This window comes from Martes martes, assembly GCF_963455335.1.
Source record: "Martes martes genome assembly, chromosome: X".
Lineage (NCBI taxonomy): Eukaryota > Metazoa > Chordata > Mammalia > Carnivora > Mustelidae > Martes > Martes martes.
In genome coordinates this window covers 86,900,791-87,042,812 of record NC_137897.1, presented here as the reverse complement: position 1 = coordinate 87,042,812, position 142,022 = coordinate 86,900,791, and the positions used below count along the sequence as shown (strand labels likewise).

General features: G+C 42.7%; 1 protein-coding gene across 1 annotated transcript; it reads left to right on the top strand.

Annotated features, from left to right (window-relative positions):
- The first annotated feature begins 29,194 nt into the window (after positions 1-29,194).
- On the top strand, positions 29,195-91,716 carry AMOT (angiomotin). Its single transcript, XM_080794737.1, has 14 exons — positions 29,195-29,613; positions 37,299-37,376; positions 44,074-44,222; positions 46,205-47,138; positions 53,431-53,908; positions 58,177-58,321; positions 59,188-59,280; positions 61,755-61,900; positions 75,517-75,666; positions 76,629-76,819; positions 84,313-84,435; positions 85,629-85,861; positions 86,916-87,608; positions 87,951-91,716. The coding sequence occupies exons 4-14, from the start codon at positions 46,267-46,269 to the stop codon at positions 88,046-88,048; spliced, it is 3,222 nt and encodes a 1,073-aa protein (XP_080650863.1). The 5' UTR covers positions 29,195-29,613; positions 37,299-37,376; positions 44,074-44,222; positions 46,205-46,266; the 3' UTR covers positions 88,049-91,716.
- The last annotated feature ends 50,306 nt before the right edge of the window (positions 91,717-142,022 follow it).

Genomic DNA, 142,022 nt, shown 5'->3' with positions numbered 1-142,022 from the left:
AAGGTAATTACTGCTTTTATATGTTTCCATTGCCACTGCTCAATTCTCATTTTCATAGTTGAAAAAGAAAAACAGGTTTAAATAATGCAATGCTATTAGTGTACGAATATGGACTTAATTGTCCCTTTTTGACTCTCGGAAGTAATTGGCAGTGTCTTCTGTGTAAGTGGATTAAGAAATGTGCCATGGATGCAATTATAACTAAAAACTTTCATTTGGAAAATTGCAACCTTCTCTTCATTGTCTTTTAGTAGCAGCACAATAGCTCCCCATCACCCTGCACCTTCCTTAGAGGATCTGTTCTAAGGATATGTGTAGATAGTAAAAACAAGTACACCCAGTGCACTGAATTATATCAGAGTGCCCAGTAGCCCTCCGGAATACCACACATACTCAGGTTGCATTGAACAAAGCCAAAAGGAGAGTTGATAAATAAAAGCAAAATGGTGAATTGGCATGAAGTAGACCTTGAAATAACCCCCAATTTCGTTTCTTTGTTTGTTTGGTTGGTTGGTGGTTGTTTTTTTTTTTTATTGTTGTTGTTTTGGGTTTTTTGGGTTTTTTGTTTGTTTGTTTGTTTGTTTAATTGGATTCAGTTTCCTTTTCAACTGGACAAACTGATTCAGGAAGTAGCATGGCCTGACTGTTCTACAATTTTCTCAGAAATCTTTTCAGTGACTTTTTCTAAGACTTAAAAAATGTTTCCCCCAACACTGCAAGTTTCTTTTTCCTCCCAGCTTAGAAAATTCCTGTGGCATTTCAAAACATGTGCCAGAGATTGATGAGATTTTAGTTAAATTTGCTTGATGATTATAAACACTCACTTAAAAAAACACTAGGCTCATTTCTATATATGATTGCTCAACCTGGGAAAGTAAAAACTCAAAAAAACAGATTTCTTTTTCGTTGTGCATTGCCAAATACTAGTTTAGCTGATTGTGTTTGTTTGGTTGGATTTTTATCCAGAATGACTAATCAAATTGCCATTTCATAGACCCTCATATATATGAATTGCAAAATATCCTTGCTATGTATATTCCATGAAGCCAGTTTTCAGTACATTTCTTTTATGTTATACTGACATCTATGGACTCCATAAGAGAAATTCAGCCTTTTAGAAAAATTCTGTTGGCTGCTTTTATAAGCAACTTAAAATGTAACTCAATTGTGTAGACCAAGAATCTCTAAATCTACTGTGAGTAAGCCACTGACTTATCTTTCAACCTTTCAACACTTAGATCAAACTCATTACCTACCTTCAATGGAAACTTAAGGAACAGGCACTGGGTCTCCACTAGTAAAGCATTAGCATCTCCTCTTTAATGAAGAGCGGTCCTTATCAGTGAGACAATAAGGGGAATCTTGTCAGCACATACACATTTGTTTACTCTATTCTAAACAATAATATCCATTACTGTACTTACTGTGTGCTGAACACTGCACTACTAGGGATATAATGATGCATAAATAGACACTGGCCCTGCCCTTCAAGAACTCACAGTCTAATGGAGGAGATGGAGAAATAAGACAGGCAATTTACAATAGAGTATGATAACTACTACGATAGGATAGGATATATCCTATCCTACATGCTATAACAAATCTCAAGATATCAGTGGTTTTTGTTGTTGTTGTTGTTGTTGTTTTGTTTTGTTTTGTTTTTTTGTTTTGTTTTGTTTTGTTTTGCTCATGCAGTCAAATTCCAATGTGATCAGAAGGAGGTGGAGGGGCCTCTACTCGGGCCAGTCATTTAGGGACCTAGACTCCTTCAATCTTATAATTATACCACCACCTTCAACACATGGTTTCAGGATCATTATGGAGAGGAAAGAAAGAGTGCAGGAGAAAACACATCCACTCTTACCTGTCTCTGCCCAGAAGAGACACAACACTTCTGCTCACACTTCACAGGAGAGAACTAGATGGCCCCACTTAGACAAAGGAGAACTGGGAAAGGCAGTTCAGCTGTGTCCCTAAGAGAAGGAAACAGGCTTGGTAAACAATTATTGATAAGTAGATGAAACTAGTGGCAACTAGAGGAAGCCAAGAAAGTTAAAAAAAAATACTCTCAAATCTAAACTTGTATTTCTTTGAACTATAAAAAACAGGGAAAATGGTGGAGAAAGTTAACTAGTAACTAGCTAACTCAGAACTAGATAATGAATAACTTGAGTAAGCCAAGAGGCTTCGAATGATACTTACAACTCTAAATTCTCATTTCTTGCTTGAATAACTATTGATAAGTTGATGTAACTAGTGTTGACTACACAACCACTTAAGTGAAAATAACTAGAGTAAGCAGAGTAAACCAAGAAGCTAAAAAACTCATTCTTTCCAAAACTAACTTCTGATTTTTTGATAGAACAGTAAGATAGAACTACAGAAAACTAGAGAAAAAAGAAAAATTTTATAATTAGTTAACTAGTAACAAGATAACTAATAGCTACATACTACAGACAACTAGAATACCTGGAGTAAGCCAAGAGAATCAGAAACATACATTCTACTTAATACTAACGTCCCATTTCTTATTTGAGTAACAATGGATATTGCTGGCAGTGACTACGTAAATAGTTGATTAGACAGAATTACAGTAACTAGAGGACACCAAAAACCAAAAATCACATTCTTCTCGACTTTAACTTATTTCATGATTATGTCTGAGTATGTCTAGCTCTGGATTCCCACTTTATTGTAGTATGTTCCCGTTAAGGATGCCTCACTGTTTCATTGTAAACCCTATCTGCTCTTACTTCACACTACCCTGATGCTGAAGACCCAATTTCATGACTGGATGGCTACTTCCAAAATGTCAGTTCCATTACAAGTTAGAGTTCTAATACTGCTCGGTAGTGGGCCACAAAGAGCCAGGTATGGAGTGAGGTCCTCTTTACACAAAAGGAGAAGGAGTTTCTGGAACATGGAATATATCTGAAATACGGAGAGAGCCAGGCAACCAGATAGACAATAGCAGTTATGGCAAAGTACATTTGCAAATGACATAATCCCAAATTGAAGTCACTTGAAAAGAAAAGAAAAGAAAATTATTGGCTCCTATAACTGGGACATCTAAGGTACGTCTGAAACATCTGGACAAGACACTCAAGTGATACCATGAGGAATATCTCTGTCCATCTTTTGCCTTTGCTTTTCTTTGTCTGTTGGCCTTATTCTCTTCTAATATGTTAGGTTTTTCCTTATGGCAAAGATGATGACTCCTTCTCTAGCTCAAAATTGAAAACTTCAAGAAACAACTCAAATTGGCTAAGCTTGGTTACATGCTCAACACAGAACAATCAGTGTGGCTAGAGGAATGAAGTTTTATGTTTGGAGAGGCCTGGTTCAGAAACCCATCCCTATGACCAATGAGATAGGGCATTAGGATTAGCAGCTGCCTCACCAGATTGGACAGAAGGAGCATTTCCCCAAAGGAAGTGGGGATGCTGGACAGAAAAACCAAGATATAACCAGCATAGGGTCCCAGAACCTTTAATCTATTTTTCCAAGAGAAGTCCAGACTTGGACCTCTATTCAGATATTATCCAGCGGTTTGACACAGATTGGAACTAAATTTGTTCTAGGATATTGCTAGCTGAAGAATATTTGTGCTGTTGGGATCTTTATCAGGCAGTCATGTCTAATTAAGATAGCAGTGGGCCTGGCTGGAATTGAAAGATACAAAGGTGAAGCCACATTTGGTGTAGAATGGAGGATTCTTAATAGATATGTAATCTGTAAGATATGTAATCTTATAAGAGGTCCAGTGAGGGTTGGAAGGCAACCTGCATATTTTGCTCTAATAGGTATAAAAATGGAGTCATTACCCAAAGATCTGGAAATGATGTAAGAAGAGAAGTGTAATGTAATGAGTAAGGTGTCAAACATGAGCCCTACAGATCAGGAGATGAATCTGGGCCATAATTGGAGATATAATGTCAAAGAAAGATAGGGAGCAGGATGTTTGCCCAAAGATGCATGTATTTGTGCATATTTTTGAGAGAATCCAGTTTCAAAACAATGGATGGCATCATAACTCCAAAGTTGTGACACACCCATGATCAAATTAAGAAGGTTCATGCACAAAATAGTGTTAGATATACTAAATTATATAATGCATACAAAGTATATAGCACAATGAGCACATATTAGGTATTCAGTCCATGGTTCTATTATTACTATTACTACAGGCATGGCATTATGCCCATACAATATATACAATATGTGATGATAACCCTATTTAATAGGTATTGCCACTCTAATTTAAACAATTCGCAAAGATAACAGAAATGGTCATTTGCAGAGCTGGAATTTAAATCTAGCAGATCTGACTCCAAGGTGTGTGTTCTTACCATTATGCTACATTTCACAGAATGCCGGTGATACCCCGTGAAATCTAGAATGACGAGGTGATTTATGGTCTATTTTTGATGTTGAAAGCATGGTGTAGACTTTGGTAGTTAGCATCTTCATCGCTTATAGGATGAGAAATCTGATGTTTAGAAGGTTGGCTTGATGTTTCTGCAGGTTTTCATAGAATTAATGATGCCACTAGATCCCTACAGAAGGATGTGTTCTATTCACTCAAGCAAGGATATTAGAGTACATCATATTATTGCTGTACATTGCATTATTGCTAAAGCAGACTGAAATCCCACGCTGTTCGAGTGCGTAATGAAATATCATATTCATAAGTGTCTGGGAGACTTCGGGGTTGTTAGATAGAGGAGAGCGATCTGGCATTCACATTGTCTATATTCAGTTGGAAAATGGATTTCTCCTTCCTTCCAAATTCATATCAATTTGTATGTCTTCCAGAAACCTAGGCAAAAGAAAATGTAGCCTAAGAAGTCATGGATAAGAGGCTTCAGTCCTCAAACCTGGGCAGTGAAGGCACTGAAGCCTCAATAATAGTTATAAAACTGGAGGTGGGGGGTGGGGGATGGGATGTGGTTAGGCCTGCTCTTTGTAAGCAGTTTTAAAAACCTTTGAACTAATGGATTTATAACTTAAACCTCTTGGCAGAAATCATCACCACAGGCATTTTGGCGATAGTCTAATCACACTTGAAGTTAAAGATACTGCCTTGGCATCTCACTTATTAAGCCCAGTTCTGATTCGTACATATCTGGGATGCTTCCTCAGGGCCACCTTTGTCAATTCCTGGATGGTTGCTACCTACTCACTGTGCTTCTGGGCTCCATAGAACACTAGGGTCCTACCACGTATATATTGATGTCTCTAGGGAGAAAAGTAAAAATTAAGATACAATAAAAATAAAAATAAGGGGCGCCTGGGTGGCTCAGTGGGTTAAAGCCTCTGCCTTTGGCTCAGGTCATGATCCCAGGGTCCTGGGATCGAGGCCCGCATCGGGCTCTCTGCTCAGCGAGGAGCCTGCCACTGCCCCCTCTCTCTCTGCCTGCCTCTCTGCCTACTTGTGATCTCTGTCTATCAAATAAATAAAGTCTTTAAAAAAATAAAAATAAAATAAAATAAAATAAAATAAAATAAATGTATGGGGTCAAAATGAGAACTAGTGGTTAAATTTTCAACAGGTTTATCATTCATCATGGGACATCTTAGAGGCTTTAATAAGCTCATACACACTATGAATCTTTAGGAGAAGCATCTAGTATGAACAGTGTTCCAAATGTATTTGACCAGGGTTTTGCTTGTTTCTTTTTTGAGGACTACATACTACCATCTTATAGAAAACTAGTATGTTTCCATGAAATACAGTTTAAGAAATACTAGTCTAGACTAGGGTTGCAATAATATGTAAGACATACATCCACTGTATCTACACTAGAGTACCAAGGCTGTGTCAGAAGTTTCTGGCAGGGGCGCCTGTGTGGCTCAGTGAGTTAAAGCCTCTGCCTTTGGCTCAGGTCATGATCCCAGGGTCCTGGGATCGAGCCCCACATCGGGCTCTCTGCTCAGCAGGGAGCCTGCTTCCCCCTCTCTCTCTGCCTGCCTCTCTGCCTACTTGTGATCTCTCTGTCAAATAAATAAATAAAATCTTAAAAAAAAAAAAAGAAGTTTCTGGCAGCCTATCTGAAAGTTCTCAAGCCAACCCAGAGAAAGCTCAACAAGAAAGCCATCCCCACCAGGCAGTATGCCTGACAATCTTTCATACTCACAAGTCAGTGTGTCTGAGGAGGGTCCTATGAGCTCCAGGCCTACCTGGGCTATCCACCTTCCCCCTTGACTTGCTCTGCTCTGTTCAAGGTGTTGAAGGTTGGACTTTCTTGCTTCCTGGAGTATATTGCAGTTTTCTCATCAGCATGGAAGCTCTTTTCCACATCTCAGTCGTGGCATTAACCTTGACTGTTTTCCTAGTTCTTGTCATACCCTTCTCGCTGGCGACTACAGATGATTAAATGATTGACTACGATGAGTAAATAAAATCACATATGTCTTAAGAGCTAAAGTAAATTACATATGTAAAGCACTCAACAGTGTCATAGGGCATTTACTCAGCAAATGTCAGCTCCCAAATGGGCCTTAAAAAAATCTCTTTAACAAAATCTGTACCCTCCATTCAATGCTTTTATTTTTCACTTGTGCACATTTTGATATCATTTGGAATTTTTTTAAAGCACAAACACGAGTCGTTTTTATTTTAAAAATTAAAATAACTACATGCCTGGTTGGCTCAGTGGGTTAAGCCTCTGCCTTCTGCTCAGGCCATGATCTCAGGGTCCTGGGATCGAGCCCTGCATCGGGCTCTCTGCTCAGCGGGGAGCCTGCTTCCTCCTCTCTCTCTGCCTGCCTCTCTGCCTACTTGTGATCTCTCTCTCTCTATCAAATAAATAAATAAAATCTTTAAAAAAATAAAATAACTACAGAAGCTAGTCACCAAAAGACAAGTACTGTATGATTGCATTTATATGAGGTACCTAGAGTAGTCAGATTCATAGAGAAAGAAAGTAGAATGGTGGTGGCTAGGGGCTGTGGGGAGGGGAGAATGGGGAGTTACTAATGGTAGCGAGTCAGTTTGGGCAGATGAAAAATTTCTGGAGATGGATGGTGTTGACAATTGTATAACAATGTAAGTGTACTTAATGTCACTGCACTGTATACTTAAAAAATGTTTAAGATAGTAAATTGTGTATTAGGTGCATTTCACCACAATTTAATTATTTAATTTAAAATTAAAAATATAACTAAACAAAAATGTTTCTCCCTCTTCTTCTCCTCTTTCTTAAAAGGTCTCGGCCTCCCTTTAGTCTCCCATTCAACCAATTTTCCATACTGCCACTAGAACAGTCAGTCTAACAATCCTCCCTATTAACCACTATGAGAAAAAAATGCAGACTTCAGACTGACATGCAAAGCTCTTAGCCTAATGTGCCTACCTGCCCTCATCTCCTAACACTGCCCTATTTCATATCTCTGGTCAAACCATACCAAACTGCTTTTATTTTTCCAAATGTGGTATTTCATGACTTCTTGTCTTTGCCTAACATGTCTTTTCAGGGGCGCCTGGTGGCTCAGTCGGTTGAGCATTTGCCTTCGGCTCAGGTCCTGATCCCAGGGTCCTGGGATGGAGCCCTTCATCAGGCTCCTTGCTCAGTGGGGAGCCTGCTTCTCCCTCTCCTCGGCCCCCACTCATGCTGTCTCTCACTATCTCCCTCTCTCTCTCAAATAAATAAGTAAAATCTTTAAAATAAAATAAAATAAAATGCGTCTTCAGACTCCCTTATTTGCCTGAGGAACATCTCACCCTTAAAGGCAAGGTTTGGTGTGGGCTCCATGGCACCCCCACCCCCTCAGGGCAAGCAGAACACTACCTCTTTTGTGCCAGCACTCTACCTAATATGGCACTCTGTCACTGCAGTAGCAGGCTGCATTGCTATGGTTTGTTTATTTGTGCCTGTCACTAGATTGGGAGGACCTCAAGGGCTCATTCATGTTTGTATCCCTAGGGTTTAGGGCTCAGTGCTTGCTACATAAGAATTGATTAATGCATTGTTGAGTGAGTGAATAAATAGAAGTGGCAGCACAGATCTGCTCATTTCTGTCCTGGTTTCCAGCACTACTATCAGTAAAAATCCCAAAACATAGTCCTTAAAGAGACTCTGTGTCATCAGGGCAGCAGGTAGACCGATACCTGGTGATGGAAAAGAAAGAACTGCGCCAACCTCAAATGCCTAAAAGTTTCTGACTTCCTTCTTTTCTGCCTCTAAAGATACCACTCCAGGCTCGGAACCACTGTCTAATAAAGGATTCAGAGTTGCGGTAGGGAGCAGCACTGGAGGGCACTCCCTGAAGGAAAGGGAAATTTGTTCTGGGTTTTCCACGTTGGAACTGAACTCTGTGTTTCAGAGAAATGCTATTGTATATGATGTACATACTACTTTACTTCAAGCTTACGATGGGTTAAGTAGCCTTGGGTGAACTCATTTGGGAGTATGCCCATAATTTATAACATTGTTTATATGGGAAAATTGTTTCTGAGTTCAAAAAAACAGACCCTTGGAACTTAACTTGGCGACTTCCGGAATTCTTTTAGAAAGTACCGTGAGCGTATCAGTGGAAATCTAGAGATACATGAAAATGGAGGGCTTCAACTAAGAGAAAGCAATGATGGCTATATTTCACGGTCACATTACAGGTATTATGACTAGATTATATATCAGTTCTGTTCTGTAGTTCTTGAATTACACATTATTGCAACCAGTATCATATTCCGTAACAAGGTAATGGAAATAAAGTCGAAAAATGCAAGTTTCCATTTTAATCCCATCTTACAAAAGTCTACCATCCAATATATCTTGTATGACACTATGAGTATCATACAAGATGACTGCAATGTTGCTTCAGGACACCAGCGGCCTGCAAAAGTGACGCACTCTCTTTCAAGCACTTTGACAGCAAAATGTCAGGCCATGAAAATGACTCATTGACTTACAGATTGTCATCAGGGTAAAATATTCCCTGAAATAAAACAGTCTTCTGTAGGGACCCTCTGTGCGTAAACAGATGCATTTGCAAGCCCATATGACCTAAATGGTTATTTCTGGCCATTCTCCTTCCCACATCCAAATGTTTGTGATATATTACTATGCAGTTGAAGGCTGCAAGGCAATATGCATGATTTGAGAGGAAACAGTTCATTTACTGACACTACACAGAAAAGTTGAAGAAAGAGGCTTTCTTCTTAAAAAAAAAAATAGAAGCAGGGATCTAAAACTGCTTTTAAGAATCACCATTTTCCTGTTAGAAAAAACAATCATGGATATCTGTCAAATACTAATGACAGTCTGTCAATCACACCCCAACCCCACCCCTCCCTGTTTTCAAGAGCTTGTCTTCTTATTGTAAAACTAGCTTTTAACTATTTCCAAAGCAACAGAATTATATTGCTGCTATGTGTGACTGAAATGTGTGACAGGTTGTTTGGAATGCAATCCCAAGGCCCAGTTATGACCCTACCAGGGAACACACTCTCCTCATTCAATAGAGCCTGTGTCTACATAATGTCAAACAAATGGTAGGGCACTAAACAAATAATGAGCTGATTCAGTAACCTGTGGAGTGTCTCAGGTTGTGCCTACACCAGAGGTTGGCAACTTGAAATTCTTCTGAGAGGCACAGTCAAGCTTGTCCTGTGACGTTATGGAGTTGTCTGGGCCACCCTCCCACATCTCATCTTGATACAACGGTTTGGAACATGTAGAACACATTCACTCATTAAACACTTCAGTGAATGAACCCTGAGGAAAGACTCTCAGATCTTTCTGAGATGTACTAAAATCACCTGATTTTGTCCTATTTTAACCACCTGATTCATATTCACTTAAAGGAACCATCTACACAGACATGCAATATTTTTTAAAATGTTCCACCAGGGACACCTTAGGCTAAGGCAAATTAAGGGTACTGATCTGCTTGTCTGCTGACTTAGGGCAAGGCTGGGCTCAATAGAAGCCATATATTAAGGGTGGGTTCTATGGAGGAGAGGAGTAGGCATTGGGCGGAAGTATTCAGGGAAGGTGACAGAGAAGATAGGGGTCTGGGCCTTGCTTTTTCAGAGGTATAAACTTGTCCTCTCTACCTCTGCTTTTCTCTATCTCTGAATTCATCTTCTCATCCTTCCCTCTAGCTTCAACACAAGTCTTATACCCAATCATTGTCCAAACTCACCTTTCCTATGAACAATTTTAGTACCGAGTGTCACTTTTAGCATGAACAGCTCTACTGACTAGTACAGCCAGCACCACAACTTGTCTATATAACTGGATTATAATCTATCGAAAGAGAGGGACCTTGACTTCTACTTCTTAGGTTGTCTATGCAATGCTGGGCATCTCTTCTCTTCCTGCTTCTGGTGGATATTTTTTTTAAAGATTTTATTTATTTACTTGAGAGAGAAAGACAGAGCACGAGATGGAGGAGGGTTGGAGGGAGAAGTGGGCTGGATCCCAAGACTCCAGGGTCATGACCTGAGCTGAAGGCAGACGCTTAACAGACTGAGCCACCCAGGCACCCCTCCTGGTAGATATTTTACCTTGATCTTCTTTGCTAACCAACATGCACAGGACCTCCTGATTGGTAAAAACAACAAAAAACATAGTAAGTCGGCCTTCTCTTCAATCTTCTTCTCTTCTTATTATATTCTTTTCCCTAGATGATACCATGCAGTCTCAGGATTTCAACTATCAGCCATGAAGATGATTTCTACTGATGGTCTCCAGCTCTGATTTTGCCTCCGATTTCCAATGCTACCTCTCAAAAGAGACTGATGACCTGGATAACTCGCTGTCATCTCATAACTTGGCCCTGAGAACAGAATCCCCCTCTTCCTTGCAAACTGACTTTTCCTCCCTGACATACAGATTCCTGCTAATGGAGAATAAGCCTCCAATAAGTTCATTAAGTTCAACTTATTTCAACAAATATTAATTGGGTGCCTACCATGAATAAGACATTGAACCCTGAAATCATGCAGGCATCTATAAATCTTCCCTCTCATTCTCTGTCTTAAGCCTATCCGGAGGCTCAGTCAGTTCTTGTGAAATGTCAGCCATATCCAAACCTTCCTCTCTATTCCCTTTGCCACCCACTCCAGTAGTCCCAGGACTCATGGTTTAAAGCTCGCATTATAATTGCCTCCTCGGCATGCTAGGTATCTCTCACGCTAGGTATCTCATACTAGTATCTCTTCTTCCTCTATCGCAGAGGTTCCCCAAGCTTTTTTGCATATTAGTAATACTTGGGGATCTTTTTAAAATCCTGAGGCCCAGGCTACATCTCACACCATTAAGTCAGAATCTCTGGGTTAGGACCATGGTATCAGTATTTTTGTAAAGCCTCCAGTTGATTTTAATGTGCATCCAAGGTTGTGTATGAATCAATGTTTATTCCATTCCACTCACTACTGCCACGACTTCTACCAACACTGCTTTCATTATGTAATTTACTGGCTCAAAATCTTTAATCAGCCTCCACTGACCAACATCAAGGCTCCTCATAGCCTGACTCAATTCAATCTCATGAAACCTATGCCTTCCCACCTCCGTGACCTCTGCTGAACACCTCTTCTCCACCTATCCAAATCTCACTCATCATTCAAGGTCCAGTCCATCCAAGAAGGAGCTTTCCCTAAGGAATCCAGACCACAGTGATTATCTACCCCCTGGGCACCTCTACCACGTTTGGCCCCTATCTCCCTGTATTGGTTAAAATTCTCTGCTCTTATGTCTCATTTTCCTAATTAGTTTTTAGGACCTGGGGACATAATCTTCATCCACCTTACACCCTCCACTGTACTTAGCCCAATGCTATGTACATTATAGACATGCAATAAATAAGCTGGATGGTTTATGTCCAATCTATCATAAAAAATGTTTCAATCAACATGTAACTAAATTTATATGTTTGTGCCATGTTGTAATATTATAAAATTGAGCAGTATGCTTAATCTCTACTCTTGTCATTAGACAGACCGACAAAAAACAGGACAACATCACTTTCAGATGGGACTGCTTATCTTGAATACCTCCTGGGTATAGCTAAGGCATGTAGATATACTGTATATAATAAACCCAAGGGAGGCTATTAACAATTCAACATTTCCTGTTTGTGTGGGAATGCTAATTCCATTTATCAAACAAGGACAGAAACATTGTTTCTTTAGGCTGGTCCTCCCTTTTTGGCTCCTCAGGGTCCAAGGCTATAATCCCTATGGAGCCAGAGAAGTGAGAAAACCCTCCAACTGACCTCCTGACCACTGGATTAGAAAGTCAGGCTGAAAATAAAGATTTCTATGTTCAGAAAAGTTGAAATGGGCCATTTGTAGTTGGAGGTAGTTATGGTGTAGTGTAAAAAGCACTAGACCTGGGGCCAGAGGAGCTGAGTTCATATCCTAGCTCTGTTGCATAATTGTCCCGTGATTTTAAGTTAAACACTGCGCCTCTGTGGACCTTGGCTTCTTCATCCATGAAAGAGGATTAGTAATAAATAGCAAAGTGTTTGGGGAATTAAGAAATAAGAAAACATGTGTAACTATCCCTAGCACACAGTAGGCACTCAATAAATGTAAGCATATCTGAATAATAATGCTAAAATATGTTATTTGTTTATTTAGCATAAAATGCAAATATTTTAACAAAGGGAAGACATCCTGTTCCCCAATTAATGTTCCATACATTTTTAATTGCTTTTTATTTGGTAATAATTTCTAATTGGGGTGCCTGGGTGGCTCAGTCAGTAAAGCACCTGACTTTGGCTCAGGTCATGATCCTGGGGTCCTGGGATGTACCATGTTGTATGGTACAATCTGGGATTGTACCATGTTGTACCATGTTGGCTGGGATTAAGCCTCACCTCCCACTTTGGGTTCCCTGCTCAGCAGGGAGTCTGCTTCTCCCTCTCCCCCTGCCTCTCCCCCCTGCTCCTGTGCTCTCTCTCTCACATATACTCTCTCTCAAATAAATAAATAAAATCTTTTTTTTTAAAGATTTTATTTATTTACTTGACAAACAAAGATCACAAGTAGACAGAGAGGCAGGCAGAGAGAGAGGGGGAAGCAGGCTCCCTGCTGAGCAGAGAGCCCGATGCAGGGCTCGATCCCAGGACCCTGAGATCATGACCCGAGCCGAAGGCAGAGGCTTAACCCACTGAGCCACCCAGGCGCCCCAATAAATAAAATCTTCTTAAAAAATTTCTAACTTAGAAAAGTTGCAAGAATAAAAGAACATCTATATACCATTTACAAAGATTCACATATTATTAGCTTTTTACCCTATTTTCTTTTATCTATCTATCCACACTATATTCCTGAATCATTTGAAGGTAAGTTGCATGCATTATGACCTTTTGCCCCTAATGCTTTGGTGTACATTTCCCAGGTATAAGGGTATTGTCTGACATACCACAGTCCATTCAACAACAGTGATTTTTTTTTAAAGATTTTATTTATTTATTTGACAGACAGAGATCACAAGTAGGCAGAGAGGCAGAGGCAGGCAGAGAGAGGGGGAATCAGGCTCCCCGCTGGGCAGGGAGCCCCATGTGGGGCTCGATCCCAGGACCCTGGGATCATGACCTGAGCTGAAGGCAGAGGCTTTAACCCACTGAGCCACCCAGGCACCCCAACAGTGATATTTTTTATCCAAGCTTTTTCAGTTGGGCCAATGAAGTCCTCTACAGCGAAAGGTAGGACTGAAACATTTTCCATTTGCTTCATTAGTATCTCAGTCCTTCCTGCTTCCTCAAGAACCCTCCTTTCTCCATCTCCAATGTTTGCAAACTAAGAAAATAAACATATCGTAACACTGAAAGAATTGGAACAAAGAGCACTTTAAAAAAGAAAGTAAGCAAACCTAACACCATGGAGATGAGCATACCATTTCTCTAAGTAAATTAAGATATTAAAAGCATGGCCATTCAAAAAATATTATACATATCTTTCTCCCTGAAAAAGAATGTTTGGGAGAGAGAGTGAGAGCTTGACCATGATGGAGATCAAAACTAGATCTAGGTTTGGAGAAAGATTACGTTCTCCAAACTTAATAACCAGGAAATGCTATTAGGAACCTGGGCTCATTTGGGCCCTGTTGTGAGTTGAACCCTGACCCCAAAAAGACATGTTGAAATCCCAGCCTACAGTACTTGTGAATGTCACCATCAGAAATAGGGTCTTTGCAGGGATACCTGGCTGGCTCATATGTGACTCTTGATCTCGGGGCTGTGAGTTCCAGTTCCATACTGGGTGTAGAGATTACTTAAATAAATTTAAAATCTTTAAAAGAAAAACAAGAAAAGGAAAAAAGAAAGAAATAGGGTCTTTGCAGATGTAATCACATTAAGATAAGGTCATTAGGGTGTACCCTAATCCAATATGATCAATGTTCTTGAAGATTTTATTTTATTTATTTATTTGAGAGAAGGAGCCAGTGGGGGCAGGAGTAGGAGAGGGACAAGCAGACTCCATGCTGAGCTCAGAGCCCCACATGGGGCTCCATCTCACAACCCTGAGATCATGACCTCACCTGAAATCGAGTTGGACGTTTTACTGACTGAGCCACCCAGGTGCCCCAGAATGGTGTTATTATAAGAGGAAAAGGGACAGACACACAGAGAGGAAAGCACTATGTGGAGATATAGAGACACATGAAAGAAAGATGGTCATGAGAAGACGGAGGCAGAGATTGGAGTCATTATGCTGCCAGAAGTCAAGTGACGACTGGGGTTCCCCTCACACCTTCAGAGGGAGCAGGGCCCTGTCAACAACTTGATTTTGGACTTCTGGCCCCCAGAACTGTGAGAGAATAAATTTCTGTTCTTTTAAGCCATTCAGTTTGTGGCGCTTTGTTATGACAGCCCTAGGAAACTAATACATACTGTTATTTGGCCGTCAATGAGACATTTACTAAAGAAGAACCATGTGCCAGTCACTCCGCTAGGTGCCAGGGAAATACAAAAATAAGATGGGTTCTACTCTTTCTTTAAAAGCAGACTTCAGGGGCACCTGGGTGGCTCAGTGGGTTAAAGCCTCTGCCTTCGATTCAGGTCATGATCCCAAGGTCCTGGGATCGAGCCCCGCATCGGGCTCTCTGCTCAGCGGGGAGCCTGCTTCTCCCTCTCTCTCTGCCTGCCTCTCTGTCTACTTGTGATCTCTGCCTGTCAAATAAATAAATGAAAAATCTTTGAGAAAATAAATAAAAGAAGACTTCAGGTTTCTGTGATGGAATAGGCTATTTTCAGGGCCCCAAAGATGCCTCTCCCTAACCTGTAACCTGGCAAACATGTGTTTTTTGTCCTATTTGCTCATGTATGTGGAGTACTTATCTATTCCAAAGACCGGGTTTCTCCCAACATTTCAGAGTATTCCATTTATCAAGGGACACAGTTATTCACACAACTCCCTCTCCTTGGGGTGGCCATGAGAGAAAAGTAGGGAAGGTTCTAGGACACCTTTCATTTTGTTTCCTGCCCATATCTTTCCTGCTGTATCCATCTTCCCAATGACATTTCTCATGCTCTAAGATGAGGAGCTCTTCACACATTTTATGAAACACCATGCAGGGACCACAATGTGGCACTGTTTCATTCCTAAAATTTAATAAAATACACAGTTCATTTTATGTGACAATATGAGGACTTCACCTCAGAGTTTATGGTGTGGGGAGGGGAGAGTGCATATCTAAAGGCCAATTAAATGTCAACCTCAGTAACAGAGTCCAGGCCTCACCTCTTGAGCCCTGGTGCCCCCATGGTAAGCCCTTGGCAATTTGATGAAGTAGACAGTATTTGTCTTTATTTTATTCTGTTATTCATGCATAGAGATCCCATTTTCCGTAATGTTCCAGCTTCTCCCCCCTGCCTACTCCCAGTAAGATGCCCTGACTTGTGTCCTTGCCATCTTCTTGCTTTTGCTGTGGTAATTTTGCCTACTAAGGTAATAACTGATAGCAAGGGGTCAGCTTGAGGTGTGACCCCTTACAGAAGTATATTATTCTTAAAGGGGCCTACCTTACAGATCGAAAAGCTCTCAAAACCAAAAGAAATATAGCTCTAGTGATGGACTGGTATGCAGTGGATCAATCCTTTGGGACAGGAGTCCTGTACCCTTTCATATTTTTTTGAATTTTGTACATCTCCTATGATTCTGGCCTGGATAACTAGGCAATGAGGTAGATAGTGGTATCACTCATGGAGATGAGGGATATAGGAAGAGGCAGATAAAATGATGGGTAGAGATGGAGGCAGAAGATATGTTTGGTTTCATACATGTTCATTTTAAGATGCCTATGTAGCATTCAGGGGATTTCAGGAGGCAGTTTGATACATTGATCGTATAAGAGATGTGGCAGGTGGTATTGATTTTGAAGTCATCAGTCAACATGTTTCCTCATTGTTCTGTGAGGTCATAATAAGTCTTTGGTTTCTGAATCTTCAACAGCAGGTGCGTGAGACATTTTTAAAGGGGTAGAAACTTCCAGGTATCCTTGAAACACTTTCATGGTCTTGACCACAAGCTGGCCTTAGCTCTCCCAGCTATCTATCTATCTGCTCTTGACCTAGGATAGGTGTGTGGACTTTGATTGTGAAGTGTGACATATGCAGTGGTTAAGGTATTCTTTGGAGAGTGATAAGAGACCCTAGGAAGTCCAACGTGAGGCCTGTCAGTCTTGTTTCCCTCACTACATAGCATTTATGCATCAAGGAGAACTGGATAGCATGAATATGAGGTTGTACATTCTTGGCTTTCTTTGTTCTTAATGCTTTGTAAAGTCTTTCTGGACTCCAGTTGGTACACCCTCCAAACCATTCTGTACACCACAAGATTACTGTTCATAAAACACCACTTTTATCAGTCCCCCAAACCTCCAAAATAACAGTTTCCAATTGTTCTAGTTCGCATTCAAGTTCCTCAAAATTTTGGTCCTACCTCACATAGCTGAACTAAACCTTTTCTAGCCTCTACACAGACTGTTTACTCACTTGTACTGAAAACAAACCAGAGATTTTCAGATTGTAAACCCTTGCTAATGCTATTATTCCATGACCTTGGAATACCATCCACTAACTTCTCTACCTACATTGACTCTTCATTTAATACATAACTGTGTACCTACTTTGCCAATCAAAGTTCATTCTGCTCTCTCCTCTCTCTTCCCTATTACAATGAGCATGGTCACAGCAACCATATATTCAGAATCAAATGACAATTTGGCAAATACATGTGTGGTCTGGGACAATTAAGGAGAGGCCATTTAAAATTGAAGCTATTCACTTATCTGAATATCATGTCAGAGAAGCCCTCGCATTGTTATTTTAGTATTTTGTCTCTCCGGCTACACTGGAGGTTTTGGAGGCTGAATACCAAGTTTAGACTTCTTTGTACCCCACATGGCACCAGTCACATGGTAGGTATGTAATAGTTTTTCAGTAAGTATTTGTGTTAGGACTAGCTGCTGCTGTTCTTTGTTTGAGTTTGGCGACATTCTTTAGGTGTGGCCCACCCTCTAACTATGAAGGTAGTTCACAAGGAAAACCAATGAGTGTAGATTAAATTCAGCAGAAAATACATTTTAACAGAGGAGATTAGCCCTTCTGCTGAGTAAGCTGAGCCCTAGTAAACTGATCCTGCCTTCTTCCAAAGAGCTACGGAAATAAATCACCTTGTGGGTGAAACAGAGTTAGTCTTCATTTGCAGGGGTATTTTAAGTGTCTCCATGGTTTTAGGCCTCCAGAAAAATGTCCGCATATTTAACATCTGCTCCGTCTTCAAATTACCTCGGCATTTTTCTTAAGACCTTGTGAAAATGAGCAAGAAGCTCTCACCTTCCAAAGCGTCCACCAAAGCCAAAGGGACATTAAGGAGAGGCAGGAGGGGAGGGAGCAAGAAGCCAATCTCACTGAAGGAAGTTAGTTCATTCCTTGGGAAAGAAAAGAAATGTGAGTTCAGAAGGTAGAACAGAAACCCTTTAAACTCTTCATGGCTAGACTAGAAATTGAATGGAAGAGATAGATGAGATGATAAAATGGGGCAATAAATAAGTCAGAAATTTCCTGTAACCTTGGGAGAGAAGGTGATAGGGTCAAACTCCTCGGCATTGTTTTTGGATATCAAGAGAAACTCTGGGAGTCAGCAAACGTTTTCTATAAAGGGCCTGATTGTAAATGTTTTAGGCTTTACAAGCTGCAATCCCAGAGTCACTGTGGCACATTCTCCTTAGTTTATTTTAACGACACTTTAAGTATGTTTTTAAAAAAAAATTGTAGCAGCAGCTTGTGCACCTTTGCTCTAAAAGATGGCATACGTGTAGATTTCAATTAGATTTCAAATTGAAAAATTATTTTCTTATGGTAAGATTAACTGCAGAATCAGCAGTGGAAATAAGGGCAATGGAAACCCTCTCCAGTAAATGTGAAGAGGATTTTTGAATGACGGACAGATTAAAACCAAGACTATCTAATCAGGGATCCTTTGCCAGCAAATAGAGCAAGTACTCTGTGCACTGAGTGCTAGCTGGAGGAGGGGAGCAGATTTGGGTGAATCTAAGGGTCTGTGCAAAAGCTATTCAAAATGGAAAAAAAAAAACCTGGTGAGTGTGATTTGAGCAGGACACTGAGCATCTGGCCAAATTAAAGCTGGGGAACTCCCCCAGGAGCTTTCAGAACAGACCCAAAGGCAGTCTGGAAGCTGGGGTCAAGGAGAGGCAGATGCTGAGGCTGTTTTTTGACCACAAAGGCAGGGGGAAGTCCTGGGCTTTGTTAATTACCAAGCAGCTGAGATTGCACTTTGGGAATAAGTGAAATTTCTGCAAAATGTAACTTACCTGCCTGGGATCAGTCTAAAATACCTTACGGGGTACACCCTGATGGATGTAAAGAAATTACGCCTGAAAAATTGGAGTCTGGGGACACTGGGAGTTCTGGTGCAAGAGAGGAAGAGGTTAGAAATGTTCCCTTTCCCCATCCCCCACAGGAACCACTTTCCACTAGGGAGCACAAAGCAGGCCAGAAGGTAGAAACTTCGGAGTATCTAAAGCACACCTGACAAATACGCTTTTGAGAAACCAAGGGAGGGGCTCCCCCTCCCCAAATGCTGACTGAAAAGACCTGAGGGCAACAAGTCTTAAGCTGAGATCAACTTGTCAGGAAGATAGGAAGAACAATGCTGTCCCCCACCCAGCTATTGCCCCGGGCTAGAGTGTTCAAGACTGAATAAATGCTCAGTGCCTAATTGGGAGGAGGAAGGGTTAGTGTGGGTGGGAACAGTGCTTACCACAGGTGTCCTAAAAATAACCGTGTATTTCAGTTTCCAGGGTGTTTTCACAACCATTGTTTGATCTGAAGCTCACAGGCCAGTGTGAACCTAAAATGGGACAGAGATTATTTTCCCAAGTTTTACAGGGTAATGAAACAGAGGCTCAGAAAAGTTGAGCTCCTTGTCCAATTTCACACAGCTTTCAAGCAACAGCGCCACGCTCAAATCTCTCAAGATTCCAAATGCAATGCTCATGTTTACACAACTGCCTGTGTTCTTAGCGAGAAAACATCAAGGTGGGAAATGGCTGGCCAAGAAGTACATCCCTGGGAGAGGTGACCCACTTGGGAGCTAGAGCGGTTAGGACGGAAATGAACAATTAGAAGGTGAGGATGATATAGTTGTGAAGAAATGTAAGGCTTTCTGAAGGCTGGGAATTGAAAAGGCTCTTAGAGATTTATTTATTTATGTTAGGGAGAGAGTAAGAGAGCATGTGTATACACACATGCGCAAGAGCTTGGTGGGGGGAGGTTGGGGGAGAGGGAAAGAGAGAATCTCAAGTAGACTGTCCAGGAAGCATGGAGACTGATGTGGGTCTGGGTCTCAGGACCCTAAGATCATGACCGGACCTGAAACCAAGTCCGAGGCTCTACTCACTGAACCACCCAGGCGCCCCTTTAAAGGTTTTTAAATGGGAACAGTTCTGAAGCCAGAGTCTGCATTCCAAGGGAATGGGGAGATGAATTTTTAAAATGTCGAGGGTAACCTGGTAAAGCCACAGAGATTGGCTTTTCCAGGGTTTTCACCTGGCGCAGAGGGATACACTAGAGCAATGACTACCTGCTCGGCTGGTCACAGATACTGAGAAAAATAGCTTTGGTCTTGGATTTAAACACAAAGTAGGATGGGAGAATTGAAAAGGGTTATAAATGCTAGGTGTTGGGGATACAGCAGCGAATTAAGACACTGTCCGTGACCTCAAGGGAACTTAAAGTCTAGTTGAGAATACAGAGAATAAATAGCTACAAAACAATGTGGTAAGTAATCTGATAGAGAGAGGAACTAGGATCAGACCTGAAGCCCAGGGTAAGGAGGAGGAAGTCCATGGCGCACCATGCTTCCCTAACACCCTGACCCAATGCCTGTCCCACTCCAGCACAGGAGGGGAGCAGAAATGTGATAGTACACGAAACATGACACCTCCTGAAATGAACTACATAAACTGTGAAACGTAAGTCGTGGTTCTCTTGTTCTATAACAAGGTAAAAACTGCATTTTTTTTTTAAATCAAGCTAGGAACTATGAACCGTGAAAATCTATGAGCAGTATTCCCTTCTCTTCCCCCTTCTGACATTATGCTTCTAGAAAGGAGACTATGGGACTAGAAGGCTGGAACACCAAACTTTTTTGCTTGGTTAATGTCACCTGGGTAGGAGTATGACTGGAGAGCTCGTAGGATAATGTTATGATCCCAGATTTATGCTCTTTGATTGCCTGGAGGTAACAGAGGAAAGTTTATCCAAATGGAGGTTCAACCTACTGCTTAGGGCCACCCTGGGCTAAATTTTGCCACAAATGGAACTGCTGCTGAGGAAACCATAGTAGAAGAACATTACCACTTAGGACAGAAAAACTCACACAAGCCTCTTGCTATTATCATATTGCAAGAACCTCAAGTACTTTGTTCAAGCCATCTATTTTTTCTTAGATAGAAATTACTTGGCTTCACCTGAGTTTTTTCTTTGTTTCTTTTTGACAATCCTTTGTATAGCGATTTAAGCTTGTTTAGAAATTACCTGGTTTCACAGATGGTGACTGCTTTATTTAATAATAATAATAATAATAATAGCTACTATTTATTGAGTACTCACCATATTCCAGGACTGTGTAGACAACATTCTGAATCTTCACAGATTTAAAGGTCTACCCACCATTCCCACATTCCTGAAAAATGTAATCTTCGCAAGGGTAGGCATTTGCCTGTTTTGTTTTCCAATGCATCCCCAGTGCTTATTAGGATCCTAATACACAGCCAACAGATTATAAAATTGAGACTTCAGAGGTTAAGTCATTTATCTAAGGTCACACAAGCAACTGAATGTGGGGATCTTAACCCAGTTCTATACGAATGAAAATCTCTTTGTTTCTTCCACTGTACTAGGCTGCCTTTTGGTAAAATCTATTCCTGGTTTATGGTTGTGATGGGTATAGGAAGTCACACCATCCATAAAGTTATCTGGAACCATCTTCTTCCCATCAAAGGCACTGATGCTTTTTTAATTCAGCTACTCTCCAGCACTCATGCCATGCCTTTCTTCTGATCTTGAAGCATTCACTTGTTAGACACCAAATAAACATACCACCTTCTGCTGAAACTGTTCACATCCACATTTCCACAGCACTCTTCAAAACTCCCCATTACACACCTAGATCAAGGCACTGGGAGGAAAGAAGATGTGGACGGCACTTCTGATAAAGCTTCTCACTCCAGCATTCAGAAAACCTGTCAGCACTCTGACAACTGTCAGCAGGAGAGACTTGCAAGGAACCCCAAACATCATCTACTTCAATGTCCCCACCTAGAGCAGGAATAATTCTAAAAAACAACTAACTTGGGCCAGGCCATGACCATCACTAAAGGGGTAGGTCAGAGAGCACCAGGGTGCACACAAAACTACAGAATAAGCCTGAAGCTTCTTCCTGGACCAGTAATTTTCTAAATTGGAAGACAAAGTTAAAGAATTCACCGATTGAATAATTTAGGTTTTTTTTTTAATGTTTAAATCACTTCTGATATAGTTTATCACAGGGAATATCTAATTCACACTAATGTTTAAAGATAAACAGGAGGGGTGCCTGTGTGGCTCCATGGTTAACCGTCTGCCTTCAGCTCAGGTCATGACCCTAGGGTTCTGGGCTCGAGCCCCATGTCAGGCTCCCGGCTCGGGGGGGGGGAAGCCTGCTTCGCCCTTTCCCACTCCCCCCGCTTGTGTTCCCTCTCTCACTGTGTCTCTCTCTGTCAAAGAAATAAAAAAAAAAAATCTTAAAAAAAAATCTAAAGATAAATAGGAGACAGGGATAGGGTGACTGCTCAGGGAATATTTCCCTAAAGAAGTGATATTTGAGTTGAGGCCTGATGAGTAAGATTCAGTGAGCAAAGGGGAAGGATGGGAAGAAAGTAGAGTGGAGGGAGGTGTGTCTAGTGTCCTTGGCAGGAAGGATAACATGTACAAGAAGAGTTCTAGCACAGGGAAAAAATGCAGGATCTAAAGAGCTGGAGGCCTGAGGGTCCCAGGCCCACACTCCGCAGTGAGAATGTTCAATTATCCCTGGATCTCTTGCAGGCCTACCCAGGAGTTCCTTTTTGTTCACATCCTGCCCAAATGCTGATAATCTTGGGGGAGGAGGTCCAGCAGCCTGGAACTGAGATGTCCATAGCTGCTCCAGCATCACTCCCAAGTTCCTTAGCTGAGACCAGGAAGCCAGGAACACATAGCTGTCATTGTTTAAGGATTTTCAACACGCTTGCTAAAACCATCCACTGGTTTAGATTAGAAACTGCTTGGTATAAAAAGTAAACTAGTGAGCACATTGTATAAACCATTGCAATTAACAATATCAACTAATATTTATATATTTGATCTTCACCACCACCTTTTGACATAGGTGCTATTATTACTCTTACTTTACAAATGAGGAAACAGGCTCCAAATGTACCCAAAGTCACACAGCTAGTGAGCAACAGAACAAAGACTATGACACTGGGTCCCTTTGGTGTTACAGCCCGTATACTTAGTACCACACTGCACTTCTGAGCAGGGTTCCTAGGGAAGAGCGATTATGAGGGCCTTAAATCCTGCAGGCCACTAGGCAAACCTGTTGTCCTACCCCCTGGGATTCCCTAAAACTGAATGGAGGGGCATGAGGAAATAAACTGTGTTAACTAGCTACTAAATGCCAGGCATCATGATAGATAACCCTAAATGTGTTATTTCATTTAATTCTCACAGCAACTCCTCGTGGGGGAAGAATTATTATCCCCTATTTACCCATGAGGGAACCATGGCCCAGAGTGGTTAAGCTATTTACCTCATTGGTAAGCACCAGAGCTGTGACCGGAATCCAGGCTCTAGTGACTCCAAAAAGTCTATACCCTTTCCATCAGAGCACACCAAAGACGGCTTAATATTTAACCCTTCCCTGGTTACATATTTGCACTTTAACAAGGGTCTTTCCTGTGTGAATCTCACAGGACCATGGCAGACTGGGAAGGCAGGCTGATTGGGGAGGGCAGGGTGGGCCTGCCTTAAATCACTCCGGAATGGCGTTGACCTACCTTCTTCCTGTAGTTCCTGAAGTGGGGCAGTGTGCCAGGGAAGATAAATCTCCACTCCTGTTCCAGGCTTCTTCTCCTCCAAATGGGGTAACAGCTCTCAGACACTCTGGCAACTACAGAAACAGAGAGAGAGCCGAATCAATCAAGAGTTTATTTGCAAAGGGTAATGTCAAAGGACAGACTTCCTTTAAATCCTGCAAACTCTATACAGTTAAAGAGCTTACTGGCTCAGGAATTTGATTTCCCTCTGACTTGCTTTCACTGATTTGTTTTTTATCATTGAATAATCATATTTTTTCTCTCATCCCACCACCTACCTTTTGGAGTGCAGACTTCGATATGTGTTCCTAGGTCTTGCCACGTCCCTCTTGCTCCAGCTAACTTAGGGCTTTGCAAACAAACCCTACTGAGAAGTATGGACAGCCAGGGCCTTTCCAGAAACTCAAGCTGCTGAAGGAGATATGGTATTTAGTTAAGCTGAAGTGAAGCCCTGCATAAATCATAAAGAGGCGAACCCGGGTTACTCAAACAGGACCCTAGGAAGTGCTTGGGGAATAGCGTTGCAGGCAACTTTATTTTTCTACAGCAGATTTACTTCCAGAATGCTGGGGCCCACAAGTATCCCAGCAGCAACTTGGCTCCCAGATGCTGGAGCAGGTCTTGGCCTTGGAGCGCAGTCGTGGTGGTTGTTTCCTGAATTCCCACATTGCTGTTTTCCACACATGGATCAGGCTTCAAACTTCCTGTGTCTGGACCGTTTGTGTGCATGTGCACGCGTGCGCGCGTGTGCGTGTGTGTTTATATGCTTGCAAAGGGTGGAGAAGGGGGAGGAGGGATCCAAAAGGAAGAGTTTGTATTGCATATGTGTCCCTTTGTTCCTTTCCCATTCAGATAAAGCTGCTATATTCTGATCAGCTGGCTTCTGCATGTGCATAAATAGAAGTGAGTTTAGAAGATGTCCTCAAGAAGGCTACTTTTCATTGTTTGGCTGATGTATTTTGTAGGGTGCTTTTTTGGAGGGGGAGGGGAGAGTTATGCGGAGCCATAAATCCTTAGGATTTATTTTCCCTGGTGTACGTGCTTCCCTCTGCTTTTGTTTCTAGACGCATTTAAATGATTTAGTTGTTCACCAGGCAATTAGAGGAAGATGTGCTTGTTTCACACTCCCAGTTGACTTGGTGGGTGGAGGAGAATGCCACTCAATACAAAGCACTCTGGTTTTGTGGTCTTTTCCTCTAGAAGAACCTAGCCAGGGGTTGAGAAATAGATTACAAGCCACATTCTCCTTCCGACTTTTCTGATATGCTGGGCAAAATATTGCATGAAAGGGCAGATTTTTAAAAATTAGAACATCTCTTAATTGCCAAAATTAAAAACCAGGAAATTTTACATTAAAACATTTCACTTCTGGTTTCTCTTTCAGAAGTCCTGGACCCACTGGGCCTGCATTTCCCATGGTGTTAACCAAGCTGCCCCCTCTACATGCCCCCTTTGCTGCCAAGAAGAAGGTGGCCTCCATCATCAGTCTTGTCTCCTGACACCTAGCCTGAGGGTTGTTACCTTTAAAAAAACTTTTTATTGCAGTAAAATGTATGTAAAGTAAAATTTACAATTTTAACCATTTTTAAGCATACAATTCAACGGCATTAAATACATTCCAAATGTTGTTCAACGATCACCACAGTCTATTTCCAGAACTTTTTCATCATCCCAAACAGAAACTATGGTCATTAAACAGTAATTCCCCATTCCACTCTTCCCTCGGGCCCTGATCACCACTATGCTACTTTCTGTCTCCATGAATTTGCGTATTCTAGGTACCTCATATAAGTGGAATCACACATTTTGTCCCTTTGTGTCTGGCTTCTTTCACTTAGCATAATGTTTTTCTAAGGGAGAAACTGATTTTTTAAGATGCCTTTAAAAAAAAAAAAAGCACAGACACTGATTTTTATTGCATGTTAAAGGAGGAGTTGCATTTTATTAGAGAAAAAAAAGGCCAAACAGGACAGGTGGTTTGGTGTAGAGGCTCTTTACTTATAAGCTTTAAATGATCATTACATCCATTATTAATATACAGAGGGTCTTAATGTACTTAGGCAACCCAGTGTCTTTACACAGGTGTTTTACAGTTAGTGGTTAATTCTCCTGGTATCCCCCAGAGGCCTCTCCATATTTTATAGTCAGGCTATGAAGACACAGGGATGCTCTGGGGATTAGTTAAATGTGTGTGGCATCCTTTGCTGTATAAACTCACTCTCTGGAACTAGTTTTCGCTCCCTGCTCTCAACTTCCACAGCTTTTACTGTCAATCCCATTCATTTAGCACTTAGCATACGCTTGTTAGTTGTCTTTTTCTGTATATACCCTTGAAGGCAGGAGCCAAGTCTCATCCCTCTTTGTTTTTTCAGTCCTGTCCATAATAGCAGCTTGATCAATGTTTGTTGATGTTGGCCTCCCCCTCCCCCTTCCTTTTAAGTAGAGCTGGCAAAGCATAACTTTAAATTCAAGCCCAGTTTAAACAAACTCAAGGGTTTTCAGGGTAAAAACAAAAGGAAGTCTTGCGTGGCGGGAGAAAAGGAACACCTAAGATGCTTGAAGACCTGGGCCAAGCCCAGGTACCAAAAAACCTGTTGTTTGTTTGCCACAGGCCTAAGAAGTGACTCACGCACAGCCTGAATCCACCATTAAACTCAGAGCTCTTGCTCACTCTACTCCATCAAAATTCACATTTAGAGAAGAACAGCAATGCCCCAGGCAGGATCTGAGGAGAGGGTATTAAAGGATTTAAGTGTTTTAGGGGTTTCCATTGCATGAAGGGCCCCATAGCTGTAGGGAAGACAGGCTGGAAAAGTCTTTTGAGGGCAACTTCAAAGCTGGGGACAGACAGCCGACAAAGAGCCACCATGCCTTTGCTACTAGGATTTGCTTCCCAGCGTTTTCTGTAATGGCAAAAGATGGAAACTAGCCTCTGTGGCCTCTCAATAGGGGAATGCATAAAGGAATTTTGGCACATTTGTGCAATGGAACACTGAGCTATCACGAAAAAGAATGAAGTAAAGGAAGTTATCCTGAGACGGAAGAGTAGTAAGAGACCTTGCTGAGGAAAGAAATGCAAGGTGTGCTGTGATTGATGATCCCACTTAGAAGGGGCAAAAATGGAACATCTGTATGTAAATAGTATGTTTTGAAGATTGTACACAGGCAGAGAGAAAAGGGAAGAAAGGGACTGTGAGAACAGTGGCAGAGAGGAACTTTTTACTCCTTTCAGTACAGTTTTGATTTTACCATGTGCACGTTACTTTTTCCATTTGACCAGCATTGTTCATTTTAACAAGTATCCTGTTGCCATTGTGATCAGTAGTAGTCTGCAGCATATACCTATCCAGTCTAGCTCTGCTGTCCACCCCCCAAATAAGGCTGGAATAATCTTCCCTTGCCTCACAAGCCAGGTGCCCATGTTTTGAACACTCAAAATCTTACTTTCCCCATGAAAAATCACCCAAATACCTTCACCTCACCCATAACCTCAATCACACCAAGAATCTACTTTGCTTGTGTTCCTGCTTCTGAATCTTTGAGCAGCCCTAGCAGAGCACCCTGCATACCCAGGCTACCCTACAGCATGCCACCAGCCTATTACTCTTCCTGGACCCCGTTATATTCGGGGACCCCGTTCACAGTGAGATAGTGTTTCCTTTGAGCCTCTTTCCTCTTGCATGCCTTGACCCATGGCTCTCAGAAGGTTTCCTTTGGGGGGCTTGAAATGGATGTCACTTTTTTATTGGCATGAGTTCATCATAATAGCTCTGCATTGCCAAGACCTTTACAATTAAACTCATTTCCACCTTGCAACGTTTTCTAGGAAATATGGATCTGTGGAGAATGGTGATTTCCATGGTAAGTGTTCCCTCATGTTTGTTTTCTCAAGTTTGCTTTGGAGATACACAGCATGATTTCCTCTTTCAGTACCAACGCCACAATAGATGTAGGTTGTGGCGCCACTTCAGAACTGTTTAAAAGAGAAATCTTACCCACCCTGGTTAGAAAGGGAGTAATTTATTATTCTAACTGCAGGGATCTGACTTCATATCCAACCTCAAAACTGTAGAAAAAGAGTTGACTTTTAAAAATAAAGCCACAAAACCTACACACCTTGGATGTAGATGCTTAAAACAGAGGAGCAATATGTTTGGTCCCTGGACATGGGACATATGCAAGGAGAAAGACATACATGTGTGGAGTGCTCTGTGGTTTACAGAGTTTTCACACACAATTCATTTTATTTTCATATATCAGTGTCGTTAAGTTAATAGGGAATGTCTTACAGCCTTTACTTAAAGATAGAACAAGGCTCAGAGAAGTTAAGTGACTCAACAAAAGTCGCACAACTGAGTGGTTAAGTGCTATAGCACAAAATGAGTTCTTCCTTTAGTTCCAAATTCCATGTTATTTTGTTAACCTTACACGGTTTCTTTGTGCTTTTGTTTTCCAGATGTAAAATGGTAGATTTTCAGTGTCCCAGGATGCTGTTCTCAGCCCTGTGTTCTCAGGCAGTACCATTTTTTTTTTTTTTTTGGCAGCCGGGAAACGTGAACACCACATTGACACTTCACGTACTTTTTACCCCTCCTGGCCTAACGAATTAAGGGGGAAGAAAAGTTACCTATTCCCAGAGGGCCGGACAGTGCCACAAAGCTGTACGGGAGCCAGCCGACACACTTGTCGCACTCTCTCAGACTGAGAAACCAACCGTCTCTTCTTTCTCTTAGCAGTAGCTGGGGGAGAACGGAGAGCTAGACAATAGTCTCTTGTTCAGTTTTATTAATTTTGAGGGCGGGTGGGACAAAAAGATCGGATCGAAGATGCAAGTGACCAATCGCGAGCGAATCCTGAGCTGGGATTCGCCAATCGGTAGCAGCAAAAGACTGGTGGGTGGGATTACTCTTCGAGACCTGCTCCGTTCAGGTCTGCCCTCCCAAGAGGCGGAGACTCCGCGGAGCTCCGCCCAGGCCCCCTGTCCCCCGCGCGGCCCGCCAAAGGGAAGGGGGGCGGGGACGCGGGGGTGGGGTGGGAAGGGGGGAGGCTAGGGGGAACGGAGGAAGAAAGAAGGGTGTCGCGCAGAACTGAGACCTGGGTGGGGGCCTGCTGGCAATAGGAAGCAAGAGGGGAAGGAAGACGAAGGAGCGCTGCTCCTTCCTGCATTATTTTGAGCAGGCTCTGCGAGTAGCTGCTTTTCAGCATTTCTATTATTTGTGTTTCTTCCTCCCGCTGTGGGGCGGGGAGCTGCACGGGCTCTCCCACGCGCCTCCGCTTCGCTAGTGTCGTAGATTATTGTAGTCTTTGCAGAACCCTTTCCTTCCTCCCAGCCAGTGCTTGCGTAGCCTCTCAGGACTGCAGCGAGCGCGTTAAGCTACATTACTGGAAGGACAAGAGCTAGGAACCCCCCACTTTCGCCAGAGTGGCTGGACCCCGCCGTTCAATTGTTTGAAACTTCCCCGCCCTCTGGCCCCGCCTCTCTTCCGCCCCCCCACCCCCCCAGTCCCTGGGTCCAGGCCGGCTCCCTCCCTCCATTCCCCGCCCTCTACTCCGCCCCACTCTCTAGTCCACCCTCCCGCTCCGGGGCGGTCCTAGCCGCTCACCGCAAGAAGAAAAGCCACCCATTCGTCCCCCTCCCCTACCTCCCATCCTTTGCCCAGGAGCTGCCTTCATCGCAGTCACGCCCCTTCCTTCCGAGGAGCTTTCTGCCTGCCCAAGCTAGTAGACCCCCTGATTTATTCCTCCATCTCCGCTCTCTTTCGCCTCATCTTCTCTTAGTTCTCACCGCCCCCTCCACCCCCACCTCCAGCCTGTCTTGCCTCCGACCATCCGCTGCTCCACCCTCCGGCCCGGTATCCTGCCTGTCCACTGCCACCAAGGAGAGTCCGGACGGAGCGGCGAGGAGCGGAGCAGCCGGGAGTTGGGGCTTCCCCCTGCCCATCCCTGGCCTCCGGCCCGGGACTGAAGCCACTTGAGCGAGCAGAGAGTCGTCACCTGGTCTTCGGTGCCTTCAGGGGTAGGAGACGCATGGTTACTTTTCGCGGGGAACTGGGGCAGGAATCCATGGTGGCATGAACTTGATCGTGCCCTCGGCGTGAGTGAGTCGATCTAGATGGCGTGTGGGGATGCCCGTGTGTTCTACTTTCTTTGCAGCTGGCCGTGAGTTTTCCGGGATGAGCAGCAACTTAAATCGGTTAAAGAGTGTGCGCTCCTTTCTCGTCCTACAGAGATGCTAGTGGGTACCACTACTTCACGGTACTTTTACTTCCTTGCCTCCCGGGGTCCTTGTGGGTCTCTAGGTAATTAAGCACAAAAGGAATGAGGGAACTTCAGGTCTTCATTTACCTCAGAAGGAATGTCTGCGCTTATCTCAGATTCCTAGATGCGTTCCTCCAGAATGCTTAGAGTTGGGGTGGGGGCTCACACTGCCCTCCCCCGGGGGCTGTGAATTCTTGAAGTCTAAAAGTCTGGGAGTAATCTACAATTTTACACTCCTTACAGTTTTACACTCCTGTGTGTGTGTGTGTGTGTGTGTGTGTGTGTATGTAGTGGTGAGGACGGAATTGCCCAGTATCTGGTTTATAGATGTTAGTGACCAGTTTCTCAGGATCATGCAGGTGTCTTGAGGGTCCCAAGTCTGGGTCCCTGTACACTGGTGCTTCAACAGCAAGATGGATTTATTGATACATAAAAACAAAGAAAAGGAAAAGTGAGACGGAGAGTGACAGCCTTTGTAGCCTGATAAATTGCCAATAATAGTAGTATAATAATAATTTGCAGCAAGGGACTAGATACAATTAAATGAGAGAGGAAAGCGGACGTTTGTGAGAAACAGTATTTTCAGTCTCTAGCAAGTATTTTTGAAAGAATTGTGGAGTTGTGTTGGATTTAGTTCTCCTATCTCCTTCTGTTCCCCACCCCCACGTTAAGACTAGAAGTGGGGAGGCATTTAAAACTTTTAAAAATATGACTCTCTTTTATTCAGAGAGGAAGATAATTAGTCACCATAATCTTCAATAATGGAGGGCTAAGGTAATTTAAGTCTCCTTGAACTAGGTTTTGTGAAAAGCCCTATTTGCGGCCAGCCTTTGTGAAGCCTTCTTAGTTAGACCTTTCAGCACCCTTGTTTAGTAGCTAAGAATACTTCACAATACCATTTTGGATGCAGGATAAATTTTCTCCCATTTCCCACCTATCTCCAATTGGGCGAACATGGCCAAATGAGAAGGGTGGTGGTATTCAAAGACCTGTAACCAAATTGTCAGCAACCCATGGTTTATTTGGGAACAAATTATTTACTTATTTTTTTTTAAATAGTTGTGTTGGTTGATTTTAACGGGAAAGGAAAGCACGAAGGGAGAGAAGGAACGGCACAGGGCGACAATTTTAAAGGCTATCGTCTTTCAGATCAGCTGGGAGGGAAAAGTTGGCCTGACCAAACTACATTTTATAACTGGCCTGGGACATTTTAATAGCCAGGTGGTTGTAGAGTAGTTGCGTCTATTTACAGATGATAACTCAGGTTCCAGTTATTCTGTATTGGTTTATCCGGTGTCATTTACAGACACTTTCTGGCACTACATCATACTTCATTTTAAGATACTTCTTTCTTTGGAAAACTCTGTGGCTCTGTAAAATTGAAAGTGCTTTTTCTAACTTCATAGTCTACATATGCAGTAAACCTCTGACCAAGCTTGTATGCAGAGTAAGTTTTATGTGAAAGTTGTGGATCTGCTTACCTATTTAAAATATTTTAGAAGGAAATTTTAAATTCAGTATTATTTTGGATTTGGGTATTGAAAGCTTATTTCTGGTTTGTGAAGTAGGAATTATTAGACAGATGCATACCCAAGGCATTTTGTGGAGTTGCTTTTTCTAAAGTTTTGTAAAGAGCGAATGAGACTCTTTCTAGAATGCCCTTAAGAACAGTCTATTCAGAACACAGAGGGATGGATGCTATGACCTTGAGGTCCCATTGAGTGCCAGAATTCTAAGTGGGTACATCTGCTTCTGTGCCTCTCCTAAGAGCCCTCTCCCAGGGCCTGTGCCTTCTTTAAAAGGGTGTCTTTGTAATTAAGCAGCCTGTCTCCCCCATCCCCCTTTCTTCCTTTGATCCAGCTTTTTAAGGCCTTTTTTCCATTTGGAGACAAGAGGAGTTTCTCACACTCTCCTACTCCCCTCTTAAGGTTTCTTTTCCTTTCTCCCCAAAAAGTCCCCCTAAGTTCTCAGGATGGTTAGAAGTTGTTTTGTTTTGTTGGGGTGGAGGGGATGTTACCAGTGAGGAGAGGTAGGGGATATATTCCCTCTTGGGAAATGTTTGTGACCAGGTAGCCTCCTCCATGGAGAATGAGCATTTGGAACGCATGAGAACAGTCTATTCTTAGGGACTGTCTGGAAGAAACTGTCCTTTGCACCCATTAAGTGTGGCTAAAACCCACTGAAAGGGGTGGAGAGAGGTGTGTGTGGTCAGGCTGAGCCTTTTAGGATGGTAAATGGGTAAATGTTCCCCAATCTCCTATTACATCGCCTCTTTCCCCCATGGATTCAGTGGGTTTGGAGATCTGCGTGACAAGTTAATTAGCTTGGGACTAAACCAATTTGTTCAGAATTGTGCTCCATTGATTTCCTGTCCCCAGGAATTTTTGTTGGTGGTTTTCTATGATGTGTTGTCTTTAGTCTTGCTTATTTCTTCATTCCTTGCTGCCTTTTGTGGACTTTGGTCCAAAATCTAGGGTCCCACCCCCAAGTCAAAGGTTAGAATTTGGTCCCAGGAACTAAGGGGGCATTAAAACAGGCTGCGCATCCTGCACTGCTCTCCTCCACGGTGGGCTTCTGACCCCTTTTAACCCAGAGAAAGGAGGGAAGTTGCCCCTTCCACACACACCACAAAATCTGAACTTAAAAGAAAGGAAAAGGAAGAAAAATAAGAGGTCATTTGCTTTATAAAAGAATCCACTACATGTTTCTTTGAAAGAACTAGCTTTCCTAGTTTGTGCTTTTGAGCTATGACTTGATATATACAAATTTACTATAACTGGGACTTCTCAAAAACATATTTATTGCATAAAGGAAGACATTAGAATTTTGTTGTAATGACTATAGCTTGAATTAAGTGAGGCGATTATTTGGCCTTTGAAATCTTTTTGTTATATGGGGTGGAGTTAATTGTCTAAATCATTCTGGCTTGTAATAATGCTGGCCACGTTCAGCTCCAGCCTACAACCACTTGTAGACGGGAGCTAGTATGACTTTCTGGAAATAAATCAGACTTCGCAGATTTTGGTAAGTCTAAGGTTGGGACTGTCAACCCCACATAGGTCAAACAGTGTAATTCTAGTTATTGTATTTGAATAATCCCAAGATCCAGAAGATTGTTTCTGGCAAATAGCAGCAACTAATGCCATTTTTATTAGAAGAATCTACAATAAACTTTCCTAGTGAGCCTCTTGGTGATTGGGATGTGGGCTCTAGGCCCACCTCTAACTTAGTTTACCACCCTTGGCAGGTCCTTCTCTGTAAATTGTGAGAATTTGGACAGGGTGATTTTGAGAACCAGTTCTCAAAAGTTTATTTCCCTTCCTCCACCTCTGCTTGTGATGTCAATGTGAATGATTCCTACTAGAATGAGGTGCAACAATTGTTAGAAAATGCAATCATGTAATCATCTGGATGTTTAAAAAAATGTCTTAAGGGATATATCAATATAAATGCATTGTGCTTTGTGTTTTGACAACATATCAAATTAAAAATCTAGGATCCTGCCCAGAACTTCATCAAGAATCCCATCGACCTAACAGATCACCCGCTTTCATTTTTCCTAGTTCCTTTCAAGTCTTTGTTTCTGTACTTAACATGGATTTTACGTATTTGGGGTGGGGTCACAGAAATTTACAGTTTCTTTTAAATAAGTGCTCACCTAAGACTTAACTTTTTAAACCTGTGGGGAAAAATGAAGTGAGAATCATGTATGTCTGTTCCTCGAATGCCAAGAGAGACTAATATTTAATTAGTCTCTAGACTTAATAAGTAATCCCTCGCCCTTTCTGTGATTTAGAGGTGTTCATGTATCTAGCAAGGCTGTTCAGTCCACTCCCTTGACCTCCTGTTACCCCTCCCTCATTCTATTTAAGCAAAAAGAAAGCTAAGTTCCACTGTTTACTTTGTCTAAACCATTAGCAATGGATTCTTAAATCACTGTATCATGATATGCCATCAAGAGAGTACAAATTTGGGTGGACTATAAAATTTCCCCAATGAGAAAGGAAAAGCAGGAAGGCACAAATTTTTGTTACATGGCTTTGAAAATAATATGTTGAAATTAGACTAAAAAACAGTAAGGGAACTTATGATTTGAGACAAAGAGATGTAGGTGTGGCAGGATAAACCACACGTAAGGGGTTCTTCATTTGAGGCCTTCCCTGTACGGTGGAAGCTCAGTTACTGGTCCTTTAATTTTCCTTTGATAAAGGGAATGTATAATGCACATATGATCTCCATTTTGGAGAATTCATTCCTGGAAACCAGTGGCTCATCGTAAATTAGATTATATTTCTTTAACCAGAATAGGAAAGTGAAGTATGGGTTTTTAGTCCTTAGAAAGCCTCAAGTTAAGTACATTTTTTATGATATGTATTCATGGGAAAAATGCAGATGGATATATTTCCTAATACCTCCGAAGATAGTTTTTGAAAATCTAATTTTTTTTTAACTCTATAGGCTGTCCTTGACGTTTGTAAAGTCACTTTCATTATTGCCCCAACTGCATGAAATACCATTAGACTATGTGACTTGAAGCCAGGATCTATGCTTTCTGTGCCCAACCCTCTTTGACTTGCCATGTCACCAAGCGAAATGAATTAACTGCTCTGAGCTTCAGTTACCCTTCTGGGAAGCAGGGATATTAATACTTCACAGAGGTGTTTAGGCATGCTTCATATTGGACACATGCTTCGAGGTCATTGGATGAAAGGTGTTTGCATGATGGCAGAGCCCGTTTATTATAAGGTCCTGAGCAGGTGTTTGCTTTTAATGAGCTTTGCTCTCTTATAACCTGTCACACCCTTGGGTGCCCCCATTGCCTTACTGACTATAACTGATCATCCCAACATTTGTATTATTGACCCTCTTGGCTCTTAACAATTAAACATTTTCATTCTATGTGGTAAGCTGAAATTCCAGTAAGAGGACTCTGGCCTCTTTCAGGGTGATGAAAAATCGCTTCGAAAAGAGACATTAGTTGAAATGTGCCATAGAGATCAGTGAGTTCTTCAGAGCGCTTCCAAAAGATTAAAAAGAGTACAACAAATTTCTGCGTGTGTCTGTGTGTGAATGTGTGTGTGTTTTAAGGGAGAAAGTTTTGAGTAATATTTGCTTGTGGCACATACTGATGATAGCCAGTAACTGAAACCCAGCCATTGTAGTGTTTTATACACAGCTGGTTTTTATTAATGATGGAATATTTATGCTTGCTGTACAATTCGTGGCTCATTTCCATGCGTATGTCAGAACTCAAATACCCCCCAAAGCAACATTAAGATAACATTAAATATACATGTGGCCAAGCTAGAAAGGGTGGATTTTGGGGGGGGTCTCCCTTATTCTTACTGGTGTTGCTTCAGATGGCCATAATTGCCCCCCCCCAACTTTAGGCATTGGTGCCGATCTTTTTCTTCCTTTATATATCCCATAGCAGACTTCACATTTTGATCGTTTTGATATGGACAAATGATCTCCCCCCTTCAAAATGCAGATGAAACTGATGTATGTGTTTTTTAAGAGCATATTTTCCCTGCACATGCTTCTCATTATCCAAGAGGCCTGGACTCAATCAGTAAAGGAGCAGAGAAACCACATAATTGAAAGGAGAATGACGGTGGTGCATACTTGGAATATTTGTGGGAAGGGGATTGCTGACATCAGAAAATGTAGTGGCCTGAGTGTTAACAGCATTGAAGAGAAATAAGCTTTCTGTGTTTCTGTGCATTGAGAATTATTTTTAAGGGGATAAAAATATGGGCCAGGTTTGACATCCTTTTATGAAGTTGCCCTGGAAACTTTGATGAAGGTTGTTATAGAAGAGTTCAATTAAAACCTTCCCCATTAGGAAGCTAATTAGTACATCACTTACTCATTTTGGTTGTTTTCAAGGGGCAGGATTTGCATTGAATTAATGGCATTTCTTTCCATGTGACAGCAAACTAAGATAAAAATCACAGATGGGGAAAATTATTTAGATAGCCTATTTTGAAAAAGTTTAATTTCTTCTTTATTACATTTAGGTTTTCAGTTCAGATTTTTGTTTCACTCTGTTTATATACAGTGATAACATTTTAGTTTAGTAACCACTTTTACTTTTGGGATCACCAGCTATAAACCAAAGCTTATTAATTTGAGTTTTCCATATGAATTGGAGAAATATGATGAATGACAATAAGCCATTTTATTAAGGTAACATTTGGGGTTTTTTCCCCCTGCAATTAATTTCTCTTTGCTCGTGTGTGTGTGTGTGTGTGTGTGTGTGTGTGTGTGTGTTTGTGTCTATGTGTCTTTGGGGCGGGCAAATTGTTTCTTTAAAAGCAAACAATTTTTGCAGCTAAGGAAATTTGGATGACCCCCTTTATCCCCAAAGAGCATTCTGTCTGCCCTAGGCTCTCAGTTGGGCTTCCACGAGGGCAATGTGATGACTATTTTGACCTGGTACTTTTTGTGACTAGGCTAAGTGGTTGTCTCTTGGCAGCCTGAAGGAAACTGGTCTTGATGGGAACTGGAGTCCAGGATTCTTAGTGTGTTCCTTCTACTGTACTCCTTGTTTTTTAGAGGAATGAGTACTTGTGCATGAGGTTTTAGGGCCGTTTGCAATAGAGTTAAGTACTCTGTAGCTAAATACATAACATGGGCCTGCTGTGGTCCTCCTTTTCTCCATAGCTAGCAGGGGAACAGTCGTTCTGTACACATATCCCCTGACGCTATGCCTGCGGCATATGCCTACACTAGCTTCAGTTGGCTGGGTTAGAAGATTTGTACTTTCCACTGATTTTACCCTAGGCCTTCCTGGGAAGGAAGAGTCTAGATTTAGTTTTGCAATGGCAACTTGGTCAAGACAGGTTCCCGGGGCTTGCGAGTCAGTGTGAGGAGGAGGGGCTGCCTTTGGGGAGTGACTCAGGCCCTTTGGTATGAAGATATGAAACTCTGGCTCCTGTCCATGCACCTGCTGGATGCCACACCTGCAGTCAGCACCTGAGCCCCACTCAGACACAAAAACCCGAACGAAGGCAGATGGGGCTCCCTTCGAAAGGGGTGCAGCAGAACAGGGAACTCCTGATTATTTTAGTGCAGCACCACTGCAAATTATGGCTCACCGTTCCAGTGTTGGTACAGGAAAACGTCTGAGATTTTTTCTTATGGGTGCAGTGCCCCGGCTTGCTCAAGATACTGTTAGAGACCTGAGAGAATTTCGCTTTCCTAAAGAGTTTCTCTTGTGAGCAGTCCTCCTCAAAAATGGAGAGTCCAGTCCACAGAGATTTGTGTCTAGTAACCCTGCAGAGGAGAGGAGGTCACCAGACCTGGGTTCTGATCCTGGCCCCACAAGTATGCCACGGTGAAACCTTGGTCAAATGAGTTATCACTAGCTATCTGTTCTGGGCTTAAAGCTTCTCCAGTTATAAAATGGAATCAATCACATCTGCCTCTATTTCCTCACAGAGCGGCTGAGAAGGACAAGTAAGATAACGGAAGTGAAAGAGGTTTCGTCTCCTTAGAAGCGAAGCTGAGAAACTAAAGGTAACAGAATTATTGTTCTTGCTATTCTATGTCTTTCATGCCTTGTCTTCTCTTGCTGTTGCCTCCAGCAAAGTCTTGGGGAAGTTGTGATTTACTCAATAGGCAATATGCGGTTCTTCTGGGTATTCCGTGTACCAGTTAACGTTGTAGCTGTTGGGAAGGATACAGAGGGAAATCACGCACCCAACCCATGATCTCTAAGATCTTCCATTTCTGGCTTAACCTAGCAGAGTGATTCCTGCCTTGGTATGTAGAAGCTTAGAAGACAAAATTAACTTCTCTCTCTCTCTTTCTCTTTCTTTCTCTGTCTCTGTCTCCCTCTCTGCATTGTAACTGCGGACCTCCGTCCCTGGAGCATATATTCCAACATCTAGATTGAAGGCATGGGGGTAGGTTACAAAGCACTGGGGTAAATAAAGAAATTGCCCTGTCACTACCACAATTACAAAGTATCTGACCGTTGAATGAGGGTTCCTTTCGAAGGTCCCTCCTTAGTTTCATCCTTCCTGTTCCGCCTCCCGCCATGCCTGTTCTAACCCACTCTTTGACCTTACCTGTTATCCGAATGCTAATGTCTCCTGAAAATCTATCTTGTCCTATCTTCGGCTCCTCCCTTTCCAACTTCCTCAACATCAAGTTGGTTATCAGATGTCTCCTATTCAGCTCCTTGGTCTTTTCCTCTGGGAAGCTTTGCTGGGGGTGGGGGGGTGGGGTGGTGGGCAGTGTTTTTGGCAGGGTCCTCTGCTTTGCCAGAGCTTCCGGCTGGATTGGGCCCTCTCTGCTTGTCTGGGAGCTTCTTGAGGACTGATCTCTGGTTTCTTTCTTTTCTTTTTTTTTTTTATCCACCCTAGGGCCTAGACAGTGCCTGGCTACAGCAAACACTCAATAAATGTTTGTGGAAACTACATGGTGTGTGTGTGACTGTCCTGCAGTTGAGCTGTGTACAAAGTCCAGTGGCAACATCAAGCAGAGAGAATTCATTTTCCATATTGAGCAGAGTTGGGGGCAGAGGCAAGATGGAGGAGGCTTAGAGAAAAACCTGCAAGGGCAAGGTGGCAAGTGGACCTGGCCTCTTATGAGAGCTCTGACTGAGCAGCCCAGGAAAGAAATGCCTTGTGGTGTCTGCTCTTGCTAAGCCTGTTGCCTTCTCTGCTCAGCACTGGATGACTCTTATGGTTGAGTCTGCAAATAAACCTCTGTCTGTAACACGTTGACCATTTCAGACAGGTGCCACTTAACTCATATAATATTAAACAGAGCTGACCTTAAATGTGCCACCGTAACTGTGCCCGAAAATAGAGGTACACACACAGGGTCATTGGTCATGTATGCTTAGTTCTATACAGAAAGATACCCTCTGAAATAGAGGAAAGATTGGTATCTGAAAATTAACAGATTTAATTCTCAGAATGTAGCAGGCTGGGTCACTAGAACTGAATGTCTTCAAGCTGACTGTCAGATCTTTCCAAGGGCAAAAATGAAACATGATATAAGCCATTATAGGCCATGAACCTGTTCTCACCCACCTGATGCTTTTACTAATTAGCTTCTTGGCCGGGTGGCAATTTGGGGCAAGTGCATGCAAGCTGGATTCACAGGGGAGCCCACATTCCACTCTGCCATTTCGCAAGTCGCTGGGATACTACAGTGCTTCTCTTGGCTTCTTTCCCTCCCAGGAGTCCTGCTCTGCCCTGGTGGAAAAATGGGAGAGGAGAACTCTCCATTAAATGAAGGAGAGATTTCATGGGGCTTTGGTGTTTTGCTTCTTTTATTTTTTTAGTGGACTGTCTAAAAAACATTCATGCACCTTGACCCATTAATTTCACTTGCGGGATTCTGTCATTAGGAAACAATCCAAAATATTGAAAAAAGCTAAGTCTTAAAGATGTTTTTGTAACATTATTTAGACTAGCACAAAATTGAAAGCAATTTAAATGTCTTAATAAGTAGATAATGGGTAAGTGAATCTTGATACACTCCTGTCACAGACTATTACACAGTCATTGGGATGTTTTTATGAAGTCTACACTGCAGTCTGTCTAGACCATGGAGAAAGTGCTTATGAGAAAGTGAAATGTAGGATCTGACATTATATATATGTCAATATTTCACGAGTTTATAAAAACACAAATACACAGAGAAATAAAAGAAATAATCTGTACTGGTAACAATGTTTAGGTTGAGGTGCTGGGACCTTGGGCAGTTTTTTTTCCTCTTCATTATAAATATTTGCATGTTGTGTTTATATTACTTATAAAAGTAGGAACAAAAATAAAAGTGAGTACTATAGCATCAAAGATAGGAAAATGGTAAAGCAGGCAGCTTCTAGGTATATTCCCGAACTTTTCTCAGTTTACGCTCAGTCTGATTTCATGGACTGCGTCTTGTTTTTCTGAAGTAAGGAGACATGGGATGTCATGATGGGCCTCTTCCTCCCTTGAAATGGGTGTGTGTGGAGGGAGGTGGTGTGGTGGCAACAGGATTCTTCTTGTCACTCAGTTGCTCATGTACACTTCAGGGTTAATCACCTTGGTTGCCTGTTAACATGTTCAAGTTAATTGCTTTAGAGTACAGAAAAGTAAAACTGGGATCCAGTTGGCTGCACCTTTGAGGTAACCATCTCAGAAACAGATACCTGACACTGTCAGTATGATTTGGAAATGCCAATGCCTTGCTGTAGTTCTTAAAATAATCTTCCAACATAATCTAGATAGCGGTAGGGCTCGAAGCAAAGAGGCGGGACCAACTCAAAGCCTTTTCTGAGTGCTGGACTTACGTAAGGGCAAGTTCCAAGTTGGTTTGATGTTGGCAAGACCAAGAACGTAGGCCTGGAGACATTGATCAGTGGAGGTTCATGTTACTCTCTGACCCACCTACAAATCTTGGCCTAAAGAAGGAAGATTTTGCAAGGTCCTTCTGCCATGCTTCTAGCTACACACATCTCTCTCTCTTAACTCTGAATTTTTCCTCCTGCTGTTAACATTTGGCTTCTGATGGAATTGGAACATGGTGGTAGCATTGAGCCAGGTTTATAGTCTCTTAAAACCAGAGTCAATTCAATTCAGTAAATGTTTATTAGGCATCTTCTGTGTACAAACTAATATGCTAGATAATATATTATAGTGGAAGGACTGTTGCCCTAGGAGTCATAAAACCTGCATTCTGGCCCAGGCTCTGACCGTTGTTAAGCTCTGGCACCTTCATATACAGAAAGAGGGGGTTGGACCACTAGATGGTCTCCTTAGAGTCTTTCTAGTTCTGACCTTCGCTGATCTGAGAACCCCTGCACAAAGACTGAGTTGCAAGTAAAGGTTTTAAAGAAAACTTTAATTCATAAAATTGCTTTAGTCTTCTAGAAAAAAGGCCACTTTGAAATAATAATAGTAATAGATTTTATTGAGCCTTTACTTTGTGCCAGGCTCTGTGCTTAGCACTTTACATGAATTACCTCCCTTAATCTTTATAACAACGTAGTGAGGTATGAGCACTGTTACCCCTATCTTGAAGATGATGAAATGAGATTTAAGGAGGTCAAAAGAAATGCATGAGGCCAGCGAATAAGCCATAGATCCAGGACTTGAACTTAAACAGTATGAATCTAGGCCCAAGCCCTTAACCAAGCAGTGTGAATCTAGGCCCAGGCCCTTAACCATAGACCTTACCCTGTTTGCCTGTCATGCATTGAAAGGTTAGAGATAACCTGCAAAGGGATTGTTATTTCTTACCTTCCAGAGGAAGTGAATTAGCATCCTGGGTGGCGAGACTCTTAAGCAAGATGTTCTCTAGGACACTTCAGGCCAAAACCTGAACCAACCTGAAGAGGATGTGAGAGAATTCAGAAGGCTGTTTTGCCTCTTTGTGTGGGAGGCTTTGCGTGCTTGCGTGCATGTGTGTTTTCTGCACAAATATATATGCACGTTGATATGTAGACGTAGGGGAAACTTTGAACTGGCTCCTTTCCATTTAGCTCAAAGTAATTGTAGGGAACAAGTTGATGGGGATTTATCAGAGAAACAGGTTTCCTAGACTTAGGTTCTTCATCTTGGTTGGCAGAGTGAGGGTTGAGGGAAGATTAGGAAGAGGAGGCAGAAGGGATAAAAAGGATATATCTTCTAAAAGGGATATATCTTCCAGGCATATTTCACATTTTTTAAATTATTTTTTAAGATTTTATTTATTTATCAGACAGAGATCACAAGTAGGCAGAGCAGCAGGCAGAGAGAGAGAGGAGGAAGCAGGCTCCCTGCTGAGCAGAGAGCCCGATGTGGGGCTCGATCCCAGGACCCTGGGATCATGACCTGAGCTGAAGGCAGAGGCTTTAACCCACTAAGCTACCCAGGCGCCCCGGCATATTTCACATTTATTCAAAGGGTAGGAATTTGGTCTATCCTGGCCACCTTGTAACACTGATTTTTCTGGGACGTAGCTTGAGAAACATCTGGGCTCTTACTCATGTGATTTGGTTTAACCAGAACTGGGTTTGACTGAGATACACTGGGAGAGACCAATTACTGCGGGTATAGTAAGGATTTAGATTGGCCTTGCTGCCCTGTTGTTGTTACAGAAGAGATGAATATATAGATTCAAAATGTATTTTTAAAGAGAGTACCATTGGAAAGCCTTTCTTCCCATATCAAATGTCCTCGGAGACCGTCTGTTTGTCCAGGGGAAACAAGGTTATTTTATTGATTGAAGATGACGTCAGAACCCTGGCAGTGGTGGGATTAAAGCTGCGGGCAGACTGAAGGTTGTGGAGTTCATACTATTTTACTTCTTGGCATGAGACAAGACATCTTTTCCCTTCCTTTCTCTAATAAATAAATGGAGTAGTGTTTTCCTTATGTGACTCTTAATATGTAGACGAACATAAGTTCTTGAAGAAAAAAAAAATCAGTATACTGGAGAGGAATCAGCAAAGCTTTTTTCCTAGGCTGATTTCTTTTCCTCTTTTAGACAGAAAAGAAAAAGGCCCGGGCCCTGGGGGGGGTGGTGAGGGACAGTCTGTGTTCAGTTGACATAAAGTGATTTGGGTTTTGGAAAGGATATGGACAAGAGGGGACAAAATTAAGGGAAGAGAGTAAGATTTTGGGCAAGGAAAGTTTTCTTTGTGAGAAGCTAGGTATGAGTCAAAATCGGCCTGAAGAATCGAAATTGTCCTGGAAAATAATTGTATGGTGCTTTCTCGCCAGGGGCTCAATATAAAGGCCTCAGGCTGTTTTCTCCATGTTTTGGTTGAAAAAAAAAAAAAAGACAACTGTTTTGTTCAGAATCACACAATAGAAGCACGGTGGTTATTTACCACACTCTGTTAATAGTCCAGCTTTGATTCCAACTAGAAGTTGTTTCTCTGCTTTGAAATTAAGGAAGACACCCTAAAATAATTACCTTGCAGATTGGAGATGATTTTCCTTTTGATTGAGATTATATGTTGGGCCAAAACAAGATTGAAAGACAAATTTCCGTGTTGGCTCACTCCATATCTCTTCACTTTATTTTTGGCAACATTGCAAGGAAATAACGTTAAATTAATCACTGTGTGGTTTTGTGGATTTTTTTTTAACTTGGATGTTTTGGACAGGCTCCCAAAATACAGAGACGCTGTGGGCTTCCTTTGCATTGCCTTACTCTTCAAATGGCATCTCTGATGTGGATTAAAGCCTTTCTTTTAAGTGACATGAGTGAGTCATGGTGAGTCTGGGACAGAAAATAGGAGTGTGGATCATGTGCATCTCACCTAAACACAAATTGCTCGGTTTCATAACCATTTTGCTTGGCCCTACTGGGCTTGTCAGAGGGCCAGCGCAGTAATTAGAAAGGAAGACTATCGCAGATCCATACCTGGTGGGCGTTTGCATGTAGCCTCTTACCGTGTGAGTCTAGGAGTTTACTTCTGGGGAGATGCCCTGGGCCGGGCCGTGGAAATGCTGAGAAAGCAAGTGGAGGGAGGCATCTTGTCCTTGGAGAGAAGAGTTGGTGCTGTGTGTTGAGAAGAACAATCACCTTGGCTTCTCCAGTAAGAATAGATGGGCCCGCAGTTAGATTGTAAGCTCTGTGAGGGCAGGAACCAGATGTTGTGTGTCTTTTGTATCCTTCCTTGTGCCTCGCACAAGGCTGGCGAACATCTGGAATAGCCAGCATGCAATAAATACTTAAACGACTTGGTAGAAAAGAAGTCTTGGTTTCCCTCTGCCCATCTGAGGTGTGACACTTAAATCGGGAGCTTTATGGAGTCTCCCCTCCCCCCCTTTTTTTAACCAAAAACCTGCCTTCTGATCCTGGCCTTCCCTCCCAGGATGTGGGGAGTGAGCCTGACTCATGTGCCCTGCTACTGGTGGCAGTTTCAAGGTCGCACCCTACAGGTGACCTTGGTTATGTCTTTTGTCATCATCCCCCGTTTCAAGTCAGAGTGGAAGCAGCAGCATTTGGGGGCTGCGAGGCTAGAACAGAGCAATCTTCTCCGGTCCCAGACCTGAACAGTTTCCATCCTCTGGAAACTGGGTGACCTCCTGAACACAGCTGCTGGTAGTGAGGTTTCTTTTTCTCCTAATGGAAATGGATTCTGCCACTCACATAAAAGGCAAACACACGGGAGAAGTCATTCCCTTGGAAAGACTGGTTTGGTGAACTGTTGGCCATTGGTGGCAAACTAGAAACGACGTTTTTATTTCTCCCTCCCTCCCCCTCCTGAACATTTCAGAGTGACCAGTGGTTGGACTCTTGGCGGCGCTTACCCTGAACCTGAGTGTTAGGGGAGAGGGAATCTGCCGTTGCGGTTTCTGGAGCTGCTCATAAGCAAGAATTCCCTATCCTGATCAAGGCTTTAAGCCTAAAAGAAAGCAGAAATAGGTATGGATCATTTGTGTGTGTGTGAGTGTGTGTGTGTGTGAGTGCACACACGTGCCTTTGTGTGCTCCTGTGCGTGTGCGTGAGCCTATGCGTGTGCAGGGTGGGGCGGGTGTGGACTGGGAGGGGGTGGTGTACCTTCAGGGTCCTGGGCCGCTCAATGTCAGGGTTTCCCTGCCTTGTAGGATGGGTTTGCAAGTGATTGTGATTCAACCATACAGGCTCCCATTCCCATTTTTTTTGAGAGAGGAAGGTTGGCTTGGTAGTCATCTTCCCAGTTTAAGGGCACCAAAAGACATTTACATGTTTTGCTTGTCAGCCTATCAGAAAACCCCAGTCTGACAGTTTAAATACAGGAGTCCCAGATGGTCACTGGGAGGGAGGGAAAGGGCGAGGCTGCTTGGCCCTTTGGTGCACCCTTCTTCAGAGAATATGATGAATGGGATTTAAAAAGGGCCTTTGGAAGGTTAACTGTGGGGTCAACTTGTCCTTAGAACAATTGGAGACCAGGTAGCAGTAATCATGCAAGAAGTGCAAAAAAGAAGAGAAGATGACTTTTTGCTATCTACCATACACATCTTCTGGCCATTCCCTGCACAACTAAAGGAAAGGGGTCATGTTTCCAGAGAGATTGGAGGCTGTTTACTATCATAGAAATCAGAGCCTGGGAGCCAGGATTCCAGAATTCTCATCTAAGAACCCGAGGCTGGCTAGTTTGACCTTTATTGTGACTTTTTCTGTGACATTATGCCCATTCTCCAACACCGCTTAAGATCCTTAGAGTAAAACTTTTATTACTGAACATGAATATTGAATTTCAATACTTCACATGACAGATTGTGTCCAAAGATTTTATGAGCCTCTGATGAATTTGTGTGTCCTATACCATGCAGAGAGAAAGAGAAAGAGAAGGAGAGAGGGGTCATCTACGACTAATTTCTCGGGTGGGAAAATAGAAGACAAGAAAATAGAAATGATTTGCTTAGGTTACCCTGTAAATCCACTATCATTATTAGAATTTGAATCTTGAGTTGTCTTACCACCGACACCTGTTTTACTCAACCCATATTTCTTCCTTAAGAAGAATTAGTGGTGGTGGTGGTAGTGGAGGGGGAGGGATACGGTAATCGGACCCTTTCTAGAAGGGTGACCTTCTAAATTTTCAATTTCTAAATGCTGTCAGAGGCACACTTCAAATTAAAGAGGGCTTCCCATTTAAGTTCCTCCTAGCCAACAACAACAGCAAAAAACCTCACCAAAAAACCCCAAAAACTCAATGATTATTCCTGGATGGCTGAAAGAGAAACTTTGTCAATAGCAGTTATCTCAAGCCCTTCTCTTATTAAGCCAAAGAGAATCCAAAATGGACAATACAAAAAGGATTTTTGTTTTAAAAAAGGCTATCTTTCAGAGTTTTATGAGATCAGAGAAAATGATTTGCATCAAGTGGGGATCATTTCTACTAAGTGCAAGCCAAGCTCTCTTCACCTCTTATTTATTTTAGTTATTATTTGGCATTTTGTAGCTCCCTTCACATGATGACCTGCTTTACAGATCCTGCCTGTGGGGTAAATTCTCCCTACTGGCCTGTCCCCAGTGTCACGGCCTTAAGAGTTGGATTTTTCATTTAAATAGAATACAGAGAGGTGAACTTTCTGAGTAAGGACCTAGGACAATTGCCCTCTCTGGTCACCCTACCTGACTGCTCCAGGTCTCCCCAGTTCTCTTAGAAGTTAAGTCAAGATTGTCTATTTAACCCAAGCTAAAAGCGAAAGAGGAATCAGTGAGGCCTTATGCCCCTATGTTCCTCATCATATCAATGCTAGAGCCAGGAGTCACCAAACAATTAACCTATTCATTCTAAATTCAATTCTCTCCTTTGTCTCTCGAGTGGAATCCTCACCCCCAAATACCATTTTCTTCCCCTTTAGAAGAAATGATTTATCCATCAACTGGGTGTTAAGCTTCCTGTTTCCCCTTCCCAGGTCAAGGGCAGCCCAGGTGCCCAATTTCTCTCTCTCTTCACAAGGCACCACAAGCAATAGAGATGAGAAATTCTGAAGAACAGCCAAGTGGAGGAACCACAGTGTTGCAGCGTCTGCTACAAGAGCAGCTTCGCTATGGCAATCCTAATGAGAATCGCAACCTGCTTGCCATACACCAGCAAGCCACAGGGAATGGCCCTCCTTTCCCCAGTAGCAGTGGGAACCCAGGCCCTCAGAATGATGTGTTGAGTCCCCAAGATCATCACCAACAGCTTGTGGCTCATGCTGCTCGACAAGAACCCCAGGGGCAGGAAATCCAGACAGAAAACATCATCATGGAGAAGCAGCTTTCCCCTAGAATGCAGAATAATGAAGAACTCCCAACCTATGAAGAAGCCAAGGTCCAGTCCCAGTACTTTCGGGGCCAACAGCATGCCAGTGTTGGAGCTGCCTTCTATGTCACCGGAGTCACCAACCAGAAGATGAGGACCGAGGGGCGCCCATCAGTTCAGCGACTCAATCCTGGGAAGATGCACCAGGATGAAGGACTCAGAGACCTTAAGCAAGGACATGTCCGCTCCTTGAGTGAACGACTAATGCAGATGTCACTGGCCACCAGTGGAGTTAAGGCCCATCCACCTGTTACCAGTGCTCCCCTCTCCCCACCACAACCCAGTGACCTCTACAAGACTCCCACAAGTTCCAGTGAATTCTACAAGGCCCAGGGGCCACCTCCCAGCCAGCATAGCCTGAAGGGCATGGAACACCGAGGTCCCCCACCAGAGTATCCCTTCAAGGGCATGCCACCCCAGTCTGTAGTGTGCAAGCCCCAAGAGCCAGGGCACTTCTATAGTGAGCATCGTCTGAACCAGCCAGGGAGAACAGAGGGGCAACTGATGAGGTATCAGCATCCCCCTGAGTATGGAGCAGCCAGGTAAGAGAGTTCCCTTTCTGTCATTTCCTGGCATCCCCAACCAGCTTCTGCTGTGTGTTGGGAATCTGAAGGGAAGGAATGGGCAGGTGTTTGGTATAACAAACTCTGCAATGCATGGCCGGCCCCTGGCTTAGTAAATTTCCTGCCAACCTGGATTTCTAGCCTCTTCAGCCATAATTAGTGCTGTTATTAACATTCCCTTGACCTTATAGGTTGAGCATGGCCCCAACTGCCTAATGGATGAACAGGAGCGGAAGTCTTGATTTCTACAGCTACATGCTGTCCTGTCTCCTGGGATTGTGAAGGAAGGGTCAGTGTTGCTCTTCTTCTGAATTGTTAAGCCCTTCCTGGAGGAGCAGAAGCAAATTATATTGGACTTCAGTCTGGAATAACCTATCGCTTTCAGTTATTCCCTTCCATAGTACTCTCCTCACTTCTTTTTAGGAACGAATCTTTCTGCAGAATTCCTATGATTCTTTTGGACACTAAACAAACACCTAGGTATTAACTGAGGGGGGAACTGGATATGTGCAGGTTCAGAATGTTACTTGCCTTTGATGTCCTTACAGTTCAAGGACAGTTCAAGGACTGCTTCATCTTTCTTCCTTAGAGAGTTTGTTAGTTGCCTGTCACGTTTTTGTGACATCTATGCGACATCATGTCCCATAGAACTTTTGGTCAGTTGCCAAAATGCGGAAAGAATCAGATCCCCATGATTTCTTTACCATGTGTCATTATGTTTCATATTGTCCAGTTATTCCTAAATGTACGTTTGCATTATTCAGAGGCCCATTGTCCCCCATCGCTGTGTCAACCGGACCTTAGGATGCCGTGATTCTGTTTGTTGTTTCTTTTGTTACTGTTTGGGCCTTTTCTCTGATTGGTAGGAGTTCAGGATATGGAGTAGAGGGGGAGGTTTTGACCATGGCCAACAATGATGGCAGTTTTGCGTGGCATTCCTGCCCTGTTACCATGGGCAGTTATGGGTGACCGTGAGGTTTGAAGTCCCTGGACCTAGGGGGGCCTTTTCCCAGGTTAGGCCTGTGATCTCTTTGATGTGTAACTCTTCGCCTCCTATCTCCTCACTTACTTGGGAAAGAGCCACTTGGCTTGAAGTTCATTGGGTGACTCAGGAGAGAAGGCAGGCAGGGGGTCAACTAGGGTGAAGGTAAGAGAATGCACCTGGCATTTCCTGGTATTTCGTTTTTTTCCCCCCTCCAGGTCCTGTTTTATAGCCAGAAGCAATTCACTTTGGGCTCCACCCATAACTTGGCCAGTTTAGGACTTTTTTCTTCTTAACCCAGGTTGATATCCTAACCTTTTTCAACCCCTTCTGTACAGCTCTCAAAGGGCAGGAGCCTAAGTTCTGATAAGTGTCTTAGAACAGGATATGGGGTAACAGACAGGGCCCTTCCCGTTTAAATGAGAGCAAGAACCGATTCCCATCTGCCCAATGAAACGGAAGACCCGGGGCGGGGGGGTGGGGGTTGGTCAGTTGGACTGCTTAGCTTAGTGGAAACCCATCCAAGCCAGCAAAATGTCAATGAAGCTGGGGATTTTTGTTTTGCTCTTCCCTTCAACACGGAAGAGTCTGTGGGACTCTGTCCCTTATGTGGATGGGCTGACGTCTTTTGCCTTGTGGGAGGGGGAGTATGTTGGCTGGGGTGTGGAGCAGAATCCAAAGCCCCGCTTAGAGCAAGGCCCGCCTTCCCAGGAAAGCTATTTTCAGAACTCATTCACCAGTATTGTTTGTGATCTGAAATGACTCCCACAGTGTTTGAAGCTAGATGGAAAAGCCCTTTGATCTGCCTAAATAAATAATAAGGAGCCCAAAGAGATTTTTTTTTCTTCTCTTACTGATTAAGCCACTAGAGAAATTTAGCTGCATATATTTCACAGGAAGATACTTGTAGCTTCTCTTGCCTCCCATGTTATCTGTGGAGCTCTCTCCCTATCCCCAGAAGCAGTAGAGCCCATGCTGATTCCCCTCTCTTGAGCAGAATTTTAATACACAGGTTAGCTCTATAGTTTTTTCCCTCCTCTATGGGAGAGGAAAACAGGGTACTTGATATGCTTGGTGAATAATGTTCCTCATCAGAAGATGCTCTGTGTGAAGTTTGGGTCTGCATCAGACAAATTCTGGCTATAAAATTTCTTTAGGACCTGGGGTGAGGGAGTGGCACCCATTGACAAATTACTGGTAAGGGGAAGTAGTTGAACTGCTTTCCAGAAATGGACTGCTTTTAGGTGGTGACACATTTTTCCTCCTTTATTTCCTTGAACCAACTTGCTAGACACTTTGTGAGTGCCTTTCCAAGTAACTGCCGCTAACATCAATTAGACGATGAAATTCTTAGTTCTTAATCCATAAATTACAGATCAAGAATGCACAGCAAACTCTTTGAACAAATCGCTGTTCAGAAAACCTTTGTTTGCTTTTAGAGGTGCAGTGAAAGGCTAGAGATTGGCTGTTAGAATTAACAAAATGTTATAAACAGTCTTTTTTTTATTACTTCATCTTCCCTGTGCCCTCCTCCCCGCTTGAAAAATAAATACCCCGAATGCCCAGAACTCCAGATGGGAAACAAGGCCAAGCCATCTGAAGAATTAAAAAAATTTCTGAAGCTTTGTCTTTCTAAGTGCTGAGCCTTTTCTGCATCTGGGGTTTACACATTTATCAACTGCTTTTAAAAATTAAAACCTTTCTGTTTGTAAAGCAGCCACTTCCTTTCAGTTGTTGAAATCATGCCCAGATCTGAGGTTTCTTGAAATCCTTGCTTAGTGGAATCTAAGGGTGACCTAACTCTGTAGTTCAGAGCCGAGCTGGTTGTGCAAGAGAAACAATCAAGAATTTGCAGCCCTCTCCAGGATTCACAGATTCACGGTCACAGAGCCTGGGAAAGGCAGTTTCTGTGGGGAGAATAAATTGGGTTCCAGGCTGTTGGTGGCACCTGCTCTGGTGAGAGTGTGCATGTGTGGGTTTGCACACGTGTGGGCCAGGATTGTGTGGGGTGTGGGGGTGTGGGGAGGGGGCGGGGGGGTGTGTGTGACTGAGGAAGGCAGGGGCTCCCTGTGAGGTGGCAGGGTGGAAGGTGCTGTGTCAGCTCCATGGACCGGCTTTTGCTTTCCCTTTGTGTCCTCACAGGCCGTCTTCCGGAGGGAGTCCCTCCCCGCCCCCCCCCCCCCCCCCGGGGAAGGATGCTGATTTTTTGGTCGTTGGTCTCTGCCCTGCGTTTATGCTGTGTCCTCCCCTTTCCCACCCAGTCCCAGGGGCCCAGGTTGTCTTGGGAAGGAGCTGGATGAAGGGAGGGAAGGGCCCGAGGCAGGTCAGGGCTTCCACGGGAATCACGTGATTCTATTGTCTGCTGGCAACTTTCTGTTCCTGGTTAATATGTCAGCGGGAAGCGATTCACACTGCTGTGCCGTTGAAGCACTTGGGGAGCGCACCGCTCACCCAGCTGCCACCTGTATTATTACTGTCCTTACTATTACTCTTATTATTTCATCTTGAATGTACTTTTGCTTCTTCTGGCATCCGCCCCCCACCCTCTTCCCCATCCCTGTCATGCCTCAGTCCCCTCCTCTCAGGGGGAACTTCACAGGACTGTTAATACAATCCTGCTTTTTTTGTGGTGGGTGGATGCTGGAGCCCAGATGGAGTTGGTTGGCTGGAGGGCTTTCTCTCCTTTTGTGACTGCCCAAGCCTTGCTTCATGTTTGCAAACCTGCCAGGGACGGACTGCCTTGGTTTTCCCAACATCATAGTACACTGAAATCTGCTTTCTTTCCCAGGCTGGGGAGCCCAAGAGGGGCAGCTACCTTGTCTCTGTTATCTCTAAGTAGAGCTCAGAGTCATGGCCAGAGCCACTGCTGTTCTGGGCTTATCTGACTCCAGAGACTTCTTCCCGAAGACCTTGTGGTCTCCTCCTTCCTGAGGCCCCTGGGAGGCCGTGTACTGTCCAGGGCATGGAAGGGCCTATCAGCCTCCAGGCAGGAGGGAGGCCAGTGGCCAGTCTGTTTGAGAGAGAGGCTGGACTGCTGATGGGGCCCAGAGGAGCTGAGGGGAGGAAGCCCATTTCAGAACTGGGCATTCAGTCTTTAAAAGAGAATACCTCCCAAGCCCGGGATTTCCAAATCGTGGCAACAAGGATGAAGATTAATTTGGCCATTTTTCCCTTAAATTTTCAGAGCTGGATTGGAGAATATGAAATTTAAGCCCCTCTCTTCTGCCCAAGAGATCCAAAAGCCTTAACAAATCCAGTACATAATATTTTAACTCTGGGAATATATAAAAAATTATAATAGTTCTTACTCAAAGAGGAGGGAGAGCACAGTGTCCATTTTACCCCTAAGGAAACTGAAGATCCACAGTACAGAAAACGGGTTAAGACTTCCCCAAATAAATTTATAAGTAGCTCCTAGGCTTTTGATTGGACAAGTGTTTTGAACATTTCCAAAGAAAGGTAATATGCAGTAGCAACTTTCCAGGTGTAATAATGGGAACTGTGTAAATTCTTCTGTCCACAAATAGGTCGCATGCCCTCTTCAGTATTCAGCAATTATTGATAGTGTTGTGTATATGGAATTGTAAGAATATGAGTACAACAGAGGCATCCATGGGACTGAGATACAGAACTGAGGGCTTGAGAAGATTTGAGGGCTCTGGCAAGCATCTGGGTTATTGGGTAGCCATCAGCAAGTATTTGGAATGACTTTGCAGCCATAAAAAATCCCTTACAGTGAGGATCTCTTGTTGGGATAGATATATGAACAATAATGATAACTGAAATGTATGTGGGAGGGATGTGCTTTAGCTTCTGGAATGCCAGTTAAAAGTTAATTGCTCCTAGTGATTTGTCCCAGTTCCACCATGAATTCTGTGCAATGTAGTGCAAAGATTAAATGAATATCCCATAAGTAAAATCCCTAACAGGGTCAACCTATCTTACTGGAAGGTAGATAAGAGACTCTTTGTAATTCCTGTAGAGCTCAAAAATGAGAGGAACCCAGTATTTTTGTAATTCATTGGTGACCTCAGGAACAAAACAGGCTCATGCAGATTAAGTAACATGAGCAAGGTTACACAGCCAGTAGGCAGTAGAAAAGGTCTCAAAATTCTGTTGGGATCCAAATCCCATGTTCTTAGCCATCTGTCTTCCCTGGATTGAGAAATATCAACTGTAGGACAAGCATCCACAGGATGTGGGAGTATATGAGGTTAGTTGGGCATGGGCTGGGGGATGAACAAGCTTTTCGTCTTCAGTGTATACTTCCAAATATTCTTCCTGATGGTGGAGATGGTGAAAGTGATCCATTTACTACTGTCCTTATTTCCCTTAATGGCTAACAGTCCAGTAGTAGGTACAAAAATAGGAGAGCCACATTAAACAATGTACCGAAGTTCTCTTTCTGGAACTTTCGATAAGAAATCGATTGGGGATCTGAACATCATTGTGTGGAAGTCAATGTATTATGGTAGTGGAAGGAGCAGAAAAATGGAATTTGGACATAGGGGTTCTACCCTGGCACTACCAATAAGTCATTCTGTAATATCTGACAGATTGCTTCCTCTCTCTTGGACTCCAATTTCCTCGTTTGTCCAGTGACAGAGTGGATTAAATTATTTCTTGAAGGCTTTTCCAGTACTTACATTTTGTGGTCAGGTCATCAAAAATAGTATGACAGTGTTGCCTGTAAATCCTCTCCAATTCTTGGTATCATCACTGCTAATAGACCTTGTTCAATTATTAAGTGTAATCAACAATAATTATTTGGTGTCTCTAACATAATAAGGACCTACACATCCTCAAGTAATTTTCTGTGAATATATGAATTATGAAAGAGAGTTGCCAATAGTGAGAAGAGGACTAATTTTGACTGCGGTTTGCCATTTCCTTGTGGGCAAGTGGAACACATTTTCTGAATTTGACCCTTTACATGTGCTGACCACAAACAGAATGTCAGAGGTTTTGTTTAAAATGATGATGTGAAAATTACCTACTGGAAGACTCATGTACGTCACTTAGATTTTTCACCAAGCGACCCTGGAGGACACCTGGTTCCATCCTCCTTGGGATCACACCTCCATCAGTCACTCACGGGTCAGGCCTGGAAAGGGCTGTGGAGCTCTTTGCAGAGATTTCCGAGTCTAACCCTGCCTGCTCCTCATTTTGCAGGTCTCCTTGGGGGCGGGGGGCGGGCCCCGGAAGCCCCCTCGTCTCACTTTCTCGTGCCCTTCTCCCCCAGTGCCACGGGAGAAAGCTTAACCTGAGCATGTAAACCGTGTTTTCCAGGCCGGCGCAGGACATCTCATTACCACTGTCGGCCCGGAGCTCACGGCCTCACAGTCCTACTTCTTCCCTCACGTCTGGGGGTTCCTTGTCCTTGCTGCAGTCTCCGCCAGCCACGAGATTGTCTCCTGCCCAACACCCCCTGGTCCCAAACCAAGGAGACCACTCAGCTCACCTGCCTAGGCCTCCGCAGCATTTCCTCCCGACCCCGGCTCACCAGAGCGATCATTACCGGCTCCCTCAGCCCAGCCTGAGTCAGCCGCAGCAGCAGCACCACCACCATCACCAGCAGCAGGCCGGCGAACCCTATTCAGCTATGCCTCGGGCTCAGCAGTCCTCCGCTTCCTATCAGCCAATGCCAGCAGACCCATTTGCCATTGTTTCCCGAGCCCAGCAGATGGTTGAGATCCTGTCAGATGAGAACCGGAGCTTGCGGCAGGAACTGGAAGGATGCTACGAGAAGGTGGCGAGGCTGCAGAAGGTGAGGCCTCCGTTTCGGGCTAGCAGAGTCTTCTCTCAATCACGTGTTGCCTAGAGATGTACGTCTCCACTCGCTGGTGCCTGCGTGACTTACACTCGGGTCTTCTGGAGTCTTGTATCTGAAGGTTAGATATGGACCAAACTGGAAAAAAGCCTTCTGCCTGTCTTCCTAGGAGGAGTCACATTTTACATTTATGTGGGGGAGAAAAGAACATATTTGTACAGTTTTCCCAGATTCCATAGCCCTAAAGAAAACGTAATTGTTTTCCAGAAGGCCGAGAAACTTCTTCATAGGGTCAAGAACACTGGCAATGCCTGTGTAGATGAGGGTCCTGCCAGCCTAAAGACCTTTTGTCTTGATTATATTTTCCCTCGTAACTGAATTTGGATCTTAAATGTAAAACCATAATTCCCACAAACATCTCACCACTGAAGTTAGATCGTGCCCTGCTTAGAACACTTTTCCAAGTGGGAGTTCTCATAGTAACTTTTTCAACACCTCTTCCTTTGCCTCCTCTTTGCTTTGGTTTTTCCCTGCAGCTCACATTCAACATCTGCTGTCTTTCTCTGGTGTGTGTGTGGGGCAGGAGGGGCTTAGCACCACAGCTGGGTGACAGGTGACAGCCCTAGGCTGAGGAAGTAGAAAAAGGAGTGTATGTTCCATAGAGTTCACATTCTTCCCTGGGCCCCTCTTGTCTCCTCCAGCTGGGACTTTAGCTCTTGAGTGCCCTAACCTAGGAACCTTAGCTCTTGGCTTCCAGTGGCTGTCCCTGAATAGGGTTATACCTTTGGCAGCCTCTTTGCAGCTTTTGTCATTGTGGATCTCGTGTGGTTTGATCTCCTGACAATGTGAACTGTTTGTGTTTGGGGAGGTGAGGGTGAAGGTGTGGGAGGGGCGGGACATTGCCCGGTTTTGTTCAGCAACTCTGTCCTTAGGAGACACCCAGGAGTGGAAATTTCAGGGGCCTGAATGAAACTGAGAATTTGTAAACACCAGATCTGGGTCCTAAAGTAGAGGAGGGCTTACTGTCAGCTGAGTATTTTCATGTAACAGAAACACCCCCCCTCACAGTGTCCCCAAATCCGGGTGGGGTATGTTGGGGTTCAGAGAGGACTGTTTCTCTGTGGCTTTACCCCCAGTTTTCCATTTTCTGCCTCCTCTCATTTAACTATATGCCCCACTCCCAAATCACATCGGTGCAACAAATTAATCCTACTCACGCACTAAAAGCAGACTGGCCCAGTTTGGCTGATTGGGTTTAACTGTTGACACCCCTCCCCAAACTCTATTCAGGGTGGCCCCAGCCCCATCTCCGATGCAGTAATCAGGAAGGTGGGTGACAGGGAAGAGGAGTGGAACAGGATTTGTGGCATTGTTGGTTGTTGCTTGTTCCCCAGCGAGGGCCAAGATCCCTCCACTAAGTGTAACTGAGTGCTGGGGAAAGTGAAGGCTGACCCGATGCTGCAGTGGATTAGAGGTCTAAGTGGGGTTAGAAGAGGAAAAGGGAGATATGGGAGATACCAGCTGGTGCTAGAAAAAAATACAGAAGCCCGAGGCTCATGAGGGGAATAATGAAACAAAAACCCACCACCACATCCCTCTTCCTTGCCCCCACAATCCCCAGCCAAACCAGTGGGTCTGCCTTTCTATGACTTCTTTTCCTGGAAGAGCCTGTTGACAGATGTAAAACTCACCCTTTTGGAGGGTACAATATTCTACACGGGGCAGGGAAGAGAAAGATTGGTACAGATCTCGAAATAGTACTCTGAACAAGGTGAGCAAAGGGCCTGCTTTCCAGGTGTGGCATTCTTTCTGTGGGGAACTGGAAAGCCTTGCCGTCCGTCTAAAGGCTGCCCAGTTCAGACTAATACCAAGACTGCTCTTTCAAATGGAAATGTTTATTTTCTGTCCCCCGCACTTGAATTTCATGCAAAAGCTTTATCAGGCCCAGGCCTTGCAGATCTTGTCTCTAAATGCCATTCACTACCAGTTTTCACCTTCTGTGCTGCTATCTTGGTGCCATCTGCAAGGAGAAAAACACTCTGGAGCCTGCTCTTTTCTGTGGTGTAAGCCTCATTTGTTTGCAGGCAATCCTGCCTTGGGCATAATTTTGGAGCTGGAAAGGTGGAATCTGAGTTGTTTGGTAACCCCACCTTTCCTCCAGTCTCCCACTGGGGACCTGATAGTTCTCCCCATAAAGTACCCTGAGCTTTGTTAAGGAGGATAGTGGGAAACTGAGAAGGAATGCAGAATGGTTGCAGGAGTCAAATTCAATTTGCAAATTGCTGAATAGGCCATGGGGTTTATTTATCTTATACAAATTATATGCAAATATCTCTGTAGTTATTTCATGTGCAATGAAGCTGTACTGGTTACAGAAAGACTCTGGAGTCTAATTTCTTAGTTTCTTCTCGATTCGGGCTGATTTGGGGCAAGACCCTTTCTCTTCGAGGTTTTGTGTGTATGTTTTTTTTCTCCCCCCATTTTACAAGATTTGCAGTGGTATCATAAAACATAACTCCGGGGGCACCTGGGTGGCTCAGTGGGTTAAGCCTCTGCCTTCGGCTCAGGTCATGATCTCAGGGTCCTGGGATCGAGCCCCGCATCGGGCTCTCTGCTTGGCGGGGAGCTTGCTTCTCCCTCTCTGCCTGCTGCTCTGCCTACTTGTGATTCTATCTCTCTCTCTGTCAAATAAATAAAAAAATAAAATCTTTAAAAAAAAAAAACATAACTCGGATCATGAATTTCCGTTCAAAAATCTGTACTGGTTTCCCACTGACTATGGGATAAAGTCCAAATACCTGGCGTTAAAGCCCTTTTATGATCTGACTCCAGTCTGTCTTTACAGCCAGATCTCACCAGCTTCCCTCCGTGTACCCCACAGAGTCTAGCAAATGAGACGACTGGTCATTCAGGGAATACATTCGCTCGCTCAGAATAGAATACCCTTCCCCTCACCTCTGCTCATTGAAATCTGACCTAGCTTTTAGGATCTGACTCAAAATGCCACCTCCTGCCTGAAATTGGTCTCCTCTCCCCTCACCCCAACCAGGAGTAACCTCTTCCTCCCTTTACTTTTGTAGCGCTTACTTCTACTGCTCTGACTAAGGCATCCTTCTCTTTATTCTTTTACTTGATTAGATTGAAAGCTCCTTGAAGGGAAACAGTAATGTCCTCATTCATGCCTACACACCCAACGGGTATTTAAAAAATTTTTTTTATATTTTATTTGTTTATCTGACAGAGATCCCAAGTAGGCAGAGAGGCAGGCAGAGAGAGAGGGGGAAGCAGGCTCCTCGCTGAGCGGAGAGCCCGATGCAGGGCCCGATCCCAGAACCCAATCCCAGGACCCTGGGACCATGACCCGAGCCAATGACAGAGGCTTTAACACACTGAGCCACCTAGGCACCCCCACCCCCACGGGTATTTTAACAAGCTCTGTAAATATTTAGCCCTTGGTAAAGGTTTGTTAGAGTGAACTGAACTACTGGATAAGGCCGAGGCTTTGAGTTTTTAGGGTTCGCCTCTGCCACTAACTTGATCTCAGAAAGGTCAGTTTCACTTTTCCCTGTGCTAAAATGGGGAGCGGTGTCCTTGTGAAGGCAGATAGCAGGGCAAATAGAAATAAACTTGTGAAAGCCCTCTGGACACTCTGAAATAATGTTATTGACATACTGTATACATTATTAATCATATTTTCAAAATTAAGAAAATTCTTGTGCAGAAATTAAAATCATTTATAACTGTACTTATGAAATTTATTTTCTCCTACCACCTTCTCTGAAGGCAGAAACCGTATTTGTTTTGAATCTGAGGGAATCTCATGACCCTGTGAGTTGGTTGCTGAGCTAGCTGAACATTGACTTTAGAAATCCTTCTGGGGGTGCCTGGGGAGCTCAGTCGGTTTAAGCATCTGACTTTTGGTTTAGGCTCAGGTCCTGATCTCAGAGTTTTGGGATTAAGCCCCCACTGTGGGGCTCCGTGCTCAGTGCAGCGTCTCCTTGAGATTTACTCTCCCTCAGCCCCTCCCCCGACCCTGTGCCTGCGCAATAGATCTCTCTCAAGTTAAATAAATAAATCTTTTTTTTTTTTAAGAAATTCTTCTGGGAAACTTTTCTTATCTGACTGTTATGCAGGCCTCTTAGCCATCTGTAAAGCCCTGGGAGAAGCTGTTATTAAGGATTTGCATATATCCTTTCAGACCATCTATCCCATTAAGCTCCTACCATCCCCACTATCTTTCCTTTTTTTTTTTTTTTCTTTTCCAGGTGGAGACAGAAATCCAGCGTGTCTCGGAGGCGTATGAGAACCTTGTAAAATCCTCCTCCAAAAGAGAGGCCCTGGAGAAAGCCATGAGAAACAAGCTTGAGGGTGAAATTCGAAGGATGCATGACTTCAACAGGGATCTGAGAGGTGAGGGACTCACTTCTGAAGCATTGGCCAAGATGGCGAAGGGAAGGGCTGAGGAGCATACATTGGGGCTCTCAAGGCTTGTCCAGCCCACTAGTATGACTAGTAAATTGCAGGGCATAGACCAGGCTAGATTTTGGGGCCGGCATCAGAACTTGGTCCCAAGCTTGCTTCGTGAAAGTGGGATGAGCTGATGTGTTAATCAGGCAGTATCCCCCCAGGACTCCTGGACCCACCTGGCTTGCCCCCACAATCCGTGTTGCCTCTCTCCTTTCTAGGTTTTGCAGAGGTCTGTCTTTTGGCCATGCAAACTTGAAATAGTGATGTCCTCTGTTGTTTCTGGGACTCCCTCCTTTTATTTTTACCCTAACATGATAATACTGGAGATGGTGAGAAAAGACCACCTTAATCACCTTCAAAACTGATGACCTTGGGAATGTTATTTTCTGTCTTTGAATTTAAAATGTCTTGTTGATAAAATGAGACAACTGAACTAGACACTGCCCGTGGTCCCCTTCTAGCTTTGATGTTACATGATTTTAAAGACTTCATGATAACTTTGATGCTCTTTTTCCTGGCAAATGAAAGATGTCATATATTCAGGGATAGATTGCTGCATCGGAATTAAGAATTCTGCACTTTGGTTTAGTGAGGGAGGGGTGAAAGTGTTAAGTGCTCACCTCCTCCTTCCCAACCATGGTTGAGATTTGTTTGGGGCTCCACATTTGTGAATCTGTGTCTGTGTCACCTATTCCCTGGTAACAAGAAGAAGCAGGCTTGTTTTGCCCAAGATCGGTATTTAGAGAGCAAACACCATGTGCTTGGAAATTTGTATATGGAGCCCTGTTGATTGTCTCTGAATTCCACAGAGCGTCTAGAGACTGCCAACAAGCAGCTTGCGGAGAAGGAATATGAGGGATCAGAGGATACTAGAAAAACCATCTCTCAGCTCTTTGCAAAAAGTAAGTCTGAAAGCTCTGGCAGCAGGTATTAATGTGTGGTTGGGAGCCAGATGTTTAAAAAGGTTACACAGATCTGCATATCCTCCTAGAACAGCCAGGACAGAGCAAATGACATCTCAGGATTCTCTTTCCTGTTCAAGCATCTTGTTCTTTTTTCCTTCGAGGCCAAGAAGGCTGCTTGCCACATTTAGTCACATCAGCATGGCTCCCTCTGTATTAAACCAGAGAAGCCCCTTGAAACCCCTGCTTTTGTCACGGCTAGCTGAAAAGGACCTTAGTGAACATGGGGTCTCTTAATATTGGCGGGATTTATTGTTGAAGGCTCCGTGGGCTGGCTGTGGTAGAGACAGGATTAACGTGCAGGATGGTAGCGTTTGGAATACCTAATCCGCACCTGCGGCTCCCTTACTTAAACACCCTGTATTATATCATATCATTCCATATTGGCCAAGGGCAAAGGGAGCTAGAGGAAGACCACTGCCATGGCCTGAGCTACTGACTCTGGTCGCCCAGTTGGAGGATGTGGGGGAGGGCAGAACTACGTCTTCCCCATAATAGTGTTTCCTTTGTCTGGAAATACTCCAAGGACCGTGACAATGAACTAATCCTCTTCTTTATCGGTCCCTAATAGACTCCACCCAGCTAGACAATGCCTCATTCTTTGCAGTTACCACAATAAAACCGGCAATAAAAACTCTGCAGTGGATTGAACCCATAGGGGGAAACAGATGAACTACCCTCACTCAGCATGTGCCCGTAATTGGTGCTGCCGACCCCCAGCCTCCCTCCCTGCGGCTCCCAGCTGGAGTAGCGCACGGAGGGGACTTGTCAGGCCCCATCTTTGCTGGGCCTCCACATGACCCTTTCAAGTCATTCCGTGCAGCTTCCAGTCCGCTTTTACAAGTTTGTTTGATCTTCACTTACAATATCTCCCTCCCTCCCTGGGTTGCTCTGTGGTGCACTGGCCTCAGAAGTGGGGCTTTTTTCTTCCTCATTTCCCTGAGCCTCCTGTTCCTTTGTCTGTTTGTCTCAGAGGGAAGAATGCAGTTTTTCTGGTATAAATTGTTGCGGAGTTGCTCTTGGGGTGTCACGGTGCCCCTGGAAGCTGGTTGCCTCGTGCAGAAGGTGGTGGCCTCCCAGGATAAAACAAATCAAAAGAGAAAATGTATGATTCTTGCCCCAGGTCTACTAGTTCATACTCCTCCTCCCTGTGTCGTAATGGTATTTCAGGGGTCCTGGGAGCTCTGCTACTGGTTTATAAAATGCGGGAACTCAGTAGATAAAAACTGTATTAACAGCAAGGGGAAAGGCTGCCACATGGTTCTAGAAGGGAAAAATGGACTCTACTTAACAAGCAGAGAAGAGGGCATGACTTGTGGCCTCTTAGTTCTTTTTGCCTTTGGACATCAACAGGGTGCTGCGTGGTTGGAACTGTGGCAAGAGGCAAGACAGCCCTCTTGAAGAGCCTCCCCGGGGAATGGGCTCCACTCATCCTCGAGAGGCCAAACCAACGCAACCCTAGAAGAAGTCAGTCTGGTTAGAAAGAGTTTAGAACAGCCTGGCCGTAAGCATGGGTTCTGCTGTGTATTCACTGACTAATTGTGAGACCTGGTACAAGTTACTCAGGCCCTCTGGGTCTCTTGTCTTTTCATATACAAAATGGAGAACAGAATAACACTTTTCTTGCAGGGGAGTCCTTCTGAGGACTAAGAGTACACTACTTGGTAGGTAATAAGTAGTCAACAAATACTCATTTCTTTCCAAGGTACAGCTGAATAGATATGTAATGTCAGAATGGGAAGGAAGGTAAGGCTGCACTATTTAACCTAGGTATTATGGTCTGCAGAGGAAGGGCACTACACCTCCAAATGAGAATCAAAACTGCTCTTTTGAGTTTTTGGTATGAGGTCTGCCCTAGTTAAAAGGGGAGGCACCTGAAAGGCAGAGGGGATGACTACACTTGTCTTGGTCTTCTCTCCCGACGATGCAATCCAGGACTTATACTTCGGTTGGAAAATAATGTTAGGAAAGAGTGGGATTTGGAATTTTACACAGTTTGTGAGATATCATTTTTAGATTGATTTAGTATACTGTCCCAAGATAATAAGAAAAACTCCGGGGGGGGGGGCTCAGTGGCTCTTTTGCTAATATAAGACCACTTGAAGAAATAAAATTGAAGAAACAAGCCTACGTTTTCTTCTGATGTGTGTGTATTCTTTGCATCATACTTTTCATCACACTTTTTACATCCCCTTTCACATTACTTCTGCACAACAACCACTGTTAAGTGACTTTTCTGAATTTACATCGCAAGTTGTTGGTAGGTCCAGTGAGAGAGTCCAGATCTTGGGTATGCTGGTTCTTTCAGCTGTGTGTTAGACAATGCTTAATAATGGGTCTCATTGTCAGTTTTACTCAGGTAAGGTTTTGAGCCAGCTCCGGAGTGGCAGTAATGACAACTCTTGTCTTGATAGATAAGGAAAGCCAAAGGGAGAAGGAGAAGCTGGAGGCTGAGCTGGCCACTGCCCGTTCTACCAATGAGGACCAACGGCGACACATTGAAATCCGAGACCAGGCCCTGAGCAATGCCCAGGCCAAGGTGGTCAAGCTGGAAGAAGAGGTATGTGTAGTTTCCTTAAGTAGCATATGAGGCTGAGGTGGGGAAAAGTTGGGAAATCAAGGGATCAAGGGTGCTGGGGACTCCCCACTTTGGTGAACTGGCAGCTACACAATCCCCCAGTAGAAAGTACCATCTGCTACTTCTTTTTTTTTTAAAGATTTATTTATTTATTTATTTATTTAAGAGCATGGACTAGAGAGACAACACAAGTGGGGGGGAGGGGTGGAGGAATAGGGAGAGAGAGAAACCCAATCAGGTTCCCCACGGAGTGCGCAGACTGACTCAGAGATCTATCTCACAACCGGAGCCAAAATTATGAGTTGAACACTTAACTGACTGAGCCACCCAGGCGCCCTGCCATCTGCTACTTCTAGTTATAGCTGTGCTGGTGTGAGTGGACTTTGATTTCTTTTCTCTTTTCTGCAAGTTCCTTTGGCTCCAGAATAGAAAATCACCAAGGTCAAGGAGCAATTTCCCTTTGCTCATTCATCTAAGAAGGTGGCCACCCCCCTCCAAGTTCTCACTGTAGACCTAGCCCTACTTCAAGCCTGTGACCGATATATACTTTTTAATTCCTGCCCTTATAGGGCTTTAAAGCTTTTTTTTTTTTTTAAGAAGGGCTAAAAAATGATTCCATAATTTTAAAGTACTCCAGGGATCTTAACATCAAAATGGTCCTTGCCTTCCCATACTCGGTGGGAAGTTGGTCCTCTTAGGTAAAAATTAATAAGATAAATGAAATTTGATGGCTATGCCCCTTGTCCCAGGATTTATTTTACAGATTGGTTTTGAAATAGAAGCAGTCTCAAACAGGATGGGACCCAGGGACAATTTACAGTTCGTGGCAGGCCAGGAGCAGTGCCCTGGTTCTTCCTGGCTAGGTTGTAGAATGTAGGTATGTGGTGGGGTAAAATTGTCACTTTTTTTGTGTGCAAGGATGGAGTCTTTCTTTGACAATTACAGGGGCCCCCAAACTACTAAGCATATGATAAATATGTATCTGATTAGTCTTGATGTAGATGTTACTCGATTGCAACACTGAACTGTGTTCATGTGAAATGCAGGCAGTGTTGCTGCTGGCCTGTCACTAATTAATCTTGCCTGTCAGTTGTCATTGTATTGAAGTACTACTAACTCTTCGATGTTTTATACTTCAGGGAATGGGTCTGTTCCAGCAAAAATTGATGCCGAAGTGTAACTTGAAGAAAATTTCATATCTCGCTAACTATTCTAAAATTTGAATTCTGTTTTAAGAGAAAAAATAGCCTCCATTGTAACACTGGAAGCCTTATAAAGTGGTGACCAAGCCCTCAGCACTGTAGCTCTTTTATGTATGAGCTGTCCTTCCTACCTTCCTTCATTGCCTGCTTCTTCTCCCTCAGTAAGAATGGTTCTAGTTCCTAGAGATCTGACTTACAGATACCCTTTGGTTTTGGGGGTAGGGATTAAAACACTTGTTGGAGGGGCACCTGCATGGCTTAGTCAGTTGAGTGTCTGACTCCTGATCTCAGCTCAGGTCATGATCTGCAGGGGTTTTGAGATGGGGCTCCACGCTCAGCGGGAGTCCGCTTGAGATTCTCTCCATCTCCCTCTCCCTTTGCCCCTCTCATTGCTTGCCCTCTGTCAAATGAATAAATCTTTTAAAAAAAATGCTTATGGGTTGTGGGTTCATAGATTTCCAGTAGGTAATGTCACCTAACCTATATTATCCTTGACCTGATTTGCTTCATCGTTAAACTTCAGGTTGGATAAATTGGGCTCATGTCCTGCTTCTTGAGCTGTCTACATGTGAAATACTGCTAAGTTTCTTTATTGAACATGAGGAATGCTTGTGTATGTCTGGTATCCAGACCTAAGGAGCACACCCTTGAACCTTTTGCTATACCTCATTAATGCTTTTCCTTCCCCTTTTTTTGTGAGGAAATCACAGAGTAAATTACAGGACAAGGATAAGACTGTATTCTTTGAGAGAAGGGAAAACTGAGAGACTGGCTGAGAAGTAGCTTGCTGGTGGTCACATGGCAAGTCTTGGGTAAAGCCAGGAATAAAACTGGAATCTCATGACTCTTCATTCCCTACCCTTGCTGCTTGTCTCCCTGTCTGAATCATCCTTTGGTTCTATTCCCAAAGAGAAAATGTGGGCGCTTGTTCAAATTTAGTAACCCCTGCGTCTTTTCATTTAAAAAGAAAAGGTTTCACTCATAGGGCCCCTCTTTTTCAACAAGACTGTGAGAAGCTTGTCCAGAGTGGTTTGAGATTGGACTGTATACACAGCCCTGCTGCCTCTCCAGGAAGGGTGCCCATCCAGTAGGAGATAAATGGGGACAAAGACTCCACATCTATCTTGGTTTGCTGTGTCCTAGGGCTCAGTGGTAACTGGTTGTTAATCATGAAAATAATATACAATATACATCTAAGGAGAGGATGTTAATTTGTAGTTCCCACTGGGCAGCCCTCTCTGCAACAGTTGCCTGAAATATATTTCTGGCTTCTGAGGCTTTTCTGGGCATTTGTTCCAGAGATTTTTAGGATTTAGATTTCTAGGGCCCTGCCCCCGAAACACACAGATTTACGATTTAAAAAAGAAGTTCTGAAAATTGGGCTAGGATTCAATCATGGCACCTGGTGGCCAGGTATCTTAAATGAGCTCATTGATTATTGTTAATTTTTAGTCTTCACCCAACTTGGACTTTTGCTCAGTCTGGTCGTTGGGAAATCTGAGTTGCTGTTGCTAAAGGAGGTGCAGCATTTGATGGAGAGAATGGGCCAAGAGCCTTCTACCCAATGGAATCACAAAGGCAGAAGTCATGTAATGTCTCCCATACTCTTAAGCCTGGTCACCTCTAGCACATGTAGGGGCTTGAAACCATGTCTCAGGAAAAATCCACTGATTCTTACTGTCTTTTCTGTCTTAGCAGCCTATCTGACCTTGGTTTGCACCTGAGTGGTGGTTGCCTTATCTCCTTTACAATATTCAGAGGAAAACATTCCTTATCCTTAATCTTAAATACAGGAATTGATTATTGAACTTTCAAGCTCATCTGCTGCGACTCAACCTCCATTAGGCTTCTTCTGTCTGGGGTAAAATTTTTAAGTATGGAACATTACGGAAGGTAGCTCTGGAACTAATCTAGTAAGGAATCTTCCGTGTTCACAAAATTAGTTAACATCTCTAAATCAAGGAGGGTATTCAGGAATAGAAAATGTAGTTCCCTATCTGGAGAAAGTCCTCATTTAGATGCTCTTCAAATTCATTTCCTTTTTCTAATCCCATTAAGTCTCTTGCCCATGGTACAATTCACTGTGCTCTAAGCTTTATACAGAAATGTGCCTCAGGCTTACAGAGAACCTTTTCCCACAATCACAGCTTCTTCCTCTTCCAAGCTCAGCACAGATTCTCTGATGGACCTCGCTCTGTTGACATCTGGGGAGGTATCTTGCTGGAAGGGGATAGCACTTTTACTAAAGGAGAGACCTGGTTTTTTGGTGATTCACTATATATGACTCAGGTCTTGCCACCAATCTGCAGCCTATGCAGCAACTAGCAGCCAAGGTAAATGGTGCCTTTCCATCCTTGCCCTTATCTTTCTGGACACGTAGGTCGTGTTGAAGTGGAGGCCCATTAAACTCCAAGGCAAAAGAACTCTGTCCACAGCAACCATGATATTCTTCCATGCAAAGGGACCTCCCCCAACTTCCCTCCCACCCGCGATGCACACTACCGCTAATTTGACCTCACTGGAGAGTTTCGACAGATGCCTGGCATATCCACTCACAAGGCTCAAGGCAGCTCAGACTCCTGGCTGGCTACTGTCTTATGATGATCCAGAGCTGAGCCACTGCTTGGGTAATTGTTTCAGGAATGGTGGGAAAAAGGCCCTGGCAAGATCAAAGAGGGAAGATGCTGCGGGTGGGCTGCTTACTGAGCAGAGGGCCCTGGAAGGGAGAGAGCAGAATGTGGGAGGGCTGGCAGAAAAAGTCAGTGAGCCTTGTTCTTTGGCTTTAGGCTAGGATGACAGCCACAGAGATTCAGGGAAAAGGGGCCCAAGTGTTAACCTTTTCTGAACTACAGTAGCTGGTGGTGATTTAAACATCACACTGATAACTCTTGATGCCCATGCATTTTCCAGTGTCCTTTTGCTGCTCCACTCAATTCTTCAAAACAAAATTCATGTTGTTTCCCTTCCATTTCCACCATTATTCTTTTATGGCTGGTATTTTTTCTCATTTGTAATTCCCTTGCTACTTACTTGATTTGTCATTTTGGTTTTGGAGATGGACAGTTTTCTGCTGTCACACTTATCCATATAGTACCATAAGAAGGTCTCCTTTCCCAGTACTGGAGGAAGATGTACTAGGCCTAGACATTTATGTTTCATCCAAAATCATCTCCAGGCAATAGCACATTGTGTGAGTAGGTTAAAGTCACACAGTAGTCATGATGGATTATAAATGTGGATGGAAGATCTGAGGTTACTAATTATGTGTGCATTTAGAGTATTGATAGGAATTCAGTTAAAGTACTTTATCTACCCAGGATGGATTTTTGGCTTATTTGAAGGGCATTTCATCTAAGGATGACATTTCCCATATTTATGGCAGTAGTTTGTTTTTTTTTTTTAGAGAGAGAGTGTGTGTGTTGACGGGGAGGGGGGCGGTGAGAATCTTAAGTAGGCTCCATACCCAATGTGGAGCCTGACAGAGGCTTCAGCCTCATGACCTGAGATCATGAACTGACCTGAAATTAAGAGGCAGACACTTAACCCACTGAGCCACCCAGGTGCCCTCGCAGAATATTTTTTTGAAGTAGGTGTTGTTGCACCCAGTGTGTTAAAAAATTATGTCCCCACCCCAAATAAAGATTGAGTGACCACTGAAAACTTGATTTTCTAAGTTTTTCCTATGATTTTCACTTTTTAAATTCCCAAATGGAAGCCTTGTATAATTTCTTTAGTCTCCTTAACAGAATGAACTTCATTCTCTTGGTAGCAAGTTTCTAGAGGTGGTTTCTACTCTTCAGTTCTTTTAATATCCACCAGTGGACCACAGCCTCTTGGCAATGGACAGAGGCAGCTTGCTAATACCAGGGTAGTGTTACCAAATTACTTCAGAGGGAACTCTTACTTGGAGCCAGGGGCTCCTGAGTAAGGCTAAATCAAATTACACAGAAATTACTGAAGGCTCATGGAGCAACATATGAACTAGTTTTACAAAGGAGAGGAGCAAAGAAAATACACTTGAACTGTGACATCGGTGACATAGTGAGTGGAGTTGTGGCAATGGACAGGAAGATGAAAATCAAACATAATGAAGGCTGTCCTCTATGGCACTGCACTTACTTCTGTGTGACCAGTTTTAGTGCCTTCTAGCCAGTGAAGTAAGTGTATGCCTATGATGGTGTTAGTCTAGCCAGTAACAATAGCCTAACCCCTCTACCTATCCATCTGTATATATTTTTTTATTATTTATTAAGACTTTTCAGAGCAGTTTCAGGTTCCCAGGAAAATAGAAAGTAAGGTATGGAGATTTTCTATCTACCCCCTGCTTCCACAGCTGCATAGCCTCTGCCATTATTAACACCACCCACCAGAGAGGTCATATTTGTTACAGTTGATGAGCCTATGTTCACACATCAGTGATCCAAGGTCCATAGTTTATGTTATGGATCACTCTTGGTATCGTACCCTCTGTGGGTTTGGATAAATGTATAATGACATGTATCGACCATTATGGTATCATATAGAGTATTTTTACTCCCTAAAAATTCTGTATTCTGCTTATTCATCCCCACCCCCTACATGATTTTTTTAACTTTTCAAAAACATTTCCAAATCTGTATTGTATCTCCCACCATGAACCTTGCAACTTTTGTCTTCTTCTGACAGATTAGGAAATTAAAGTGTAGACAGATTATATAGTTAGTGATAAATCTAGGATAAAGCCCAGATCTCTTAATTCCAAAATATCCTGCCCTACACTTTGTCCACCAGTACATACAAGGAAAAGGTCAATGATTAAATGACTTCCTTGCAAATGGCTGAGATAAATGGGTAACTGGGTAACTTTAGGGGTCTGAGAAGCAATTTTGTATATAGCCATCTTTTAAAAAATAAATTTGAAAGACGTCCACAGTTGTTGGAGGGAGGGAAGGGATGCCATCACGTGGTATTCATTCGCAGGGATCAGATTTTCCTGAGTCAGAAGGGGGTTAAGAGATCTGCCAAATGCTTGGGAATGGGTTCAAATTATTGCAGAAGTGCAATGGAAAAATATGATTGATTGAGCTCGAGAGTATTTGCCCTATTCTTCATTGGATTGCCTTTCTGCTGTTCCTCCCACTTTGTGATTCCCCTTTAAAAATTTATCTCTGAATCAGAGTGACTTGAAACCCTTGACTTGCCAGACAAAGTGAATACATTGATGAATGTGTATTTATTCATATATTTGTAGTGTTATAGCTAAACTATGCTATGCTCATTTTTATTCTTCTGTTTGACAGCTAATTAATATAACTGGTTACCAAGAGTGTAGTGAACAATAAACTAGAACTAGGACCTCAGAGAGATGCAAAGGAGTAGAAGGTCCCTGCCCTTACGGGGCTTATAGGATGCTGCTCTCCAATGGGGCAGGGGCTTCGTCTTGCTTCCCATTATTACATCACTACTGCTCTCCGATGTAGAATAGGGCCTGACAAATGATAAGCATTCAGTAAATATCTGTTGAATGAATGAATGAATCCATACATGAATAAAATCTTTTACAGTGACTGCTAATAGAGTATACATTATGAGAGGCTTTTGAGAAAAGCAGCAATCAGGGTCAGTTAAGATTAGTAAAGGAGAAACTCCTGGAGAGTTTAGTGATACGGTGAGGGGGGAATGAAGAAATGATCAGACTAAAAAAAGAAAGAGAAATGATCAGACTAATACAAAGGTTGATTATTTGCAAGATAGGCCTGGTTGAGTTTTAAGGCAGTAGGAGGCAGAAACATTTTGATAAAAGCAGTTTTAAGAGCTGTGTCTAGACTGGACAGGGGTGATAGCAGACTGGGGATGAAATGAAAAGCATCAAGTAGCTTGAGATATGAATGAGAGAAGAAGTCTGTTATAGCCACTGTATATAGGATGGACTGATTGTGCGTGTGTGTTTATGTGCACAGATGCTTATATGTAGATGGGAGAGGGCAGCTGAAAGGAGATCTGTTAGGTTATTATTACAATAACTTTGTTGTGAAATTAGTACTTAATCCTATGTAGGCCAAAGGGACGCCTGGGCAATGCAGTCGGTTGAGCATCTGACTCTTGGTTTGAGCTTGGGTCATGGTCTCAGGGTTGTAGGACAAAGTCCGGCATCAGGCTCCACGCTCAGCATGGAGTCTGCTTGAGATTCTCTCTCCCTCTGCCCCTCCCACTCGTGCACGTGTGCTCTCTCTAGAGTAAATAAATCTTTAAAGAAAAAAACCATGTAGGCCATGAAAATATAAGGAAACAAAAGAATATGAGATATGTTAGAATTAACACATAGTAATAGTGAGAGATTGGGTATGTTAGACAAAGGAAAGAGGGAACAATAATTTCAAGATTTTGAGACTGGAAAAATAGAGTAAATGATGATAATGACTGAACAATCAAAAGGATAGCCTTTTGGAGAAGATGAAAGCAGTCTGGGACACATTAAGTGTCAGACTGAGAAATCTTGCACTCAGCTAGAGGTCTGAGTGAGTGACTAGAGAGAGCATGATAACATTAAAATGTGAATATAAGCACTTGTTCAAAGTGTGGCATGAATGAGATCTCCAGTAGTACTGAAGTGTAGATCAAGGATTCTCACCCTCAATATTATTGGCATTCGGGGCCAGATAATATTTTACCGGTGGTAATAGAGGAGGCTGCCTTGTACGTTGTGGGATGTTTAGCAGTATACCTGGTTTCTACCTACGGGAAGCCAGTAGCAACCTACCCCTAGTTGTAACAACCAAAAATGTCTCCACACATTGCTCCATGATTCTTGGAGAAGAACCATTGGTATAGAGGCAAAAAGAATAAACTTCATAGATTAGACCTTTGTGGTATAGTGAGATGTAGGGATGGGGTTGGAAGGGAAGGTGGGTCTAAAATATCAACGCAGAAAGTAAGAGTGATTTAAGGAACCACTTTAGGAGAATACAGAATTAAAGAAAGCAAGGGAAGGGGAGCTTTGACAAGTTTTTAAAAATTGGCCTTTGGTAAGAAAATTTGAATGGTTGGAATGATTTCCCCTATTCACAGAATATCCAAAGGAATTTGGTTTAAATGATGGATTAACTTGGCTTCTTCTAGAGGTGCATGGGTACTCATCTCTAGACCTGAGCCACTACCTTGGCTTTAGAAACTTTTCAAGTGAACTTTGACTTCCTTGAATACTGAAGACAGAGAAAAATGAATCATCTAGGATCCTATGGGGAGCACACATGTTGTATGTTCTGTCTTTTCCATGTACATACACACAAACTAAGGCACAACTTCTGTTTTGTTTTTACCTCCAAGAATGTGCCCATATAGAATTCTAGGATCTCATTTTGCCTCCTTTCTTAATTATTGGTCAGTGTTGAAGGTGAAAAGGGGAAGAGCAGATCCATAAAATACCTGTGAATTGAAAGACCATCAGAGACCATCTGCGACTGTCTGTCTAGCCTATGTAGCTTTTTTTTTTTTTTAACTTCTTGAAACCTACTGGTCAGTGGTCTCTCCTAAGAGAGAGAAAGCCATACCCAAAGGCAATGAGGCGTGAAATGCCATGGGGTCCTCGGGAACCTTAAATAATTTAACCATGCTGAAGAGTTAAGTATGAAAGACGATGAAATGAGGTAATATGGTATATATGTAGTAATCTTTTTTGGAAGTTAACTTTTACGTAGAACCCTATATATATAGAAAACACCGAAAATACATATATAATTTATAAATATATATATAAAACACATAAAAGAGAAGCCATCTGATACAACTTACCCACCATAGTGGCCTCTGAAGCACTCCACAGAACAGTTTGAAAATCACTCCAGGGCATGGCATTTTATCTACAAAGGACCAGATAGTAAATAGTTTCAGCTTTGTAGACCATAGGCCTGCTCAGCATTGCCATTCTAGCCAGAAGGCATCTATAGCCACTATGTATGTGGATGGGGTTGGATGGATTTGGCCTGCTGCTGACCAGTTTGCTTGGCTGACTCCTAAATCCCTCCTCATTTTTTACAAATGGGGACTCTGAGGCTGAAAACAGGGAAGCAAATTACCATCAATAGCAGAGCTAGGACTAGAATCCAAGTCTCCTGATTGCCACTTTGTTCCTTTACCTTTCATTTGTTGTCAGATAGAAATACCTGATTGTGTATGTGCGTGTGTGCATGTGGTAGGGAATGAGCTCTGCCTGTGGCTCTTTAAACAGTACCCTTAACCATAAGTAAAGTATTTATTTCTCATAAAACGGAAGTCATTTGGAGAAAATATGGTGTCCTTGCAGCTACTTAGTGCTTACTTCTAATTGTACCACCAGTGACTGGCCTTGACCTATAAAGATACCTGAAGCTCTGTCATATGAACTGAGGCTTAGTTGTTTTTTTGGGGAGGAGGAGCAGAGGGAGAGAGAGACTTTTAGATCAGGCTCCATGCCCAGTGTGGAGCCCAACATGGGGCTCGATCTCATGACCCTGAGATCATGACCCCAGCTGAAATCAACAGTAGGATGCTTAACCGACTAAGCCACCAAAGTGCCCTGAGGCTTCATTTTAACATGTTTTCCTAGGGGAAATTCCTGTATTTTTAATGTCTTTAAGGTTTTTTTTTTTTAATCTTTAAGTATAGTTGACATAAAATACTACTTGGTGGTGTACAACACAGTGATTCAACAATTATTTACATGATAACATGCTCACCATGATAAGTGTATTGTAGTATTATTAGCTACATTCCTTATGCCATGCTTTTCATTCCCATGACTTATATATTTTATAACTGGAAGTTTGTACCTCTTAATCCCCTTCACCCATTTTGCCCATTCCCCCACTCCTCTCCCCTCTGACAACCGCCAGTTTGTTCTCTATTTATCAGCGTGTTTCTCTTTCTGTTGTTATTTGTCTGATTGGTTTGTCTTAATCAGACACTGATGTGATAATGAGAGTTACTGAAATAATGATAACCATATCAAGGATATCTGGCATGAATGTGCCAAGTTGGAAGGCTTAGAGCATGTGTGATTTGGCATTAACTTTTTCTTTAAAAAAAGAACAGTCCTTTTTGTGCTGGGTGATCTACTAAGCACTTCATGTGTTATTTCATTTGATTCTCATAGAGGTATAGCACATCATCATCATCTCCATGTTGTTGATGAATGAATAAATGGAAGCTCGGAGAGATTATCTTACCTCAGGTTGCATACCTAGTGAGTGGGAGAACCAGGTTCTGAACTCAGACAGTCTGAGGCCAAAGCTCATAACCACAACCATTGTACTATGTGGCCTCTCTCTTTACCTAAGAAGGAACCACTGACATTTCTGATGACATTGGAAGGTGAAGTTGGGCACCTAGAATGTCCTCATTACCAATCTAACATTTGAGGAGATACGCACAGGAGATAAGTATACGGAAGAGAGTCAGAAAAGAAAAGGGGATTTATCTTGATGAAGGTAAAAGTGAAGCTTATAAAAATAGTAAAGGAATTAATAAACCATATAGACCTCTGTTCCTTTTTAAATATAGATGAGATCTAGGGGTGCCTGGGTGGCTCAGTCAATTGAGTACATCCGACTCTTGATTTTGGCTCAGGTCATGATCTCAGGGTTGTGAGATCAAGCCTTGTCTTGGACTCCTCACTGAAGGTGAAGCTTGCTTAACATTCTTACTCTCCCTCTGCCCCTCTTCCTCCCTCTCTAAAACAAAGAAACAAATAAATATGAGATCTAGAAAACAGAGTACATAACTTAGAATATAACTGACTTGTTGATTTAATCTATAGGGTCTTGCATTGGTAGCATCCTAGAGTTGTCCTTTTCTGTCATAAGTTATCTAGGCATAAAGCATCTCCTAGGTGACCCTGGTATTTATGGGTGAGCTATCCTCATTCTTCTCGTAAAAGAGGTAGGAGGAGAATTAGGCCGGCAGCAGTGGTCCTGGTGCCTTATATGTAATCATCCCAGTGGCTCAGTGACTCCTACTGCTGGAGATGCTTTTGCTAAGATATTAAGGTTTCCTTTCTCAAGAAAGGGAAGACATGGAGATATCCACCTGGCCCTGGACTGCTGCTTTTTCAGTTCTCTGTGCTTATACCAGAGTACTTTACCATCAAGGCAAGAACTGCATGCTCACTTTAATTGCCTTTAAGTATAACTGCTGTAAGCCTGAGTAATTATAGTTAACATCCTCTGCATTAACATTGCACTGCTCCCTTAGGATTTTCAGAGTGATTCACAAATAAATGCATTCAACTTTAAATAGCTCATGAGGATTATAGAACCCAGAAGGTGAAGATAGACAATATTGCCTGCTCTCCAAGGTATTCTAAGCTTAGCAAATAGGAAGGCAGAGACATCCGGGTCTGTCAGTCTTCACTGCCCTAGTCAGTGTTGTTACAGTCACCCATCCCAGGAAAGGAAAGAGTTAGCTTACTGAGAGGAAGATTACGGTGATGACTGTTCGTTTTATTTCCTAGGCAAAGGTCTACTGGATAAAAGCATGTAGACTTCCAACTCACCTCAACTGGTTTACAAGGCTAAATTGAACTAGGTCTTGGAATGAAAGGAAATGACAAGAAACTTTAAGAAAATTTTTTAAAAATATTTTATATATTTATTTGACAGAGATGACAAGTAGGCAGAGAGGCAGGCAGAGAGAGAGGAAGGGAAGCAGGCTCCCTGCGGGGCAGAGAGCCTGATGCGGGGCTCCATCCCCGGACCCTGGGATCATGACCTCAGCCGAAGGCAGAGGCTTTAACCCACTGAGCCACCCAGGCACCCCAAGAAAATTTTTTTAAGTTTTCTCAGTCACCTAGATAAAGCATACCACAGGTCTGGTGGGAAAATATAAGAGATTTTCTGCAACCAAGATAAACTTTAGCCATTCCGACATTAGGAGAAGACAGTTATAAGACAAGGACAGTTCAGCACATGCTTTTGCTGTCTGACCAGACATTCTAGACAGCAGTGATTTGGACTCATTACCGTTAAGAAGTTACCTGGTTTCTGCAGTGGGGAAGTTGGCGTGGTTCTGCTGGCTTGGCCCCAGCTAAATGGGGGTGGGCAAGGCTGGAAGGGTGGGTAACTTCCCACGTTGCAGCTATCTGCCTAGGTAGCTCAAGGGCTTGGGAATTTGTTGAAAACTTAGAGTTGGGCTGAATTCTTCAATTTCCTTTTGACAATGTTAACAATAATATTTTTATTTGGATCTTAATAGTAAAAGTATCCCTAATAACCTCAGCTTCCATGAAAGTGATAATGACAGCTGTGACTAGCTTGGAGGAATTTCTGTTTGAGAAAAAGTCCATGCATTGATTTTATTAGCAAAATAGCACCCCACAAATATGATGAAAAGCAGAACCTCCTCATTGACTAACCAGCTGGCAAGGCTGCATTTACCCTGTCTTCTTAAATGCTGAGGAGGTATATGCCTTCTGTAAAGAGCCCTGAGATCCCCCTCATTCCTCCATTCCAGCGGAGCCAGGATTAAGCTTATGAATTACAAGGGTACAAAGAACTCAATTTCTTAGTCCCAACCTGCTTCCCCCTTTGCTTTTAGTTGTGGTTCATAGGCTTGGAAAGAGGAAGAATCATGTTTGACTCATTTACTCTTAGATTCAATTCATTATTTCAAGTCTTTAGATATCTTTAAAGGTCCCAGAATGGAGTTGAGAAATTATGGTCCACTGTTACCAACTCAGGCTCATGACTGAGGCAGAAATTACAAATAACTTGTGTTCTTTTAATAAATATCTAGTGCGGCAAGTGCTAGGTAATGAGGAGATTAAAAACTCTTCAACGTATGATAGCTTCACTTTTGAGAAGTAGAAACTGTCCGGGAGAGCAGTGATAACCATATTGGGTAATTACAAGGACCACAGACTTCAAAAAGACAATTCTAGCTTCCTTGTAACTCCAGCACCCTTTCTCTGTCACTTGGAGAGGAGACATCTATATGAGGATGGGGGTAGGTTTCCTTTCCATACCAAATTAATGTTTTCTCCCTGGAGAGCCCCCATTTTATTTTTTCAAATTTCTTTACTGTAATGACCAAAATAATACATTGCTGCCCCCAGAGTATTCCAGTTTAGAATGAAGAAGAGCAGATAATCCATCAGGATTATTATTTTAATAATTTTAAAAGTTTGCCATCAAAAACAGACTTTGTTGATGGAAGTAGGTCTGGGGAAGACAGGGAGGTGGGGGAAAGAAGCAAAAATAAAAGGGAGCTCCTAATTCCTCTTCCTCGTCACATTCTGGACATCATGAAGGACCTTCTTACCATTCATTCTTTTTTTGGAGCTGGACAGAAAGAGATCGAAACACAAGGACGGATTTGGGAGCTAAATACCTGACCCTGTTGTTCTCTTTCCTTCCACCTTGCAACTCTCCCACCCGGGAATTTCAGCTGAAAAAGAAGCAGGTGTACGTAGATAAGGTGGAGAAGATGCAGCAAGCCCTTGTACAGCTCCAGGCAGCATGTGAAAAACGCGAGCAGTTGGAGCATCGTCTCCGGACACGGCTTGAGAGGGAACTGGAGTCTCTCAGAATTCAGCAGGTATGGAGAACGTAAAGAAAATGAGATTGTTCCTGGTCGGTTATGTTTCATTTGGTGTCTGACGTGAACATTGGCTCATCTTTTTGGTTTTTTGTCCCGCCCAACTTTTACTTCCAGACTGACTCCTCATGGTAAAGACGAAGTCGGCATCCTTAGCTTTCCTGTCCCAGCAGAATCCTCAGTGCCTATTATCTTATGCCTTTTATCTTCAAATGAACAGTAGATGCTGTAAGAAGTCAAGATACTGTACAAATAGACTTCTTGACATTTTAGAATTGAATGTGGTCTTTAGAATCATCTGGCCATACTCCTCCTCATTTTTATTTATGTATTTTATTTTTGAAAATGTTTTATTTATTTATTTGTCAGAGAGAGAGAGAGAGAGTGAGCACACAAGCAGGGGGAGTGTCAGGCAGAGGGAGAAGCAGGATCCCCACTGAGCAGGGAGTCCAACGTGGGGCTCAATCTCAGAACTCTGGGATCATGACCTGAGCCAAAGGCAGACGTTTCACCAACTAAGCCACCCAGGTGCCCCATACACCTCCTCATTTTAGATGGGAGAAAATCAAGACTCAGAAAAGGTTGCATGACTCACTTAAGGCTACACAACAAGTTAGGGGCAAGGTCAGGCCCCAGTCCTAGATTTCTAATGTCTATTTCTGTTGTGTACCATGCTGGCAGGCAGGGATAGTGATTTTTTCAACCACTGATCCACTTTCTGAGCAGCATGACAATGGGATATGGCAAGCTTCTTTCCTGATCAAAAGAGTCTCCTCTTCGATCCCAACGTAGACAGTCCTGTGGCCCTAGGAGGAAATCTGAATTTCCCCTGCTTCTGAATCAGAATCCAAACTGAAGTGGCTGGGGGAGTAATCCTCTCCAAGAATGGGGGCTCTACGAATGGGACTTGGCCACCACGGTTCGCTCACTAACCTGAGGCTTCTCTACATCTCCCCACCCAGCGCCAGGGCAACTCTCAGCCCACCAACGTTTCTGAATACAATGCCACGGCATTGATGGAGCTCCTCCGTGAGAAGGAGGAGAGGATCCTGGCCCTGGAAGCTGATATGACTAAGTGGGAGCAGAAGTATTTGGAGGAGAATGTGATGAGACATTTCGCTCTAGATGCTGCCGCAACTGTAGCTGCTCAGAGGTAAGGAGATGGCTGTCAGAGTCACTGCTTGAAGGGCCTGGGGGTGGGGGTGGGCGTGGGGGGCAGAACAGAAAGGGGACTGATGAAAAGATTTTTCAGTATTTTTTCTTGTTTTTCCTGTAACGCTCTTTCCGCCTCCCCTCCCCTCCTCAGCCCATCTCTGCTTAAGTGTGTTTTCTTTCAACTGGTGAAGCAGGGACTGTGAGGGTAGAGGGTCAGGAATTGGTAAATTAATGTTAAATTTATGAACTTACCAGAATCCTAGCTCGGCTTTCCTTGGGAGCCAGAAACATTGCAGGTGGGATCACCCAGACGTTTGCACACCTCTTTCCACCAGAGCCACAGCTTCTTGCAGCCACGTGTCTAGCTTTCTTTGTTTAGCCCTGGGACTAGAGTGGAGGCATCGCCGGAGAAATGCTACTCAGAAATTAAATGTCACTCAGGAGTGGTGGCCGCCATTTGATAGCTCTGGCTCACCCCAAGTATGCCAAAGGCTGTGCTCAACACAGATCCATCGCTGCCCTTTGAGCAGGTCTATATTTGAAGGCCACATTCTCTGCATCCGTGAGTGGGTCACATGGAAACGGTCACATTCCATTTGGTCAGGGAGAGAAAGTGGCAGGAGGATTTCTTACGTATTTTTTGCCTCTGATATTTCCCCCTTTCACATGAAAACATTAAATATTGGTCTTAGGAGGAAACAGTGCTCTTATCTTGTCTGGCTGTCTTGCTGTTGCTCGGAATCATGAGTTGGAAAAGAAAGAAAGAAACAAAACAAAAATTAAGTTTAAAGCAGGAGGAGGCCTGGGTTGTTGGAGAGACGGACAGAGCCTGGGTCTGTGTTGGGTATCTGAGGGAGTCCAGAGCCTCTACCCAGAAAGTTATTAAAATCCACGGTGCTGTTTTTAATGTTCTCCTAAACGTGGTGAGCTAGAGAAATCTGGAAACGCTTGCCAGAGTTTAGGCTGGGATGTGTGTGCTTTGCAGAGGCGGTGGTGGATACATTTATGTGTAATTCCTTCTCATGCCAAATCAGAAGGAGTGCAGGGCTGAAGAGCTGGCCTGGTGGTTTGCAAACCTACTCTCAATTCTCCAAGAAGACATCTTACATTTCTGTAACACACTCTGCCTGTCTCCAGGTATCCTCTATAAACCTTAAATGGATTGGAATTGCCTCTGCCCCAATTTTGAGGCCCTCATGGGCTTAAGCTTACCCATCTTTGTTTTCTGCAAATGGTAGATTAGAAGCACAATTAAGTGTCATTTTAGCTTCTATCTCCCAAGAAAAATATCTGTGCTCTGTCCTTATCTAACAAAGGTTATTCAGGCAACCCTAATACTGCAAAGGAGATGCAGGATGATTTCTGTCATCTTTGTGCAGAAACTGAGACAGACACTGCTTGCAAAAGTGTGCAGTGTGAGAAAATATTGGGCAGCCAAGGTTCTCGGTGCTGGGATGTTCGCTGTTAAAACTGACCCCAGAATAGACTTCAGATCAGGAAAGGCCGGAAAGCTAGGAGGTTGTCCTCAGGATCTTGTATAAAGAAAGGACCCCTCCTTCCTTCTCTCTGGAAGTTTTGGGTATCGGGGGAAACCCCCTTTCAGGCATTTCTTTCCAGCATCTATTGGCTTCTGTAAGGTAGATTTAAGTCAAATTCGTTTAAATCACCAGGTAGGAGGTAGAATCATTGTTTCCAGTTAAATGTGCATGCTTATCATTTCATATGATAAAAAGCAGCTAGTTTCCACCTAGTAGAAACACCTTAAGTTAGTTCCTCAGGCAGACATCCTGTATCTGGACTGTATACTTTTTGCATGCCTGTCGATCCAGTCCACAGGAGAAATTGAGAGATTGTGTTCAAATTCCTGCAGAATGAGAGAACTGGACTAGGTAATTCCTCCAGAACCTTCTATTTCTAGGATTATACTATTTTTTTTCTAAAGATAATGCCTCTTACACTTGGCCACGGAGACTGGTTTCCCTTTCCTCCTTTCTCAGTGAGATTCCAAATTTGAAAGGCAGCATTCAGAAAACTTTATTTCAGAACCTGTCAGTTCTTCTGCCTTGCCTTCCAGCATCTCTTGTCATTCCTTTCCTGTCCAGTGGTTTCATTCTGTCTCTTCTCAACCCTAAAAATTTGACCACGGTTCTGCTCTTTGCCCCTTTCTGTGGTAAAAACCTTACATTCTGTTTTCTTTCTAAATAATATTTAAGTGCCTAGGGTATTGGCTGCAATTGGGATGTGCTCCACATGTATTTGAGTAAGGAAGGAGAGAAAGAAATAAAAAGGGAGGAAAGAGAAAAGAAGAAGCGAAAGAGAAGGAAATGATTTCCAATTCTATAACTTAAATCTCTAAATCTAGTGCCATATTTTAATGACCTGCTTGGTTCCTGTGTATTCTGTTGGTATCTCAGACTTAATCTATTCCCAGTGTAATAGCTTATACGGAGGTAAAATTTGGGAAGTGTTGCTTGGGTGATATCACTGGTAGTTACAGAGTTTTTTCAATTGAAGTATTATTGATATAATAAGAAAACACCTATTTCAAGTGTATGGTTTGATGAACATGGGCAAGTGAATACAGTAATGGAACCACCACCTCTATCAAAATAGAGGAAACATCCTAAAGTGCTTTTGCATTCCTTCAACTAGATCCCTTCCTCCCCAACCTGACCAGAGACAACATTTTTGGGCATTATTGTTTTGCCTTTTCTAGAATGTTGTAAAAAAGGAGAGGAGAAGGGAGTTGAGGGAAATTGGAAGGGGAGGTGAACCATGAGAGACTACAGACTCTGAAAAACAACCTGAGGGTTTTGAAGGGGCGGGGGGTGGGAGGTTGGGGGAACCAGGTGGTGGGTATTAGGGAGGGCACAGATTGCATGGAGCACTGGGTGTGGTGAAAAAACAATGAATACTGTTATGCTGAAAATTAAAAAAAAAGGATTTATAGAGTATATACTCTTTATGTCTGATTTCTTTCACCTGGCATCATTATTTTGAGATTCCTACAAGCTGATGCATGTATAAGTAGTTTATTCCTTTTCATTGCTGAGCAGTGTTCCATAGTTTGGGTCATACCGCAGCTGCTTATCCATTCACTTGGTGATGGATATTTGGATTGTTTCCCTTTTTTGGTCATTGTGAATAATAAAATATAGATTTGAATAAAATAACAGACAACTGTCTTTTCTTAGGTGAGAAAACCTATTAGGTGATCAGTTTATGCCCATGTTAGCACTTGGATTCTACCAAGCACCACTTGTCAAAGGGAAAGTGGTCAATGCAAGAAATCACAGGTAGTCTTTTCTGTATAAGGTACTCTGCTAAGTAGTTTACAGTTATTGCTTATCCTCATAAAAATTCTTTGAGATAAGACAATTGTCTATTGTATAGGTGAGGAAACTGAAGCAAAAACAGGTTAAATAATTTGTCCAAGATCACACACAGTTACTAAGAAGAAGAACTGGAATTGAAAATGACATTTTGACACCTTTACCACTATCCTCTGCTGCTTCCCAGATATGATGATTTCAAGATGGTACAATAGAGATTATGAACTGTTCAAGAGTTTCCATTGGAGGCTTCTTATTTAGTGACTTAAAAATACTATATATAATCACAATAATATGGCCCAAATTATAATCCCATATTGTTGTGCTCCTAGAGGTTCTCTAGATGCTTAATATAGACAAGGGAAATTATTACCAAGTAGTTCATCCTAGAAGAACAGATTCGGCAGTGCAGATTGAAGTTCACACATGGTGAATATATTTCTGAATAGCAACAAAAGGATAAAAAGATAACAAACTTGATAAGCTCTGCAATTTACAAGTTTGCATTTCCTGAATTAGGTTGTTAACCTTCTCCAAACATGCAATGTTTTGTTTTTATTTTGGGTGCTGTAAATCTGGGAAAGAAGGAAGGAAGGAGAAAACAGGAGGTACAAGCTGCTTGCCCACATTATACATGCCTACCTATCCCCTCCTTGTAGGCTTTCCTCAGTTTCCATCCTTGGCTTTCTCATTCTACCTTCTGTCTTAGTTATCTTGTTCTCTATTACAACTTCAAATAGTAAGTCTGACATCCCTTAAAGTTAGAATTGTCAACAACTTGTTGGATATTGTCATACAGCTATTCATAAGACATGTTAACTCCAATGTAACTAAAAATCAAGACGCGTTATAATGTTTTTCCAGAGATCTTTCCTTACTTTCCTAGCACAGAAAATGAGTGGTATGCCATCTTTTCTAGGCATTTGCATTGGAAACACCAAAGTTCTCATTCATTTTTTCTCTAACAGCTACCTTTAAATAGTCTCCAAGTTGTAGCAATTCTGCCTCCTATGGCCTGTTCCATTCCCCCTGCTGTTGAATTGGTTCATGATTTCAGTATCTCTGGATGGGATTATTACACTAAGTCCAGTGTATCCTCCCCCACAATTCCCCATCACGTTTCGTCCAGAGAGAATGCTATCTTTCTAAAGCACAGCTTGGATCATCTCAGTCCCATCAAAAATGTCTAATGGTTTTCAGTGCCTGTTGGAATAAAATTCAAACTCACTTCTGTAATAACTAATTATTTACCTGTCTATTTTTTTTTTTTTTTGCCTCAACTTGCAAGTCTCCTGCAGTCAGGGACTAGTCTTATGCATGTCTAGCCACTTTTTAGCATCCCAGTAACTTCAAACACAGTGCCCCACTCATGGTCAAGTTTACATATTAAATAAACAAAAAGATGCTATCAATATGAAAAGATGGGTTTGAAGTGTAAAAGTTTTTTTATTAAAAGATTTTATTTATTTGTTTGGCAGAGAGAGAGAGAGACACACAGTGAGAGAGGGAGCATAAGCAGGGGGAGTGGGAGAGGGAGAAGCAGTCCTCCCAGCTGATCAGGGAGCCCAGTGTGGGGCTCGATCCCAGGACTCCTGGATCATGACCTGGGCCGAAGGCAGACGCTTAACGACTGAGCCACCCAAGTGCCCTGAAGTGTAAAAGTTTAAAACACTAGATGTTTTAACGAGGAGGTCATGGGTGACATTCGAGAAAACAATGTTGGCAACAGAATGGGGATAACTTCACTGGAGAAAGGAAGGAGAGAGATGACCAGAGAGGGAGGGTCACCAGAAACTCCTTTACTTAAGAATTTAGACGTAGGATGTCAAATTTGGGGATCTCCGTTTTGGAGTATACACGTGGTGTTTTCAAGACATGAGCTCACTGTGGATGTGCCTAAGGATCGTCTCAGAGTATTGGAAGTTAGCAGGTCAAGTTGCTCCTTCCAACACTGTGCTTGCTTGCTTTTTCCCTGAACCATTGGCTTAGTAGTCCCAGTCTTCTGGAAGGAAGATTGATGTTGAAGGCCATCCTGGCAGCTCTGTAGGAATTCACTAAGTGTCCCACATTTTCAGGCTCCATTCCTGAGGAGCTCACAGTATCCATATCAATTAGCTGGCAGGGCTCTAAGTCCCCAAAATGGTCTTTTATGCAATGAAAGTGGCAGTAAGCCAGCATTGGCTCCCCCAGTGACAAACCGTATGCTCATGTCCCCAGTGTCCATAGACACCATGAATTCTCTAGAGAGGCCTGGCTCGGAAGCAGCCATTCCATTGGAACTGTGCGCTGTAGGAATTGCCTCTGGGATATAATCCCAGAGCTGGAATTCTTTAGAGTCGCACTCTCTTGTATGTTACTCTCCTCCTATCTATGTACTTTTCTCTCTTAGGTAATAGGTAACTTTGTTGAATGTTTTTACTGTGCCTGGCACTGTGTCTTTTACATGCATACTTTGACTTCATTCCCCCGAAATGCCACAAGATTAGAGGTATAATTATGATTCTATCTTGCATATGAGGAGACTGAGCTTTCGAGAAGTTAACTGACTTCCTGGGCTCATAGAATTTGTTAGTGGCAGAGTACTTGAGAAAGTGGGATTTGACCCTGGTGTGGTCTGTAGTAAGAGCCTGTGTTCTCCACCTACACAATGCCATTTCCCCTTGGGTACTTTGGAACACAAGAGCCATCCCCAAGGGGTCTGGAAGCAGGTGAACTCACCAGAGCAAGTGTGGAATTCTGAGATGCTAAAATGTTTCGAATTTAGCAATTGACGTGAGCCACTATAGTCCTTGTGCTTCTTACTCTCCCAATTATTTCACCACTCAAGTACATTGTTTCAGCCTTGCATATAAAGTGCAAGCATTTGGGGAAACAGTAGGTTTATAGAAACTCACCCAAATTCCCTAACTTTAATACCAACTTTCTGCCTCTTCATTCCCCTGCCCTTTCCTTCCCATCTGCACTGGTCACAATCTCTAAGCTAAGAGAACACAGCTAGCTGCCAGCAGAAAATTCTCCCACAGATCCTCATTCTCAAAGGAAGTATAATGAAGCTGTGCCAGTTCATTGTTTTCTTGGTCTATTGTCGGCTTTCCTTGAAGACCCATATAATTACATCAATATTCTTCCTAATCCCCTTTTTTCCCTCCAAGTGATTCAAAGAAGATCTAGTTTTCTTCGTTCCCTTCCCTCTTTTTTCTACCACTAGTTCTAAATGCACTAAAGAAGGATGCATGACCTCATTTATCAGGACAATACAGGATTCCTGTATATCTTTGACTTGTGCTGTTTAGACATCAGCCTTGTCCATGGGCTAGACCCTCTCCCTAGCAGCGTCTCCTCCTCCTCCTCTTCTTCTTACTCGCCCACTCCTTCTTCTTCTTCTCTCTCTCATACACACACACACACTTTACTCATTACTTAGTCTTTGAGTTAATGGCCTGAGACACTTTCAGATGAAACTGGGTGGTGCCCCGTGCAGTTGGGACTCTGGCAAGAGACCAATAGTGTAGTTGGGGAAGAGACTCCTTGATTTGGCACTAGAATGTTTCTGATATAGGTCAGGTAGGAATTAAGTGGCACTGACTCAAAGGCCCTACTTCTTAGCTCACATGCTCTGTCTGACCTTCACTGTTGACGTGTCTCTAGTTTGTTTCCAGCACTCGGTGTAGTTGTTATACATCTGTAGCAGTAACTGTCTAGTACATTCTCTGTCTTTAGGCAAAGTCTAGCCTTTTCCCATTTATAACTGTCATGAGAATAAAGTGGAAATCTATACTGTCTTATATGTAATATAAATAATAATATAAAGTGGAAATATAAATATCTTTCTATTACCTGGCCATGATCAAAAACCTCGAAAGGACTCTGCCAGAAGGCTTTGGGAGGCTATCTGTCTAGTTCTGAAGGCAGGCCTGTGCTCCTCGTGTAGAATCCCTCACTGACTTCTGCAGCTGTACTCACGCCAAAAACCTCTTCTAATTCTGAAAGCTGTGCTTTCCCATCTTGGAGGTTCTTCTCAGTAAGTCATCCAGAAATCAACCATTCCTAATGAGTTTGACTGTAGCTTTCCAGCAATACCTTTGACTTGAGAGGGAGTTGATAGGATTCATTGATTTTGCTGCCTTGTCATCATCATCACTGCCATCTTCCTTCTCAGGGACACAACAGTCATCAGCCACTCTCCCAACACCAGCTATGACACGGCCCTGGAAGCTCGCATCCAGAAAGAGGAGGAAGAAATCTTGATGGCCAACAAGCGCTGCCTTGACATGGAGGGCAGGTAAAAATACTGATCTGGACCCTGGTAGATCTGAGAAGAATGTATCGAGACCAGACAGGTCAGAAGGGAAGGGCAGGCATCTTTATTCACAACTGGGTAACCTGATAATGCAGCCTCCCCGAACCCCTGCACCCCTGCCAGCCTCTTCCTTGGGATTTGGAATGCAATGACTTTTACCTGGCTGTTCCCATTGGCCTTGGTAATTGCTTTCCATCTTCCCTCTGCCAGAACTTTATTGCTGGTATTTGCACTCTGGGGTATTCTTTCTAACATTGGACTTCAACCCTGTGATACAGCAGAATGCACAGTAAGAGAATATCCATTCCACCTTGGAGGTAGGGTACCCGATACCTCTTATAAACTCATGATCATTTACTTATTAGCTGAAATTGTGGCCTATTCATAGTTCTCATCTTTTCATTAAATACATCATTCCATTGACTCAGATTGCTCACTTCAGCACCCACTACATCAGTTTACTCTCTCATGTACAGTCTTCTTTTCCACCATGACCTTACTTTGGCCTCCTAATTTTTATTTTTATTTTATTTTATATTTTTAAAGATTTTATATATTTATTTGACAGAGTTCACAAGTAGGCAGAGAGGCAGAGAGAGAGAGGGGGAAGCGGGCTCACCGCTGAGCAGAGAGCCCGATGCGGTACTCGATCCCAGGACCCTGAGATCCTGACCTGAGCCGAAGGCAGAGGCTTTAACCCGCTGAGCCACTCAGGCGCCCCAGGCCTCCTAATTTTTAAAACAAGTCCTGGATGCTCTGCTATACTCATCTAGGTATTAAGAAAGGCATTTTAAGAAATGTTGCACACCATCCCTTGCTTTACACCCCAGAAATAACTAAACCACTCTTCAGTCAAAAAGATACTGGAAGCTCAAGTCCATGCAGGCGGTGAGACCATAACATGGAGGTGGCAACAACGTTTTTTTTTGTTTTGTTTTGTTTTTGTTTGTTTTTTTTTCAAGATTTTATTTACTTATTTGACAGAGGGAGATCACAGAGAGGCAGGCAGAGAGAGAGGAGGAAGCAGGCTCCCTGCTGCGCAGAGAGCCCGATGCGGGGCTCGATCCCAGGACCCTGGGATCATGACCTGAGCCGAAGGCAGATGCTTAACCCACTGAGCCACCCAGGCGCCCTGGCAACAACGTTTTTATATGTTCTCTGTCTTTGGCTCCTAGGATTAAGACACTCCATGCCCAAATTATTGAGAAGGATGCCATGATCAAAGTACTCCAGCAGCGTTCCCGGAAGGAGCCAAGTAAGACAGAGCAGCTGTCATCCATGCGACCTGCAAAGTCTCTGATGTCCATTTCCAACGCTGGGTCAGGCTTGCTCTCACATTCTTCCACCCTGACTGGCACCCCCATCATGGAGGAGAAGCGGGATGACAAGAGCTGGAAGGGGAGCCTAGGTAATGACAGTAGATAAAGAAGATTAAAATGATGCATTTAAGGAAAGCCCCAACTTAGTTATGTGCCCACTCAGCAAGGAAAAGGAGTGATGGTTCAGAATCTAGAAAGGACGATATATCAGGTTGGGTTTCTGTCCTCCTAAGAGGAGCTCCTCGACGCTTTGATGTCTCACTGAGAGAATACTGGTTGAAACCAAGGCCTTAGAAGATAAGAATTCTGAGTTCTGTTTGGGTGGGAAGGAAGACAACTTCAGTTTCCTTTTAAAAATTCTCAGATCTGGCCTTGCCAAGTGAGACCCTTTGTCTTTGTCCAAAGCCCATGTGTCCTTCACGTCAGTCAATATCTCAAAATTCCACATTTTCTCTTTCTTTCCTCCCATGGAATAGGAGAACTCAGAATTCTAGTTAAGCTAAATGGAGCTGGGTGTCAGGTTTTTGTTACCAGTATGTTCTGAGATGAGAACTGAATGTACTTTTTCATTCCATTCCTGTCCATTCCTTCCCCTTTAATCAAAACCCCAGAAATATCGTAGATACCATGAGGCACATTTTTAAAGCCTGAGAAAGACCGCTTTGTGTTTTTATTTTAGGTCTCTTTGTTGCTTCTAATACCTTTCTTGGTCCTCTGACACTTGCTGCATCCTTTGGGTAGAAGAGGCATTCTGGGGATCATGGTCAGGATTAGAACCTTCGGTTGCACAATTACTATCACCCTCATCCATGACCACAGACTTCTTCCCCCAATCCTTTCCAGTTGTCTGGTGGTAAATGATGTTGGCGATAAGTGGAACTGAGTGGAAGCATTCTGAAAGCTTGCCGGAAATGAGTTGCCGTTGGAAAAATAAAACAGATTCTCGACACTTCAAGATTTCATACCTTGTTTTGAGGTGGAGAACCAGGACCAGGAGGGATGTGCCTGCCAAACCGATTTCTGGGTTCTCTAGAGGCACAGGGAAAGTTTCTCCTGAACCTTCTGCAGGAGAGAAGAGGCAACCAGACGTCTGCGTTTGAAGAGCCTGTACTTCTCTGACCTCTTTCCCTCTTTCCCTCCTAGGTATTCTCCTGGGTGGAGACTACCGCACTGAGTCTGTCCCTTCCACACCATCGCCGGTGCATCCCTCTACTCCCCTGCTCTCGGCTCACTCCAAGACAGGCAGCCGAGACTGCAGCACCCAAACGGAGCGGGGAACAGAACCAAACAAAACCGCAGCTGTCGCTCCAATCTCTGTTCCTGCGCCAGCCACTGCCGCCGCCACTGCTGCCGCCATCACCGCCAACGCTGCCACCAACACTGCCGCCGCTGCTACCAACACCACCACTATGGTAGCTGCTGCTCCGGCTGCCGCCGCTGCCGCTCCAGCTGCTGCTGCCGCCGCTGCCGCCACCCCATCTCCGGCAACTGCTGCTGCTGCTCTCGCTGCTGCTGTTTCTCCAGCTACTGCTGCTCAGAGTCCAGCCGCTGCCTCTGCTGTTGCCGCCGCTGCTGCTGTTGCTCCCACTGCTGCTGCTCAGGTTGCTCCAGCTGTTCCGGCTCCGGTTCCAGCTCCGGCTCCGACTCCAACAGCACCTCAGGCTTCTGCTCCGGCTCAGACTCAAGCACCGGCTCCAGGTCCGGCTGCGGCTACTCCTCCAGCTCCAGCTCCAGCTCCAGCTCTGGCTCAGGCTGAGGCTTCTGCAAGTTCGGCTGCCAGTTCTGGGTCACGTCGTTTGTCTATACCAAGTCTGACCTGCAATCTGGATAAGACAGGTAAAGATTCTTTGGGTTCTGGCCTCAGTTACGGGTTGTTTGTTGGCACCCTGCTGTGTAGACACTGTTGGTCATTTGGCCAGAGTTGTTCATGTTCTCAAAGGGGATTGATCACAAGACATAAGTGCAGAGTCTGTAGATGACTCCTTGGGACACCAGGATGGGAACAGGGATGAGCCAAGGCCATTCTTCAGTAGAAGTAAATGCTCCGGTGAACAGTGGGAGAGGGTGGCAGGCAAGTCTCACTTCACCATTGGCTTCATGGCTCCCAAGCTGTCTATTTCTAGGAATCTGCGGCTTTACCTTATTCCTAAGTGCTTTCCAATCCCTGTTTCCATTTAGATGGCCCTGTGTTCCACTCCAGTACTCTGGAAAGAAAAGCTCCCATTCAGATCCTGGGACAAGAGCCTGATGCGGAGATGGTGGAATATCTCATCTAAACGGCGTATTCGAGAGCTGCAGTTTATCAGCGAGAGTGCTTTTAATCATTTTTCCCTTTTGTTTGTTCTTATTTTGAGGGTGAGGACAAGGGTTGGGGGGGATGTTTTTTAAAGGGACTTTTTATTGAGACGACCTAGTACTTAAGTAATACCATACAACCATATTACTTAAGTAATACCATACAAACTCCAGTCTATTCTGGTACACACTTAGAGAGTACCTCTAAAGACCGATTATCAGAATGTGCTCTAAAGTTTACTGTTTGGAATTATACAAATACTTGGACTGTTGATAGCTGGCTATACATGAATGTTTTCAACGTGCATAATTTTATTTAGCATTTTGGAGAGCACAGTACGTTTGGAAGACAGTGTGTAACATGTAGTTCAGAAGTGGGAAGCTGGAGAGAATTTGCACGTGTGCTGTTTTGTATACTTACCATCTACACAGCATCGAGAGAGAGAGAGCTCTACGGCTCGGGCTCATGAAAGGGAATAGTTTTGGGAGCTGTGTAAGCTAGAGAAAAGGCAGGGAATTTGGGGGTGTGGAAGGGTGCTGGAGCTAATTTTCCCTCCCAATTTCCCAGTTGCCCTGTACCAGGAGATTGTGTTTATCTTCATTTCAGTGGTGCTTTGGAAGTGGATTCTTTTGGTTCCCTCATGGAGGTTCATACATTCATATATATACTCTGGAGTAATTTATGCATTTGGATAATTAATATATTGCTTTCAGATGCTAGGAGAGTAAATTAGCTGTGTGATGTACAACTTCCTCTTTCTTAGGGAGTTAGACCATCAGAGGCCTTGATGGAGAGTTGTTTGAGGTGCTGTGTGCGGCCACGAACACAGCTCGCTTGCCTTTCCTGAGACCAATCTGCTTAGTGTTTATTTCTTCTCCAGCATGAACTCACTGGCTGCGTCATCAGTCTCAAATTTCCAATCGTTGGCAAAACCAGGAAGCATCTTCAGTGATGGGCTGAATGCTTTGAATTTCTGGTGACTCCTCTGAAATAACTCCTTTCGTTTTCCCCAATTCTTAGCATACGTCTTAAAAGGCATCATTGACTCTCACCTCCAAGGGAATAGCATCAGAAACCCAAAGTACTATGCTGCAGCTGGGGGAGAGGTGGGTTGCAGATGTGTCCTTAGCTATCCCTTCTCATGCCAGTGACTCCATCGCAGAATACCTTCGGAGAGCAGCAGGAAATGTGCATGTGGACAGGGACCAAGGAGACTGTGGCTCCAAGCTTTGCCATGGGGCTGCCTCCAGGGACAAAAGAGCTGCTTTTTGCCACAGGTCCCTGCTCTGTGTCACCTCTCTGCCCTTCATTAAGGTGACAAATCTGCCGACAATGTCATTAAGATCAGTTTTCAGGGGTATGGGAGGGTGAGGGAAGTGGGGGGTGTTAGGTAAGGGTTGGGGGTAGAAGTGGGATGTGTTAGTTAGAAACCAGATTAATAGAAGAGTAGGCCTGATATATTATGTTGTGAGGCATAGTGGCTGGAAAGAACTGTAGCAGTAGAGCCCTATACCCTCAGTTTAGTGATGAGGCATCTGAGACCCGGAGAGGTTACGTGACTTTTTCAAGATCACACAACACAGCTTTCCATTTTACCATGCTTCTTTCAGGAAACCCTTATCTACAGCAAGCCTCGTTTTAAGAAAAGGAATCTTGTCAGACCAGGGCATACATATTTTGTAAAACGTTCCTGGCTTAAGTAGTTTGTCCAGGGTTCTGAATTCCTACTTTGCCTCTCCTGCAGTGCCTTTTGCAAGGTCTTCCCTGTCCTGGTCCTCATTTCCACACTGAGTCACATGAAACTCTCCCCACCCCAACCCGGAAGAAATCGACCTCACTTCTTCTCTTGCTGTGGATTGACTGCCTCAGATCATCTTACAGGGTTCCTCTGTGACCACAGGAATGGCAGCCTGTTTAACAGTATTTTTGCGCCATTCCTAATTCTCTTCCTTAGGGATCATTCTGTGGGGTGGCGGGGGAGACAAGAGGGAGAGTGATGTGATTTTCAGCCAGTCTTGACATTTCAGTAATGAAGTGATCATCCTACGCATTAGTCCTTTGTCATCAAGTGAATCCCAAATAGAAATTAAAAGCGCAGTTGTGTTAATACTCATTCATACTACCCTTTAGTCATAAGGGGGAAAATCCTCAACTAGTAGAAGCCACAGGTAGCAAACTTCGGGACTGCTACTTTCTAGCCAAATAAATAAATCCAAATAAATTTAAACCTTTCATCTACTCCTTTTATGGTTATAACACATTGCCAGAATTTTTGCTAGCTCTGGGAGCCATCATTCTAATCACATTCTGTAAGGCGACAAATGTCATACATTCCACACTGTGTGGCAGCCATCTCTTTAGACTCATGTAATTTTGGGAAAGGAGGAAGTTCTTGGCTGAGTGCTACCTTGAACTTTCCGCCGCATCTCTGCCCCCTCACACCACAGGCAGTCCTTTTTGGCTCAGTTTTTACTCCCTGGTAATTGGCTAAAGTAATACCGTACATCTAAGAGATGGAGGAAGTCCATGTCAGTGTATTATGTTTACGAGGAAGGTAGATTCAGCCTTTTCAGAAAATCTCTAATAGGTGTCCTTTTAAAATTTCAGGTTTATGGGAGAAACGTCAAGTTAGTCACCTTTTCACAATTATGTGGATATGTAACATTTGGGGGATCTTTGTGGACTCCCACTTATCTATGCATTTTACCGGCACCTCAGGACAGAAGGGTGACCTTGTTGTCTTAACGTGTACTGCCTGGTGGTCTCTGGGGACCTTTCAAGTCAATTGTACCCCAATGTCCCATGTACAGAAAAACTTCATTAGAACGAACTTTACTTGATATAAAACTCCTATTAACGATTTTTATTAAATAAAAGTAGCTTGAATGTTCTTTTAAAATCATGTATCTGGATTGTTGTTTCAATGAAGGATTTATTTTCCATGCTGCTTTCGAGCTTTGGGATGATAGGATAGCAGAAACCTGAGATATCTGCCATCATCTGCTGCAGGAAACACCGAGTGTTCTCTGTTACGCAATTGAGTGGGTACAACGATTGGAAAATGAACAAAGTGACTGTGCAAACTACTTTTTAGGAACAGCCTAAACACTCAGAATGCAGCAGCTTAAAGTGCATACATATGGACTAACTTTTATAAATGATATTCTCATGTCTGTTAGCCATACAATCTCCTGTTATCTCAGTTACTCATTTCACATATGGAATGTGTTACTTCAGATGTGTGCTTTCTTCCTGAACATATTGTCAAAGGAAGGCATCAGCTGTGGGCTAATTGCCATCAATTTCAGCCCGCCATGATCCTTGGAAAGAGATCTCCCAAGTGTCATTCATCATCAGTAGGACAAGTGTCGGGAGTTTGTTTATTTTTTTCCAGTAGCAACGATGGTTACATGGAGTTGTCAAACCTCCTTCTGGCCTCCCTTGTGATTAATGGCATGTGTTTATAAGATGCAAAGCTGGGGTTGGCAGATGGCTAGAGAAGAAGCACCTTCGGTTTAAAATGTATGTGGCCCCATAATGATTGAGACCCTATTCTGTAATCGACTGAGCTAGTTCCAATAAAGATAAGCAGGTTTGAATCCACTTTGTGCCTATCTTTTCACTGACAATAAAGTTAGCTATTTGAAAATGCAGTGCCGCGTGGAAAATGTTTTGGTGTTTACCCAACAGAGGTTTTATTTACACTGTATGGGTGATCACTTTGAATTTAGTATGCAGTGAAATTGCCTTTCAAGGGCAGCAAGCAACAGAATTTGCATTTGCTTAAAGTATGGAGTGTGATTATAAAGTATTAAGACAACACCACAGGCCACATGCTCTAATCGGTTCCTTTCTGTATTCGGGCAGCATATATTAAAAGCTTTGCATCTTTTTATCTCCCGTTTCTGAGGGATAAAATGATGGCCACCCAAAGCAGAGAATTCATCCTTTAGTTAGCAATTTGGAAGGCCCCCTTGATGTTTCTTCTGTACCCTTGTTCTTATGCCAATTCATCAGTTTTGGTTGAGGGAGCTTGTTATTAAAAGCAAATCAAAACCGCAAACAAGTTGGCTTTTTTCACCGAAAATGTTAAAGCTGCCTTTCCACTGCCCTCCCTGCACCTCCTGTTTACAACTGGGTCCCACCCTGACTGCGAAGGGTAAGAGCCCCCACGGGCTTTGAAATGACACTTTTTACAGGGAAATTGGCTGGATGGGTGTTGCAAAATGTATGGGAAGGGGATATAGAATGCATTAAACTCTAAATTTGATTTGTTAGAATGAAGTCGGGCTACATTCCCTCCATATTTATGATGAATACATTGGAAACGTCACACTAGATATGAAAGCCCACTCCTCTTTTTTGGGATGAAGATGGCATAAAGTGAACCCATTTTTTTTTTAAGATTTTATTTATTTATTTGAGAGAGAAAGAGAGGGGGTGGGGGGAGAGGGAGAAGCAGGCTCCCTGCCCGAGCCTGTTGCTGGACTCTATCCCAGGACTCTGGGATCATGACCTGAGCCGAAGGCAGTCGCTTAACTCGCTGAGCCACCCAGGCGCCCTCAACTGCACCTTACAAAGCTCTGTGAAACATTTTTTTTCAGAAGTATATTGTGACCAGTTCCTAATGAGCAGTCATTTGCAGGGAGAAAGAAACAGGTTCCTTCAAAAGTGACTGAGATTGCGTTGTAGGAGCTTTGTAGAATTAGCTGGTATTATAACTGATCTGATCATCTGTGTGGGTACTTCATCTCCCCTTGCTGTGGGGCTCCCTACTGTGAAGCTATTTGCAGTCTGTGTGAGTTCCACAGTTGCAGGAAAAAAAAAAAAAACACCTGCTGCTTCCCACCTTCTTCACCTCCCTCTTCTCCTGCAGGGAGGTTTTTATGGAAGGAAAAAAGTGTGTGATTTAGTTTTAGAATACTTTCTAAATTACTTGGCTATCACCATGATAATTGAGTGAAGACCTGTGGAGGACAGGACTTAGTTTCCAAAAAGGAAATGACACCAAAATTTCATACCACGCCACAAATACTCAGATGCATGAGCTGGCCAAATCCAAGGTATTTATTTAGGCTCCCATGGGTTTTTTGCTTGCTGAATGCCTCTAACCAATGGTTTCAGGCATGTATGAGTTGTGGAATCTCACTGCGTATCAGATGTTGCCATTATGTAAAAGGCCCCAGAGTTTGAAAAAACAAAACAAAACAAAAGATAGCCCATGGTTCTAATTTACTAGAGAAAATGACACATAGGCATGCACATACCTACATTTACAATTCTTTCTGGCATATGAAATGAAAAAAGTTTCAACAAGATTCAGGACTAGTGCAAAGGACAGAATGATTGCTGGGATGGCACAGAGTATGTGTGTGGGGGGCGGGGAGGTCTGAGGGGGGCTTTGAAGGATGTATTGGCATTAACCTGGTGAACTAGGGAATGGGGATGAACATTCCATGCAGAAGGAATAGCATGTGCAAAGGCAATGTTACTTTGTTGGACCTCTGATCAAATGAAGAAAAATTCTAACATACACAGAACAGAATAGGACAAGGCCGCTCCATGTGTCCATTACTGGGCTTTAGCATTATCAATGTGTAGTGAATCTTGCTTCATTTATCACCCGTGCCCATCAACCCCGTATTATTTGGAAGCACATCCCAGACATCCTAGTGGGCATCCATAAATATTTCAGTATTCATAAAAATGAAACTTTTAATAATGAAAAGTGTAAAGTGCTACTCCTGGAACCCAAACAAGATGACAGCCCGTTTGTGCTTTGCCATTGACAAAGCTTCTTTGTTTGATCTCACAACTCCTGCCTTAAACAGAAAGCTACTTTCTCAAAAATAGAGGGGTTCATTCTCCCATAATCCGAATATCAAAGGGGAATATATTTTCTTTAAAGGCTCCCCAGTGCAGCTTCTAAGCTATTATTTCTCCTCCACTCATATAAAAAGCTCCAGCTTCTTTAAAGTCCCTGTCCTCCATCTGTTCTTTATTTATCTTCATCTGCTGATTAGGTCACTATCCCAAGCTCAGATGATTTTGGCCCCTAAGTCACAGTTGTCCTCTCCAGGCCCAAACTACCCAATCAGCATCCTGCACTATTAGCTCACTGTCCTTTCCAACTCTACTGACCTCCACATCCACTCCACCTCAGCCTGCTGTGCCCACGGCTAACCCAGACCTGATCATCAGGGAGAACTGATCCACCATGGAAATCACATACACCAGTACCCCACTCTCTGTCCACAGGCTGCCATCCTCCCAGTTCTTCTAGTCTGACTTTACCTGCCCTTTGACTTCCAGGAGACCTGAATCCTTTGATGTTTCCCTTTTCTTCCTAGGTTTTAGCCCCAACCTACTTAATCTGGACATCATGCTCAATCACCTGAAATCATACATAACCCTTAAAATCTCAACCATTCTTTGCAAACCAGAACCTCATGGGTCATCCTTGACACCTCCCTCTTCCTCATAGCTGATATCCAATCCATCATTAATCCTAACAAAATGAAAAAAATTCATCCACTATCTAATTATAGTCAACAACCTATTTTAAGCTACCATTATCTTTCACCTAGCCTATTTCTTCTCTCTTTTTTTTTAAGATTGATTGATTGATTTGAGAGAGAGAGAGAGAGTGGGCCGAGGGTGGAGAGAGAGGGAGAAGCAGACTCCCCACTGAGCAGGGAGCCTGATGACGGGCTGGATCCCAGAACCCTGGGATCATGACCTGAGCTAAAGACAGACACTTAACAGACTGAGCCATCCAGGCACCTCTTGCCTAGCCTATTTCAATAGCATATTAACTTACTTGCCATGTCCACTTCCGTTCTACTATACATATACATACATATGTATACTATATATACATATATGTGTTCCATATATACATATATAGAATATATATTCTATTTGTAGAACATATATATGTGTATGCATATTTATATAAGAATTTATATTTATATTTACTCAGCAGCAAATATAAATCATATTGTGTTATTCCCCTGCTTAAAATCTTTTGAAAGCTTCTCATTGCAAAGTGAATAAAATGGGGCCACAAAAGGTAAAACAACTAACACAAAGTTTTACTGTTGATGGATTTAAGACTAAAAACCCAGATATCTCAGAATCTTATTCCAACAGGATCATCATCATGCTTTAGTTCTAAATATCTTTTGTTCTCATGCTTATAGGACACTACTGCTATGATGTCATTATCTTCTCTGATGTTAACTTAAAACAGTACTTCTTGCAGTCGTCTCCAAGCCATCTGTATTGGAATCACCTCAAGTGTTTATTCACTGCACACCCTGCGATCTTCGCCCCAGAACAGTTTACCTTGTTGTTCCAGGGCAAGCCCCTGGAATTTGCACTGTAACAAGCTTCCTGGGAGATTTTGACGTAGCTCGTCCTGACAGCACATACTTGGACAAATACTGGCTGAGAATTTCCGGGCATTTATCTTATTTCCCTTCCACTCTTCAGTCCCCCTGCTACATAACTGACACCCAAGTGCACATAGTTAAATGAATAAATCCAGTTTGGACATGAGCTATCACACATATCCTTACTTTAATAGGCAGCCATTTTATTTTCTTCATTCACCCTTAGTACTGATGGCAAAATGGTTGTCTTTTCTCCCCAGATATGACTCTTAAGTGGGTGGATTTACTGCTCTGATCAAACAAGACATGTCATTGGTTACTTTTGTTATTGGTTTATATGGTTTATAGTCTTTGAAACAACCACAACCATATTTATCATCTTGGCCAGCTCATTTAGCCCCAGTGACTGTTCTGTAATATGAGGTCACAGGATTATGATCTCTAATGTCCCTTCTGGCTCTTACATTCCTTGATTCCACGAGACGAAATACTACCTCTGAGGTCATAAATTCTTTCACGTGCATCCAAAATTGACTATGCAGCACAGATAAAAGACATTTTAAAATCTGAATAAACTGAAAATATTCTACAGGCCTAAGATCTGTTCATCAAGCTTCAGTTTTTTTCCCCACTGGTTGTGCCCACACTTGACTTTTTTTTTTAATTTATTTATTTGACAGACGGAGATCACAGGGAGAGAGGAGGAAGCAGGCTCCCTGCTGAGCAGAGAGCCCGATGCGGGGCTCGATCCCAGGAACCTGGGGATCATGACCTGAGCCGAAGGCAGAGGCTTAACCCACTGAGCCACCCAGGCGCCCCCACACTTGACTTTTTACTCGGTCTTGGCTATACCTACTCTATTCTCCTACTAGGCCTATCATTTTCCAACAAAGACATGTCCACAAGAATAAATTTCCCAGTAAAATCTGAGATCAAAACAGGAGGAAAGCAAGGTAGTTTGCATGAACCATGAGTCAATCGTAATTTGCATTTATCCAGTTGTAAGGGACTGGGTGGCACAAACAAAGGAGAGTAGAAGGGAAATAATTAAGGCATGTGTCACGTTGCAGTGGATGGCCAAGTAAATGATGACAGTTGCTGAGCCGCCATTACACCCAAGGAACTAAGTGAAGCTGGGGAAAGGGGAAAGGGAAAGAACTTTTTTGGTAACCTGTTAGGTGTTAGAAACTAGCTGTGCAAAAAACACATACAATACATATTCTTCCGGGGCACCTGGGTGGCTCAGTGGTTGAGTGTCTGCCTTGGGCTCAGGTCATAATCTCAGGGTCCTAAGATAGAACCCTGCATCAGGCTCCCTGCTCAGCGGGGAGTCTGCTTCTTCCTCTGCCCCCCCGCACCCCAGGGCTTGTGCCCTCTCTGGCTATCTCTCTTTCAAATAAATAAATAAATAAATAATCTAAAAAGTATGTATTCTTCCCAATGACCAAAGTTAAAAGATCCAAAAAATTAAAAGCATGTATTTTTAAAAACTCTTTTCTTTCTCTCATGCCCAAGGGGAGAGCCACATCTTGTTATTCTTAAAGTTTAGACAATTTGGAAGACCCTCTTAATAAAAAAAGACCTTAAAAAGTTATGCATACACTAGATTCTAAAGTATTTATTTAGAATGAGAAATCACAGCTAATTATAATTTTTGAAAGCTGACAAATATCACAAACATGATAATAAGAAAAACAACACATTTTTTTAAAAAGTCCTTATTTAAATTCCAGTTAGTTAATAGAGTATAATATTAGTTACAGGTATAGAATTTAGTGATTCAACACTTCCCTACAACACCCAAAGGTCATCACAACAAGCGCTGTCCTTGATCCCCATCACGTATTCACCTCCTCTCCCCTGGTAACCATCAGTTTGTTCCCTAGAGTTAAGAATCTGTTTCCTGGATTGTCTTTCTTTCCCCCTGTGATCATTTTTTTTTGTTTCTTAAATTCCACATATAAGTGAAATCATATGGTATTTGTCTTTCTCTGACTGAATTATTTTGCTTGGCATAATACTCTCCAGCTCCATCCATGTCATTGCAGATGGCAAGATGTCATTCCTTTTTATGGCTGAGTAATATTCCATCACATATACTACATCTTTATCTATTCATCAGTCGATGGACTCTTTGGCTGATTCCATAATCTGGTTATTGGATATAATGCTGCAATAGACATGGGGGTGCATGTATCCCTTTGAATTAGTATTTTTGTATTCTTTGGATAAATAGCTAGTAGCGCTATTGCTGGATCATGGGGGTGGTTCTAGTTTTAACTTTTTGAGGAAACTCCATACTGTTTTGCACATGGCTGTGCCAGTTTGCATTCCAAGTTCCCCTTTCTCCACATCCTCTCCAATACCTGTTGCTTCTTGTGTTGTTGATTTTCACTATTCTGACAGGTGTGAGGTGGTATCAACACATTATTTTTTACCAACTGTCCAACACACCTCTATAGTACTATTTTCCTATACGTTTGGCCTCATATTTTGTGTTTGCTTCTTCATATGCTAATGGTCTTACAATATCATTTTCTGTCAAGAGAACAGGAAGATAATTTAGTCTTTTCACTCGCATGGTTGATGAAAATGTATTGTTATTATTGATAGACAAGATAATACACGCAACTTTACACATTTGAAGTAGAACTGATGCTTATGGAACTGACCCAGGTTTGTACTCTACAAACATAAGAATTCTGATAAATTGTATTATATGCAATTCCCATCACAGAATGAACAAAAGTACTATGCATAGCTGTATACGCTACATTATTGAGTGTATTCCTAACAGAAAAAAACTTCATCTGTCTTTATACATTTGTGAGAACTGAATACTCTGCATCCCGTTTTGCAAATCAGGTGATCGAAGGCATTTTCCATGGATCGGATTCTGGATCTATACATTTCAAACCTCACTTCAGTACCCACATATTTTCAGTGTCAAGGAACATAAGACACATTCATATAGTGATAAGCACTCTGGCTTTGAACCTTTCTATTACCATGCTAGACAGGTCAGCAGAGTGAGCAATTGGGGTATTTCTGGAAGCTATTCTTTTACCAGGATGTTTTAGCAATGATTTATCTATACACAGGACTGACTGCAAACCACACAAATACATGTCACTGAACACAAACTAAATCTATCTCCAACTGAACTTTCCCTTTGTTAGATCTCAAAAATGAGAGAGAATGTACTGTATGGGAGTCAGAGTGGAAAGAGACAGCAGTTATATTGGAGTTCTCCAGAGAAATGACAACAGTATGAATGTATGTATATGTAGTTGTATATGTATATGGAGAGAGAGAGAGAGAGAGAGAGAGAGAGAGAGAAACTGGCAAGTCCAAAATATTGAGGCGGAATTGCTTTTACTCTGGAAAATTTCAGTCTTTACTGTTAAGGCTTTCAACTAATTGGGTGGAGCCCACCCATATTATGAAGCATAATGGGCTTTATACAGTCTATTGGTTTAAATGTTAATTGCATCTAAGAAATATCTTTGTAGCAACACCTCCAGTGGTATTTGCTAAACAACTGGACCCCATAGCCTAGTAAAGTTGGCACACACAATTACCGATCACTGCAGAGACCCTCCCACAGCATTGGAATGGGCCCATGAGATTCACATCCCATATCCAATCCATCAGCAAATCCTTATCAGTTCCACCTTCAAAATATACCCAGAAGCTGATCTTCCCACTGAGTTCTGCTAGTTTAACCTTCTGTTGTATCATCATCTCTTCCAGTTTCTTCATGTCTGCTTTGTGTTGTCAGCGAGTTGGCTACCTCACTATTTAATTTTAAGGAGCAACATTTGCATACAATTTTCCTCTCCTCAGTGGTATGATTTTTTATGGTGTTTTGTTTTTGTTGTACTTTTCCACTTTTTAAAAGACAGTATACTTTTGTCAGTACTGTGTCAGTTTCTTGTTTATTACTCATCCTTGAATGATTTGGATTATCTGGTCTCAGCTATTTGCAGAAGATTCTGGCTATGGAAAATGGGCCAGAGTAGCATTCCATGCTTCACTATCCAAAAGCTCTATCCCCTACAGGCAAAAAGGCGGATATCTTACTGCAAATGTGGCTCCCTGAGTGGTTCTTTGGCTTGTCCCATGTCATCAGTCTCTCTGAGCTAAACCTAGTTCAGGAAGGCACCTACCCCTGCTCTATCCATCCCAATGCCTGGACATGTTGCTGCAAACTAGAGACAAAGCTTTTATAACTCAGGATGTACCAGTCAGTTACAGGAAGTATATTTTTGTTGAAGCTTCCTAAGATCAGCTATACCCTTGCTACACTCTCAGTTCTTCACTTCCCATCCCTTATTCCCATTCCTCTCTTATCTCAGATACTTTTGGAAGCTGCAATTTTATTTTTGAGTCTGTATATATCTGTCTCAGTGGATAGATGAAGCTTGTAAGGTTTCTTTTGTTCTCCTGGTTACTTTTGCATGATTTCCCAGAGAGTGAATGGGAAAAATGCACTATTTTGATATTGTAATGCACTACTTTGATATTGTAAATGACCTTATTTTTGCTCATTATTATATCCTTAGAGTATAGAATAGTGCCTCATTAAAAAGTAAGTGGGTGGCTCAGTTGGTTGAGTGACTCTTGATCTCAGGATCCTGAGTTTGAACCACTCCACCCTCCACCCCACGTTGGGTGTAAAGCCTACTTAATTAAAAAAAAAAGTAGGGTGCCTGGGTGGCTCAGTGGGTTAAGCCGCTGCCTTCGGCTCAGGTCATGATCTCAGAGTCCTGGGATCGAGTCCCGCATCGGGCTCTCTGCTCAGCAGAGAGCCTGCTTCTCTCTCTCCTTCTCTCTCTGCCTCTTTGTCTACTGTGATCTCTCTCTGTCAAATAAATAAATAAAATATTTAAAAAAAAAAAAAAGTAACTGCTTATTAACTTTTTTTTTCAGTCCAGCAAACTATATTCTCCACTCCTGTAACTAAGTTACTGTAGTTTCCAGAGAAAGATGAAGAAATTGGTGCCACTACACATTTAGAGACTCCAGTTTCAGCTGGGAACTTCTGTATTTGCCCTTGGCCAGTTTCTTGTTCCTTTCAGAATGTATTCCACACATTTTAACAATATTTGTTCTTTCAATCCATGAGCATGGAATGTTTTTCCATTTCTTTGTGTCTTCTTCAATTTCTTTCATAAGTGTTCTATAATTTTCAGAGTACAGATCCTTTACCTCTTTGGTTAGGATGATTCCCTGGTATCCCATGGTTTCTGGTGCAGTTGTAAATGGGATCGATTCCTTTATTTCCCTTTCTAATGTCTCATTGTTAGTGTATAGAAATGCAACTTATTTCTATGCATTGATTTTATATCCTGTCACTTTGCTCAATTCCTGTGAGTTCTAAAAATTTTGAGGTGGACTCTTTTGAGTTTTCAACAAAGAGTAAGTTTCAAGTTATCCAGAGAAAATCTACACATTCAAAGCAATCCCTATCAAAATACCATCAACATTTTTCACAGAGCTGGAACAAATAATCCTAAAATTTGTATGGAACAAGAAAAGACCCTGAATAGCCAAAGGAATGTTGAAAAGGAAAATCAAAGCCAGTGGCGTCATGATTCAGGACTCCAAGCTCTATTACAAAGCTGTCATCATCAAGACAGTATGGTACTGGCACCAAAACAGACACACAGATCAATGGAACAGAACAGAGAACCGAGAAATGGACCCTGACTCCATAGTCAACTAATCTTCGACAAAGCAGGAAAGAATGTCCAATGGAAAAAAAGACAGTCTCTTCAACAAATGGTGTTGAGAAAATTGGGTAGCCACATGCAGAAGAATGAAACTGGACCAATTTCTTACACCACACACAAAGATAGACTAAAAAAATGGATGAAAGACCTTAATGTGAGACAGGAATCCATCGAAATCCTTGAGGAGAACACAGATAGCAACCTCTTTGACCTTGGCCACAGCAACTTCTTGCTAGACACATCTTCAAAGGCAGAAGAACTAAGAGAACAAGGAGAGTGCCCTAATGTGGGAGGAGGGCTGGACAGTGATTGGAATTTGGAATAGAGGAGGCTAAGAGTGGCCCTTTGAGCACCTCCTACCTCAAACTTCACTTGCTCTGGAAATGGGCTAGGCTCAGTCCTTGGCGTAGATCAGTAGGCCAAGCTGTGGGGAGCTGGGACAGGCAGAGGCAGAGACAGGGAAGCTGAAGAGGGGATGGCTGAAGAGAATAGTTGCCTTTGAATATTTGAAGGGTTGTCAAGTGAAATGGAAGATTTACATTCTGTGCCCTAAGGACTAGGTCTAGGAGTGAGGAGTGGCAGCAAAAATGAGGAAGATTTATGCAAGGTTAGGAAAAGTTTTCCATCAGAACTATCTGAAAATGGAATGAGCTGCTTAGAGGATGATTAGATCCTCATCATTGGAATAGTACAGTCCAGAGGCCAAATGATCACTTAACAGGCATTCATCAAACTGCATAATTATTCACAAGACTCCTTCAGGGCAGGGACACATAAGATTTATGTTTGTATTCTCAGCATTTGGTACAATGCCTGGTTCAATGCCTGCTACATAGTAGGTGCTCAATCAGTGTTAGTTACTAATGATAAAAATAATGGCAAGTTCTTAATTAATGTCTCATAGAATGAATGTATTGTAATAGATTGAAAATAAGCATCACAAGGATGAAGAGACAACGTGACCTTCCCTAAAATGCTATTCTGGTGGTTGTCATAAAAATGGAATAAAATTATATATGCGAAAGCACTTTGCAAGCTCTTAAGAATTATACTAACATTTAAGCATTTTTAGGGAGTTCATTCTCTTGGCCCAACCCTGTACTAAACCTTATGGGCAATTCAATGATGTAAAAACTTAGGTCCCTGATTTTGAGAAGCTGACAATCTGAGGAAGCTGAATAAATGTATGTGAAATAATAGGAGAGGACTTCAGTACTAAATGTGTGGTGCTCTCTACATAACAGCACCTCTGGGGCTCAGGGAGCCAGTGTGTCCCTATTACTTTATTGATGATTACTGACATTCCTTAAGACTTCAGTACTGACTCTACCGGTACCTTGGTTTGTGATCTTGGGCACTGTCATAGCTCATTTGTATCTTTGTCCTCATCTGTCAAATGGGAACAATAACTCCTGGTTTACTTTGAAGACCAAATGGGGTAATGGACTAAAATGCATTTAGTCAAAGTAAACAATGCTCTACAGATGCAACTGTAACCATCATTGTACAAGCGTTTCACATCCTTGCTCTTATGCTACATAGCTAGTATTCTTTTTTTTTTTTTTAACCTAACATGCTGATGATCACTGATACCCAATTTATCCAACTTCCCTTACTCCTTCTCCTTGGAGGGAGGAAAACTGAGCTGTAGGGACCATAAATCTACTGTCTGGGGTAACTGTTGAAATGCGGGTTATAGTAGGCACTCCATGGCAGAGCATACACATCCAACCATTGAAGATGGAAACAGGGTGGGTGTGGGGATGGAGGATGGGAGTTAGGGAGTGCTGATTGGCCCTTTGGGAGCTGACTCTTCCTTTGTCTGGGGTGTGCTTCTCTTTCCTGGGTTGGTCTTCCCAGAAGCTGTTTGCCAGCTGGGCTAAGTGTCTGTTTGCTGTCTCCCTACATTGCCTTCTTGCTATTGACTGATTTGTGGCCCCCCAGAATTCATATGGTGAAGCCCTCACCCCCAGTGTGACTATAGTTGGAGATGGGGCTTAAAGGAAGTAATTGTGGTAGAATGAAGTCATAAGGGTGGAGTCCTAACCTGATGGGATTTGTGATTTTGTAAGAAGAGGAAAAGAGATGTCTCTCTCCACGAGCACGAGCACGCCAGGAGGAAAGGCCATGCAAAACCCAAAGAGAAGATGGCTGTCTGCAAGCCAGGATGAGAGCTCTCACCAGAAGCCAAACCCTGGCAGACCTTGATCTTAGACTTCCCAGCCTTCAGAATATGAGAAAATAAGTATCTGTTGTTTAATCCAGGCAGTTGACAGTATTTGTATGAGCTAAGACACATCTCATCACACTTTGGGCACATGCAGACTTATAACACAGAAGCAGGGGAAGAAAAGGCTGCAAATCAAGAGGAACGGAAACTCAACCCTGATCTGAGGTCCCTAAACATGGGGAGCAGTGGTGTGTGGTGTGTGAATGAGTGGTGCCATTATTCCCAGACAAGGATCACTGAAAGTCAGTGGTAGGTTTGTGGAATCAACAACTGTTTTCCAGCAGGGGGTCATTTGTGTTTTAAACTAAAGCCACATTTCTGAGCAAATTGCTGAAACCTTCTGTAGTAAGGCTGGCTCGATGGAACCATGAGAAGCTGAGTTGCTGAAGCAAGAAACAGTCTGTTTCTTTTTTTAGTGGTCAAGTTCTGTAGAGACATTCTGTAGCAGATGGGATTATTTCTGTACCTTCTTCTGCTATGGTTTTTTCCTGTTTCTTTAGAACTAAAAGTAAATTCAAAATTGAAGTCCATGTAGAAATTAAACTATTTTTCTTTTTCTTTTGTTTTGTTTTTTAAGTATTGCTATTGCTGCTTCTGATTCTGTGCGCAGATCTATTTATTTCCAGGTATCCAAAGCCAACAGTGACTCCCTCAGACTGTATCATCTTAGCAGTCAATGCATCAAGATGAAACAAAAAACAAAACAAACAAACAAGCCAACCAACCCACAGGTTTGAGGATTGCTTCCTGTACAGGCTGTATGAAGTTTACTTCACCAAGATGCCCAAGAAAACATTTGATATCCAGATGCTATGTATGACAGGGCCCTTGTTCTCTCTCATGGTCTGTGTGACCTGAGCTATGGATGACTCTGGGATATGGTCAGAGCTACTTGCTACAGACAGCTTTCTCAGTAAATGCGTCAAGTTTAGGACAACAGGACAGGTGGGTGATGTAGGCTAGGTAGGATTTAGTGACAACTACTGGCCAATCTTGACTATCTGTGAGGCACTGCTTTAGAGTCACGGGGGGCAGATTTCTGAAAATACAGGGACCTGGAATCTGTTCCCAGAGGATATGGTTTGGTAGGTCGGTTATGAGACCTGGGTATCTGCCTATTGAATAAACTCCCAAGTTATTCTGTTACACAGTCAGGATTAAAAACCCTTTCCTTTAGAGGGCCTCCAAAATTAAGAGGTGGACATAACTGGAGAAGAGCCAGTCTCAGCTTTCTTTAACTAGATCAGTTCCAGACCCTCAGGCCACCATGCTTTGAAAAAAGGCAGTTATTTTGGGCTGATGCGTGATACGTAAGGCAAATGATCTCTCATGCTTGCTTTCAAACGAAGAACCCTGAAGTAGCACATTGAACTAAATGGAATGGGAATATGTCATGTGCATATTGCCATTTAGTAAATATTTAATAAATCCCCAGAGTGGGCAGGAAGGAATTTTCATTTTACTGTTCGGTCAGAAAAATTGATCCTACCTGCTGATGTTGTAGCAGTGCCAGAACTTCAACCAAATTTTTCATTCTTTTGTGTATTTGTTCATGTTTTGATTGACACTCATTCATTCATTTATTCATCAAATGATGTCATAGGATAGTGTGCTGGCTCTGGAGATATAGTAAAGAAGTTAAGTATCTGCCTTTAAGGATATTAGCGATTAAAAGAAGCAGCAGTAGCTGTCTGGCATAAATGTTACCAAAACAAAGTTGCATATAGGGTGGACCATACACATGGCCAGAAGAGGCAAGAGCTTCAAAGAAATAAATTCACTGTCTTAACCCAAGAGTTCTGTAGTACTTGCTAAAGCACCAGGCACTGTTTTAAATTTTTAAATCTATTAATTCATTTCACTATCGAAATAATCTTAAGAAATAAGTACTATTATTATCCTATTTTATAGGTGAGGAAACTGAGGCACAGAGAGATTAAATAACTTGCCTAAATTGTCAGGAAGCAGAGCTAAAGGTCAAACTTGTTTTCTTAACCACTGTCTTATAGTCCCTTCTTTTTGTTATCTGAAATCTCCACCAGAAGAGAGTCATTGTTTTCATTCGCTGTAACAGTCATCAATGGTTACATTTATTAAAGTCTTACTACATATCAGGTACTGTACTAAGTATTTTACAGCTATGACTTTATCACTTAACCTTTGTATCAACTATCTTCATTTAAGAAAGAGGAAGCTGAGAATCAAAGAGGTTAGTTCATTGCTCAAGGTCACACAGTGAGCAAAGGGCAAAGCTTTGATTTGAAACAAGTTCTGTCTGAAGATCCCACATTCTTTTTTTTTTTAAGATTTTATTTATTTATTTATTTATTTATTTGATGGGATGGTGGGAAGAAGAGAGAGCCCAAGGAGGGGAAGCTGCAGGCAGAGGGAGAGGGAGAAGCAGATTCCCCACTGAGCAGAAAGCCTGATGAAGGGCTCCATCCCTGGACCCCGGGATCATGACCTAAGCCAATGAAAGATGCTTCACTGACTGAAGCACCCAGATGACCCTAGAGCCCATAGTCTGAACTGCTATACTATATTGCCTTTCCACAAAGTGGTAACACAGTTAAGGCAACATTAACAACAAGAGACCTGGAGTTAAGAGCACACAACCTGGAGCCAGAATGCCTGGGTTTAAATTTGCTCTACAGCTTTCAAGCTGTTGTGAACCTGAATCATTTGTTTCATTTATAAAATGAGGATGCTAGTGGTACCTATCTCATAGAGGTGTGATCAGGATTAAATACATTAATATAAGAAAATACTTGGAAAAACATCTGTTACATGATGAGCACCACGTAAGTATTGGCTGTAACTAGCATTATTCTCTGACAAGAAGTAGCCACCAGCCATTTCAGTATGAGTGTCTATGAGATGTTAGCTAGCTTGTCAGCCAGCAAAGCTCTGATAAGCTGTACTATCAGATTTGAAAGGGGTAGAGGTGGCATGGAGAGGGGTATTCCAGGCAAAGGCATGAAGGTCAGAAATAGCATGGTGTGTTTAGGACGGAGGACGACCAGATTCTCAAGATAACTGCTCAGGGCCTATTTGAAGTAGAGTGTCCAAACGGAAGTCACATTATATAGAGTCTCACATGCCGCACTCAAGGATTTAGACTTGACCTTAAGCAGGAAAGGGACATGACCAGTTTTGCATTTGGAAGATCATCACTCTGGCAGCACTCTGGTGGATGGATTGAAAGGGGACAGTCTTGAGACACATTGTTCCTATAGCTTTCTTTCCCCCTTTTTCTATAGGTAATAATTAATGCTTGAACTAGGGCAACTAGAAACAATGAGAATGGAGAAGAGGGATGGATGTCAGAGATAATTAGGAGGTGGCATTTACAGGACATAGTGAGTGATTGAATGTGGTAGGGGAAGGTAGAGAGAGGAATTTAAGATGACTCCCAGGTTTCTGGCCTGGGTATCTGGGTGAATAGTGGGGCAATGCACTAAGAGTACGCAGGAAGAGAAGAAGGTTTGACGGGAGGAGTACAGACAGTTGATTTAGTTTGGGACATGTTGAGTTTGAGATGCCTTTGGGACATTTGAGATGAGATGACCAGTAGACAGATGAATATATGGGTCTGAAGCTCAGGAGAGAGATATAGATTAAAGATAAGGACTTTAGAATCACCAATTTGTATGTTGTATTTAAGGCCACAGGATCAGTTGAGATTGTGTAGGAAGGGTATACAGAGTGCAAAAAGAAAGGGGCATGGAGAGAGCCCTGGCTCACCGTGGCATTTAAGGGGTGAGCACAAGAAGAGTGGTTAGTAATGGATCCTGGGGTAGAACAGCCAGAGGGGAAAGAATAGAACAAAGAGGGAAGATTTCTGTTGGGATCTGGGGTGAAATTTTATGAGTTTGTCCACAGTACTTGGGCATATTCAAATCCTTCACTGCCAATCAGGTCTTTGTTCTTGTGATATTCCTTAGGGAAAGATTTGCAAAGAACAGTATCCAAATGGGGGACAAAGTGTCACCTAATAGAAAAGCTGAAAACTTGGTGCATGGCTCTCTAGGAAAGTTAGGTTGGTGTATATAGCTTAGGTCACAGGCCTAAATAGGGCTTCCACCTTCTAGAGCCTATCACTTTCTGGGTAGTTCTGGAGGAAGTTGTAAGAACAACATAGCCAAGGGCAAATTCTGTGATCCCTTGTCTACCCAGGTGCCTGAAAGAGTGGCAATTTGACAGAGAGAACCCCAATTTAATCAAAGAGAGAAAATTGATGAGAGCAGAAGAGGAGCCAGAGAAACAAAGAGTAAAAAAGTTAGAGAGGGAAGAGAAAAATCCCAGAGTGGTCACTTACATGAAAAGCCACCAGAGAAGTCACATAGCTAAGGCAGCAGAAGAAATCGATGGGCTTCTCTCCCGATTTTCTTTTCCAGTCCATACCCCTGAACACTGCGGCACCTGCAGCAGAACAGACTATCATAATGAGCTTAATTGTCTTTTGCTTGCACCCTTGGTTTGCAAAGCTGGTGCAGTGTGGGGCTCTGACTTACAACCGGAATGGGCTCTTCTCATGTTGGAAGCTGTAGAGGAGGAGTTCGTAAACTGGTAGTTGGCAGACATGATTTATATGACCTGAGCAGTGTTTGCCAACATAAAAACTCAGGAAAGGTCACATAAAAATCTGCATTTCTGTCCCCTCTTGGAAAAATAAGAAAATATGGCAAAGCTGAGCCTGCACCATAAATGGTCCCAAATCATGGCTATCATCTTTAGATAGACATGTGCTCTTCATTTTGCCACTTCCTTCCCTATTGCTTTATATCCAGGCTGCTTCCCTCATCTGTGTCAATAGCCTGACACTCTCCAAGTACAAGACTCCAGGAGAACGCTAGCAATTAATAGATGAGCATGTGCTGGAACAGGGGTTGGCAAACTTTTTCTGTGAAGGGACAGATAGTAAATACTATTCGCTTTGTGGGACATGTAGTCTGTGAATCACCTCCTCAGCTCTGGCATGGTAGTGCAGAAGCAGACATAGACATATTTGTAAATGAATGGGCTTGGCATAAAATTTTATATATGGACTCTAAAATGGGAATTTCATATAATTTCCATGCTCATGACAAATTATTCTTTTCATTTTTAAACATTAAAAAAATGTGAAAACTGAAAACATTCTTGGCTCATAGGTCACCCCAGGTAGGCAGCTTGAGCAGATTTGAGAGATGGGCTGTCATTGGCCAGTTCTTGGCCTAGAGAATCCGTATGTTTTATGTGGTAGGTAACATGTAGATCAGAGGGTCCCTTCCCCCAGTTAGGACATATGATCATGCATATAAGTTGGGAAAAATATGGTTATGGCTATGATAAAAACAGGACTGGCTTGAGGATAAAATTTTGGTTGGATACAGGTAGGATACTACATAGATCTGGTTTTATAAACAGCCTCCACCCTCCATGCAAGTCCCAAAGACAAGGCAAGAATAAAGAACTCGGGAAAAAATACCCATCGAAACCAATCAGGCAGAAGAGAGCTGGTGCCAAATAGTGACCCATATTGCGCAGACTGTCTCATTAACCTCTTTGGATTTTGTCCTTCTGATGTATGGTATGACTATTCCCCAGGTCTTAGGGGACTGCAAGTAGGCAAGCTTCTGAAAGAGAAACCAGCCAACTTTTATGGAGACAATACCAAGAATGAAAAAGTTGTTAAAATGATCAAGTAGTCAACCTGACCGATCTGAATTAGAATGGGTCTAAAAGATAGATGTTTCTGGAGCTAGGGACAAGGAGAAAAAGGCTTTCTGAGGAAGGTATAGTTCAAGCTGGGCTCGAGTTTATAAAAAGGGTACATGACAAAACACATATTATGGCCAGCAATGCATCCTGGGGAACTTGGCAGAATCCACTATGGTACCAGGTGGGGGAAGGTAATAACAAGTACCAAAAGATGTCCCCTTACCTCCATGTGGAGACAGAAAGAAGAATCTTTTCTGCCATAGACTGAATGTTCCTATCCCCCGCTCTCTGCCTAATTCGTACGTTGAAATCCTAACCCCCAAGATGGTTGCATGAGGAGGTGAAGATTTTGTGAGGTGATTAGGTCATGAGGGTGGACCCTTCATGAACAGGGTTCGTGACTTATTAAAGAGGTCCCAAAGGGATCCCTCATCCCCTCCATTATGTGAGGACACAGAGAAAAGGTGCTGTCTGTGAACTGGGAAGTGGGCCTCCTCAGACACTGACATCTGCTGATTCCTTGATCTTGGACTTCCCATCCTCCAGAACTGTGAGAAATAGATTTCTGTTGTTTACCCAATCTATGGTATTTTGTGAGAGCCACTCAGATAGACTATGACACTTTCCTTCTAGCTAACTTAAAAAAAAAAAAAATCTTGGTCCCAATTATCAAAACAATACAAGTTGGTGTGGAAATGTAATAAGCATAGTATAGGAAGGTGTAAAAGAGCAGAAAAAAGCGTTCCTTATTACTCTCCACCCAGACGCAGTCACTGTTTGTGCTTTGGTCCGCTTTCTTTCCAGCGCCTTTAAAACATCTCTATGTAGGTGATAATTGTATATATTATTTTTAGCTCACTTGCCCCCTCCAACTTGATCTTCAAGTTTTCTCCATATCATAAAAAAGTTTTGCAAACATGCACACTACACCCCAGCTGTGTTGAGCATTGAAGCATTCTCAAAGGTTTTGCTATTAGGAACACTGTTTTACCCGATCATTTTATTCATAAATTTCTACATTTAAAATGATTTTTTTTAGGAATAAAAAAGCTAGAAGTGGAGCTACAGGATCAAATTCTATGATATTTTTAAGCTCTTGCTACATCTTTTTGTCAGCAGAATAGACAAAATTTGTGCTACATATTTTAAGATCTACATGAAGATCTTCATGAAGATTTTCATTACCTTCAAAATTTTCATAATCTTTATTATTAGTCATTTAACATTTACTACCACTTATTGTATGTCAAGACTCGGGTGGATACAAAGAATTTAAAGATACAAACTGTGCTCTTTGGAGCTTGCTGTCTATCCATAAAGCAAGACCCAAACGCATAAAACGTTACCAAATTCTACTGGTAAGAATTTCCCCTACAGGTAGACTTGCTAAGGCTCACCAGGAAGTATGAAGAAATACTCAGTGCAACTTTTATAATAATAAAACAAGCCAAACCACATGCACAAACTAACAAAAACCACAATGAAAAACCTGGAAATTACCCAAATGTTCACCAGTAGGGGACTTAAGAAATAAATAAATAAATAGGTAAATATTGGTAAGGCCATACATTGGAATGTTGGGGGATAGCCTTTAAAAGAATAAGTTAGGGGCACCTGAGTGGCTCAGTCGTTAAGCATCTGCCTTTGGCTCAGATCATGATCCCGGGGTCCTGGGATCCACCCCCACATTGGGCTCCTTACTCAGCAGGGCTTGCTTCTCCCTCTCCTACTCCTCTTCTTGTGTTCTCTCTCTCTCGCTGTCTCTCTGTCAAATAAATAAATAAAATCTTTAAATTAAAAAGAAAAGAAAATAATAAGTTAGAACTGTACAGGCTGATACAAAAACATATCTAATAGATGTTTTTCCGGGGAAAGAGAAGCAAGGGTAGAACTGTGGGTATCGTATGGGTATAATACTACACCCTCTTTGTGTGTGCGTGCATGTGAGAGACAGAGAGAGAGAGAGAGAAAGAAAGAAAGAAAGAAAACATTAATATAAAGAAATCCCCTATCTACTTTTCCCTAATCTCAAAAGTTCTGAAAACAGAACATTTCCCATCCCCCTCAAATTTGGCCTAGATTCATTTGGGGAAAAACTTGATATTAACTGACATGGCTATTTGTAATCTTCATTTATCCCAAGTAGTGTGAATTTTCACTTTTCTCCATAAATGTTAATGTGCTTGATTAATACTGAACATATATAATTTATGTCTTTGCTGTCCCAAACCCTGCTGAGGGAGTGACATACTAAATGTCAAAGGCACTACATCATCATGTTAAAATCTTAAAAACATTGAATTCCAACATATTTCTGCCCTCAAGGGTTTAGGATAAGCAATTATGCCCTGAATACAGATACACACATATATGTTAGTATATGTTACTTTCTTTTCTTTTCTGGAGGATGCCACACGAAATATTTTATAGTGAGCTTTGAGAAAGGGACTTGGGATGGCAGGGAAAAGCTTTTGCTCTTCATTTGCTACCTTTCCATAGTTTGAATTTGCTCACCTTTAGATGTGTTATTACTTTTATGTATTAAAAAAAAAAAAAAACCTCTACAGGAGGGGGAAGATTATAGCTCATTTTCTTTTCCTTCTTTGTACCTCTCCATACGAAAATTAATATGAAAGTAAGTAAATTTTTAAAAGAAATGCATTTATGACAATAAAAATAAAAATATCCCAAATGGGAGAGCCGTCTGTGATTAAGAATTAGGAGGTGCACATCCCACACCAACTTTGGAAGCATGAGTGATCCCTGTAGCAGGAGAGAGCTACAGAGAGCTTGCATGGTTGTGCTGGGACTTACACTAGACTCTATGTTGGATTTGGTTGGTAGAACTGATAGGGAGTTCGGGCGGGGAAATCTGTTCGCATAGAGTCCAGAAAGTGCACATGAGCTCCTGAAATCTGGGAACTTGGGAGGCCAAGTAAAGTGAGGGATACCACCTACTCAGAAGCTGCAAATGACAGAAGAGTGAAGGATGGCTCCATTTTCCATTTCCATTTGACCCTGAGTGTTTTCCCACCAAACTGGAGGGTATGATGTTACAGTTTGTCCCCTGCTCCTAGCCACCTCCAACCCCCATTTATTCCCTTTTCCTCACTCCCTTCACAGGCTTTTCACTAAACAGCCTCTTTTTAAAATTCTCAGGATCCCAGTTGATGCTCTAGAAACAGTTACCAATGACATTTCCGTGCATGTTGGAGATATACACAGAATCTTGTGGGGGAGAGAAGAGCCCTTGGAAATCAGCTAGCCCACACCTGTTATATACTAGAAAGGGAATGCGAGATCAGGAGAGGTGGAGCATCTTGCTAACTTGCATAGCTCTGATGCAGAGCTGCAAGAAAAACCATCTTCCACCTCACAGACCTGTTTTAGCCCCCTCTTCTTCCTTTTGTATTTACTGGTGGTATGATTGTTTCCCAGACTAGTCTGAGATCTGCTAAGACTCCAGCATGTTACTGATGTCCAGAAAAGAGGAAACAAACATAAAAGCTATGGAACTGGGTGGTCACTGGAGAAGCATCATGCTTGTGTGGATTGGAGCCTGATTACTAGTGAGTTACCATGGCAACAGTTGGGCATGCATTTCAGGCTCCAGGGAGAAGATAGAATTCTCACATACTGCCTGGCCTCTCATTCCTGTCAAGATGGGATTCATCACTCAAAGAGCCTGGACCTCCAACTGTCAAGGGGAGGGGGGCAGGAAGAGGGTGATGGGAAGGTGGACACTCTTTTCTTCCTGTTTGCAATGTCCTCATTTTTGAAGGTGAAGGGAGGGAGGGAAGGAAGGAAGAGAGAGAGGGAGGAAGGTTTAGAGGGAGGAAGAGAGCAAGGGAGAGAAGGAGGGAGGGAGGGAGGGAGGAAGCGGACAGGCTTTTTTTTTCTCCCCATTGGTGTTTTGCTTGTAGTATAAAACACTGTGCTGCCATTAACCCTTTCTAGCCTGGAAAAAAATTGTTCTAGCTGAATGTCCTTCCTTGGAAATCCAGCTCTCCTTAACTCTTTTCTCCTGATTTCATATGCTGCAATAGGATTCCACCAACGGCACAACACGGCTGAGAGATTCCCAAGTTTTTGTAACAAAAATAAATATTTTTCTTAAAGGGCTGTCTCCACCTGGAGCAAAACCCAAGGGTCAGGGTCAGCAGTGAAACAAGAAATTTAAATGAGGACAGGTCTGGGAGTGTGGCAAACTTCTGTCTCCGATTTAAAGTGCTTTGGGATCCTAAGGTAGGGAATGGATCAATTTTAGCTCAAAATTCTCGAGCCTCACTCTCCTGACCCAGCCCAAGCACCTTGCAGAATCTCCATGGGGTGCTAAGAAGGAGGGATTGTGGCCTTGGAAACTGAGGGTGTGCCAAGTGGCCATTTTGCAGGGAGCCCAGAGGGATGATCTAGAAACCATGATGATCTAAAGTGGATAGAGTAGGGCAAGAAAGCAAAAGTTTGCTGCGGGATCGGAGTGCCGAGTGGTGCTGTTCTGCTAACAAGGCTCAGTTGTTCTATCCATGAGGTTTGTGTTAGTCCTTTCTCCACCACTGACCTCAGGACAGTGTACGCCCTTACTCCACGCACACTAGGCTCATTTTTCACCTCCCATTTCCATGGTTTCCTCTGCTTCCATTTCCCTCTCCTCTTCCCTTCTGCTTGGCCAAATTCTAGTATGTGATTCAAAATCAAAGTTCGGTTTTCTCCCTAGAGCATTTCTTTCTTGCCCCAGCCCACGATCATTACCCCTTAGGCAAAGCTTACTTTGATTTTTCATTACATAGTTATTTAATCTCTCTGTGCCTTGATGGGGTAGATGAAGAAATCAACAGCATCCACCTTTTAGGTTTCCAGTGAGTATTCAATAAAAAATGCACTTTACGAGCATTTAACAGGGCAGATCCCAAAACATAGTGAGTGCTCAAGAAGTCCTATCTGCTATTGTTATCATAGTGGGGCATTGCATGGTCCCTAGTTAAACCCTCACATACCGCTCTAGGTAGTACATAGTAATAGCACTGAATGCAGCAGGTAAAAACTATCCACTTGTGCTATGGATACGTGAGAGAATGTGTTTCCAGAATAGGCAAAAGAAAAAAAAGTGTCCACTGAGTGCTAACTATGAGCCCGGCCAAGTTCAGGGCTATCATTCTTATCTCCCGTCTACTGAGGAGGAAAGAGGCCCAGAGAGGTTGGGTCACTGGCTGCAGGCCACACAATCTAGCTAGCGAGCGGTAGTGGAGCTGGATACGAACCTAGACAGTGTGGCTCCAGAGCCTGGACTCTTCACCACTATGTTATGCCCTTGCAAATTCGAAGCAGAAACCCCGGGAGAGCCTCTGGGGAGTGAGGAGGCTATTTAGCGAAGTGAAGGGGATATAGCTGGAAACTGTCCAGACCCTTAAGAGAACGCAGGTTGGGGGGTGACCCCTATCTGTGGGGAATGAGCAAGCCCTGTGTGTGAACTGATTGTGCGCATGCTCTACTTGCTGTCCGTCCCGGAGGGGTTGCAGCTGCACTCAGGGAGTCCGGCCTGGGAGTCTGTGGTTGTCGAAAGGACTCACTGTGAGGAAGGGATGGGAGAAGAGAGGGAAAGAGGCTGCGGGCACCAGAAGAGCCTCAGCAAGCTCCCGGGTGGCAGCCGCCAAGCTGGAAGGGAGAAGTCTGCCCGCTGCTGTCTGGCCACTGAAGGATAGGAGCAGCTTTCAGAAACTCAACTTCATAAATCAAGCCTCGAGGTCTTATCTCTCACTTCTTTCTTGGCTCCTTCTTGGCCACAGTCCTGTTGTTTATCTGGAAGGAATTTCAAGTGTTACACAAAGCTGCGAGGGAACATAAATACTTGGTTTCGATGAAATAGTGCTCAGAGGGGGATTGGAAAGCTCCTCAGAGCCAGCGCTGGGTGGGAGCTTTTGAAGGAAGGGAAACTGTTACAGCTCCCAGACCTTGAAGCACAAGAGCTGGGTGGTTAGGAATCCTGACCTACCTCAAAGTTCCCAACGCTGCTGTAAGCTTTTTGTCACTTGCTTTGCTTTAGGCTATTCTCAAATCTCTGGTGACTTCACAAATACTTGGAATATTAGGTTCCACGGAAGGAACTCCTACAGTGCCACAGGTCTTACCGTTTTTTCAGTCGTAGAAAATATTAGAGAGAGCCTCGTCCCTAAAATCCTAGCTGCCACCATACCTGTCATCTTACTATTGGAATTTAAAGTGTTCGAGGCTTCAAGTTTTTTCTCCCCACCGTCAGGAATGCCCGTCTAAAATCTAGAAGGGTGTCTGAGATGCATCTGATCCAACCCAGCTAATCTCTATTAAAGTGTGAACACTCTTTGATGCAGGTAGTATATAAATTCATCTGAGGATTGTGGGTTCTCTGAATTACCTGCAGTTGTGTACAAAGTTTCATGTGCCTGCACACATGTGCATTTTTCCAAATTTTTACCCATTGTGGAGCTCTTGTCGGGCCGAACATAGGCCTTTGTGTTAATACTTGAGAGTTAGTGTGGTATGGCGAAAGGAATAGGCTTTGGAGCCAGAAAGACCTGGCTTTGAATTGTGGCTACCCCACTGTATAGCTATGCGATCTTGAACAATGTATGTCACCACTCTGAGCATCATCTATCTATAAAATAGAGAAAATAATAGTGCCTGACTTGAGTTGGTATTGTGAGGTTGCAATGAAATGAGGTAGATCTGATGCAGAACATAGTGCCTGGCACAAAGGTAACCCTTTAAATAAGAATGTATTTGTAGGGGCGCCTGGATGACTCAATCGGTTAAGCATCTGCCTTCGGCTCAGGTCATGATCTCCAGGTTCCTGGGATCCAGCCCTGCCTCAGATTCCTTGCTCAGTGGGGAGTCTCCCCCTGCCACTCCCCCTGCTTGTGCTGTCTCTGTGTCTCTCTGTCTCTCTCTCCCTCCCTCTCTTTCTCTAATAAATAAATAAATCTTTAAAAAATATTCATTTATTCATTCAACAAATATTTATTGAATGCTCACTCTGGACCAATCATTCTTCTGTGTTCCAGAACTACAGTACTGAACCAAAGTCCTTGTTCTCATGGGGCTTATGTTAAAAAAAAAAAAAAAGTCAAATAAGTAAAACAGCTAAAAAGATGGTAAGTGCCAAAGGAAGGAAACAGTAGGGACTGAGAAGGAGAATAATGGCAGTGGGGAGAGGAGACTCATTTAGAGTAGGATGGTCAGCACCAGACCCTCTGACGTGGTGACATTTCAGTTGATATTCAAAATTTTGGGAGATAATCATGAAAAGGGAAGGATGATGTGCTAGTACTTTATCGCTGTTAGAAGTAACTACCACAAACTTAGTTAATGAAAGCAACACTGATTTATTGTCTCACAGTTTCCATGGGTCAGTGGTCCTGGCACAGTGTGGCTCAGCTAGGTTCTCTGCTCAAGGTCTCCCAAGGCCAAAATTAAGGGGTAGGCCGGACCGCATTCCTTAGTGGAGACTCTGGGAAAGAATCCACTTCTGAGCTCTTTTCCTTTTCATGTTTTCCATGTGGCCCCTTCCATCTTTAAGCCAGGAAGAGTCACTCAAGTCCTTCTCATGCTTCCAGTCTCTCTGACTTCCTTTTTTCTTCATCTCAGCTTCTGGGAGCTTATGAGATCACACTGGGCCTACCTGGATCATCCAGGATAACCTTTCAGTCTTAAGGGGAGATTTGCCAGTAATCATAATTACATTTGAATAATTCCTTTTGCCGTATAATGTTATATAACAATGAGTGCGATCCCAGGGGTGAAGGTCATGGGGGCCCAAATTCTGTAGCACACATAGAAAGGGTATTCTAAGCAGAGGGAACAACATGAACGAGTACAAGAAGATGGAATCCAACTTGCCATATTTGAGGAACTAAAAAAGCCAACATAGCCAGGACATTGCGAACAAGGAGGACAGTGGGCAAGATGAGGTTGGAGAGGTGGGCAGGAGACAGCTCACGCTGGGCTCAGGGGCCATGGTCAGGAGTCCGTGTTTTAGTCTGAGGCCGATGAGTAGCCAGGAAAGAGGTTAAAGCTGGGAAATGACATGATCTGGTGGCATGTGAGAAAGATCATTCTTGCCACTGTGTGGAGAATGAACTGGAACAGAGTAAAAATAAAAGGGAGAAAATTGTCATGCAGGATAAAGATTACGATCCCAATCCTTGATTCTGGCACTTTTAATCCTGTTTCAGTGACATAGCACTGGAAATCACAGCGCTCTTTGCTCAGTATCATGAAATATTCATATTTGAGCCATAAAATTTCTCTCTGTGTAATTCTGTGATAACTCAACGCTAACTTTTATGTTCTAGTATGGGCTCTTGGAAGCAGGAAGTCCACAGAATTTATGGGAACACTCAATCCATCAATATTTTGCTTTCCTTGAAAAATTTTGTGGGAAAGACTGCCGTTTCATTTCAAGTTCAGTTTTTTCCATTTTTAGTGACAAAATACTCTTTTGTTTGCTTGTCTGGTTTTCAGAGGACACGGCCTTCTCTCAGAGGACAGTCTGAAAAACACTTAAGAGCAGAGCAGTTTCCTGGGGCACAGATACTGATATGAGCTAGACGCAAGAGCGGGCCCTCCCTGTGTCCCTTGGCCTCTTCTGGTGCTCTTGGCCAGGAGTTTTGGGTCTCCATTTGAAATGCATTATTGCAGTGGGAACAAATGCAAGGTGCAAAGGAATAGAGAGCTAAGAAGAGTTTCACAGCCCAGCTTCACTCATCAGCGGGAAGCAAGATCCTTTCAGCCTCATTTCTCGGTGGGTCCTTTGGTCCCAGGTGGAAACAGCTCTAAATCTACCTGGAAGCCTGATTGCACAGGCTCCCATGGCCTCGTGTCCTGTCGCCCTTTGAGCACAAAGCGCCCAGCTTCAGGCAGTTTCCCACCCAGGCTCCTCCTCTCCTGTTCCCTGGCTTTCAAGAATTCTCTGATCTGTGCTCCTTGCAGACACTCAGACTTCTTTCTCCTACTTTCTCATGCTGTCCGTCCATTTACACACCTCTCATTGAGTCCTTCAAATGTCCCATTTTTCTAAATAACCCCTGTGTTTCCTTTCATCCTCTCCCGGTCCTCTCTTCCCAGCGTCGCACATCTGGGGCTCTGATGGCACTTGTCCATTCCTGCCTCTCACATCGACTTTGTTCAGCTCACCCATGCTCAGAACATACATTTGCATGTCTAAAGTCCCATTAACATTATGATTATGCCTTCCCCATTCATCCTGCAGTTTTCTCAACATCACATACATTGAGAAGAGGGAAAGCGTTTCTATAGGAGCCAGGATGCAGGTGTCAGAATTGTGAGTGAGGCCTTAAAGGTGGCACTGTTGGATTCCTGAGAGCCCCGGCTGAAGTAGCTAGGAGTGGATTGAAGAGGCGCTGGAATGTCCACTTGAGGACTTGTGGGAGATTCTAGGATCTGAGAAACAAAAGCAATATTGTCATCCCTTTTGGACAAGTCTACCCCGCTTCAAATGAAGCGAGGCCTGTGTACCGCTGCATCTTTATATCTGTTTAGAGCACTGGGGGCTTCTTTGGTGATGGCGGGGGAGGAGGGGTGTGGGGAGAGAGGCTGAGAGCACAAGCGAGCGTGAGAGAGCTGGGGAGGGCACTAAGGCGGGAAAGAGACTGATAAAAGAAAAACCTTCTCAGGATTTTGAGAAAGCCTTTCCAAGAGCCCGGAAGGTATGGGCTATTCTGGTTCTGGCAATCACGGTGAATGAAACAACACGCTTCCGCAAAATATGGCTCGGGTGGCACCTGTTTTGGTACCAACTTATTAGGGTAATGTCAAACACTTGTGGAGTGCCTACAAATGGGTTTTGGGTCCAGGGCTAGGCCTTTTACTTGTCCTAACTCATTTAATTCTTACAGTTACATGAAAGAAGTTTGAGTTATATTTACACTACCTGTGAGGAAAGAGAGGCATAGAAGATGGAAGCAACTAGTTCAAGGACACACATCTGGTACGTGGCAGAATCAGGATTCAAGCCCAGGTCTGGCTACCTTTGGTGCCCATATCCCAATGCCTATACTATACTGGCGTCCTAGGCCATTTGGGGAACCCTTGCAGAGGCCAGGAAGCCCAACCTCATCCTGCTGACCTTGGTTCTGAATCCTTCTCTCCTCCTCTGCTCCCAACCCTAGTGCTTCCAGCTCTTTCTGAGAGGCCCAAAGCTTGGGGAATGGGAAAGACTTGGAGAAAGAGTATAGTCAGTTCATAGCAGAAACACCCTTTAGTGTCTGGGCTCAGGCAAGCATCGGTGACTCAAGAAATCACAAGCTATCTTCACGTAAGCCAAAGGCTTCTTTTGTATTTTGTTTCACAGAGGAAATTAAAATCTGTATACCCTTCCATGTCTGCTCCAGGGTCAAGCATCTGCTGCATGTGTTAAAGCCCAAGACTCCCATCTGGATTTCTTCAATTCTCTGTCCTTCACCCTGCTTTCCTCCCCTCTGCCTCCCGGCTCTGTCTCCTGCCTCTCTGTTCCTTTATCGGATTTTGTCTCCCACTTCTCTGACTCCCTTTTCACCTTTGCTTGCTAAGCCATAGCCAGAAAAGAGAGTTGTATTTTCTCCTCTCCAGGGTGATTTCCTGGCTGGTCACATTCTCCTCTACTCACTGCCTCTGATCATCATATCCTCTCCTAGCCACCCATGTATATGTTTAAGGTTTAGGAAGTAAAGGGCGGGGGGGGGGGGCTGTTCCTGTTCAGTGTGGACAAAGATGAAATCTCATCTCTTCATTGAAAAAATGGTGTGACATGCTGATAGAAAATAATAGTGTCACTTTGCAAAAAGGCTGCTTTCACCATCTCAGAATGCTTTTTCAATCTTTGATATTACAAGGCATAGTCATTACATGGTCTGTGGAACCAACTATAGAACTCTGTATTTGTACGACTCACTCGTTTTTAGGCTATAGCCCTGGGAGGCAGACTGGACAAGTGTGATTAACCAAGTGACTTGCCCATGGTTATACTGTGAGAAACAAAGCTAGAGGTGGAACATCGTTATCTCGTCTTTAGCTCCGGAGAACTTTCCACAGTTCCATACCTAGTGGATATGCTCCTTCCCCCACGCGATCTGGATTTTAGGAGGGTGCAGCTGGAAGAAGCTCCTGGATGGTGCACTTGAGTGACAGGAGACATACAACAATAGCCCTAACATTTTCTAGAAGCTTTCTTGTGTTTTACATACCATTTTTTTTCACAAGTCTCACAAAATCTGATGTGATAGGTACTATTATTGCCCCATTTTATAGACGAGAAAACAATTACAGAGAGTTTGGGGACTTCAATACTTAGTGGAAGCATTCCCTGACCAGGTCAGGCTGACATTACTGAGTCTAGGATGCCTAATGGCGGGCGGGAGGGTGTCACTTGCTTCAGCTATAACTTTGGAATTTGGGTCGTGGCATCAAATGCCCTTCTCTGAACTCCCACTATCCAGACAGAAGTATCTCCAGTCCTCATCTCTCAGAGTTCATTAAGAATACCCTATTCCGATTGCATCTCTGCTCCAGACAAAATATGGAAATGATGAAGTGTACAATTTAGTGACAATACCCCAAATCTTAACCTTGTATGATCTAGGAGTTAAAAACTCTGAAGTCAGTCAGAGCTGGATTCAAATCCCTCTAATTAGTGACTCTTTGACATTAATAAGTCAAACCTCAGTATAATCCAGTTTTCTCACATATAAAGGGGGACAATAAGAATAACAATCACGCTGAGTTTTGTGGGAATCAAAGGAGATTGCAGGTCAAGCACAAGAAAGCTTCTAGAAAATGTTAGTGCCATTGTTACTGTGCTTTGTACCATGTTTTCTTCTGTTACTTCTTTCAGAAGTCTCACTACTCGTTCTGTGAGGTAGAAGCTGGGACGGAGAGCGAAGTGACTTCCTCAGCACCACTCAGAATCCGGTATCTCCACCTGGAACGGTGGTGTTGGCTCTGGCAGCAACAAGAGCTCCACTTCAGGGGCTCCAGCTCCCAGCTGCCTGTGTACGTTTTAAAGGGACTCCATTGAAAACACATGTGCTATGGTCACCAACACCACCCCCCCCTCGGCCCGTTTTCTCTTTTTCTTTTCTTTTTTTTTCCTTCAGGGAAGAGAAATGAAACCAGATGCTCTAAGACCGGGGAGGGGGGGCGGAAATCCCAGGAAAGTCTCGTTTTCAGTTAATTTTGTATATTTTACTGGCATAGTTTCTCTTCATCCCCTCTGCACCCCCATTACCTTCACCCGTACTTGAAATGGCCCCAGGTGAACGGAACAGTGCAGTCTAAATGCAGTGGGGGAGGGAGGTCTCCTCTGGGTCTCCACGTCTGGACTGGGATAAATTCCGTGTCCTTGGAGAGCAGCTTCCTTTTCTGCAGGGCTTGGAAATATCTTAGTCTCTTGGGCTTCACACAGTTTTAGGTTCTTTCCTTTGGATTCTCTGGGCCTCTCTTGGGAGCAAGGAACAGGCTGTCCCTGCCTGCCACCCCCCTCCCTGCTCTGGTCCCCTCTCCCTCTCCTCCAACACCTTCTTCCTTTATGACAGCTGCAGCTGCTGGGTCAGCCTGGGGGCCCCAACCCCCTCCCCACACCCATTTACCCCAGGTAAAAATAAATAAAATGTCAATGAGCTGATTGCTTTTTGGATTGCACCTCACCTCTTTCTTCCTGTTTTGAGCTTTCTTGGTTTCTTAGTGGGAACTACAAACCTTGCCTTGACTCTGGTGTGGGTGTGATTTCCTTCTTCTTGGCTCCTGTCCCACTTTTCCCCTACTCCCTCCTTTCCTGGCTTGACTCTCTTATCTTTCTAATTGGGACTTCTCACCAGCAAAGCATTTCCATATTCTCCCAAATTAGTAAGTCTGGAAAGGACAGTGAAACTAACTTTTCAGGAACCCAGCAACTGGAGCTGAGAAGTGGAAACTTCTGTCTTTTACCCGAGAGTCACTAGGTGACTGTGAGCCATTCTCACTGACAGTGTCACTTGGCTTGGGGAAGAGGATATTAGTCACCCTTGAGTTACCCCAAATATGCTTGCAAAAAGTGTGCTTACTTGCTCTACAAACGCACTTTAAAGGCAAACCCCTTACTCTTCTGCAGCCTCCCCAAGCCCCTTCCCATATAAATACAGAAGATGAACACAATGTTTGGGGGCAGATGCCCATATAGACATTCTGGAGCTACTGCTGGCCATTCACTTCATAGGCTGCTGCCTTTTTCAAGACTGCTAAACAATACCAACTTTTAACATATTTGAAATGGATGACGATGTTTGTCGAATTTAGCTGGTGTGTATAGTTCCCAGTCTGTGGCCTGGACATATCAATCAGAATAGCAGCCTCTGTGGTGCATTTGCAGTGTCTGTTGGTAATCACTGTAAAACTAGACTCAATAAAACAGTTAATGAACATTGACTGAAATCCTTATGTAGCATAGAACCCTATTCTATTTATCAGAAGTGCACTCGGGTTCCTCAGGTAGATCTGGAATGTATTAAAGGCATTGAGGCAGTGTGAAGGAGAAAAGCAGCAGCTGGAGACAGGCTTAAAGATGTAAAACACTTAGAAATGTTTTAGGGCAATGGGACTGAGTACAGGGGGAAAGTGAGGGAGCAGAGGCAAAGTGCTTGTTGTTTAAGCAGAGTTGAGGGCTGGCCACCAGCATCCGTAGCTCCTCTTGGGAGCACATCAGAAAGAGAGATTGTGGGTCTGACTTTTGGATGGAGGCAAAAATAACTTCTCTCCTAGAGGGGTTCCTCTCCTCTGAGGAGTCAGAATAAGAAGAATATACTTGGAGGTATAATGGTTAAGAGTACAATCCTGGTGCCAGGCCACATGAATTCAACTAGATTTCCTGCCAACCAGCCAGACATGTGACCTTGGGCAAGTCATTTCCCTCTCTGAGTCACTGTATCCTCATTTGGAATGCAGAGGCAGTAATTATACATACCTCATGAGGATGATGAAATGAGTTCATACAGGTGTAGTATTTGGCACAGACTGAGAGCTCAAATGATGTTAGCCACTATGAATTCAGCACTTATGATGTACCAGGCCCTGGGCTATGTGTTTGTGTATCTCTCCTTTACTTATTACAACTACTTTGTGAAATAGAAGGTATGGTAATCTTCCATTTTCCAGATGAGAAAACTGAGGCCCAGAGAAGTTAAAATGATGATTATAATTGAGTGCAGAAGATGCTATAACAGATTCAACAGAATTACAAAGATGGACATGTCCAATCCTACCTTGGGAGATTTAGGGAAGGCATCACAGAGGGCGGCCCATCTGCGGTGGTCCATCAAGAGGGGTGAAAGTATGCAAAGGCAAATGCATGATAGTTGGGTATAGTTGGACTACAGACGTGAGCAGGGTTATGTATTGCCAGGAAATAGACTTGGAGATTGGCCGAGACCCATTGGTGTATGCCAAGCTAAGGATTTTGGATTTTACCCTCTAGAGAATCATCAAGGGGGGCGTCTGGGTGGCTCAGTGGGTTAAAGCCTCTGCCTTCGGCTCAGGTCATGGTCTCAGGGTCCTGGGATCGAGCCCCGCATCAGGCTAACTGCTCCGCGGGGAACCTGCTTCCTCCTCTCTCTCTGCCTGCCTCTCTGCCTAGTTGTGATTTCTCTCTGTCAAATAAATAAAATGAAAAAAAAAAAAGAATTTTAGAGAATCATCAAGGACATGGAAATGCTGCATGCAGGGAGAGTTCAAGCCAGCAATGGTGATGGTCTGCACTAACATGGCAGCCATGCCAATGGTGAGATAAGCCCAATTGCTATGTAGCCTCTACTCTAACCTCAAGGAGCTGACAACACAGTGCAGAAGAGAGAACCCAAATCAAAAGCAAACCAACAGTTACAATACAATGTGGTGCATTCAGTGAGACACACACACATAAGGTGTTGGAGAAGCACAGAGAAAGAACATTGCTCTGGAGGCAGGGGGTTCAGGAAAGACTTCTCACAAGCGGGGCCTCTGGAATGAAGTCTTGAGGGGGTAAAAAGAGTTATCCAAGCAAAGAAAAGGTCAGAATAGGGTTATCACTCTAGTTTCTGGAATAACACAAGCAAAGATGCAGAGGTAGGCAACAGCATGGAATGTGGGATGAACCACAAGTACTTCAGTACTGATGGAGCCGAAAGCGCATCATCAAGGCTAAGGGGTAAGAGAGGAGGAGATGGGGCTTGGGAGAAAGGCAAAGGCCAAGTTTAGGGGACTTTCTATTCCAGGCCACAGAGTTTGGCTTCATTTAGTAGGTGAAGGGGAGTCATTGAAATCACCTAACCAGGGGCTTACCAGATGTACTGATGCACCCATTAGACTGGCAGTGGAGGGTGAGTTAGGAGGGAGTGACATTAGAAGAGGCAAGAACAGGAGCAGGAAAACCTAGCAGGAAACTGTAACAGTTCATACTTATGATGAGGGCCTTGACTAAGGCCAGGCAGCAGTGACAGAGAGGAGGGGAGTGATGGGGGAGTCAGGGGATAGAGGTGGCAGGACTTGGTGAGTGGTTTGATATGCTGGTTGAAGGGAAAAAAGTTGAGAAAGATTTCCAGATTTATGGGCTAAATGAAGAGTGAACTTGGATTTTGCCAGCCAAGACAAAGAATAGGGAATAGAATCTGGAAGAAAATGATGAGTTTAGTTTTGGTCCTCTTGAGTTTCAGATGGTTTGGAGGCATCCAAGTGGAGATGTTCACTGGAAATTTTTCGGTATATGAGTCTAGAGCTCTAGGGAAATGTCAAGATGGAAGATTGAGATTTGGAAAGCATCAGCAGATGGATGACGGTAAAAGTCACCAAGAGAGGATGAGATCACCTAGAGAGAAGACATACAGTGAGAACAGAGGAAGGCCAAAGGTAAAAACTTGGAAGATTATCACTATTTGAGGGGAAGACAGAGGGGAGGGTCCAGGAAATGTTGGTACTTGTCTGGACTGTATATTTTAGGGACTGTGGGATTAAGTAAGAAACCCCAATATAGTAACCTCAATCTTTCCTTCTTGGAACTTTGTAAAACTTTTGTAGCTTATATAATTGAGGATATTAACAAACTTTAGGACTGCATATTTTCAGTTTCTAATATAGTACTTTTTTCTGAATATTGTTGCAAATTGCTTTGCGACAGTGTTCACGATGAAGTTTTTTGAGCTCCTTACCTGAAAGCCTCTCTAAGCAGAAAATTGGATGTGCTTTCTTTGTTTCATTGACCTAAAATGCTTTGAAGTGTCACATCACTTTTGACCCAGTTAGAGTTTCCTCCTCTTAGTTTTAACCTATGCAAAATATTCAGCACCAGACCCAGTGCTTAGGAACACAGGTGGCCAACACAACTCAAATGGCATTAACTGAATTTACCGTTTACCTTTATATGCGCACTCTGCCCTGTAGCTACAGACAAATATGCAAGTAAGTTAGGTCTTTCTGAAGTAGTGATGGCCCAATTTAAATCTTGCCTTACAGGGGCACCTGGGTGGCTCAGTCAGTTAAGCATCTGACTCCTGGTTTCAGCTCAGGTCATGATCTCAGGGTCCTGGGATCGAGCCCTGCATCAGGCTCCCTGCTCAGAATGGAATCTACTTGAGACTCTCTCTCTCCCTCTCCCTCTGCCAGCACCCCCTGCTTGTGGTCTCCATTTCTGTATCTTTCTCTAAAATAAATAAAATCTTTAAAAAAATCTTGCCTTTCAGGTTTTTGTTTTAATTTTTTTGGCACTGAAAGGCAAATTAGTAAAAGAACAAAAAAAAATGGTACAGATTCCAAGGGCTGTTTCCCTTTAGATTATTACAGCATGTTAAAAATTGATCACAGTTGATATACAGCAGCTTGCCTGAGTCTATGCAACACGCCTCAAATGCAAAAATCCTTGGTGATGGAAGACTGTGGGTAAAAACATACATGTATCATATTTCTTCTCTGATAGCTTCCAGACCCCATTTTAGTGGGTTTGGCTCTCAAGGCAAACTCCGTTCGACAGCACAGGAGTAGCACTCTGTCATTTCCACCATACTTGGCCTCCATTCAGCAGGCGGGCCTGACTAGCTGCTTACATCTTCTCCCTCCTAAGGGAGAAGGGAAGTTAGAGAACTCCCTGGTGAGTACTGAGTTGCCATCTGTGCATAGGGTTTTATAGGAGAGAACCAAACTACTCTGTTTTCTTTCAACATAATTGTAATAAATCTCTGAAGATACTCCCTGGTCGGATTATGAGAGAGAGAGAGACAGAGAGAGAGAGGAAGGGAGAGAAAGGGAGAGAAAGGGGGAGAGAGAAGAAAACGGAGAAAGAGAGGAAAGGGAAGGGAAGGAGGAGGACAGGGAGAGAGAAAAGGGGAAGGGATCAAGGGGGAGAGACAGGGAGACAGAGAGGAAAGACACAAAGAGAGAAAAGAAGAAACAGAAAAAGGGAAGAGGAGGAGGAGGGAAGGGGAGACAGAAAGGAGAGAGTATGCATTGCCCCTGACATGCGCTATTTTCCTGTGTGTGATTTGTACTTGCAATGGTTAATACCAGATGTGTCCTAAATCCCACAAAACTATTTCCTTCCCAATGACTAGTAGTAACAAGCCAATTCAAATGTAACCCTTGATTTTTTCATGAGAAGAAGTTGGAATCCTTTGTTTCCCACATACCTTTTTTTCTTTCAGTACAATTTTGAGTTTTAGAAAAAAACGAACTCTAGTCAATGTTCCGGTAGCCTACACCTCCCTGTCTCCCCTACAAAACTGCTGTGTTTTGCTCCTCCACAGGTCAGCTGTGCTCTCATCCGAGGCAAGACTTGCATTGATCAGTTGAAGGGGGCTTGCTAATCCCTTGCCAGGCTACAGCTACTACACCCAACACATCAGCCTTCATATCGCCACATCCTTGTCGCTGCTGTCACTCTATTGACCCCCGTCTCCAGGAGACGAGAGGAAGAGAGGTGTTTTTGCAGCCTTTCTTACAAAAAGAAAAGGCAAGGCAAGGTAAGATAAAGAAAGGAAAGAACAGGAAAGGAGAATGAAGTGAAAAGAAAGGAAATGAAAAAGACCAAAGCCCTGAAACAACGGTTTCTCAGGCTTCACACCTAGCTCGTGTGGCTGTCCCCGCTTCTCTGCTCAGCACTTCATCACACAAAGAATATTTCTTTGAGCTATAGCTTTTTCAGTCTCTACTGGGGGGTTAAGCAAAGTATATGATACAGTGGAGGGAGGAGAAGCACAGGAATCAGATCGTCCTGGGTTCTCGTTCCAGGACCTAGCACGGTGTTTGACTCAAATCAACTCCCTTTCTTAAGAAGGTTCTATTGGATCTATTACGAAGTTCTATTTCTCTCACACCTCCTGCAGCAATGCCAACACTCCTGGGATGTAGAGTTTTTTCTATCATTGTGGGGTGCCAGTAATCTTTCACTGGGAATCCACTTTTCTCACCTGTGTTTGGCTATGGGGAAACCAGATTCCAACTGACAGGCAAAGTAGGGAGTGGCTTAATGCACACACGGGAACATACACTTGTACCCACACAGTGTGTACATAGTAAACAATCCAAGCTTAACAAAACGTATACAGCAAAAGCTCTACTCTTTGCACAGCAACCCTCAGTTCATCTTGCAAATGCAACCACTGCCAAAGTACTGTTAACTTGTCTAGTAGGTAAACGGCACTGTGGAGAGGAAGTTGGTCCAAAGTGCTCATGGTTTGCACAGGTGCTGAAATCGAGGGTCTTCGGGCCTTGGACTCTCATGCTGGATAATAGTCCTGAAACTAGGTGAGACAGGAAGATGGGAAACATCACCTGCTTTATAATCCAGCCTCCCTTGAGGTGTGACTCTTAGACCACAGAACGGAAAGGTCCCATCAGAAGAGAGTCTGAAGTCTGGTCCAAGAAAGAAAAGGCCAGCTCAAAGTCAGTCTCTCTCTCTCTCTCTCTCTCTCTGTCTCTCTCTCTCTCTCTCTCTCTCTCTCACACACACACACACACACACACACACAGCCGTTGAGAGGCAGATTCATGATGTTAGCCCCTTGGCCTCCAACTCTCTAGGACAGTGTTTTTTCCTCAATTCCCCAGCACATCCACCAGTGGAACAAACCAGGCTAGGACCTCTGCTTCTGGCACCTTCCAGGGCTACTCTACTCCCTGTGTCTGGACTCTTGAGCTTTACAGATCTCCTGGGTCCCTAAACGGGAGTTTTTTGCTCTTCTTTTCTCCTTTTATTGGAGACATGATAGTTTTGGGGCTCAGAGAGATAGCTTTCAAACTCCAAAGTGATCTGGTTCACCTGAGCTGATTATTAAAGATGTCAGTCTTGCCCAGCTATTACTGGATTTCAATGAACCCTCTGCCTCCTTGAGAAAGGCAGACTGCTCAATGGAATTTTTTGTGTTTACACTATGACTTTCGGTCCAACGCAGCTTTAAATCTAGACGAAAAACTCTTGTTTTTTTTTCTTTTTATCATAATATTTGTTTCATTATAACATCAATACACATGGATTGGCAAAAATGAGTATTATGGAAGAATATTAGGAAAATAAGTATAAGCCAACTGATGCTGTTCTTAAAACCTTTTTGTGAGCTGACAAGGAAATCCCCATTCTGGACACAAGAGGGAGCTTTTAGCTAAAATGAAAATAAAGGTGATTTAATGTAGGCTCTGCCATCTTTATTTTCTTTCTACTAAAAATTGAACTTGGTTATCTTTGAAAACATACTAGTTAACTGATCTTGGAATTGTATAGTGGTAGAGCAGATAGACTCCTTAATCATGGTGACCTCTCTCCAGTTGTTGCTACGGTTGCCTACTCCTTTCTTTAAAGGTTCTTCTTCCTTTGTTGCTGAGACACCACTCAGGCCCTGGCTCTGCTTGTAACTTTTAGACCATTTCTCGTCCTTTGTTCTTCCCTTCAGCTGGGTGCTTTCTTGAGCCCCTCAGCCATCTTGTCTTCTCATTCTGTCATATATACATACTTTCCTTGAATGACCCTACTCATTCTCAAGGTTTCAACTACCATTATATGCTGATGAATAAGTCACCATGCATATCTCCTGCTATAAATCTAGTCTATGCTGAGGTACTGGTATGAACCTTCGCTTAGTTGCTGGAAAGGCCAAGAATACAAAAGTTGCCCAGAGGAAGATGAATTGCCCTGAACCAAGGGGTAGTAAATTTGAAGACTACAGAAGAGGTCGGTTAAGGGAGTCTCTGCGTTTTCAGGATCTACAGGGTATCACCTTGAAAGACCGTATGAACTGTGATAGTGTTGAAACAGAAGAAAAAACAAAGCAATACAAAAAAAAAAAAACACCTCTATACGCTACAGCATAAAGAGAGCAACTTAGAGCATTTGCTAGTCACGAGTGGCTTCTGAACACCTGAGATGTGTGTGGTTTGAACTGAGACGTAAGCAGACATTAAATGCATATCAAATTTAAAAGAAAGCCAATATGTCATCAGTATTTTTATGTTGATTCCAGAATAGCTCCTCATCCATATGATGTGTTCAATACATGTTAGATGCTACTATTATTAGACACTCATTTGAGGTCATTCCAAATTTCTTGATATTACTAAAACCAACCAGACACTTTGTTTCTTCTCTAGCTTTGTGAGGGCTGTTTCTCCTGCTTAGAGTGCTCTACCTTAAGTTCGTCACCTATTAAACTCCTCTTCATCCTTTAGGACCTAGCCTAAATATCATCTGCTGTTTGAAGCCTTCCTTATTACCAGGAGTCATTTTCTCTTCCATGGCACTGTGTACATATTATTGTTATTATTACAGAAATTGTAGTGTAATTACGCTTGTAGCATACTTCATCTGTTTCCTCCATTAGACTCTTAAAGTCAATAGGGATAGGGGCTTGTCTGCTTCTTCTTCATATCCCCAGAGTCTAGCACAACATTTGCCACATAATAGGCACTCAATAAATGTTTTCCAGACTGAAAACAATTATCTAATCAAACGAGCTGATGACATTGAGGCTCAGGAAATTGATGGCACTTTTGGACAAGATCACACTTTGGATCTCAGTAGACCAGTTTTTTTTCCCCTTGAAAAGAACAGGCAAAAAGTGACCCCAGAATTCTACTATAACTGGAAGTACAACTTTTAAAAATTAACATATAATGTATTATTAGCCCCAAGGGTATAAGTCTGTGAATCGCCAGGTCTACACACTTCACAGCACTCACCATAGCACATAACCTCCCCAATGTCCATAACCCAACCACCCTCTCCCTCCCCCCCTCCCCCCAGCAACCCTCAGTTTGTTTTGTGAGATTAAGAGTCTCTGATGATTTGTCTCCCTCCCCATCCCATCTTGTTTCATTTATTCTTTTCCTACCCCTCAAACCCCCCATGTTGCTTCTCGACTTCCTCATATCAGGGAGATCATATGATAGTTGTCTTTCTCCAATTGACTTATTGCGCTTGGCATAATACCCTCTAGTTCCAGCCACATAATCGCAAAGGGCAAGATTTCATTTCTTTTGATGGCTGCATAGTATTCCATTGTATGTATACACCATATCTTCTCTATCCATTCATCTGTTGATGGCATCTAAGTTCTTTCCATAGTTTGGCTATTGTGGACATTGCTGCTATAAACATTGGGGTGCACGTGCCCCTTCGGATCACTACATTTGTATCTTTAGGGTAAATTCCCAGTAGTCTCAGTAGTGCTATTGCTGGGTCAGAAGGTAGTTCTATTCTCTACAGTTTGAGGAACCTCCATACTGTTTTCCAGAGTGGCTGCCTGAGCTTGCATTCCCACCAACAGTGTAGGATGGTTCCCCTTTCTTCACATCCTCGTCAATACCTGTCATTTCCTGACTTGTTAATTTTAGCTATTCTAACTGGTGTCAGGTGGTATCTCACTGTGGTTTTGATTTATATTTCTCTGATGGTGAGTGACATTGAGCACTTTTTCATGTGTCTGTTGGCCATTTGGATGTCTTCTTTGCAGAAATATCTGTTCATGTCCTCTGCCCATTTCTTGATTGGATTATTTGTTCTTTGGGTGTTGAGTTTGATAAGTTCTTTATGGATTTTGGATACTAGCCCTTTATCTGATATGTTGTTTGCAAATATCTTCTCCCATTCTGTCAGTTGTCTTTTGGTTTTGTTAACTGTTGGAAGTACAACTTAGATTAAACCAAATCCTTCAGTTTTTTCACCCTGTGTGAAAATATCATGAGAGTAAACTCCAAACCTGATACTGAATTAAACACATAACTGTATCAAAACTCCCACTAATTCCTGATCTCAAGAGTTAGTCAATTTTTAAAAATTTATTATCCCTCTTTGTCTGGGAGACAGCAGGATCTACAAGTCTAATTGACCTCTGGAATCAGATTACCCTAGGTCTTCACTCCAGGACCTAGCACAGTGTCTGACTCAAATCAACTCTCTTTCTTAAGAAATTCTTTTCCAAAAGGGTAAAATACTGATGTGCCCTTGGTGGCAAGAATATGGAGTCAAATGCTCCATATGCTAATCCTAAGTCTGATGCTAATTCTTCATTAACTTTCCTAAACTATTTTCACCTCTATATGATCCAATGATCTCCAGTGTCCAAGGAGCTTGCCTGTGACTGTGACTATGACAGGATCCCTCATAGACAATGAGACTCTTTTAATTTTAGAGCTTTCTGGAGAACTCATACATTTCCTTTAGGAATACCTTTAGCTTTCTTACATCTCTGAGGTCAGCAAATCATCATGGAAATGATTGGAATAGTGTTTGTAGAATACAAATTATTTTCACATGCAATATTTCAGTTTGTAATACCTTTTAGAGAGGGAGGAGAATCTTAAGAGAATCTTAAGCTGGCTCCATGCCCAGCATGGAGCCCAATGTAGGGCTCAATCTCATGACCCTGAGACCATGAACTGAGCAGAAATCAAAAGTCAGAGATTAATTGAATGAGCCACACAGGTGCCCCTGTAATACATTTTTAAGGAAAACAGTCTGGTTGTTATACCAACTCTGCAGAAAATGGTAATGATGGTGATATTGATAAGGGCTGATATTTTATTGAATGTGCCATATATTGTTCTTAGAACCCTGCTTGCATTACTATTTTGAGTTATTCTAGATGAGGATTCTAAAGTTTCATAAGATAAACAGACCACATTTGGAATGACAGAACCAGGATTTGGATCCAAACTGGCTCTAACTTCTATGTCTGTATCAATTACTCATCTTCCTGCATAGACTGTTCCACTTGTTTTGTGCATCATTGAAGTAAAGAATGAATAAACACCATTTTTTTAAAAATGATAGCCTTTCACCACTGGAAGCCTCTGTTCTTTATCCTTTTAACTTGGTCTTCTCTTCTGGATGGATTATATTTTTGGTCACAGAACTGGAGTCAGCTCACATCATTTTATCAGAACTAATTCTGTGTAACTCTTACTTTACCGATTTAATGATTCAGTGACATCACCTTGCTGACTTGATACAGGCCATAGCTGGACCGCTGAAATATGTAGATGCTGCAAATCAAGACCCCTTTCCCCCTAGAAAGCTAGTTGTTACACATTTATCAATACATACGTGGTTCCGCATGAAAGAGAGAAGCGCCTGGTACCTTGTTCTGGAGTCTATTGAGTAAAGTGGTCATTTGTATTTGAGCAAATATAGCAGTGTAGACCACAGCATCTTTCTTAACCTGGAAAAAGAGAGGAGTTACCCCTTCTTTGAGATGCCTTTGCTAATCTGCAGGTACACCTAGACTTGAAGAGGGTCTATAGAGCCAAGAATTTACCAATCGAAATTGCTATTATTCTCCTTTCTGTTGGATCCTGAAAACTGAAAATGTCCAGACTCTGATCCATCATTGGCAAAGATTTTTACGTAACCTGCTTCCAGCAACTTATACTGGCTTAAGGTAACAACCTAATGAGTGGTAATGCCTGGTGTTCTGATGACTGGTTCATAGCTCTTGTCACCCATCAATGTACCTGTAAAAGGCATTATTTGGAAATATTTGCAATATATACTGATTGTCAGTGGTATATAAACAAACTTACATCTAATAAATAATCACTCCGAGCATGTTTACTTGGTGTTCACACTGATCGACCATCAGAATCCCTGCAGACCCTGCTATTACACATGTTCACATTTAAGGAGAACCTTGTGCCCCTTCTAATATTTTGGAGCTGGAACAATTTCTGTCATTCTCTTGAGGAAAGAAATGGTAAAGGGTCTGATATGATAGCACACAGCATTGACCATATGAGCACCTCATGAATTCCAGCTGACAGAGTTATGTTCATTTTAGTGAAGTGGACTTCAGATTCCTTAAAAAAACTAGTCTATACCTACTCCCCAGGAAATGAAAGCTCTGGATTGCCCCAAGGTAGCCTCAATTCCAAAATCCCTGACTGGCACTAAGTCCTTATGCCATAAGACATGCCCTACTTTTTGCTTCATGAAAATACCATCACTGTACACACTGGGAATGGGGTTATTTTGCTAAAACCATTCATCATCATTTATAGATTTCATTAAGGTAGTATTTTTAACAAGCTATTTTATGGTCTGGATGAGTGGGCAGAGCTCTTAAGCTGGACTGATAGGGAACTGAGGAAAAGCTGAAGAAAGTCACTAGAGCTCAGGCTTCAGACATGACTCTTTTCAGCAGCTTTTCCTGAGGAGTTGTGTCCATGGCCCACTCCCCAGTACCTGCATGTCTAGCCACATGTGTGTTCTGAGGAGCGGGCTGGGTGCATGCTGGAAGCAGGGCAGACAGTATCCATAAGACCCCTTGCTCCAAACCAGCCCTCTGTTGCCATTGCTACAGTCCCTGAGAGAATTTGCTTGGAGGCCTTGTCTGGGCACAGGGCTCTAAAGGAGAGGCCAGACAAACTGGACTATGGGACAAATAAAAGACTGAGCAGGAGTGCTTGTGAGTGGTAGAGGAAAATATCACGGGTGGGCTCAGAACATGATTAATTGAAAGAGAGCTGAGTAGCACTCCTTCCCAAGGAATTTCTGCAAGGGCAGAGATCTGAAGACACAACATTCTGGAAGAAACAAATTGTGGGCTGTGAGGTCAGATGTGTTTGGTTGAGGAACTGCTGCACTAACCTTCCCCTCCCCTGGGTGTTTCCCTGAAGGTGGAAGAATGAGGAAAGAACTTTCTGGAAAGAGTTATATGATAAAAGGCAGAGCCTAGCAGACGCTTTTTGGATAGGGAGACTGATCATCATACATGATCATGAGTCTCAAGATTCTAAATAGACAGTGGACCAACTGCTTTTATTATGTGTATTTTCTTTCTTTTATCAAAGCTGGCACTCTTTAGCTCTTTCTAATTATAAGTCACATTATGGGACCAGCTTCTTTGTATTATCTTGATCTCCTTTTGCCTCTCCTTTCTCCTTCTTTATATCTTTAAACATGGACTCTGGATATCCAATTGAGTGTGTCAGCCTCAGACACTCCTTAAACCAGATAGACAAATAATTTAGAGATGCCAAGTTGGAGATATCTTTTACTCTTATTGGGAAGAAAAGTGACATACAGTGCCAAATAAAGTGAAAACAATAGGAAGGGTACTAGAAAAAGCGCAAGACTTGAGGTTGGGACTGGGCAAAGAAGCTGACAAAACCAAGGGGGAAATCTTGGGCTCTAGGTGAACACTGAAATAAGTTCCACTGCTATTTGAGGCTGGTTAAGATAGTTGTGGGGTCTGGAGAATGCATTTAAATGCTTATCAGAAGGAGGAGGGGTTAAAAAAGTCATTGCCAAAATAACATCCAACAATGTTTGTTTCTCTACTGTGTTGTCTGGTCCACAGAAGTAAATATTTATTTGAAGGAGGAGGGGCAAAACTGTCACCACCAAAATCAATCCAAGTGATATTGGATTCTGGATGAATTAGTCATGGGGTCTAATCCATATAAGTAACCCCTTCTCTGAAGAGAGAGAAAGAAGAAAGCCACTCCCCAAATTATATGAAGCGATGTTTTTTTCTAGACTCTATGTGTTGTCTAATCATTTTAAGTAAATGCTTATATGAAAGAGGAGGAGGACAAATGTTAATAGCAAAAAGGGTTCCAGTGATCTAGGATCCTGGGCAAATTAGTCAAAGTGGGGTCTGATCAATATAAGTAAATGCTGATTTGAAGAAAGGGGGGAAAAAGTGGCATCTCAAATTAATTGCAGTGATGTTTGTTTCTGGACTAGTTATTAGTTTTGCCTGATGCATACAAGTAAATCTTGCCTGAAGAAAGAGAGGGACAAAAGAAGTGATTACCAAATACATGACTAGATAAGTTGAATTTTATGACACTTGTTTATTGAAAAGATTATGTGTATGTGAGTGGCATTGGTTTTTATCCCAAAGTGCAATTTTGCTGAAGAAAAACAGGTAAGAGCATGAAAGAGTCTCCTGGTAAGAAGAAAACTCCAGAACATGGTACAGGCAAGCTATGATAGAAAGAAGTGGTAGAAGTCTTATCTCAGAGTGGGCAGGGATCTCCAGAATAGTGGCAACATTGTCCTGGGTCATGGTAGAAAAGGAAGTGGACAGCTAGCATGGGCAGGAAACTCCAGCTACCGTGGCAGCCAATGAGAAATCTGTCAATGGATAGGAAATTCCAACTACAATGGAAAGCGAATATGCTTTCTTAGTGGAAAGGAAAGTGGGCAACCACATTGCCAGGGAATCCCGATTGTGAATAAAGAGCCAGAAAGAAATCTTACAGTGAAAAGGAACAGGGGCAAAGAGAAGAGGACAGAGAATCCTAGGTAGTCAGGAATCATTGATCAAATCTTGAAGTGGACAGAGATGTGTGCCACATAGTGGCCAGTCAACCGTGATCTGCTAGGTCAGCAGTATAGAAGCAGAGATCTTGGAGACGGGACTGCTGGACTTTTGAAGTGTGCCAGTAAGTTGTTGAACCCTCCACCCCCACTCACAGTTCAGAGCAGCTGCAAAAGGATCAGAATTGAAATAGAAAACTGAAGCCTTTCTCTACATGGGTAAGATATCAAAAAGTAAATTAAGTTTTATTATAATGATCTTAGTGAGTATTTGAAGGGGGTTAGGAGTTGTGTCTCATTGTTCTGAGCAGCATGGTCCTAAGACATGGCAGTTGCAATGTGCTAAAGGACAGCACTAGAATGTATTTGGTCATGCCACATTCTAGGCTTTTCTCGTGGTGGTAGGAGGAAAGGTTTGGAGCACTAATAATCTCAATTAATGGTGAACAAGCATTTTCAATCCAGAGATTACTTTTCCTATCAAGAAGTGTTTTTCACGTTCAATAATTTTCTAGAAATGACAATGCTAACCATATTTTATCATTTCCAGAGGTTAAGATCAGGGTAAAAATTTGGCTCTGAGATTTATCTGAAGCAGAATCTTGCTTTAATGTACTTCTTCTTATTTATTTCCACATACTTCTTCATTGAGTATTACGTTATATAGCCAGGCAATGGTTTTCCAGCTCCTTAGAGAAAAATATCTCTTTGTATTTCCAAAATTATGCTAGAAAAAAAGTCTCAGGAATAGGAGTTCCTCAGAATACCAATGATTGTATATTTAACTAAAACTTTTATTTAAAATATTCCTTAAATTGTTAATATATCCTAACCTAATTTTTCTTGAAGCATTTTTCAAATGGAGTTAACTCATCGGAAAGAGCTTTTAAGCATTATTTTCTAACTCCATAGAAAGGTAACACTACTCAAAACCAATTTGTTAAACACGTAGAAATATAGAACTTCAAGGAAATTTTGGTATCACTCATCCTGTGAGGTGACAGGTTCAACATTTTAAGTGATTTCATCTAGAGCATAGCTGCGGCTAGCCCAAACCTTGCTTCCAGGTAAATTCTCCTTCGATTATTCATATGGATGGATTGAACTTTAAAGTACAACCTTTACAGTGCAAACTTAAAGTTTAGTAAGGTATTACAAAATGTCCAGAAAAAGTTGTTGAATTTGTTGGCGTTGATCTTCCATAAGCACTGGCGTTAACAGGCAGTATAATTACAACTGTGAAGTGGGAAATTTCAACTTTAGCAGAATATTAGTTTTCTATGGCTTTTGGTGGCCTTGATCTTCTGTAGGCAATGGCATCAATTGTCAACATTTGATTAAGTCTTTGTGCATAACTGTTCTCTTAAACAATTCTCTTTTACTTTGTTGAAAGCACGAGGAAACACCAATTATAATAGAAATAATGGAAGTGATGATACTTCTCATGGACAAAAGCAGAGGAATGTATTTCATGATGTTTATCTTCTCTCCCTCCCTCCTTCCTTCTCCCTACTTCCCTCTCCCTCCCTCCCTTTCCCTCCCTCTCTTCTTTTTTCACCCCCTTCCCATCCTTCCCTCCCCCCTCCTTCTCCTCCTCCTCATCCTTCTTCTTCATCATCATCTTCTACTACTACTACTACTACTACTACTACTACTACTACTACTACTTTTTCACTGCAGGAATCTGAATAAGCCTTGAGTTGTTCTTTATTTCCTAAGCAACTAGACCATTCTAGACTTGCCCTGTTATATAAAATAATGTATATTTTGGGTTGGATCTTAATACCTCACTGCTATAAAATAGAAGGATAACCTATACAAAAGAACATATAGTGTTTTCTAAAAAAATACTTTTTTATTGTAAAATCTAACAGAAATAAGAAACCCCTTAAAATGAATGTATAGTGTAATCAGTTTTTATGAGGCAAATAGCTTTATAACCACAATGTAGACTAAAAGGTAGAATTTTGCAATCCATTTATCCTAATCACAAGGCCTTCTCTCTCCTCAAAAGTAATCACAGTTCTGACCTTTATGGTAGTGAATTTTTAATTTTCTTTATAAATTTATCACTCAAATGTTCCTTCCTAAGCACTAGTTTAGTTATCTTTTCTCCTTTCCCATAAGTTTCTTTTAAGCTGGAGACTGTTCTTGTCTTTGTGATTTATTTGTTGAAGAAATGTACCTTGAACTCTAGAGTTTCCCATAGTCTTGATTTTACTTGATGTTATCCTCTTGTAGTTTAATATTTTGCTCTGTCCTGAATTTCCTATAGATGGGTAGCTGGTTCTACAGGCTGGATAAGATTTTTTTTTCCTTTGACTTCATAGGTGGTAGCAAGTTCTATTTGGAGGCATGTAATATTTTTTTTCTGCTATTAATGATCAATGCCAACAGTCTTTAGGTTGATGAAATTTCTCCAGGTGTTTAAGTTGTTAGAAGCTCATTCTTTAAAATAAGGAGGGACTTGTGGAACAATGGTCCCTGAATTCTCAGATATTGACAGATTTGTTTGTGGCTTTTTATGTGAAAATTAGCCTGGGTATAAAATTTTGGTTCACATGTTCTTTCCTTGAGTATTTTAAATATGTTATTTCTTTTCTGATGGCATAATGATTTGTTGTAACAGTCTGATGACAGTCTAGTTTCCTCTCATTTATGAGTGATTTTAGTCCTTTTACTAAATTTTTTCGCTTTAAAGTCTACTAAGTTTACCAGAATATATCTCAGTGTTGGTTGCTTTGGCTAGGTCAATTTCCTTTTTTGATATGCAGCTTTAAATCCTATTTCAGGGACATTTTCATGAATTACACTTTTTAAAAATTGTTGTTCTCTTCCTTTGATTCTCTTCTTTGAGGATTGAGAGCCTATGAAAAGTGAAATCATTTTGAACAGCTCTTTGAGGGGCATCAACATAGGGATGAATAAGGAATTGTCAATCAGTAATTAACGCTGAACTGAGATTAAATGGCATATATTTGTAGTGAAGTCAACTTTCTATTGCAAAATTCAGCAGAGACAAAACAGATGTTTGGGTATGGTGTCAGGGTAAAGAGCAGGGAAAAGTGAGGAATTGAGGGATTCTAGGATGCCTGCTGAATATAGCTGAAACAGTTAGCAACATATTAATTGCACAAGTAAGTAAAGAATACACACAGGTATTTCTGGAACAGTTCCAATTTTTTACTATTTAATTTTATTTATTTTTTAATTATTTTTATTGACATATAATGTATTATTTGCCCCAGAGGTACAGGTCTGTGAATCATCAGGCTGACACACTTTACAGCACTCACCATATCACGTACCCTCCCCAGTGTTCATAACCCCACCACCCTCTCCCTACCCCTCTCTCCCCAGCAACCCTCAGTTTGTTTTGTGAGATTAAGAGTCTCTTATGGGTTGTCTCCCTCCTGATCCCATCTTGTTTCACTTTTTTCCTTCCCTACTCCCCAAACCCCCTCTCTGCCTCTCAAATTCCTCATATCAGGGAGATCATATGATAATTGTCTTTCTCTGATTGACTTATTTCGCTCGGCATAATACCCTCTAGTTCCATCCACGTCATTGCAAATGGCAAGATTTCATTTCTTCTGATGGCTGCATAGTTTTCCATTGTATATATATATACCACATATTCTTTATCCATTCATCTGTTGATGGCATCTAGGTTCTTTCCATAGTTTGGCTATTGTGGACATTGCTGCTATAAACATTCGGGTGCACATGCCCCTTCAGATCACATTTGTATCTTTAAGGTAAATACTACTATTTAATTTTAAATAAAGAAGATGTAAATGTATGACTAAATGTGATTTAATGCTTATTCACTTGTAGGAATGTTCATAATACATTAGCAAATCAGAGAAGAAAATTTTGGAAAACGATTTGCCCCAATTTTTGGTTTGAAAAAATGTATTCCCTATCTGTATGTCATCATCCAGTCCATAAAAATAGTTACACGTGGATTTCTGTTATGCAGTAATAATGTCAATTAAAACTTCCTGGGAGTAAAGACACTTTAATTGGAAACTCCTTTTTATGGTCATATTGGCAGATTTCAGAGGTCTCAGTAACATGATTTCTGCTACATTTTAGGCCTGTGGAGCTGAAGGTACCGCCCACATAGAAAAGCTGATGTTTGTTTGCACACTTCCTTTCTGAAATGGAAATCCTTCAGTTTCTGGGTATTTTCTATATTTACACTAAGCTTAAGGTAATACTAGACAAAATTGTATTGTTAAAAAAAAGCATAAAATTTTATTGCTCTTTATCTCATTCAAGTGGTAAATGTTCATGTTGGTCAAATCCTCTGTACTCTACTTTAAATTTCCCACTATTCCTCTTGTCACATCAGACACCATTGATGCTTATTGATTGGCTGGTTTCCTTTACCACTTTCTCCTAGGTTCCTAATGTTAAGCAGGGTCAATGCAAAGAGCCAAGTACTGATGTTAGCCCAGAAAATTTTTTTTGCATCCACATGGCCTTGTCTTGAATGGAGAAGGAGGGAGGGAGAAACTAGACACACATCAGATCTCATCCATAAATCTGAAGGAATTCTATAGTCACTTTGAGAATCTCATAGGAGTTTTATTCTTCTTACTTTTATTCTTGTTACTACAAAATCCATGCTTTTTTAGCCCCCTTCCTTGCCATTGTCCAGTCAGTAGCCTTGACTAAGATAGTGAAATGGGGTTGGAATGCCCTGGGATTGGCCAAATAGAATCTGAACATAAGCTTCTTGATTAATTTACCCAGCTTGCAGCCCTTGCAATACTCTCCTTCTAAAGAATCTCAGCCAATTTCTGTCCCTATCTACAATTATGATGTCTTTTGCGGCTACTCTCCACAGATGACTTCAGGATGCTGAGGCTTCACCAGGAACACTAATGCCTAAAGTCTTTGTTGGACCAAGACAACATTACTGATGCTGAATCCCTCCTTGTGACAATGTTGCAGATGCCTGCATTTAGAGTACTAACACTGCCTCAAAGATAGTACATTCTATTACTGCCAAAGCTGTTGGCACCAATGCTGTTGATTCTTTGGCTTTCGTGTCTTATGGAGATTTACTCTGTTTACTGCATCCTCTTTGCTTAGGGATTCAGACTTAAGTGTCTGAGGCCTGGCCTAAAATACATTCTGATCTACCATGCTATACTTAAAGTCTACTTCCCCGCTGTCTTCAAACACTTGTCTATTTCTGTTGAATCAAATTTGTTCATCTTGGTTCTTCCCATACGATTCTTTCCCAGAAGAATCCTTAGATCCTAGTATAATATCCTTCTTAGCTCCACCAAGTCTCCTGATAAGAATAATAATATGCCCTACTATATTCTTCCCCACCCCATTACCCTCAGTAAAAAGTTTTTTGTCTTATTAAGAATCTACCCCCATAAAATAATCAGGCTAAGTAATTGCTACTCCTTCAAGTGAGACCTTTTTCAATATCAAAACATTGGGAAGAGGGAAAGTTGGAGCCATCCTGTTCTTGTCTATTCATTCACACAAGTTGCCTCATTGCCTTGTTGCTACTGTCCCTGTCTGATGATTCATGCGACCCAGCACAGAGCTGCTGTTCAATGCCTGCTCAGGACAAAGCAATTTTGCTATTGCTTCTCTTCCACATTTGGGACACTGATATATTTTATGAGGTTTCTTTTTGTCCTATCTTAGACACACATCCCATAGTATTTCCTTTCTGGAGTCATGAGACCTCACACAACCACACTGGCAAAAACCAGGATACAGGCCTTTGTTTTTGTTATCTGCATACTTCTTTCTTTCTATTTCCATTGTCTCTTACCTAAAGCAATATTCAGACTGTGGGAAACCCCTTAATCTCCCCACCAGTCACTGTCCCTCTGAATTAATTTAATTCAACATACTCGTACCCTATAGCTCAACTGGAGTGGGAGTGGGGTGAGGTTCACAGGAACAGTTTAAATATGCTAGAAAGCCTTAGAGTGGGTGTCTAGCAGCTGCTTGATGCTTTTTTTAAGGATGTGTATGTGTGGCAAGGTAGTTCACTCTTACTATCTTCAGCTTTGGGATTTTTAACTGAAACTGTGACAAAAGTGTCCCACTTAAAAGTCTGTAAATCTTCATCAATAAAT

What these genes read in the sequence shown, in the direction of transcription:
- AMOT (XM_080794737.1), top strand. Translation starts at nt 46,267, where the DNA reads ATGAGAAATTCTGAAGAACAGCCAAGTGGAGGAACCACAGTGTTGCAG. An exon ending in AGTCTCTCAGAATTCAGCAG is followed by an intron (nt 75,667 to 76,628) that starts GTATGGAGAACG and finishes CTCCCCACCCAG; the next exon opens with CGCCAGGGCAACTCTCAGCC. An exon ending in GCAACTGTAGCTGCTCAGAG is followed by an intron (nt 76,820 to 84,312) that starts GTAAGGAGATGG and finishes CTTCCTTCTCAG; the next exon opens with GGACACAACAGTCATCAGCC.